General features: G+C 50.0%; 3 protein-coding genes across 3 annotated transcripts; 1 reads left to right on the plus strand and 2 right to left on the minus strand.

The window, feature by feature from the left end:
• Positions 1-3,088: 3,088 nt before the first annotated feature.
• Positions 3,089-68,712, plus strand: RIMS4 (regulating synaptic membrane exocytosis 4). Its single transcript, XM_061209272.1, has 6 exons — positions 3,089-3,309; positions 43,924-44,062; positions 58,649-58,761; positions 59,056-59,157; positions 59,763-59,902; positions 64,184-68,712. The coding sequence occupies exons 1-6, from the start codon at positions 3,213-3,215 to the stop codon at positions 64,400-64,402; spliced, it is 810 nt and encodes a 269-aa protein (XP_061065255.1). The 5' UTR covers positions 3,089-3,212; the 3' UTR covers positions 64,403-68,712.
• A 973-nt stretch (positions 68,713-69,685) lies between these two features.
• Positions 69,686-75,179, minus strand: KCNK15 (potassium two pore domain channel subfamily K member 15). The gene is made up of 2 exons (XM_061209535.1): positions 74,897-75,179; positions 69,686-70,377 (listed from the first exon to the last, which is right to left on the minus strand). The coding sequence occupies exons 1-2, from the start codon at positions 75,177-75,179 to the stop codon at positions 69,686-69,688; spliced, it is 975 nt and encodes a 324-aa protein (XP_061065518.1).
• A 20,447-nt stretch (positions 75,180-95,626) lies between these two features.
• On the minus strand, positions 95,627-107,571 carry CCN5 (cellular communication network factor 5). The gene is made up of 5 exons (XM_061209615.1): positions 107,546-107,571; positions 107,298-107,389; positions 103,051-103,267; positions 97,687-97,941; positions 95,627-95,863 (listed from the first exon to the last, which is right to left on the minus strand). Exons 2-5 carry the CDS (start codon positions 107,355-107,357, stop codon positions 95,643-95,645), a joined length of 753 nt encoding a protein of 250 aa, XP_061065598.1. The 5' UTR covers positions 107,358-107,389; positions 107,546-107,571; the 3' UTR covers positions 95,627-95,642.
• Positions 107,572-125,585: the final 18,014 nt, after the last annotated feature.

Genomic DNA, 125,585 nt, shown 5'->3' on the forward strand with positions numbered 1-125,585 from the left:
GGACATGTTTAGAGACAAGGTCATTCACAGACAAGGACACAGATATGCAGAAGTGCCCATCTATTGAGAGACATACACACAGAGATGTTTTACACACACACACACACTCACACGCCGCTACCCCAACAGGCAGAACACGAACAGGATCAGTCTTTTTCTCGCTGACAAAGGAGCAACCAGGGCCCTCTTGGGTTTAGCTACATTCCAGCCACCTTTTACTTCTAGAAAGGCACTCACCTGGGTCTTGCTACACATGCAAAGTTTTGGGGCCACTTCCCTCTGTGCTTCATCTTAGAGGAGAGATGCTGAAGAGGAGGAGTTCCATCCATATGTGCTGTTTTCTCTTGACGCGGCAAACCTTGGCAGTGCCTCTGTTCCCCTTTTCCTTCCCGATCCCCACCCATCCAGCCTGTCTCTTAATCCTGCCTGAGTTATCTTAGGAACTTTCTCAGGCTCAGCCCTTCCTGCCCTCTCCTCAGCCTTGGCCCTTGTTGCCGTCCCCCCAAGGCCCACAGCCTTCCATCTGGCCTTGGTTCCCCCTCCTCCACTTCACCTTCCCACGGGACATTCTTTCTCAGCCTCCCCTGCCATTCACATTTTAAAAACAATCAGTGTCTTTTTGGTTCAAATCAGGATTTATCTGAAGAGAAGGAGGGAAGCAACCCTCTAAATCACTCCAATCCTTTCCTCGCAGAGCAGCCCCAGAGATGATTTTAAAATGCAAATGTGAGGGCAGTGACTTTATTTCATTTGCTGGTATATATATATCGCCAGGGTCAATAACAGTGCCAGGCACATAGCAGGTGCCATTTTCAGCTAAAATGTCACCTCTCCAAGGAAGTCTTCCTAGATCCCCTCGGGCTGGGTAAGATACACACACACACGCACACACACACACTTGCAGGTCCACACACATGAACACACATGCACTATAAAGTACATATACATATATATCTTGTAAATGATATATACATGATATGTCATATATGTATCATATATATCTCTTATAAGTGTCAAGCTATATATATATATATGTATGTATGTATGTATATTTTCATGTAGACTTAATCTAATCACATGAGCACTTTAAAAGCAGAGAGTTTTCTCAGTCCAGTAAGCAGAAGGGAAGTTAGAGGGATTCTAAGGATGAGAAGTGTCTGACATCCTAATAATGACCTCGAAGATGGAGGAGGCCATGTGCAAGGACCAGAGAGCCGCTTCTAGGAACTGAGAGTGACTTCTGGCCAATGGCCAGAAAGGAAATAGGGGCCTCAATCCTACAGCCACAAGGAACTGAATACTGCCAACAACCTGAATGAGCTTGGAATCTGGCCGATATCTCGTGAGGCCCTAAGCAAAGAACCCAGTTGAGCCTGTTCAGACTTCTGACCTAGAGAATGGTAAACTAATAAATGTTTCTTTTTTTTAAGCCTCTTTGTTACACAACAACTGAAAGCTAACACACGTGTTATCTTATTTAATCCTCACAACCATCCAAAAGGGAGGGTTTGCATCCCCCTTGTCCAGATGAGGAAACTGGCAGGTGAGGTAAAGGACTTTGCCTTAGACCACATGCAAGGATAGCGCCACAGTCTGGATCAAATCTGTGCTCTTGCCATCTCAGCAGGCTGCTTCAGGAAGCAGATGTGGAAGCAGCTGGGAGAAATTAGACATCTGGGCCTGACTAGGTGGGGACCGAGGTCTCGGGTCAAGGCCAGGGAATGGAGTGCGGGTTTCCGATTGTGATTGTGTTCACCTACAGGGCTCTGCATGTCTGAGCCTGTGTGTGTGTGTGTGTGTGTGTGTGTGTGTGTGTGTGTGTGTGAGAGTCCCTGGGGGTTTATATGTGGGAGTGTCTGTGTGAGTCTGGTGGAGTGTATCTGTGTCCCTGTATGAGTCTGAGGGTGTCTGTGCATCAGAATGTATCCATCACCAGGAATGACTAAGTCTCTGGGGCTGTGTCTGGGTGTGAACCTGTGTGTGCCCACTGAGGTGTGTCTGAGTGTCTCTCTTTGAGGGTCTGGGTCTGAGGGTGACTGTGTGTGAGTCTGACAGGATTTGTCAGGGTATTTCTGGGTGTATGTGAATGGGTGCTGAGGGGGGTCAACGTTAGGAGGGGCACTGGTGTCTCTGTGTGCAGGTCTGAGAGTGTATCACTGAGTATGAGTGTCTGTGTGTGAATTCTGTGAGGAGTGTGGGTTCACGAGGGTGTGTGTGCCCACCTGAACTTCTCTGTGGGTTCGTCTGGGCTCTGAGGGTCTCCCTGTGTGGTTAAGGGTGTCCCTGTTTGTCGCTCTGAGTGTGTCTGCAGGTCTCTGGTTGTGAGTCTGTGTGTGTCCGTGGATGTACCTACCTGTGTGGGTCTCGGATGTCTGGAGTCTAAGGGGGTCTGTGGATTGGTTACCCCAAGGGTCTCTATGAGTGAGTGAGTCTGGGTGAATCTCTCTGGGTGTGTGAGAGTCTGAGGGTGTCCGTGGTGTACATTGTAGAGTGAATGCACTCTTGTGGGTGCCTGTTTGTGCTCCTCTGCGGGTTCATGTGCGAATCTGAGGATCTCGAGTGCCGGTCACTGTAACTGTGTCGCCTTCCAGCGCGTCTGTGTCCCGGGGGGAGGCCGGTCTCAGTCGGGGACTGGACGCCTGGATCCGGGGCGAGTATGGGGGCTGAGTGTGGGGGAGGGGAAAACGTGGGGGGCGCGGCCCCTGGACTGGGAGCGCAGCAGCCCTGCGCGCTCCTCCCTTGGGGCGCGCACACCTGGCGGCCTGGGCGCCGAGCAGGGGCCCCGCCCGCGCCCTCCGGCTCCCACGCCCCGCGCGCGGCGCCCCCTCCCTCGGGCGGTGCCGATTGGCTGCGGCGGCGGCTCGAGCCCGCCCCTCGCATCCGGCGAGGGGCGCCGCGGGCCAGAGCGAGCTGCGCCGCCACAGCTGCTGCTGCCGCCGCCACCGCTGCCCCCGCCGCCACCGCTGCCCCCGCCGCCACCGCCGTCACAGCCGCCGCCGGGAGAACAGCGCGCCTCGGGTCCGCGGGCCGCCAGCTCCCGGCCCGCCCTCCGGCCCCGCCGCGCCCGCCAGCCCCGCCGCGGAGCCCCGGCCCGGCCTCGGGCCGCCGCCACCACGCCGCGCGCCGTACTCCGCGTCAAGAATGGGGCGGCCAAGCTGCCCAAGCCGGCCGCCGCCGCCGCCGCGGCCGAGGCGCCCGGCGCCGGTGCGGGCATGGAGCGCTCGCAGAGCCGCCTCAGCCTGTCCGCCTCCTTCGAGGCGCTCGCCATCTACTTCCCGTGCATGAACTCCTTCGACGACGAGGACGCGGGTAAGCGCGTGGCCCGCCCCCGATCCCCGGGGGGCGCCCCGGGAGCCAGATCCCGAGGCCCCCTCGCCGACCCGGTGCGCCCTAAGAGGTGGCCACTCTTTCCTCCCCACCCCCAATCCCAAGCATGCTCGGGGATGCGCCCCCGGGGTCTTCTTTCCCACCCACGGGACCTCAGATCTCTAGGATGTGGGGTCTCCTCGCCTCCCGCCGCCCCCAGGGACACCTAGATCATCTGCATTCACCCCTTTTCCGCAAGTGGGCCCTTTGGGTCGCCTGGACTTAGCTCTCCCTACTCACCTGCGCCTATTGAATGCTCCCGGTCTTGTCCCTGGATCCGACCCGCCACCCTCCCCGAGCTTCCTGTACGTGCCCACTCCTCAAACCCCGGGGCTTTGGCCGCCTCACCCCCGGGGCTCCGACGCGCCCCCCGCCATTGGAGGTGGCGCGCAACCTTACCGCTCCATCTTTGTCTTGGCTGCATCCAGAGACTCCCTGCCCAAGACCCCCGCCCTGCGCCCAAGGCCTTGAGCGCCCCTGTTTGTCTCTCCTCTTCCCCCAGTCCTTTAAGGACTGGGGCGGACCGCGAGGGAACCGGTCGGGTGACGGCCTTTCCTCTCGGTTCTTCCCGGCGGTTCCCCGAGGGAGGCGTAGGGCGGCACCGACTCTACACCTGCGCGCTCTCCGGAGTGTGCCCCTGACCCCGGGTGCTCTTGTGCCTGGAGTAGCCCTTCTAGGTGGGCTGAACCGGGCCACCATACAGCGGCCCGAACCTCAGGCTCCCAGGCCTGCGCGCAACCCCAGCCAGAGCCCAAGGGGCGGGGAAATGTAGGGAAAACAGCTCTTGGGGGCCCTGGGACCAGGCAGAGGAAACAGAAGGGCTTCAGATCTGGTTCTGCGGTGAGGAAGCGAAGCCACCAACAGGTGGGGTACCTAGAGGGCTTGGGTGAGAGTTCCCCAAAGAGTGCCAGATTGGGAGTTCGAATGAGGTTCCAGTCTTGCTTCTCTCCGTATTAGCCATGACCTTGAGCAAGTCATGCCACCCCTAGCCTCCATATCCCGATCTGTAAAATGGGATGACAGTACCTCAGACATAAAGGTAAAGTTAAAAGTGTTTTGTAAGCTGAAAATCTGAGAGTATTTTAATTCAATGAGGGGATGAAAGGGAGAGGGGTGTGTGTGGTGGGGAGGAGCAAAATGGTTTCATGGACACTTTTGAGAACTTGATGAAAATATGGACAAGTTCTCCAAAAAATACACATAGGCACCATCCAAAAATTTTTGTCCACAGTTTTAGGGAGTTCATGGGCCCTGCTTAAGACTCTCTGCCTGCAGGAACCCTTATCTGGTCAGCCCGTTATCTGATAAGCCTTGGATGGAACGGTGGGTGATGGGTGCTCATGTCTTTCTGCTGGAGCAGGAGGCAGGTGGGGAGAAAGGGAGAAGGTTCTCCAGAAGAAAGTGTTGGCTGAGTGAATGAATGGGGCTATGTGAGGCTGACCCCTGACAGACCGGTCTTGCTGTTGACCTGGAGATGGGGATGGAGTAAAGATGGTTACTGCAGAGCCATTTTACAGAATCACCATTTTACAGAAAAAATAACTGAGGTTCAGAGGCTTAACTTCCCCGTGATGCAGCTGAGGGAGGTTGTACTATTATTCTGGACAAGGCAAGGTGAGGAGGGGTGGAGGGGCTCTCCTAACCCAGTGGCCTCCTCTGGAGCAAAATCCAGGAGAAGATGTCTGGCTAGCATGGGGGCTGGGGGAGGGAGCCCCACCTGCCTCGGTGAGCTGGCTCCCCCACCCCTCACTTGACGTTCAAGGACGCTCCTGAAGTTCCAACAGGCCACTTGGGTCTCAAGAGGCAAGGTGCATCAGTGGCAGGGCCAGTTGGGTTTTTCTTCAAAGTCATGCTCCATGTCATGGTTCAGATGCCTTGGTTATTATTGTTGGTTGCTGGTGACTTGCTCTGGTTTCACGTAAGTCAGAATAGATAACTTCATGGAATATTAGAGATTTTTAAAGGTCCCTTTTTTTTTGTTCCAGCGGGTTTCTTCAAATTCTTAAGTTTTTCACTTGGAGCACCTAGAAATCATCTTGTCCAACCCTTTTTTGCCCCCAAATTGGTGTGTGTGTGTGTGTGTGTGTGTGTATTTGTGTGAATGTATGCATGTGTGTGAGATTGAAGCCCCAGTGTGTGTGTGTGTGTGTGTGTGTGTGTGTGTGTGTAACCCAAGGTCACCCAGTGAGGCAGGCACACAGCCAAGACAAAAATCAGGTTTCTGGTTCTCTTTCCAGTAAAACACTAGCCCTCTCTCTGAAAGAGGATTGTTTAAAAAGTCAAATCTCACTGTGTAGAAAATGGTTCCCAGGTGAAGAGGTCCCAGGGAGCGGCTGACAGCCAAGAGTTTGGTTTGGGCATCTCATGCTCACTGTCTGCTCATCTTAAGGGATGCTTCGAGTTTGGGAGGGGGAGGGAGAAAGTGAAGTTTCGTTTCGGGAAAGCTAATGAGTGTCTGGTGAAAATCGGAAGTAAGGAACGTTGTCTTGGTGCTTAATTTCTCTTGTTCTTCTCAAAGTCATTAATTTTCTCCTAAAAAAAAAAAGCCCCTTGGATTTATTCTTTTAGAACGGCACCACCCTGAACTAATTTCGAAAAGCAGTTTGAATATCTCTCAGATACTGGACAGAGACTGCTCCAGTTGCAGGGCTGTCAGAATTGGCTTTGCTTTACCTTTCTCTTCTTTGCTCCCTCCCCTCACCAGTTTCGTGCCCCTCTGTCCCCGATGACTCAGAAGTGTCCCTGATGGGCCTCTGGCTCATCTGGGTGCCTCCCCTTTGTTGCTGCTTCTGACTCCTGTCCAATGCACCTTTTTCATCAACCGGATTGACTCAGAGCCATCTTCAGGGCTTACATGCCACCCTTCAGCTGGTTTCCTGAGAAGCTGTATGAGGAGGAGACTTTCATTAGCCTTAACTGGGCCAGAGCACTTTCCTGCCTTGGGCTTGGGAGCCTTGGACATTTTGTCAGCAAAGGAAGCTGCCCCTTCCACCCCTTTCTAGCCACCCTGCGGTTCAGGATGCTGGTCATTGCAGATTCCTAGAATTCCTCCCAAGGAGCATCTTCCATCGTGCACTCTGAACCCATTACTTACACTGCTTTTGCCCCTTTTCACAAAGATGCTGAGGCTTTAGAGAGGCATGCTCTTGGGAGGCATTTTTTGTGTCTGTGTCTTCGTGGCTCAGCCTTGCTGGTACTGGCTTTATAATTGAGGAGGGGTGGGGCAGGGAGGAGTTAGACACATGACCTCTGCTTTTTCACATCTATATTGTTGGTTGCTGGTGACTTGGAGGAAGAAAATAATAGCATGGACCACAGAGGGTCAACATTTTTTAAATGATTACCTTTCTCTAAGTATCCCCCTAGGCACTTTCAATATTGTTTTCTTTCCTCACAGCAATTCTATAAAATTAACATTTAACATTCCCCATTTTCAGATGAGAAAACTGAGGCACAGAGAGAATATTCATTCAAGGTCACTGAGCCGGGAAATGAGGGTGGTAGGATTTGAACTTGAGCAGTCTGACTCAGGCACCTATGCTGTTGATTATTATGCTGTTTGTGCTACGAAAAGGGCTTAGTACAGTACCTGGCACTAGATAGGCTCTCAATACCTGTTAGCTCTTATCTTTCTTATTACCAAGTAAGACTTATTTCTGAGCATGACTGTAAAAAAGAATCTGTGGGTTTGAGGAGGGGAGGGGTAGCCTGGTCCTCAAAATGTTAGCTTTTATAATTTTAATAAGCTAATTTTATTGCACTGTTACAGCTATTAAGGCAGAGTTGGGCCCTTCTTCTTGGAGGGGGTTTAAAGATGGGATTTGGGGGACTTGCATGTGGAACAAGCAGGTGGGGAGCACCTAGCTCCCCATTTCCCTGTTCTCTTTAACAGTTAATTTTCATTACATCTACAGTCCCAGCCCTGCCACTCTGCCTTGGGGCACAGCTGGGGAGCAAGAGTGTCTTCAGTATCCAGCAAATGCCAAAGGGTGTTGCTAATATCAGGGTCTGGAATTGAGGATGGTGTCCCTGAGTCTGACCAAGTGGTTTTGGCGTCCAGTTCTTCCCCACCCGCCCGGGAGAGGGGCGGAGAAGCTGGAGCAGCCAGCTCCGATTTGCCCATAGGATGCTTCCATAGGATGCTTCGATCCAGCGCAAGGAGGAAGTTGCCATGGCAACATGGGCCGGCTACCGGTCCCTCTCCTAGCAGTTTGGGCCACATTTCTGGGCTGGAAAGCCCTTCGTGGTACTGCCTTCTTCCGCTCAGACCAAATCTGGTGGGTGGGGTGGCTTGGTGGATGGGTCCCACAAACTAGTGCTAAAGCCCACTCCCCTTGTTTTTGGACGGAGGGGAAATGGAGGGGGCTGTCTGAGTTACTTCTCCTGGCTCGTGGGGTGGAGATACTCCTGTCTTGCCAGACAGATCTCAGCAGGGGTAATGAGAGCTCCAAATCCTGCCCCCACCCCAGGCACCTGGAATGACCCCGCTGGAATCCACCCTCCCTTCCCCAATTTACTCCTTTTGGCAAGGTTTTCTTTCCCAGACCAAGTGCTAACTTTTGTCCTTGAAATTTGACCTGCGCTTTTTCTGGGAAACAAAATGTCCTGCTGTCCCATCCCTTCCCCCTGAGATGGTGGGAACAGAGTACTTCAGCCCTAAAGGGGGGCTGGGGCTGGGTGGATAAGGAGCAGTCGTGAGGGGGGAGGCCTTAAAATACCCTTCAGTATCAGGGCCACTTGAGGGCGTGAGGTGGAGGCTTTGAAGCCTCCATTCCCACCCTTGTCCCTAGGGCAGGCCACTTCCTGTCCCCCCTCTGCCCCTTTCCCTAATTTACCACCAAGCACTGTAATCTCTTTTATGGGCTGGGAATTGGGCAGAACTCTTCTAGCTTTAGAAAACTGAGGCATAGTAAAGAATCGAACCAATTGTTCCCATCATTCAAGTTGTGGGTGTGTGAGAGTGTGGACCCAAACTACTTTATCTTAAATTACTCTGAAAGAAGTATTTCAGAAAAATTGGGTGATGGGGAGTCATGCCTTCCCCCATTACACAGATCACTGGCCTATGGATCTGCTCTAATGCAGTTCGAGCTCTTTCCTAAAATTCTCTCTTTCTCTGGCACCCTCTCTTCCTTGTCCCCAAGCTGCCAGACTCATGGCTTCAGCTTCCTTGGCTTTTGCAGCTGCCAGAGGCCCACCTGGTTCTGTTTGGTGGGAAGGGGAAAGGAGGGGCCCATTCCCCTTGTCTCCCTTTGAGAACTAGGCTCTGCCTTCCTCCCCACCCATCTCCATCCCAGAGGCCGAGCCTGTTCTAACTAACTGAAGGCGGAGTGAGGGCAGGGCGGAGGTGCGGAGGAGAGCAGACCGCAAGCCAGCTGACCCTCTCTCCCGTCTCAGGGCCTTTCTTTTCCTCTGCCTCTTCTGACGTCTTTTCATTGTGGCCTTAACAACCATCGCTTCAGCATTTCTTTTAAGAATTGTTGGAAAGGCACCAGTTTTGGAGGATGTGCTCAGAAGGGTGCAGACATCTCCCCCACTGTAATCTGTGTACCACCCCCCCCCCACGATGTTTTCCAGTCAAGCCCACTGTCTTACTGTCAGAGCTGCAATTCCCAACCCCACACCCAGTCCCCTGGAATGACCGACTGGAATTCTCTCCTTCTCCCACCCAGTTTACTCCGTGGGGCTTATATTTGACTCCACTTTGGTGCTAGGGCCTCAGGCAAGTCCTGGGTCTCAGTTTCCCCATCTTGAAAAAGGGGTTAATTATCCTTGTCTGAGCATCTCTTGGGGTTGTAAAAATAAAATGATCAAGAGGCTTGCTTGGCTGTGCTCAGCGCTTTCCATAATCTTACTGAATCTTATAACAACCAAAAGGGGTAGCAGCTGTTGCCGATGTACCCATTTTGCAGATCAGGAAAAGCCAGGCAGCTTGGTGTAGTTTAGTGACTTTTTTGGGTTTCATGGTGGTGATTCAAACCCAGGCGTGTTTGACTCCAGAGACCACCCTCTGCCTCTTGGCCTGAAATGAGATTCCTGGTGGGAAGGGGCAGTGTAAGCCCCAGGGGCTGTGCTCGGGCTGTCAAAACAGCCACTGATAAAGGCCAGGGTGTGAGGGCCTGTTCACATTCAGATGCATCCCTCCAGGGTCTGCTGTCCCACTGCATTCCACCCCAGCCCACTGGAGTGCCTTCCTGGCCATCAGTTCAGGATGATCCCCATCAGAGGGCTGCCTGGCCTCCTTGGAAGAATCCAGTTGTCTGCCCTGGCCCTGGGGGCTGAGCCATCACCTGCCTCTCCAGACCGATGTAGGCCAATGCTGGATTATATTTAACGCTGTGCTATTTCCACTTGACAGCTCCAGAGAGCCATCCCCCCTCCCCTTTTCTCCTTCCTCCCCCCTCCCCTTCTGATTCACTCGGAAACTGACAAGGCTGATGTCAGCGCCTTATTCTTAGCCCCCGTAATTGTAACTGCATTTAGCAGTGCGCACTTCATTAACAGTTTCTGCGACGGGGGAGTGAGATGACTGCATGGCTGGGCAGGGACACGGGTGGGGGTGGGGAGGGGGCAGCTGCTGCAGGGACCCTGGCCAGCTGCCTCTTCTGAATGGACCAGCTGGGCAGGTTCCAGGCCTGGCTTTCCAAGACTAGCAGTCTTGGAAGGCCTCTTGGAGAGCATCTAGTCCACTCTCCTCATTAGGCAGGGAGGGAAACTGAGGCTCAGTGAGGCAAAGCAGCTTGCCAAGGTCACATGTTAAGGATCCAGGGCTCTGGCCTTTGAGTCTAGGTTTTCTTCTTTGGTATTATTCATTCAGCTAATATTTAATTAGCTGCTCAGTGCCAAACAGCATTCTAGGTGCTGGGGCTATGTCGGGGGAACAAGGCAGACACAGTTTCTGCACTCACGGAGTTATGTTCTGAGGTGGAGGAGACAGACAATAAGCAGGAAAGCAATTAAACAATAAATAATTTCAGATTGTGTTAAGTGAAATGAAAATAAGACAGGTTGACGGGATAGGAGATAACATTAAGTAAGATAGTCAGGAAAGGCTCACTGAGGAGGTGACATTTGAGTTGTGACCTAAATGACAGAGCCAGTAATGGGAATATGAGGGGATAGAGGGATCTAGGCAGAGGCAACAGCTGATGCAAAGGCCCTGAGGTCAGCGTGAGTTTGGGTGTTTAGGGAAGAGAAAGCAGACCAGCGTGGTTAGACTGTATGAGGGGAAACGAGGTCAGAGAAGTAAGCTGGGGGCAGATCACTCAGCCTGGTAGACAATGATAAGGAGTATCAGGTGGGGAAACAAGTTCAGATTGGGAATGGAAAGGACCCCCAGCCGGGTAAAGACAGAGAGAGGCCGAGAACTCCCGAATCCCTGTCTTTTTAGTCCCTTAGACACAGGTGGCTGTGCCTTTAAGTGCATCACGTGGCTTCCTTTCACATTGTAGCTGGTAGTGTGGAGTCTGGGAAGGGCTTTTTCTGCCCTCCCTGCCTGCCCCTCTCTCCTCCTCGACTCTCACCCAACCCAGCTGTATAGCTTCTCAGGGTGACGTAGCTGTGAAACTCTGGGGAGCTTTCGTGGTGGGACAGAAAGGACGTGGCTTTGGAATCCAAGACACTTGAATTTTTATCCTGCCTCTGCTGCTTCTAAATTGTGTGACCTTGGGCAAGTGGCTTCAACTCTCCGGGGCTCGATTTCCTCATCTGTAAAAGGGGGGCATAATAATAGCAAGTTCTTCAAAGGGTTATTGTGAGTGATAAATTGATATAATGCACAAAACACACCTACCCCAGAGCCAGGCATGTGGAACTAAGATTTCCTCAGTTATAAACACTAATGAGATCGTGGGTTTAATGCTGGGCACGTAGTAGATGCTCAGTTAGAGGTTACTGCTGCAATTGTGGTTGTTACTGTTGGTTTTAACGGGTCAGAATCATCGAGGGGACTTGTTAAAACATAAATTGCTGGGCCTCACCCCAGAGTTTCTCATTCAATCTGGGGCGGGGCCTGAAAATCTCATTTCTTTTTTTTTCCCAAATATTTATTTATTTATTTGGTTGCACCAAGTCTTAGTTGTGGCTCACTGGCTCCTTAGTTGCAAGCACATGGCCTCCTTAGTTGTGGCATGCGAGCTCTTAGTTGCAGCATGCGTGTGGGATCTAGTTCCCTGACCAGGGATTGAACCCGGGCCCCCTGCATTGGGAGCACGGAGTCCTATCCACTGCGCCACAAGGGAGGTCCCCTGAAAATCTCATTTCTAACAAGTTCCCAGGTGATGCTGATACTGGTCCAGGGAGCCTACTTTGAGAATCACTGGGTTAGAGAAAAAGCTGGAGAGAAATGAGGGTTCTTCTCAACTTGGGATGTCTCCTGGCTACCTGTGTCTTAGATGCTGGGGACATTGGGTACCAAATTCAGGACCCGGGTTTAGTCTTCAGGCACTTATGTTTCCATCACATGGTCTTGGATCAAATGAGCCTCAGCTGCTGCCCTGCTTTGCACTGGGTTTAATGTGAAGGACCCCATCAATCCTTTTGGAAGTCATCTGTATTAATGATAAATGAGTCGACATGAATAACACATCAGACCATAATATCCTTTTGTGGAATATTGAGGGGCTCAGGTCTAGCACCTTTTACAGAAGGGAACAGGATGCGGTCCCTTTCCTGCATTGGGGAAAGGCAGGACTATGTGTTAAAACCAGGAGGTTCATTTGAGGACAGGTCTCTACTGGGAAGAAGTAAATCAAAGGGACCATCAATGTTAAGGGGCAAAATGCTGGGAAATGCTACCAAGAGACTTTACTGAGTCAGTTTATTTAGATGTTTCTAAGAAAGGGGTCGCTGGTAATTTTCTAGGGAAGGTTGAGATTTTGCTTAGATTGGTGGCGTGGGGGACAAACCATATGATGTGATAAGATTCCCATTCCAGTCCCTTAAAACTCAGAGTCTGAAGATACAGGCATTTACAAATACATTCCCGGTGGGACTTATCCTCAACTGATGGGAAACACTTCTCCAAGAGGGTTGGCTCAGGATAGCAAAAGAGCACAGACTTTGGAGGCCCCCAAACCTGGGTTGAATCTCTGCCACGTACTAGCTGTGTCTCTTGATTATGATACGTAACTATTCTGGGCCTCAGCCTCGTGCTTTGTAAAATAGAGTGAATAACTCTACCCTGTGAGAATTAGAGATAATGCATGTGTGAGGCATAGAAGGCATCCAGGACATGGCAGCACTGCCTTTCCTGCTATTGTAGACTTCCTGGGTGCAGGAAGTGTGGGATGGTGGGAGCGCATTGCCTGCGTTTGGGACTCCTGGCTCAGATCTGGACAGCTGGTGCTTACTCTGTGCCCAGTGGGGCCTGAGAGGCTGCATTAGGAGTCAGGAGAAGAGGTCTCCGTTCAGCTGCCAAAATCTCAGCATCTCCTCCGGCCGCTTCCCTTTGTCTTTTGGGCCTCAGGATCCCCATTTACACAGTGAGGTGTCTAGTGGGCTTGGTTTAGATACAACCAGAGTCTCCCAGAAAACAGGGGACACTTGTCCAGGCCCCCATCTCCTCCTTTGGATTTCTCCCCCACTCCTCTGCCTCTATGGTCATTTTCATCCCCAGAGCATCCCCTCCTGCCAAAGTTTCTAGCTGATCCTTGGCTGATTGGTCATTGAATACTTTTTAAAAGAATAAGTACTATTTGGATTAAGTAATATATGCAGTTGGTACAACATTTTAGAAGCATGAAAAATATCCAATTAAAAGGGCCCCAGGCACCTCCGTCTTCTGGGTCTCCTGTCCCCTCCCCAGGACAAACACTGTTTCTAGCTCTCACAACCCTTTATGCTGCTGTTACTGACAGTAACATGTTATGTGGTGAAAAGCCAAACAGCACAAAGGACACCCAAGAAAACATCAGTCTCCCTCACACCTCAGCCACCTAGTCCCACTCGCACAAACCACCAGTATGGTCTTTTAGGCTACCAGTTTTTTCTTTATTTTCCAGTTAGCAAATTCTTATTAAGCACTTATGGTGGTGCCCAGTCCTGTGAGGGTTCAAGAGTAGTCAGATTATACCAGGCAGTATAGCACAGTGGTGGTTATGATACACACTCCACAGCTAGATGGCCTGGGTTTGAATCCTGGCTTTGCCACTCATTGGCTGTGTGACCTTGAGCAAGTGACTTAACTTCTCTGAGCCTCAGTCTCCTCAACTGCTAAATGGGCCCATAGTAGCCCCTCCCTGCCTTGAAGGTGTCAGGAGGATTAAATGAGTAAGTATTTGTGACATGCTTTGTAGAGAGCCCAATACAGTAGAAGTGTGTTAAGAGTATTAGCTATTACTGTCTCAGAGCCCTTAAGCCAGAAGTCTCTCTGAAGTCCTCTAGCATCTTTAGCGGAGGCCCAGAGAGGGATCTCATGGTTTGCTCAAAGCCTCACAGCAGGTCCCTGGTAAAACCAGGAGTAGAACTGATGTTTCTGGACTCCCAGTCAGGGCCTCTTCCTCTCCCAGGTGACCCAAGTGGCTACTTTGCACCCTATTGGCACCTGAGGCTTCAAGTCCATACCCTGCATTTCCAGGACTTGGTGTCCCTGAGAAATGCCGCTTGGAGTCGCCTTGGGAGTGTGTGGGAGGATATGTCACTAATTGGGGCCTGTAATGGAAATTAATTAGTTCCTCAGCAAATGTCGAGAAACATCTCTCATCTGCCTGGGCCCAACACCAAGACTGGACCAGGTGCCTTGGGGGCCCACCCAGACCCAGGCCAACCCAGCCCCGAACCATCTGGCCCCTGGAAGCTGCAGCCACTTCTGTCTAGCTTCTGTTGGGTATGCTGGGTCCTGGGAGAGGGACCCCCAAACTGGGAAGCCTGACCCTGATGGGAATCAGGTGGGTGCTAAGAGGGAGGGAGAAATTAACATGTGTAGTATTCTTAGACTCCTCCCAGCGGTCTTCAACTTGAAAAGAATATAGAAGATGGGAGAATTCTCTCCTGTTCCCACTGTCTTAGTTTGAGACTTGGATTCTTGTGCAGATGATATGCTATGCAGTGTTGTCAGGTGAGACCGGGATGCAGGATGGGCAGGAAAAGAAGCAGCTAACGATGGGCACTCAGTCACGGGCTAGCTTCAGCCTGACCCATGGGAAGCTCTAGAGGGTGGATGGCCTCACAGAGTTGACTGGCCTTCTGGACTCCCGTATCAGTCAGTCATGGGCTGTGGACAGTCCCCCCGGGGCGGCGGGGGAGCGGAGACATAACTTTAGGGGCAAGGCAGCTCCCATCAGCTAAGAGCAGCTCTCCAAAGAAGGGGCAGCTGTGAGCTGGAATTGCAGAAACTCGCAGCAGCTGTGGGATGGGTGTCCTGCTCGGTAAAGGGGCTCTGGCTGGGCTGGGTCCACCCACCTGCTGTCTGGGAACTTCTGGTGACAGAGTGAGGAGAGCAGGTGTGGCCAGCTCTGTGCTGGGTAGTGCCCACCCCTATTACAGGTCACCCTCTCCATGGTCCCACAAGGTGTGCGTGGTCATTACGTTAGGTGGGGCTGGAGGAATCGAGTGTCCAGATGGACTCCTGGCTTGGCCAAGGTCAAGTTGGTGAAAGGTAGGACAGGGCTGCAAACCCGGGCCTGCCTCCAACACTTGTGGTCTTTCCAGCATTCTGTGCTGCATTTAATTCTTTTCATGAATATATGTGTGTATTTTGTGCTTCCTGGTGGGTTTCTTTCCAGGTACCTCTTTTTTTATTTATTTATTTTTGGCTGCGTTGGGTCTTCGTTGCTGCACGTGGGCTTTCGCTAGTTGCGGCGAGCTGGGGCTACTCTTCGTTGCGGGGGGCTACTTCTCGTTGCGGTGGCTTCTCGTTGCGGAGGCTTCTGGTTGCGGAGCACGGGCTCTAGAGCGCAGGCTCAGTAGTTGTGGTGCACGGGCTTAGTTGCTCCGCGACATGTGGGATCTTCCTGGACCAGGGCTCGAACCTGTGTCCCCTGCATTGGCAGGCGGATTCTTAACCACTGCGCCACCAGGGAAGTCCCCTAGGTACCTTTGAAAGGTGTCTATCATGGTTTTCTGTTTTGTACCTTGCAAACATAAAGACCTTTGGGCCTGACAGGTGTTTGCCTGTTTGAGCTCACCTGATCCTCATGGAAAATCGGCTTTGTTTCCAGAGAGGTGGGCAGGGGACCTGACTGACAGGCTCCTTGAGGTGAAAAGTTAAGGGGTTGCTGCTTTGTCATGGAATGAGCCCTGAATTTGTCATAAGAAAACCTGGATTTGAGACCCCATTTCTGCCCATTTGTCAGCTGAGTGACCCTGGGCAGGTCTCTTCGAGCCTTGCTTTCTTCTTTAGGTGAACAAGTCCACAGCTGTAAGCCTCGGGTAGCCTGGCAGGTGTGCTAATGATACTGCATCTAGCAAGGACCTGGCAAGGCTTTGACTGGGTTGGGGTGGGGAGTCCAAAACCAGACCTGAGGGACTTCTCTGGCGGTCCAGTGGTCAGGACTCCGTGCTTCCACTGCCAGGGGCCCGGGTTCCATACCTGGTCGGGGAACTAAGATCCTGCAAGCCGCGTGGCGTGGCAAACAACAACAACAACAACAAAACAAAAAAACCCCCAGAGCTGACCTCTGTAGCGTGTGCACGGGAACCGTGTCAGATCAGGGCCCATCTGTGAAATGGGCACAGTGATGCTTGTCTTCCTGTCCTAGCTTGGGCTCCCCACGAAACAAGGATTTGAGTACAAGTATTAGGTTGAACCACAGGAAACTGACATTTTTAGGAGTCAAAACAGTCAAATAGCAGTTGTACGTGGTTCATATGGTTCCCGAAGGTGATGGATGAAACTCCAGGAGGGGAATGAGAAAGTCATTTGGGGAAACAGTGTGTTATCAGCCAAGTTACCCCGGACTGAGGGCAACCGCGTTGAGTCTTCCTGGGGGCTCTGGGAAACTGTAGAACAGGACTTGGCAAACTTCTGTAAAGGGCCAGACCCTGGATGTTTTAGTCTTTACGGGTCATAAGGTCACTTTCCCAACTGATGGATTACACAGTTGGAGGGCAGCCACAGACAGTATATAAATGGATGGGTGGCGCTGTGTTCTAACAAAACTTTATTTACAGAAATAGGCAGTGAGCTGGATTTAGCCCATGGGCCCTAGTTTGCAGACCCCCGGAGTAGAACATGTACCTCCGTTTTCCCACCCAGGAGTGAGGGAGCTGGGGTGCTTATACACCAACTCCCATCAGTCACTGGTTGAAGGCCAAGGTTGGGGATGGGGATGGAGATGGAGTGGGGGCAGAGGGTTGTCTGTTGCCCTTGGCCAAGAGAAACAGGCGCTGGCCGCAGGAGGTCAGGCCAGCGGTCACTGAAATGCTAAAGGGATATGGGACAGGGAATGGTTCTTGCCACCTCAGAGGCCTGACTGTGTGTGGAGAGCGTACCTGAGAAAAAGTGACAGGATGAACAAGAAAATGAGTTTGGGGTAGGGCCAGATGATCTAACTTCGCATTTCTAGCCTTTTCAGCCAGTTGTTACTTCCAGGCAAAAACCGGCTCCTCCAGTCTTTGCAGGCTTGTTCGAGAATTTTCTGCCTCTCGTACCTCTGCTTGGGCAATTTCGTCTTCTGGGATGCCCCCACCTTCCCCCTCAGGGCTCCGATGCCGCTTCCTCCAGGAAGCACACCTCTCTTCTCTCGGGTGGAGTTGATTGTTCCTCCTGGGCATTCACATAGCACTCTGAGTGTCTCTTCTCTCTCTCCAGCAGTTGCAAAGTCTGGCTGACATCACTTTTCACTGCCACACTGAGAGCCCCTCCAGGTCAGGGACTGTGTGATTCTCTGCTGCCTCCCACCCAGGGGAGCACTGATTTGGGAAAGGCAGAGCTGAACCCCAAACCTTCCCAGCCTCTCTCCCTCCCCCTTCTCCCCTCCCTCTCTCCTTTTCTTCTCCAGTAGCTGCTGATGACCCAAGACAAGCCCAGTCTTTGCCCTCATGGAGTTTACAGTCTGGTGGGAGGGGGTTAGACATTTGACAACCCAAAGGAACAACTAATAATTTGATCATTACTGTGCTTAGTGCCACACAAGTCAAGTGCAGGGTGCCGGGGGAGGCTGGAGCTGGAAGAACTGACCTGGGGGAGAGGAGGGGAGGAGACAGCAAAGCTGAGACTTAAGGGATGAGTGGAGTTGGCCAAATGAAGGCGGGGGAGTGGCGGAGTGAGACAGGATGCCATGACTCTGAGAGCACGGATTTGGGGTCAATTATGGGAGTTGGGGGGTGCAAATCTTGGATTCTCTCAGTCTTTGTGGCTGTCTCCCCCTCCCCTCATCTGTCTCTCTTCTTCCTCTCTCTCTCTCATTCTCTCTCTCGCACATACACACATACACGCATGCACACGGATGGAAATATTGACCATAATTACTTCTGCGGGGCAGAATTATGGGTAGTTTTTGTTTTCTAGTTTGCACTTCTTTGGTATTTTCCAAATTTTCTACAATGGACGAGTCATGGCAAAAATTGAAGTCTTCAGCATCCAGAGACCACACTCCCACTGGTAGTTGTGTGACCTTGACCACGTTGTTTAATCACTCCTGCTTCTGTCTCTCTCTGTAAGATGAGGACAGGGATGGTTAACACACGGTACCCATCACATTCTGACACTTCACCTCCCTTAACTCATCAGAGCTTCAAAACTACTCCGTGGGGCAGGTACTGTCACTATCCCTGTTTTATAGATGGGGAAACAGGCATGGAGAGGTTAAGTACATTGCTCAAGATCACACAGTAAGAGACAGAAGTAGGATTGAAACCCAGATGTCTGACTCCAGAGTCTGAGCTTACCCACTTGGCTCTACTGCCTGCCTCCCAGGGTCAGGATGATAATCAATAAGAAGACACCTGTCAAGCCCTTAGCACAGTGCCTGGCACACAGTTAGTGCTCTATAGATATTAGTTCTTGTTATTATTAGCAGCTGTGCAAAGGTCCTGGGGTAGGAAAGGCACATGGTGTTTTGAAGGCACATGTGGTTAGTGAAGCAGCAGGACTGGGTCATACTAGGTCTTTAAAGTCAAGAATCTTGGATCTGAGCTTAAGGACAGTTGAGTTGAACCCTGTTGGGTTTTTAGCAGGGAAGTGACAGCCTCAGATCTGGGGTTTACAAAGACCTCTCTGGTTGTGAATGAGAAGAATGGGGCCAGGAGGCCCAGATATGGCTCCCTTTGTTATAGTGACTCTTCCCAAATGGGTCGGACCATCCCAGTGTTGACTCCTCAGACCCTGGCAGTGATGGTGTTTTGCTGTCTAGGCTGGCTGTGTGGGCTAGAGCACAAGACACGGAAGTCAGGAGTGTGTCACCAGGCTGGTCTGGTGGTGCAGCGAGGCTGGGAAGTGCCAGTTTGAAGGCAGGAACAAATTACTCTCCTGGAGATGAGGCCGGGCCAGTTCCTGTCATGTTACATTATTAAATTTGTAATCTTCATTCTAATACTTCCCAGCAGTGAATAAGAACCAAATTTAAAATGGTGGCTTTACATTTCTGGAATGAAGCTCTTTGTCAGGAACTCTTGAAACCCATAATTTCTCTCCAGAGGTGAATGTCTACATCCTTTAAAAAAAATTAAAATAAAAAAATAATAAAACCACTCTTTAGTTAAAGGTTGGGTTTGAAGGTTTGTCTGCAGCCCAGCCCTGGCAAGAATTGAGAGTGGGGTCTGTATGTCTCCAGCCCCAGAAAAGGCTCAAAGTAGGACTGGGCCTCCCAAGATATTTAAACCCCTAAATCTGGGCCTTGCTAAGGAAGAAAGGTGGGAGAAGCCGCATGCCCGCCTCACCCGCAAGTCTGTTGATTTGCGGGTTTTTTCTTTTTTATCGTTTTTGGCCGCGCCGTGCAGCATGCAGGATTTTAGTTCCCCGAACAGGGATCGAACCTGTGCCCCCTGCAGTGGAAGCGTGGAGTCTTAACCACTGGACTGCCAGGGAAGTCCAGAATCTGTTGATTTGTGAAAGGGTTTGGTAAAAAATTAGACCGCAGTCTTTAGGAGGATTGCCCCGTGTCAGACTGTGATGAGTTTTCTCATGACCCATTTGGTGGGCGGTAGACACCGCTGCCGGTGGAACCATGGGCTGTGTCATTCCTGCCTTTACACTTAGCAAGAAGGGCCCTGATCCGGGGTCACCAGCACTACTGGGCTGATCTCCAGCCCTCCTCACTGGGTGAGGAATCTATGGGGCAATGGGGACATGCCCACCTGGACCCCCCCTTTCTAGGCCATGTTCCGGGTACGTGGGACCCTGGAATTCCCCGCCCAAACGGCCCTGAGTCAGCATCTGGGGTCTGTCCAGACCCCTTCTCTAGGCCCCTCCTCCATCACGGGTGTCCTGATACATGGCCCCAAAGTAGCTGTTTGTGGAGGTGAGAACAGAACACACATGTACAGAGTGGGCCCCTGGATATGCAGGGGTGGGGAGGAAGGGAAGGGATGGGCTACAGTAGAGGGCCTGTATTCAGCTCCTCTCTCCATATTCAGCCATGGAACTCAGAGGATTCTAAATTTGAACCTGTCCTGGCCTTCAAGGTCATTATGAAGGCATATTTGTCAGAATGGAAGGATAGAACATGTTTTATGTAAGAGCCTGATTTATAACTTTTAAACATTTAGAATAAGTATGACGGCCTCCATTGTACTTTTGCCCTGGGCCCTCCACTGTTGGGTGGGAACTTTGCATCATCCTTTGAACTGAGAGAGAGAGCCGCCCAGGGATGGCTCTTCCCCTCGTGGTCCCACATGTGGGCTCCGGTGCACACACATGGCTCGTATGGCATGTTTGTGCTAGTCTCACCCCCACCTCAGGTGATTGAATTTAAATGGTACCTCCCGGAAAAGGATGAATTAGAAAAAGGCCCGTGGGGTGTACCGCCTGGCCAGTGAAAACAGGCTATGTTTCCACCCACCTCGGTTGGGCACCTTTGTGCAGGTAGCAACCTGTCCAGTAGTTCACAGGGTCCTCTGGACCTGAACCAGAGAGGGGCCCTGAGCAAGACCGCCAGGGAAAGTGCTGACACTCTGGGGTCCCAAGATAATCATTAAAGTCATTTTACATTTTCAATAATCATCCTTATCATGACAGCAAATGTTTATTTTGTGTTTCTCACATGCCGGGTACTCTGAGCGCTTTATCTGGATTATCCTATCAAAACGTCAGAATACAAAGAGGGTACAACTGTCATGCCCATTGCACACATTAGGAAACTGAGGCTCAGAGAAGAGACGCTTGTCTTTGGCTCAGGGTCATTCAACAGTAAGGTCAAATGCAGGTCTGCCTGAGCCCATGAATCTATGGGCCTGACCACTGCTCTGCACTGCCCTTTCTCATTTTAAAGTGTTATTGATGCAGTCAGCATATTTACTGACCCCCTACTCCAATGTGCTGGATGCTGAGGTAGGTGCGGAGTAAGACGGGGGCCTCCCGCAGCCAAGGAGGAGAGACAAGCAGAGCAGATAACTGGGTGACCCCATTGAGCCGGGGGTGCTGAGTACAGCCTTGAAGGGTGAGAAGCTGTTTACGAGGCTGGAGTGGAGTGGGGGAGGGAGGTGCTTCAGGCCACTGGGCGTTCTGTGTGGTCAAGGAGAAGTGTCCTGAGGTTTACTGATGCCTTGTGGGTAGGTGCATTAAGAGATGGGTGTGGGTCTACAAAACAGAAATAAGAGTTACAGATGTAGAAAACAAATTTATGGTTACCAGGGGGTAAGGGGGGGAGGGATAAATTGGAAGATTGGGATTGACATATACATACTACTACATATAAAATAGATAACTAATAAGGACCTACTGTGTAGCATAGGGAACTCTACTCAATACTCTGTAGTAATGGCCTGTATGGGAAAATAATCTAAAAAAGAGTGCATATATGTGTGTGTATAACTGATTCACTTTGCTGTACACCTGAAACGTAACACAACATTGTAAATCAACTATCCTCCAATAAAAATTAAAAAAAAAAAAAGATGGGTGTGGGTAGGAGATGGGGTCAGGAAAGGGGGGTGGCAGGTTGGGAAAGGCTCTGGAGCTGTGTCCAGGACCTGGCCCTTCTTGAAGACCAGAGCTGTGTCATCCTCTTCAGGCATCTGCTGAGATGAGTGGTACTTAACCAGTCTACCCACCAGCACCATCCTTTTCAGAGTCGGAAAGGCGAGATTGCAAGGGGAGTGAAGGGTCCTTTGGTGCATTTCTGGCTGGGTTGGGTTTGGAACCCAGGCCTCTGAGCCCTCCCAGGCTGTATTCTAGTCCCTTCACGAGCCGGGAGAGTGGGAGAGTCACTCCTTATCATTTTAGTTTCTTAAAACAATCTTGTGCTTTCACAAGTTTCAAACACTTGTACAGTTATTCTAGCTTGCGTTTTCTGAGTATACGCCACGTTCCCGGTGCTGTGCTCAGATTTCATGTGTGTTACCTTGGACAGTCCTCAGAGTGAGCCTCTGAGGGGGGTCCTGTTGTTGCTGTTCCCATTTCACAGATGAAGAAATGAAGGACCTCTCCCAAGGTCGCCCACACAGCAAATGGCAGAGCCAGTTTCCTTGAGCCTAACCTCCTCAGGCTATGCTCTGTGTACCCAAACTTCGGGAAAATGCAGAGAAAGCACACAGAAAGAAAATTAAAATGACTCCAATTCTATATAATCCAAGAGCAGAATGTTTAACCACTGGGGCTGTTTCTCTCCAGTTGTGTGTGTCTGTATGTGTGTGTGTACAATGCATGTGTGCAGGAATGCGTGTTTAAACCAAGGCAGGGTCACACTGTGATACTGTTTTGTAAACCAAAGCCACTATTTAAGAATCACCTTAAAAGGACCTTCACGGGCTGGTCTCTACAGGGACACTGATTTCTAGGATCAGGTCTAGAACTGCATCAGACTTGCCAAGGCAGGACCAGGGACAGCACCAGGCAGTTCTCTCGAATAGCCACGGTTCATTTTTTCCCCCTGCTTTTCACTCCTGTTCTTGTAAAAAAAAAATAAAATAAAATAAATTTAAAAACTGACAGACCTACCCAGGATTTTATTCCATGCCTGGCCCGGCATTTAAATGCAAGAAGCAGAAGGCTTGCGAACTATAAATAGACCCGGCTGCTTCTGAACAGTGGCAGGGAGAATTTGTAGGTCCTGTTTCCTCCGAACCTGGTGACCTGGATTACTTCCTTCCTGCAGCGGTTGCTTTCCTCGCTCTCTCCTCTGCCCATCCTTTGTGGAGCAGAGCACGTCCCTCTCTGCAAATGCTTGGTGACCGTCTACACTGGGCCTCGGTCCTGAGCGAGCCACCACCAGCCCCATCACAGCCTGGGGTAGCAGGGGTGGACATAGACACACATGTCCACAAGTGAAAATCTCGTCATTGGAGAAGCCCAAAGAGGGGTCCCTAGTTCTGGGAGTCAGGAGAGGCTTCCTGGAGGAGGGGACGCTGAAGCTGGAAAAGGGAAAGAGGACATAGGGAACCCGGGGAAGGGGTGGCCTGGGAGAAGGAGTCTATGGGGCCGTGGGTGTAATGCTTGGCACAGAGCAAGTTTTTGTGGTTAGTAAGCGATCACACGCTTCTTGAGGGCACATCCTGGGTTCCTTTGGTGGCTCCCATGGCTTCTAGCATTCAGCAATGCTGAGTGCAGAGGCTACTCAGCATTTCACTAGCCCAGTGATTCTTCACCTGCTCTGCCCATGCTCTTCCATCTGCAACCAGGATCCTGAGCGACTCAATTAAAAACCTCAGCTGGAATCTGGAAATCTACTTCTTCACTAGCTCCCCAGGTGATTCTGATGTTCCACCTCATTTGGGATTCGCGGTGCTGACCCAGGCTCCCATCTGGGGACCATGCCTCAGACCCCCAGTCGACCCCCAGTCCAGTGGGGGTCCACCCTCGGATGACAGTGAAGGGAGCCTCATACCCTCTCAGGGTGGTTCCTTCCATTGACAGAGAGCTCGACTGCAGAAAGGCCTTCTCCCCTTGTGCCGAGTCACCGTCACCATTAATCCTAACACAGCAATGATATGGAAAATCTAATTTGTACAGTCCTTTGTTGTCTACAAAGTACTTATATAATTCGAGAGGCGATAGATTTTAAATTCAGACAGACCTGCATTTAAACCCTGCCCCCCACCCCTTTTTGTCCTACCCTGTTGGCTGTGTCCTTAAACGAATGACTTCTCCATGTCTCAGTGCTTATGTCTTAAATGGAGATAATAATAGTACTTACCTCTCAGGTCATTGGGAGAATTGAGTAACATGCATGCTACAGGCTCAGTACAGTAGTAAAGCACTTACTCCATAATAGTTTATTATTATCATTATTACTGCTACTACTGTTACGTAAAATATTTACATGGTAAATTCAACATCCAAGAGGTTTTTATTGAGCGCTGAATGTGTACCCTACTATACGTGATGAGCTACATCGTCAGAAAGTTCTCACTAAATGACAGTCATCATTGTCAGTATTATTAGGATGATTTGAGCCTTACAGAGTTGGAGTAGGTGGTAAAATCACCCACCTTTTACGGATAGGAAGATGAAGCTCAGAGGGTTAATGGGTTTCTAAAGCCCCCTCAGCTGATAAGAGATGAGATGGGAATTTAATCCATGTCTTCCGTCTAATCCTCTTCTTTTCTCCCACCTTCAGTAGGCTTTTGGAACAGTCAATTGTGAAGGAAGGAAGGAAGGAAGGGAAGGAGGGAGACCATTATATTACAGGGTTAAGGGGCTCCTCCAGCCTTAGCCCCCGTGGTTTTCTCCACGGCAGGCAGGTCCGCAAGGTCCTTTCTCTTCTCTCCCTCCACAATGTTCCACCAGGGAAATCCAGCTTTGTTGCGTTTGAGCATCTTGCAGGCATAAAAGAGTCCTCAGGGAGCATTGTGTGGCCGGGCAGCTCAGCACGCTTCCCCCAGGCTGGTTTTGCAGCCGGAGTGCGGTTTAGGTCTTCTGATGCGCTCTGGCAGCTGCGGGTGCCATTGACACCTTGTCCACTGTCTGCAGCCCCGCCTCCACCCTGAGTCACTGCCCAGTACCCACAGCACGGCATCCCCAAGTCCAGGGCCCACCAGATTTGTTGGGTCCAGGGCTTGCCCTGGCTGGCTGCAGAATGCCCCCTGCTTTCAGTCTCCTTCCTGTCCCAGGAAAGCGAGCAGGAGCTTCAGCCACTGAGTTCTTTCTCCCAGGGAACTGGCCGTTCAGCTGGATCTCTCTCCACTGGATAGAAGGCCCGGTCCCCGTTAGAGAAACTGCAGACTTCAACAAGGCAATGGGAATTGTTGTAGCTAGCAGAGGGTCCCTGTAACCAGACATACGGGCGGGTTCCTTGCCGGCAAGGTGGGTCCCAAGCCAATGGCTCTCGTGTCTTTTATTCTGTACAAGATGTCGACTTAAGCTTCCCTCTTACAAGCCTTTCTGAGCTTGCTCTCTCCCTTGCACAACTTCAGCTGCCCTGTTTCCGTCTCCCTTTCTATTCACTTCAGTAATCAGGCAAATCTAATTTCTAATAGCCTCTGACAGTAGGAAAACGCTAGGTTGAGGGTCAAGAGACCAAATTCAAGACCAGTGCTGTCCGATAGAAATTTCTGCGATGGAATGTTCTGTTTCTGTGCTGTCCAAAATGGCAGGCACTAGCCACATGTGGCTGTTCAGCACTTTAACTGTGGTTAGTGCAACAGTGGAACCAAATTCTCAACTTTTTAAAATTGTAATTAATTTAAGTGGTCGCATGTGGCTCGTGGCTACTATATTGGGCAATACAGCTCTAGACCCAGCTCTTAATGTATTGAGCTCTGAGACCTTGAGCACGTTTCTTGCCCTCTCTGGGAAGATGAGGGGTGCAATTCGGGAATCCAGAAGGAGGCCGTCTGGAATAGAGACTGAGGTCAGGGATCAGCTACAACTGGAGTAGGTTCCAGTTCTGCCAGATACCAACATGTGATCTTGGGCAAGTCACTTAACCTCTCTGTGCTTCAGTGTCCCCATTTGTAAATGGGGCATAGTAACAATCACCTCACAGGGTTAAATGAAATACCACGAATCTCTTAAGTGCCTCACTCCCAGTAGGCTCTTGACAAATTGTAGAAGTAGGAACACATGTTCTCCTCCTGCCTCTTTGGACAACTCTGACAATTCTTGCTTTAGCTACAAATGTATATAACATTCTTGCTTTGGGGACCAGAAGTCATCACCTTGACCTCTTGAAATTATGTCCAAGTTGTGTCATTGTGCATCTATTTTTTTTTTTTTTCTGGAGAAAACCAGAATTTTTAAAAAAGAGATAAACAGCTTTCAAAAGATTTGTAAAGGAGTCCAAAAGGTTTAAAAAGTCAGGGAAGGAAGGAAACTGGTACTCACTCACTCACAGGGCTTGGGCAACAGGGCTGGTAAGATCAGAAGACATCAGACTCTGGCCCCAGACTACCAGCATTCCAGTTCTAGCCCTGCCACCTCCAAGATGCATAAACCTTGTTGAACTTCAGCTTCCCCATCTGTAAAATGGGGGTAATATAGGAGCTATTTCATGAGTTGTTGTGGGGATCAAATAAATGAGTCCATGTTAATTGTGTAGCATAGCATACAGCACACAGCCAGTGCCCGGTGCATGCTAGCTGCTTTATCAGCAGCATCATCGTCGTCATCACCATCATTTCCATCCACCACGTGCCAGGCTTGATGCAAAGTGTGTTTGTCTCCCCAGGCCTGTGCTTTCTCACCTGCTGCGTCGTCTCCGACTTCATCTCAGACCGCTGCCCTTTCTCATTCTCCTCCAGCTGCTCTGGCCTCCTTGTTTGTCAGACACACCAGATGTAAAGCCACTTGGGGTCTGTATGTTTGTGTCCTCTGTGTTGGGAGCACTCTCCCCCCAGATATCCAGGTGGCTCATTTCTTTACCTCCTTCACGTAGCATGGTGACGCCTCCCTGACCTCTGTCTAAAACCAAAACACCCACCCCTGCACCCATCACCTTCTATCACCCTCTGTGTCTTCACGTACTTGTGGACTTTGGTGTTTGCTTGCCTCCCCTGGATCGGAGCTTCAGGAGGACAGATGGTTTCCCTTATTTTTGTTCCCTGCTTTAGCTCCAGTGCCTAGAGCAGTACTTGACATATAGAAGGTGCTCAGAAAAATGCTTGGCGAACGAGTGAATGAGCGAATGGATCTCATTCTGTCTGAGATAGGCTCCTGTGGGATCCTCAGACCCCAGGCAATGTCTCCTGTGTAATATGTCCAATCAATAAGTATTCCCTGTGTGAACCCTTCTCCGTGCCAGCTTAATCTCTGTGCCAGGGACAGAAGGATGAAGAACACCCCAGCTCTTGAAGAAGAACTCATAGGCCTGGGGGTGGGGGTGGGGTGACCACAGCCATGTCCTCTTCCAAGCGCTTACTGCAGTTGTAACTACTAAATTGTCCTGCCATCCTGTCTGTGGTCTGTCTTCCACCCTAGACTGGAAAGGCTCAGTGGACAAGGACCCCCATCTGCCTTGCTCGATGCTGTGTCCTCAGCACTAGTACAAGGCCCGGCACGTGTATGTGGACCGGATGCATGACTGAACAGGATACAGGGTGTGGTGGGATAGGAACTGGCAGAGGGTCTGTGGTTGTACCAAGGAAGGGCGGAGCCGTGGAAGGATTCACATGGGAGGCGAGGAACTTTCCCCGGTCCCTTGGCAGCTTGCCTTGACCTTCACTTGGCCAACAGTGGAGCATCTTGGGAGGATGGGAGGGTGGTGGCTTCCCCTCCCTCAGGAGGCTGGGTGGCCCGCCGCAGCCCTTCCGTATTTCAGCTTCTGCCTGCGCCTCTGTCCTTGGAGTTAAAAATAACCAAAGATGAGAGTGCAAGGACACACTGTCCTTCTTTGCTGTGGAGCAGGGATTCTGCTACCTCGTCTCAAAGGGGGCTGCAGGGTGGCAGGTTTGAGAAGCCAACAGCTTAAAGAATTATCCCTTCCTGCTCCCTTGAGGACAAGCACAGACCTCACTTTCCCCAATCTGGGATGACTCCAAATGAGTTCTGGAATGTCACAGCTAGAAGGGCTCTCCAGCCTCCAGGTAGGCTGGTTACCTGGCAGGAAGCCCATAGCCCTCCAGGCCTGGGACCTTGGCAGACATTACCGATCAATTAAGGCCCCCCCCTTTCCTGGGACCATGGCAGGCATCACCAGTCAATCACAGCACCCTTTTCTGCCAAATCCAGACATAGTCTAAGAATTCTTAACGCGGGATATTTTAGGCAACAGCTACCAGAGTTGGCATAAAAAGAGAAAACCTGTTTATCATCGTAATCTAGTCCAGTCCCCTCATGGTGGGGAAACGGAAGCTCAGAGAGGTGCAGAAACTTGTCTCATTTTACACTGCAGGTCCATAGTGGAGCTAGGACCAGACCTAGGAGTCCTAACTCTGCTGGGACTTTTTTTCCTCTGTCCCCTACTGCATCCTCTTTTCCATGAGAACTAAGGTTTGTCCAAAGGAAGGGTTTTTTAACCCACGGACTGCAAGCCTCAAAATTTTATACAACGTACTGTGTGTATGTGCTGACAGGTACTTTCCTAAGGAAAGTGAGAATAGCTTCCATCAGCTTCCCAAGAGGATCCTTGCACAACCAAGAAAGGCAAAGAAATCAGAAAAGAGAGTGAGTGGAATGGGTTAGCGTCTTGCTACTCAGAGTGTGGGCTGCAGACCGGCAGCATCAACCTCACCTAGGAGTTGTTAGAAATACAGACTCTCAGGCCCCACCCAGACCTGCTGAATCAGAATCTGCATTTTAACCAGATCCCCAGGTGATTCATTTGCATATTAAAGTTTGAGAAGCACAGGGCTGGAATTGGGAAGTGTAGCCTTTGGTTTCCTGAAAGTGTATGGAGTACTTGCTGAGTGCCAGGCACCCTTGCCAGTCTACAAGAGGACTATGGTCCTTGCTCTCATTTGAGGGAGCAGAAAGAAACCTAGGCTCCTTAGCCAAGATGGGGCCCAGCTGCTCTGCAGCTCAGCTAAGGCCAGATCAAAGGAGGGATTTGTTTAAACTGTCGAAGGTAAAGGATGGAACTTCCATCCAGCGAATATGAGACCCCAGCGTGCATTAAGCGAGTGTGTGGGGAGGTTCTCGCCTGGAAAGCGTTAGGTGGGTGCTGGGGTAGCTGGTCTCCTGTGCAGTGGTGCTGAGAGGGGCTGGTTTTTGAGCAGTCATGGGATTTGGATGAGTTGAGTGGCAACCGAGAAGGAATGCTGCTTGAGGCTGCTTTACCAGCAGCCTCTGGTGCCGAGAGCCACTCATCTAAGGTAGGTTTGCTCTCATGAGGAACAGTGCCAGGTGGTTCCAGCTGGTACCAATGGATCTCAGGTGATCCTGGCTCGTTCTTCTGGGTCTGATAGGCTCTGAAGGAAGCTGACCACGTGTAGACCGGGGGAGGTGGTATTGCCGGTGAGGGGTGGGGGTACGGGGGGTGCCCAGGGGCACAGAGGAAAGTTTGCCCTGGTGGGAATGTCATTAAGGAATTCAACCCCTGTGCTCCATGTAACCACCGCATATTTCATCCATGTGCCATTGTGGGGATCCGAGCACATGTGGGTGCTTTGAAGATGGCACACCTGGGGTCCAAACCGCCGAGCCCAGGCCTCGTCTGGCCTTCGCAACAGGCTTTGTGCGCTGGCCTCTTGCTCAGCTGGAGCCCTTTGCTGCCCCTGGCAGAGGCCAGTGCTGACCTGAAAAGCCCACTCACCCGACACTACTGGGTCCTTGATTCTGTGAGGTCAGTGTAGAATAAGGGTTAACAGCAGGGCCTGGGAAATGATACACACACACACACACACACGCACACACACGCAGAGCTTTACTGAGATAATTCACATACCATACAATTCACCCATTTAAAGTGTACAATTCAGTGGGTTCTACTATATTCACAGAGTTATGCAGTCATCACCACAATCAATTGTAGAACATTCCCCCCTCCAGGCCCCCAAAAGAAACCTGTACCCATTAGTCGTCACACTCCAGGCCCCCCTCACCCCAGCCCCTAGCAACTACTACTCTGTTTTTTCTACCTCTGTGGATTTGCCTTTTCTGGATATTTCATATAAATAGTCACATAAATAGAATATGTGGTGTTTCATGACTGGCTTCTTTCATTTTGCATATTTTCAAGGTTCATCTCTGTTGAAGCCTTTGTCAGTAGTTCATTCTTTTTTATGGCTGAATAATATTCCAGTAGATGGATATACTACTACATTTTGTTTATGGAGTCATCAGTTGATGGACATTTGGGTTGTTTCCAGTTTTTGACTCTTATGAATAATGCTGCTGTGAACATAAGTGTTCAACTCTTTGTGTGGATAGGATGGGTTTGTTTTGCATTGTCTCTCCGCCACTCACTTGCTGTGGGACCTTGGGCAAACTGCTTCAGTTCTCAGAGGCTCAGTTTTCTGAGAATTTCTGGGAGTTAGGGATGCTGCTGTTTATCTCAGAGTATTATTGATAATAGTGGCTATAATTTACTGAGTGCCTTTATCTTTTTAAAAAAAAATTTTTTTTTTGGCCATGCCACGTGGCTTGTGGGATCGTAGTTCCCCGACCAGGGTTCGAACCTGGGCTCCTGGCAGTGAGAGCACCGAGTCCTAACCACTGGACCGCCTTTATCATGATAAGATAAAAGCACCCTGAGTGCCTTTATCTTATCATGACAGTCACTGCCCATATGCTGTGTTCTTGAGTTCAGCCCCACAAGGGGCACGAGAAGATTTATTTCACGTTAATGCGGACTTGTGCTATAGTAGGCTAACATGCTGCCTTGTTACAGCAAATCATTTTGGTAGCTTGATGAGTTCTCTTTCCAATGTATGTGCCTAGGGAGAGAACTTCCTTACCTCGCCTACACCTTTGGCCTTTTTACATTATTAGGGGCATATTTTTATCTTTACTTTTGTATATTAAATTTTTTTGTGTGTGTGAAATATACCTAGAGAAGAGTGCAGTAATTAGAAGAGCTATCTCATGGTTGTCATTTCTATTTTCTCTCTGCCATGAGACTAGCACGTCCTAGATAGGGCTTGCTCCTCACCCTGCATTCCAGAAGAATCCATGGAGTAGAGCTATAGCTAACTTACAAGGGACATTTAATATGAGCAAGAACTAAACCATGGTTCTATAAGCCACTGAGATTTGGGGGTCACTTGTTAGTGCAACACAACCTAGTGAGAGCTAACCAATACATTTAATCCTTATAACAAAGTAAGGTGGGTTTTATTACTGTTTCTGTTTTTTGAGGGAACCGAGGCTCAGAGAAGTTCAGTAACTTTCTTTAGTTTACTCAGTCTCAGAGGGCTGCTTCTAGTCCCAAACCCAGTTATTCAGACTCCAGAGCCTGTGCTCTTAAGAAGATGGAAGTACATGGGCTGTTTGGTGAATGATGAGTAATCCAGTGTGGATGGAACACCTGGTATGTGCATGATGTCAGACTTGTAGTATAGGTTTGGGGCAGATCCTGGAAGCCTTGAAAGCTGTGTGGATTATGAAGCTTCCTAGTGCCAGATGGGACCATAGACTGTACCTTTTGCTCACAACCCAGCTTCTCCCAGCGCTTGCTCAGCTTGTCCCAGGAGCTGGTGGGAATGGCTTCCTGGGGAAACTGGTGGGAATTGTAAATTGTCTTCCTTCCAGTGATTGCTGAGATGCCCCTTCTCCAGAAAGTCTTCCCACTCTGGAGTCTTCCCATGCTCTCGGTAGACCGGGAGCTGGAATAGAGTGAATGACGTTCCCTTGGCCATCCCTGCTAAGTGTAGGACCTCCCCCTGCCCCAAATGCATTTACTCTGCATTCAGAACTCTTTGCCCTCAGTTTATATTTTGGTTCCACATTTTTGCCCTCTCTCTACATGTTTTCCATTTGTCAGTATAGCCTTTGGTTGTGGTCACCCAAAATGTAGTACTTCCATCTACAATAAAATCTTACGATTTTATTTGTAGTCAAGTATAACTCAGCATTGAAATAATTCTCCCTACAACCCAGACCCTGCCTCTACTTCCAGTGCTGTATTAATTATCTTCTCCTCGGCTCTCATAATGTTGTGTATATCTTTGCCCTTGAACTATACTATCTTGTAATTATAACACCTTGTGTTAATATTGCCCCTTTACTTGGCTGACTCCTGGTAGATTGGGAGTTTCAGCCAGGTCTGGGTTTAATTCATCTGTGTTGGGAGTCTCCAGCACAGGCCCTGGCTCTGAATAGGCACTTATTAAGAGTTTTTTTTAATAAATGATAATTATTTATCTGTTTCATCTCCTCTCCCCATCTATTAACTGTAAGCTCCTTAAGGACAAGGACTGTGTCTTATTAGAATCTGCAAGATCAAGAAAAGCATGGTATAGGAAATGAGCTCAGTAAATATATACTTCACTGGATAAGTGAGAATAGCATTTCCTTCCAGGAGCAGAACCCTTTAGAGTGGCAAAGCACATTTACATACCTTACCGAGTTGATCCTCTCAAATCTTCAAATTCTCCCTGTCTAGTGTTCCCAAATCCCTATCATGTGCTCTTTGCCTCCCTTGCGCCTGCCTGTTTCATCTGTGCGTCTTCATGATTTCTCCCTCTTCCCCCTTCAGATCCTCTTGGATAAAGGTCTTCGGGACCCTGCCCCCGGCCACCCCCAGTGAAAAGTGGCCTAAAGGGCAAAAATTACACTCTGGTCTGGGTTCACTAACCTCCCTGAGTCAGCTTTCTCATCTGAAAATGGAGACACTAGTGGTTGTGAGGCTTGGATGAAGTAATGTCTGCTGAGCACCTATCATAGGTTCTGGCTGAGCCCAGTTAAGTGGGAGTTCCTGTTTTTACATGGAAGGGTGGAATTTGAGACATCAGCAAGCCCATGGGAAGGAACTGTGGTTTTAAAACAAACGGGGGATAGGGTTGCTTTGTTCTGAGATCTCTGCTCCCTGTGAGGTGCTACCTCTGTTTCAGGCAAGCCCGGACCCCGGATCTGGTCAGCACCACGGACAGTTCCTGCTGTATCTGGATGTCCAGCTAATTGCAAGTCGCAATGTTATTTTATGTGCCACCAAGAGAGATTAAAAACATGTCAGAATTTAACTATGACATGCTATCAGTTGTCATTCACATCTTAATTTCAGAGATGTTGGAAAGTGTGTCTTAGAATCAATGATATAATGCCGATTTTGTGAGAGATGGTATCAGTGAGCTGTTGACCCCTGACCCTTGAAGAGGTTAATTATAATCGCCAGCACTTTTTGAATGCCTACTGTGCTCCAGGCCTTTTTCACTCCTCCCTCTCCTGTTCTGGGTGCTGTCTGCCCTCTATACATTGACTTAACAAATACTACATTTGGGGAATATAAATGTAAGCCAAATAGACAGTTAACAGTTTTCTCAGTCTCCTTCCCAAAATATTCTAGTCCTGAGCCTCATTGTTTCAGAGTATTGCTTCCTGCTGAAAGATAATCTACGTCTTACTTTCCAGTCCACATCTTGCTTAACCCATTTAAAGAGCATGTCAAATGCATATCCTGTGACCCAGTAATTTCATTCCTAGGTATGTGCCCAGAAGAGATGTACACAGATGGTCACCAAAAGACATGCACAAGATTGTATCTGGCAGAGCTATGTGTAATATCTCCAAACTGGAAACTACCCAAATGCTCATCAACAGTAGAAAGAATAAAAATAATTTTGATATATTCACACAATGTAAGACAGTAAAGCCATAAGAATGAATGAACTGCAATGAAACAATCAACATGGGTAAATCTCACAAACATAATGTTGAGTGAAAGAAGTCAGACACTAAAGGGTATATACTAGATGATTCTATGTATATAGAAGTACAAAATAGGCAAAACCAATTTGGGCTGTTAGAAGCCAGGATAATGCTACTCTTGGAGGGGAAATAACTGCTACTCATGAGGGACTGACTTCTGGGGACATTGGTATTGCTCCGTTTCTTGATCTGGTTGCTGGTTCTATAAATGAGTGCAGTTCGTGATATTCATCAAGCTATATACTTAAGAGTTGTATACTATGTAATTGTACACTTTGTATATTATGCTTCAACAAACAGTTGTTTTTAAAAGCATCTTTCTCCAGAGACGAGAATGCTGAGAATTTCCTATGCAGGATGATAGGTAAGACATTTGGAGTAGCCAGTCACATGGAATATTTGGAATTACCTGAATTATTCAGTGTGAATGGAATGTAGAGCACATTGGGGATAGGGGGAAAAAAACAAGACTGGAAATGTAACTTGGGACCAGGTCAGAAAGGCAGTGTGTGTTAAGGCCATTGGAATTTATTCTGCAAGCAATGGGGTACCGCAGTGGAGGTTTTATGCAGACCACAGAGTGGAGAACTGATAGAAGAGGACACCAGTTAGAGTAGAGGCTGACCACCTGACCGAGTACTTGAGTTACCAGATGATTTTCTAAAACTACAGATTCATGAGCCCTACCCTAGATCTACTGAACCAGAATCCCCAGGAGAGAAGACCAAGGAATCTGTATTTTAATAAGTTCCCAGCATATTCCAAACTGTCAGACTCGCACTGGCCTCTGAGCAGGTGCTTGGGAGCCTCTGAGTTAATTGACTCTTACAGTCATCCAGGCAAGAGTAGGTGGGGATGTGAGCTGTGAACTTGGTGATGCAGAGCAGGCTCAAATTTGTGTCCCCAAAGGAGGCATGGAGACAGTTTACTTAATTAATTAACAAATATTTATATGTCATGTACTAAATAGTGCTTACTTTGTGCCAGGCCCTATTCTAAGTACTTTTTTAAAAAGTATTAACTAATTTAATCCTCACAGACATACTATGAGGCACATAAATTACATTCTCCATTTTTTTGAAGAAGAAGAAGAGGAAAGTGAGACACAGAGAAGTTAAGTAACTTGCCCAAGATAGCACTACTAATAATGTGACTGGGGCCAGCTTTACAACCCAGGCCATCAGACTCCATCATCCATGCCTTTAACCACTAGGCTTTGCTGCTTCCTGAATATGCTTCAGAAATAGTCGTGAGTGGCTGTTTACTGTGAAATGGAGCTGAGAGGTTGGCAGTGAGGAGACCTGAATCCTAATGCCAACATGGTCATTACCTCATGTCCCTCTTGGATCTCAGTTGCCATTCTATACAAGGAAGGCCTTGGTTTAGACGACCCCTAAGTTCCCTCCAAAAGGAATTTTCTCTGATTTTAGGGGAAGGCAGATATTGACAGCTCTGGAGAGAAGAGGGGGAAGGTAAAGGGTTCTCACTCAGGGTTTGTGCTTCCTTGGCCTGTCCTCGGAGATACAGCCAAAGGCAGCGTCAGGGCTATGGAGGCCTGAGTTCCTGAATGTCAACTCAGCCCTTGGTTTTCAGATGAGTTTTAAGACCCGGGCATGGGAGACATGTGACGCTTGAAGTCATTGGGAATAGCTAGGCCAGGAAGAGGCTGACCATGGAGGAAGAAGAGGCAGTAGCCTCCAGGGTATTTATCTTGGAGGGACAAGAAGGGCAGTGGCCATGGGAAGGGAAAGCAGTGAGCCCCAGGGGATCACCCTGGTTTGAAGTAGCCCACTGACCCAGAGCTCTTGTGTCTGGAGGGCTTCACAGGCTGTGATATGGACCTGGAGGAGGCCACTCACAGAAACGAGATTATACTCCGGTCAGTGACGTGGTTAGGGATTTTAGAGCCTGGGGACCTGCAGCAAGTCATATAACTTCTCCCAGCTTTGGGCTCCTCATCTAGAAAACAAAGCTGTAAAGACTCATTTTGGATGAAATGTCGAAGTGGAGAATGGTAGTGTTCTTTCTCTCCTCTCCCTTCCACCACCACGTTACTGAGATCTCTAGTGGTTAAGAGTGTAAGATCTGTTTTTACAAAGATCTGGATTTAAAACCTAGCACTCTCTTGTCTGGTGTAACCTTGGGCAAGTTGCTGAACTGCGTTGAGCCTGGTTCCTTTTTGTAAAATTAGGGTAATGATACTTGACTCTCAGAGTTATGGCTAAATTTTATATATGCGTAAACATATATAAAAACATGTAAACAAATATACATTTATAAAGTTATAATTTACATATTATAATTTACATTAATTTAATACATCATGTATATGAAATACTATATATAAAAATATTATATGTATATAATAGTGTCTGGTAAAGGGTAAGTGCTAAAAGTAATGTCATCTAATCATTTATTATCATTTTATTATCCTGTTCCTTTATGAATACTTGCTTTTGGGAGAAGGTACATTAAACACATTCGTATTCAGTTATGGACAACTGAATGAGACTTACTTGTTTTCTTCACTGGAGAATTTGCACTTTTCTTGAAGACACATCCTAAAAATAAAAGCAATTCAATTAAACACTGTTAGTGGGATGGGCAATGCTGGGTGCTGTCCGTGGTGCGGAAGGGAAATGACGGCTGAATGAGCTTACACGGTAGACAGGGAAATCAGTAGGTTGACCAAGAACTGTGTTTCAAGGTGCAGTGGAATAGATACCCTAATGAAGGTGAAGATAAAGTGCCCCTGGGACTCAAGGAGTCTGATCAGAGAAGGGTTTGTGGAAGAGATGGCATTTAAATTCTGTGATAGAGTGCAGTGAGTTTAGTTTAGTGGTTCATTAAAAACATGGTTATTGGAGTCAGAAAGACATGGGCTTGAATTCTAGTTCTGCCATTAGTAGCTTTGTGTGTCCTTGGGAAAGTTACTTAACCTTCCTTATCCTCATTTTCTTACCTTATAAAATGGGGTAATAACTATCTCACAACTTATTGTGAGAATTAAAATGAGAAGATGCCTATGTAAAACACTTGGCCTAGCATCTGGCACAATGGTAATAATATTAATAATAGCCACCTTATTGACTGCTTACTGTGTGCCACAGCCCACGTAGGATGTCCTGAGGATTAAATGTCATTATATTATTACATTACCTTTTTATATTTAATCCTCATAACAGCCCTAAGAGTTTGGCGAGTTTCTGATAAACTGTAATTTAAAACTTAACTCTGGAGTATGGTCAGAATTTTGACAGGGAAGGTTAGGAAGGCAGGAAAGTAAAGGAGAGAAAATGGGGATGAGGCAGTTACTGAGGATGTACATGGAGCAAAGAGGTGCCTGGCTGGGCTGGAGTGCAGCGACTGAGAGGGGAACCAGGAGCAGATGGGGAGGGAATCAGGTGATGGAGAGTCGTGAATGCCTGAGCGTGAAGGGGGTAGCTCATTTGATGGGCAGTGGAGAGCTATTCTAAGGTTTTAAATAGGATCATGGCATGAAGTCATGATTTATTTATAAATTTATATTTTACCTTCATTTACGTTCTAGAATTAATACATTTAGCTATAAAACATTCAGAAGACACAGCAGCCTACAAAAGAGAAATAAAATCTCCCCAGTGGGCTGATTGGAGTGTAAATGGGTACAACTACTTTGGAAAATCATTTGACAGCATCTGCTAAAGCTGCACAGATGCCTGCCCTATGACCCAGCCGGTAGGTATAGTTCCGCCCTTAGGTATATCTCCGAGAGACACAGGTACAAATGTTCACCAAACGCCATGCACTAAAGCAGCATTATTCCTAATAGCCCCAACCTGGAAAAAAATGAAATGCCCGTCAGCAGTACAGTGGATAAGTAGATTGTGGAACGGTGTATTCATACAGTGGAATACTTTATAGCAGTGATAATAAGCAGTCTACAACTACACACAACAATGTGGATGGATCTCATACAGTCCACATAATACTGAGCAGGAGAAGCCAGCACTCCGCCCCCGCCGAAGGCCATGCTCTGTATATAAAGTTTAAAAACAGGCAAAATATTTGATGTTTGAGATCAGGATAGTGGCCACCCTTGCGGAGCGAGATAGAGCCTGGAAGACTGGGCACAAGTGGGCTTTGGGGATCCTGGTAATGCTGCTTCTTCATTTGGCTGCTGGTTACATGGGTGTGTTTACTTTGTGAAAATCCATCAAGCTGTACACTAAAGGTTTGTGCACATTTCTGTATATATCTTATACTTAAAGTTACAAAAAATAATCTTCCACACACACCCTCAAGCAATCTTTCTCCCTACAGTTATTCCCCATTAATGGTCTGGGTCATATCCGCCCAGATTTTTCTGTGTCTGTGCATGAAGAGAAAGATAAAGCTACATTATCTATAGCTTTACAGAAATGGTCTTATGTTTTACATGGTGTCCTGCAACATGCTTTTTTAACTTCACAGTATGTTGAAGCCATCTTTTATATCACTGTAGTTGTAGGTCTAGATGATTCTTTTTGACACTTGCACAGTATTTTATTATGGGGATGTGTCACTTAGTAAACCCATCTCCTATTGACAGACAGTTAATTTCAGCATTTCATTGGTGTAAATGATACTCTTCATGCATAGCTTGGTGTACTTTTCTGACTATTTGTGAATTTATAAATTACTAGGAAGGGAATATCTTGGTCTGAAGTGGTATTTTAAGATAGTTAATCTGTTAATGACTTGCTGAATGGGTGGGTTGGAAGCAGAGAGACCAGTTAGGAGGCTATTAAAATAGTTTAGACTTGGGGTAATTAGGGTAGTTGGCTGTGAAAATGGACAGAAAGGGAGAGAGATCAGAGATGTTAAGGGCAAAGACTTTATACGACCTGGCATCTAATGAGAAAGGGGGAAAAGTCAGAGAGGTCCTCGGGGGTTCTGAGTCTGTGGCTGGGAGAAGTGGGAACGTAAGTCAAGAGGATTTGACGGGGGGGAAGTGGGATGGGTTTAGTTTTGGCCAGCCTGTGTTCAAGGAGCCAGCTCACCATCCAGGTAGCGCTGTCCACAGTGCAGTTGGAAGTATTGGTCTTGACAGAGTTAAGGGCTATAGATTGAGGCATAGGATTCCTTTGCTTAGGGTGGTCCTCATGTTGTGGGAGGGGAATGAAATCAGCGAGGGGAAGGCTCTAGAGAGAGAGGAAGAACCCAAGGACTGGAGAGCGAGGGCTTAATGTGTAGGGATGGCGGCAGTGGTCAGAGATGGGAGGGGATCTACTAGAATTCACTATCACAGAGGCCAAGGGAGGGATCTGAAGTGACTGTCATTCAAAGGATGAAGTAGTCAGTAGCCTACATTAGTCTCCCTCCCCCTGGGCCGCCAGTGGGTGCTATCATTACATCTTTTTTTTTTTTTTTTTCCTCTAAAAAACTTTGGGTTTATTTATTTATTTATAGCTGTGTTGGGTCTTCGTTTCTGCGCGAGGGCTTTCTCCAGTTGCGGCAAGCGGGGACCACTCTTCATCGCGGTGTGCGGGCCCCTCATTATCGCGGCCTCTCTTTTTGCGGAGCACAGGCTCCAGACGCACAGGCTCAGCACTTGTGGCTCACGGCCCCAGCCGCTCCCCGGCACGTGGGATCTTTCCAGACCAGGGCTCGAACCCGTGTCCCCTACATTGGCAGGCAGATTCCCAACCACTGCGCCACCAGGGAAGCCCTATCATTACATCTTTTACTTGCTCCTCAAAGCCCTTAACACACTTGTGATTAATCAGTGTGATCATCTGTTTAATGTCTGCCTCCGCCTCTGAACTGTGAGCTCCATGGAGGCAGGGATCACCCCACTCGTGCTCCCTCTTCTGTACGCTCCATCAGGTGTGTGCTTGGCACACACTGGTGTTGGTATCCCAAGTTGTTGCTGTGTTTGGGTGGGACTCCAGTTGTCCACACACCTTTTGCCTGATGCCTACCCACCCCCTGCCACACACACACACACACACTCTCAGCACAGTTTGAGAGAGGAGGGACTTAGAACCCACAGGGTACAGCAAGTGGGAGTGGGTAGCCAAAAATAGGTCATCCACACTCCATTTACTTGTACATCACAGTGGCCAGCCTTGAGAGCAGTCTCACAATTGGTACCCAAAGTTTACAGGACTCAAACTCCAGGCCTCTCCAATGGAGCCTTAGGATAACCACGGACAAAGGAGCCTCTTGTTTGATCCCTTAACTATCCCTTCAGAAAGTGTGCCCCCTTCCATGCCTGCATTGTTGTGCAGCTGATCTTTTTATCACCACACTTCTTGGAGGGAATGGTATTTTCACTGTGATGCTGGAACCCGCCTGTGCAACTTTTTTTGAACCTTGACTTCCTCAGGATGCCAGCTAAGCCAGGTGTCTTAGGTCAAGTTTCCCCAAAAGGGCCCAGAGATGAGATTCGTGTGCAGGTGATGTACAAAGGAAGTGCTCCCCGAGGAGGCTGGGGACCCAGGAAACAAGCAAGGATGTGCTGTTGGGCAGATCCCACAGAGGGCGGCTTCAGCCCCTCCTGCAGGCTTCCTTGTGAGCCTGGGTTATGCCCCAGAGTTGTTCTGACCTGAGGCAAAGGACCCGAGGGTTCGTTCTCTTGTTCCATTTAGGCTTTGATTAAGGGGCTTGGGGGCCACAAATTCCCAGGCACTTCTGCCTCTGCCTGTGTGGGGACAAAGTGGGCTCAGTAGCCCAAAGGAAGATGTAAAAACAGACCCCAAAAAAGTTGGCTTGTAGTGGCTTTCAGAAGCCAGTGTGGTGGGACCTCATGAAAGTGGCAAGAAGGGAGACGTGTGGGGATGTGGGCGGAGCATCAACATTGTCCGGTGCAGCGGGTCACACCAGCACCTGTTTCTGGGCTCCTATGGACCGGAAGCAGGGTCTCCCATCCCTGTGTGTATTGTCAGTGGAGACCAGCACTTGGGAGTGTGTTTAACATCTTCAGGAGGGCTCCCCACCAGACATGAAGGCACTCAGTAAATGCTTGTTGAGTAAGCAGAAGGGCCATACTCTGGGGTTGGAAGCTGAGATAAGGCCCTTGTGCATGGTCATGAGCCGCCATTGGAGCCTAGTGTAGTCAGTCCTGCAGTTGGGCATATGGTGGCCAGAGGCTGTTCTCTGAAGGAGTGTGTTTATTGAAGGGAGTGGGGAAGGAAGTGAAGCCTTGTGTAGGCTTGCAGGAGGGGTGGAAGGAGCCAGAAGATGGAGAGGTGGTAGATTCAAGGCCCAGAGAGGACAGATGGTGGTAGGAGGTCCCAGTGAGGGTGGGAGAAGGTGAGATGGGGAGGACAGAGGGCAGATCAGGCTGGGCCAGGTCAAGGATCACTCCTTCCTCTCAGGGAGGGAGGGTCAAGGGGCAGGTGGAAAGGTCTGAGGATGGTGAAATTTGGAAGCAAGAAAGAGCAAGTCCAAGAGACACATCTTTTCAGCCAAGTGGGAGAAAGGTCATTTGTTAGGATGGATGGGATTATGAGATGGGGAGTGGGAAAGCATTGGGACAGTCACTCTGGGGACATCACTGAGTCAGCAAGAGATGACAAAAGGAAGGGTTGGATGGACAAGGTTAGGTGGTGGCACTGTGTGTGGTATGGTTGGGTACAGCGGTGGTCCCCAGATTGGGGACTCTCGAGGGGGGGAAGGTGGCATGGCACGGTGCCGCCTGACTTGCCCGAGGTCCCACAGCTACTGGCTGCAGAGCTGGGACTCTGCCTGGGCCACCTGATTGCAAAGCCAGGCTCACCTGCGTGCTGCGCTAGGGCTGTTCTGAGGCCCATGGCGGGTACTGGATGTGAAATGCTTTGGGGCTGTCGAGTGCTACGCAGACGTGAACCATACTTCTCCAAACCTCCCCCCGCCCAGCCCCCTTAGGGACTGAGTTGTTTGTCATGCTTTGGTCCTCCCTCTTCCTGGAGAAATGTGTCAGACCTTGCTGAGTGAGGATGAGCCAGTGTGGGGCTCCAGAACAGGGCTCGGTGGGGAGGGGAAGGTCCCAGGCAAGGTATCTGCAGCCTGCCTACAGGGTAACCGGGTTGTGGGTCTGTATCCCCACTGTAAGGAGGGGGTTGTCCTTGGAGGTGACTGCGCTTTGTGTGTGTGTGTGTGTGTGTGTGTGTGTGTTGGAGGGATGTCCCTCTGTGCCTGTGAGTGTGTTTCTGAGTGAGCATGTGTGTGTTTCTGAGTCTCTCTGTGCCTCTGACCCTGCTATACACAGAGAAACAGAAATGTTGGGAGGGGGGACTTCAGATACAAATTAGGGAAAGAACAAAGTGTGGAATGACGGGAAACAGACACAGGGACACGCATATTCCCCCACGTGTTCAGAAATACCCAGGGTGACACACACACATATACACACACACGCGCGCTGTGTCGGTTTCTCTGTGTGCTTTCTTGAGTGGGTTGGTGTACACTTCTTACGGCCACGTGTCTGCATGTGACTGGCACATGCCCAGACACACATGCCCATTTAGCCTCAGAAACACAGAATGACAGACGTGTGGAGACCCATGGCAACACACAAATATAGACACTTAGACATACGTTAACATGCTGTGTCTTTTCACATTTTCCTGTGTGTGTGTGTGTGTGTGTGTGTGTGATTTTCTGAGTGTGGACATCTGTGTCTGAATTACGCAGATATATGTAGGAGAGAAACATGTGGGCACACACTCTGAGAAGCACACACAGAGCATCTGTATCTCTGCATGTGTGTGCACGTGTCTGTCTGTCTGCCTGCAAGTCAGGGAGGAAGGGGACACCATCGTTGAGTTGGGAGGAGGGAAGCCAGGAGAAGACCAGTAGGAGGCATCCTGGCCCCGCCCTGTTTCCTGGCACACAGACCCAGCTCCCCATCCTCTTGCTGAGCAGGATCGTGGGGTTTGGGTGGCACTTCTCTCCCCTGATGGGTCAGTCAGTGAGCACTGGTGAAGGCCCTGGGGTCTGTCAGCTCATCCCGGACTCTGTGGGGAGATGGGGAAGGTCCCACTAAAGATCCGCCCCCACCTCTAGCAAACCCACAGTCCCTCCAGGGTGGTGGGAGATGTAAAGCTTGCCATGATCACAAGGATGTGGAGCACAGAGCCAAGACACCATCCCAGGGTCAAACGCCGCCACACGTCGCCACCCCCGCCTTCTGACTCTACGGCACAAACCAGTCCCTTACTCTCTGTGCCTTAATCCCAAGTTCTTGGTGCGAAAGCTGGGAGGGCAGGAGCAGCCGCTTCCTGGGCGGCCGAGGATTCAGACCAGTCTCAGGGCAGACACCCATTCATCCAGCAGTTATTAATTAAGCACCTACAATGGCTGGACTGTGTTCTCAGCCCTGGGGCTTCAACATGCTACACAGTGAAATGCATTGCCCTCATGGAGTTTACCTTCTGTGTGGAGGAAGCTAGTCAATAGACCAGTAGTGTAGAACATGTCGGGGTGGTAAGTGTCAGGAAGAAAGCCAAAGCAGGGCGCTGGGTGGAGAGGGGCCGGGGGTGGGAGGGGCCAGGGGATGATCAAGGAGAGCTTGGATAAGATAACGTTTGATCACAGAGTGGAAGCGAAGGTGTGAGCTTCTGATGGGAGAGGATGATCAGAGGGAGGGACTAGAAGGGCAGAGGGCCATCGTCCTCATAATAACCCTGCTCTCCCATTTTACAGTTGAGGAAATGGAGGCACAGGGAGGCTAGTAATTTGCTCAAGGTCTCACAGCCAGTAGAAAGAGATCCAGGATTTAAACCTGGGCAGGGTGCCAGTGGTCTGAATCGGTGGTCCTCAATCAGGGGTGATTTTTGCTCCCCCCCGCAGAGGATATTTGGCAGTGTCTGGAGACATTTTTGACTGCCATGACTGAACTGGAGGGAGGGTGCTACTAGCATCTAGTGGGTAGAGGCCAGGGATACTGTTGGACCTTCTACAATGCACAAGACAGTGCCTGACAGCTAAGCAATAATGCATCCACATTGCCAGTTGTGCTGAGGTGGAGAAACCCTGGTCTAAATCCATGAAAAGCACTTGACAGAGAATATGACACATAGTAGGTGCTTGGTAAATAGTAGCTGAAGAGGAGGAGGGAAATGATTTGGAGAAGATTGCAGGGAAGAAGTGAATTCAAGAAACAGTACATGTTGGATGGACCTAGAGAATGTTATACTTAAGTGAAGTAAGTCAGACAGAAAGACAAATACTATATGATATCACTTATATGTGGAATCTAGATATAATACAAATGAATCTACATACAAAACAGAAACAGATTCACAGACATAGACTTATGGTTACCAAATTGGAGAGGTAGGGAGGGAGGGAGGGACAAATTAGGAGGATAGGATTAACAGATAGATACAAGCTACAATACGTAAAATAGATAAGCAACAAAGATTTACCGTATTGTACAGGGAATTATATTCAGTATCTTGTAACAACCTATAGTGGAATATAATCTGAAAAAAAAAATAACTGAATCACTTTGCTGTACACCTGAAACTAACACAGTATTTTAAATCAATTATACTTCAATTAAAAAAAAAAAGTACATGTAAATGAATCTGCCAGCTAAGAGAACTCATGTGATTTCTGTTTGTTGGGTGGGTGTAAAGGGCAGGGTTGCCCCAGGGAGGGTGGGTGCAGGTGAGGCCGGTGGTGGGAGGAGGTTGATGGACTGGGGATGGGGATGGTAGAGGCCGAAGCTGGGCCGCCACCAGCCTTTGAAACACTAACCAGAGGACTGGTCTCTCTGTCCCCTGCCACCCCATGTCTCTCCCCCCATCTCTCTTGGCCACTCTGCCCAGAAGGGGACAGCCGGAGGTTGAAGGGGGCCATCCAGAGGAGCACAGAGACGGGCCTGGCGGTGGAGATGCCCAGCAGGACGCTGCGCCAGGCCAGCCACGAGTCCATCGAGGACAGCATGAACAGCTACGGCTCTGAGGGCAAGTGAGTGTGGGGCCCGCAGTTGTCTTGGGCGTGTGATGGGGCGGGAGGGACAGAGCAGCGCCCTCCAGGATCCCTGGGTCAGCCTCAGGTTGGGAGGGGTGCTAACTCAGGGCTCCTGGGTCATCCTCATCCTCAGAAGGAAGTGATGAAGCAAGGATGCTCTGAGGGAGTGTGATGGAGCATGGACTCTGGTACCCAACTGTCTAGATCTCAATCCTGGCTCCACCGCTCACTGGCTGTGTGATCCTCAGCAAGTCACCTGTCTGTGCCTCAGTTTCCTCGTCTGTAAAATGGGGACAATACTACCAACCTCATGGGTGTTATGAGGATTAAATGGGTTAATATTTATAAAGCACATGGCACAGTGGCTGGCAAAGCAGTGTCAGTAGATGAAGAAGGGGGTTGGAAGGGGTTTTGTTAGGATCGTTGTTATTTCCTCTTTACTCTCTTAGTTCCTTAAATCCCAATTGGTTTTTAAAAATATGTACTACTGCTTGATGAGGAGTTTCACACACATCAAGTCATAAAACATTAGGTCCAACTGGCTCCTTGCCTGTGTTTCTCTCCCCCAGCTGTACATCAGAATCGCTGGGAACTTGCTACAAATACAGATCTCAGGGCCCCAAGTCCAAGCTGCTGAATCACACTCCTTGAGAGTGGAGCCTGGGAATTCCATTTTTAAAAGGCTCCCTGGGAGAAGACCAATCTAGACTGGGGCTCTCATTGTTGGAACAATCATGGACCCCTCTGAGAATTTTGGGAAAGCTTTGAGCCTGCTTTCCCCTGATAAATATACACATATGCACCCTAACACAAACACTCATTTTTTTTTAATTTTTAAAATTTTATTTACTTATTTTTTTGGCTGCATCAGGTCTTAGTTTTGGCACGCGGATCTTCGTTGCGGCATACGGGACCTTTTGTTGCTGCATGTGAGCTCTGTAGTTTGCGGCACGTGGGCTCTCTAGTTGAGGTGCTTGGGCTCGGTAGTTGTGGTGCACGGGTTTAGTTGCCCTGAGGCATGTGGGATCTTAGTTCCCCGGCCAGTGATCAAACCTACGTCTCCTGCATAGGAAGGCGGATTCTCAACCACTGGGCCACCAGGGAAGCGCCCACAGACACTCATTCTTACACGCACAGTCATACAAACACACTTCGTGTAACTATAGCAGGTTCCTACATTGTCCTAAACCCCATCCCTGGCAAGGAAACTTTGATCCAAAGTGACTTCCTCATTGTACAGATGACCAGGGCACTCAGAGAGGTTGTGGGGCTTGGCCTGGATCACACAGCACGTTAATAGGTCTGGAACCCAGGAGTCCCGACTCTCAGCCGGGGCTTGTACCACAGCACCCCATCGCTTCATTGTCTCAGCCGTCCTCGGCCAAGGAGGACAGGGGTATCACCATCCTTGTCAAGCACAAGAGGAGACTGGGGCTTGGAAAAGTTAAGTGCCCTGCTGTCCAGTGTGATAGACCCTGGACGAATGTGGCTATTTAAATGTAAACGAATTAAGATTAAATATTCTCTTCGTCTGTTGCATTCGCCATATTTCAAGTGCTCAGTAGCAGCATGTGTCCAGCACCAACTGTATCGGACTGTGCAGACGTCGACCATTTCCGTCATCATAGGAAGTTCCATTGGACAGTCCTGGCTGAGTGGCTTGTCCAAGGCCAGACACCCAGCCAGGCCGCTGGGGGGTGGGGCTGGGGCTCAGCTGCCACCTTCTGCTCCCCTCCTGTTTCTGGCCCTGCCTCGCAGCTGGGGGCTCTGCCACCTGAAAGCCTTCTCCCCCTCCGCCCCTCCTAAACGGGGCGTCTCCGGTCTCTGAATGGCCTTGCCTTGGCGGATGCTGCCGGTCCACCCACCTCCTAGGGAGACTTTCCAGAGGGCGAGAAGAGAAGGAGGACAGGCGGGAGGGAGAGGGAGAGGAGGAGGAAGAAGAAGAAGGGAACAAATGTTTGCTTTAACCTAAGAAACTTGGCAAGGCAGCAAAACTTGGAGGAAGATATTCTAGGCATCTGGGTAGCAGTGGGTCCCTGCTGAGTTTCAGGGGGTCAGGAGATCTGGGTACTTAGTCCTGGCTTGGCCACTGACCCCCTGAATGGCCTTGGACATGTCTCTAGTCCTCTAAGCTTTAGGGAGGCGGATAAACATCTCGTCTGTTGGCCTTGCAGACAGGTCAGAAGACCAGGTCACGGGGGCGGCAACATGGTGCAATGAACAACAGCAGGGGGTCAAACCCGTATTCCCATTTTACAGAAGAGGAGCTGAAGGCTCGGAGAGACCACATGACCTGTCCAAGGGGAGCAGCATAGGAGAGTGTCGTGAAGAAGAAATGAGATGATGCCTGCACACGACAGGTGCTTAGGAGGTGCCTCTTGTTGTCATTTGCTGTCATGTGATTTAAGGGACCAGAGAGTATGCTATATTACAGACGTGTTCAAAGCCAGGACTCTGGAGTCGGACAACCCTGGTTTTAGCCTCATTTCTGCTGCTTAAGAGCTGTGTGGCTTTAGGGAAGTTACTTTACCTCTCTGGTCCCAGTTTCTTCATCTATAGAAAGGGGTCCATAATAGTACAGACCACTAATAGACTTGTTGTGAGGATTCAATGAGTTAATATATGTAAAACACTTAGAACAGTGGCTGGCACATAGCAAGCATTATTATTATTAGGTGTTGGTATTGTTGTTTGTTGATTCAGCCACTGTAAGTTGAGTATTTTGCTCCTTGTGGCCAGTTGCATCCTAGTAGATAGAGTGAGCCACCCCCATTATAATTGTGTCTAGAATGTGCTTAGCACAGGATAAGCACGGGATAAATGTTGGCTGTGATGATTATGATTATTAAAAGGTTTGCAGTGGGTGTCTTGAGACAGTTGAGGAAGGATCAGGTGGTTTGGAGGGTGATTCGTCCAGGAGAGGGGAGAGCCTTGCCCTCCCAAGAGGGGCTGAGTCTTGGTGGAGCCCAGCCAGGTGCTACCCCCTTCCCCCAACACCTGGGTGAGGAAGGGAAGTGGAAGGGACAGTGGGGACACTGAACTGTGGTCAGCCTCCTCTTTGTTCTGGAGGTATTTGGGGCACTGGCAGGACCCAGATGCCAGGCTCTGAAATAGGAGGGGGTGTGACCGTCCTCCCCCTGGGCTCCTGCCAGCCCAGCTGAGGCTTATAGGGAGCCGGCATGTTTGAGGAGCCCCCGCCAGCCTGCAGCCCCTGGTGCTGCCAGGTGTGTTTATTCCTGCAAGTGGGCCAGGGGTTTTCATTTAGCACCTACAGTGGATTTTCATTTAGTACCTACAGTGTGCTAGACAATTGGGCCGGGCATCTCAGAGACCCTGCCTTCCACTGACCACGCAACTAGCAGTGTGGTGAGAGATGCAAAGGGCAGGCACAGAGAACTTTGGAAATGCTGCATGCAGCCAGCTCTCAGGGCTGGGGAACAAGGGCTCCCCACAAGGGTTGGGCCATTCTGCCAGTGACAATGCTTGGGCTCCAGGCTACACGATACCAGTTACAGTGGCTTTAGCCCTTGCTATTCAAAGTGTGGCCCACGGCCCAGCAGCATCCCAGCAGCATCCCGTGGGAGCTTGTTAGAGATGCAGCATCTCTTGGGACTTCCCTGGCAGTCCAGTGGTTAAGAATCCACCCTTCCACTGCAGGGGGCACAGGTTCGATTCCTGGTCGGGGAGCTAAGATCCTGCATGCCACGTGGCATGGCCAAAAAAAAGAATAAAAAGAAATGCATCATCTCAGGTTTCTTTTTTTTTTCTTTTGCTATTTAGCAAGGTAGTATTTTTATTTATTTATTTTTAAACAAGTTTTAAAAGATTTTTTTTTTAATTGGGGTATAGTTGTTTTACAGTGTTGTGTTAGTTTCTACTGTACAGCGAAGCGGAGTTCCCTGTGCTGTACAGCAGGTTCTTACTGGTTATCTATTTTATATATATTAGTATATATATGTCAATCCCAATCTCCCAATTCATCCCCTGCCCCACTTTCCCCTCTTGGTGTCCATACGTTTGTTCTCTACATCTGTGTCTCTATTTCTGCCTTGCAAACCAGTTCATCTGTACTATTTTTCTAGATTCCACATATATGCCTTAATATACGATATTTATTTTTCTCTTTCTGACTTACTTCACTCTGTATGACAGTCTCTAGGTCCATCCATGTCGCTACAAATGACCCAATTTCGTTCCTTTTTATGGCTGAGTAATATTCCATTGTATACATGTACCACATCTTCTTTATCCATTTGTCTTTCGATGGGCATTTAGGTTGCTTCCATGACCTTGCTATTGTAAATAGTGCTGCAATGAACATTGGGGTGCATGTGTCTTTTTGAATTATGGTTTTCTCTGGGTATATGCCCAGTAGTGGGATTGCTGGGTCATATGGTAATTCTGTTTTTAGTTTTTTAAGGAAACTCCATACTGTTCTCCATAGTGGCTGCATCAGTTTACATTCCCACCAACAGTGCAAGAGGGTTCCCTTTTCCCCACACCCTCTCCAGCATTTATTGTTTGTAGATTTTCTGATGATGCCCATTCTAACCGGTGTGATGTGATACCTCATTGTAGTTTTGATTTGCATTTCTCTAATAATTAGTGATGTTGAGCATCTTTTCATATGCCTCTTGGCCATCTGTATGTCTTCTTTGGAGAAATGTCTATTTAGGTCTTCTGCCCATTTTTTGATTGGGTTGTTTGTTGTTTTGATATTGAGCTGCATGAGCTGTTTGTATATTTTGGAGATTAATCCTTTGTCCGTTTATTCATTTGCAAATGTTTTCTCCCATTCTGAGGGTTGTCTTTTCGTCTTGTTTATAGTTTCCTTTGCTGTGCAAAAGCTTTTAAGTTTCATTAGGTCCCATTTGTTTATTTTTGTTTTTATTTCCATTACTGTAGGAGGTGGGTCATAAAAGATCTTGCTGTGATTTATGTCGAAGAGTGTTCTTCCTATGTTTTCCTCTGAGAGTTTTATAGTGTCCAGTCTTACATTTAGGTCTCTAATCCATTTTGAGTTTATTTTTGTGTATGGTGTTAGGGAGTGTTCTAATTTCATTCTTTTATGTGTAGCTGTCCAGTTTTCCCAGCATCACTTATTGAAGAGACTGTCTTTTCTCCATTGTATATCCATGCCTCCTTTGTCCTAGATTAGTTGACCACAGGTGCGTGGGTTTATCTCAAGGCTTTCTATCCTGTTCCATTGATCTATATTTTGGTTTTTGTGCCAGTACCATATAGTCTTGATTATTGTAGCTTTGTAGTATAGTCTGAGGTCAGGGAGTCTGATTCCTCCAACTCTGTTTTTTTTTTTCAAGATTGCTTTAGCTTCATCTCAGGCTTCTAACAAGATCCCCAGGTGGTTCGTGGGTTAAGGTTGAGAAGCTCTGGCTTAACAGTAGTAATGTTCTAGAGCTAACACTATACAGGGCACTTGCTACGTGTGGGCACTGTGCTAAGTGTTTTTACACGTATTGACTCATTTAATTCTCCCAATAACCTGATAACCCTGGAACTTTTAATATCCTCATGTTACAGATGAGGAAATGAAAGCCAAAAGACGTTAATTAATTTGCCCAAGGTCACACAGCCAGTAAGTGACTTCAATTTTGGGGATTCAAATCTAGCATTTGGAGTCTGCCCTTAACCATTCTACTCGACTCTTTCCCTCCTTTAATGGCTGCGTCTGTCAAGATTTCTGGAGGTGGATGCTTCCAGGATGGTTTGGTGGCTCAACGAGTCTGTCTTTTCCCTCCGCAGGCCTCAGCATGGTGGACCAATCCTGGTTTATCCCCTGGGACTGGGGAGGGGTTTTCTTTTCCAGTGCCCCTTTCTGCCTGATTGAAAATTTGGTTCTGTATGTTAAGGATGGAAGGGAACAGTTATGGGTTGGGCAACCATCCAAGCTCCCACTCCCACCCCTGCCCCAAGCAGGCCCGTCTCCCCTAGATAAAGGGCAAGGATTCAAGCCCCCTGAGAAAGACCATGAGAACAGTACCTCCCCAGACCCCTCATCAATCCTGAGATACTCCCTGGTGACCATCTGCTTCAGTTTGGGTTCCCCAGAACCAGACCCAAGACATGGATTTGAGTGCAAGCAGTTTACTTGGAAGGTGATTCTGGAAAACCATGGTGGAGGGGCCCATAAGAGAGATAGGGCAGGGGAGGCATCCAATAACATGTGTGTTGAGAAGCCAGCTGCCACTGTGGGCATCCGGAGCTTAATCCTGATGGGGACTCTAGGAGTCAGTGTGGAACAGGTGCCTGAGAGTCATTTCCTGGGAGGCCAGGGAGCTGGAGTATTTATACTCCCACTCTCATCAGTTACTGGTTGATGGATGTTCACGTTTAACTCTCCTGCCCTTCCTGTGGCAACGAGGGCTCTGGAGACCAGAGAAATTTCTTGGGGGCCAGAGAAACATGGCCAGAGGAATGAGGGTGCCAACGGTTAGAAGTCACTGAGCACGGACATGGTGAGGATCAGGGGATGTGGGGGACAGCAGCAGCGTCTGCTGTGCTTTCTGAGTGCACAGCGCCACCATCTCCCAGCTGCCCAAACCAGACGACTCTCCCAGACACCTCCTGCTCTCTCGCACTCCGTATCCAGTCCATGATTGGGCTCTACCGTTTCACTCCTAATTGTCTTTGACTCCATCCACTCCCCTCCCCTCCCCCAGCCGTGTGGCCACTCATCACTCTTGCCTGGATACCTGCAAGTCTCCTTTTTGGTCTAAACTGCACAGTCTGTCACTCAGCACTTATTTCCTCTGGATTCTGCCAGCTTCCCCCAGTCCGCAGCTGTGTGCCCCCTGCTCCACCACTGAACCTCTTACACTTCCCTCCGTCTCACCTCCAGATCTTTGCATACATTGCTCCCTCTACTTGGCACTCCCTTTCCTACCCCTGCTCCCTCTTTACCCTCTGACTCATTCTTCCTCCAGATCTCAGCTAAGAACATAAGCTATATCTCATGTGCCAACTTCAGCTAATTGATAGTGGCTTCCTGGAGTGCTGTGTTGAGAAGGATTCTGAAGTGCGGTCCGGGCTTGGCAGGAGTGTTGAGGTTGATTGGCAATGTCTGTCCTGGGAGTGGGCAGGGGAAGTGGAACGGCTCAGGTCTGCCATTCCTCTGGCTGCATCAGCAGCTTCCACAGCCTGTTCTTCCCCCACCACAGCACCCAGCAGTCTGTCTTACTTGTCACATGTGTGTCTTGTCTGTCCTACTAGACACTGAGTTTGGTGCCTGCTCAGCACAGGGCCTGGCCCACAGGAGATGCCCCACAAATTTGGATGAGTAATAGGTGGAGACTACGTGCAGAAGTATATACACACACTTGCCTCTCCTTCCTGCCCCTCCCCAGCCTCCTTCATCACAGACCCAGGGTCTCAGCATCCTCCCCATAAACCCGAAGCTCTCCAGGCTGGCTGCTGGTGCCCCTCCTCCTCCTTCCCTCTGCCCCTTGTTGTACTGTGGTGTCTGGGTCATCAGCATCCTGCTCCCCGGGTGTCTGGGTCACGGTGCCCACAGCTCTGGAGAGCAGAGTGTGAGCCGATGGCAGGGCCACTGCACCCGGCCTCAGGGTGGCTTCCTGTCAAGGCTGCTTCAGTCATCACCAAAGGCCCAGGAGGATGGGTGGGTGGTCAGAACCCCCTTTCCCTTTCCCACCTCTGCTACTTAGCAGTCATCGTGCCTGAAGGACAAGCAGGACAGATGTGGCCATGGGCTAGGAGATGGGGATTTGTTTGCTTCTGTTTTATAAGCACCAGTATTTGTTGAGCACTTGACTGCACCAAATTCTGTTCTAAGGCATTCATCTCATTTAATACTTACAGCAGCACCAAGGGTGGCCTGTCATTGTTCATTCCTACTTCACCGGGAAGGAAACCCAGGCTCTGAGTGGTGAAGAATGTGTCTCTACAACCAGTGAGTGGGGGGAATCAGGATTCAGATCCAGGCCTGCCTGACCGCAAAGCGTGGACTGCAAATCCCTGTGCTCTGCCCTGGGCAAGGCTAAGGTCCCCTCGGGACACAGAGACAGTGTAGCAGAGAGGCAGAGTAGATGAACCCCGGAACCAGACTCCCAGGTTCAAATCCCAGGTCTGCCACTTACCAGCAGCGTGATCTTGGTCGGGTTACTTAACTTTTCTGTGCCTTGGTTTCCCCTTCTGGAAAGTGGGTATTAATAATAAGTACCTAGCTTGCACAGCATTGTTAAATGAGGTTTAAATGAGTTAATATGGATAACTTAGTACTGTCAGTGCTTGGCTCATGGCAAGCTTTTGATCAATAAGAAATAAATCCCTGGCTTCATGCCTAGGAGCTACGCTCTCGTGGCCCGGGGTCGGAGGAGGGGTAGGTTTGGGAATGTCTTGAATACTTGAGAAGCTGGAGTCAGGATTGTGTGATGCTGTGTATCCTGGCATACAGTCAATTCTGCTGCAGTGCGTGTCTTGAAAACGCAAATTTGTTCCAACGCGATTGAAGTATTCTGGAATAATTTGAGCACAATATAAATTTCGCCTTTGCTCAGGTGTGATTTCATCCTCGAGAAACACGAGGTGAACTCGGGAAACTGCACCCATTTAGGAATGCACAAAACATACTCCTTGCTTCCTCCTCCCTCAGCACCCCCCCCCCACACACACACCTGGCGTTATAGCTTCCCACCCGTCCGTTTCAGGAAGCCCTCCGTCACCACTTTGCAGTAACTCACACTGCAGACCTGCTGACACTCATTTCCAAAAGCAAGCGTCAGGCTGTCTTCAAGGTAAAGCACCATATTTATTGTAGTATCTATGCGTTTCTTAACCATTTTACAAGTATTAGACTGTGCTACCTTTTTTATTATGTCCCTGTCCTTTTTTTTTTTTGATACACTTTTTGGGTGTTGTGCCCCTAACCATATTTTCCCCATAAGCTCTGTGTTTGACTGCAGGACTTTGCACTGCACTGTGATTTTTAGGAATGTATGTTTTGCGTTACAGCAGAACCGACTGTATTGAGGGCTCAGCGAGGCTGTGGGAGGGTGGGTGGATGGGCGATGGACCTGTAGGAGCAGGTGGTGAATGGATGGACAGAGAGCCCGTGAACCTTTCAGAACCACATAACCCATACTCACCACGAGGGCTGGGCCGCCTTTTAATTTCTGATGAGTTGAGACAGGCGATCCATCTGGAAAAGAGAGTAGAAGTCAAAACCCCCGAATAACCCAATTATTTCTTTAACCATTGAGAACATGGGAAAACCAGAGGCCAAACTGAGCTCAAAGGTTAATAATAAAAGACAAATGGGTTTCAGCTCCACAAACAAAACTAACAGGATTTGAAAGGCAGGAAATCTAATTTCACCAATAACACAAAATAAAAGGCCAGCAGAACAGAGGTTTTAATCCTGTTTCAGGTCTCTGCCTCCGCCTGGTGGCATGTGTCCCTTGGAAGAATCAGCAGCTGTAGCCACCCTGCTCCCCCTCCCACCCCGCCCCAGATGACCTGGGCTTTGTCTCAGGCATCCAGATGCTGCACTTCCTAATAGGTCTGGAATTGGAAGTGCCATGAAAACACCACAGAGAGGGAGAAGAGGCTCTCCCAGGCCAGGCAGTAGGGACCCGCTAGCCACAGCGTCTCAATCCTTTATTCATTCAGCACATGCTGTGTGCTAGGCCCTTTGCTAAGCACCTTGCCTGCGTCATCCTGTTGACTCTCCCCAACAGCTCAGCCAGGTGACTATAATTTATTTCCATTTTATACATGCAGCTCAGAGAGAGTACCAAACTTACCTCAGGTTGCATAGCCCTGGAACCCAAGGTCTGTATTATGCCGAGTTCAGTCCCAACCAGTATATTTTCCCAGTTTGGGGACAGCCCAAGGGTTTGGCAGTAAACATCTATCGAGTTCCTACTGAATAAGGCATGGTCTAAGTAGCAGCAAGTATGTGGCGTTTACTAATTCAGCACGCTCTTTCCTACCCCTTTGGGAACGGATCCTATAAGCAGAGATTTTCAAAACATTTAAAACTGGTACAGCACAGGCACCCAGCAGTGGAAGGGCTGCACTCTGTCTCTAGGGTAGGTGTGGGCTCATTTGCAGGTAAGAAGGTTCAAGTGCAGAGCCACCAGCAGCTGGCCAGAGGTCACACAGCAGGCACTTGACCAGCGAGGAGTAGGATCAGCCCTGACTTTGTATCCTCTGCCTTCCGTCCTTCTCCAGGGAAGTCCCCGAGGTGGAGCAGGGTCTCTGATGCAGTTGGTCCCCTGGCCAGCAGGGACCTACCTCCACTTTATTCTTCCTCCCTCCAGCCCCGTGGAGGATGGGACAACCCGTTCAGGGTTTCTGGGGCGTCAGCCTGGTTCCTTGGCAGCCAGCGAGGCACCCTGGGATGGGAAATCAGGCCGCCACCCAGATATGATAAACAATTACCGCTAGTTACCAGGCCTGCCAGCTCCCCATTGTCTGCTCACAATCCCACCAGGAACCGAGGAGCAGACAAGGACGATGTTGGAGGAAACTTTCCGTTTCAGGCTGCAGAAGGCCTTGCTCTGCCTTGGGGTGCTGGGCCCCTTCAGTGCCTTAGATCCCACGAGGTACTGCTCTTTCTCGAGCTTTTAGAGCCCAGACCCTCCTAAGAGAATGGATTCTGGACCCTCAGGAGGCTGGGGTGGAAGAGAAACGGGCGTGGAGGAAAGGCCAGGTCACCAGCTGTGAGCAAGTCTAGGTCTTAGCTTTCGTGCTGTTAATTCAGGTTCTTCGGGTTTGCAAGAATAGCGGGTGTCCATTTCTGTCCCCAGGTAATTAAGTTATTTTTTCCATACTTTCTCTATAACACCGTTGCATAATTGTAGAGATAATAGATTCGGAAGCTTGACTGCCTGGGTTCCAGTACTACTCTGCCGTATCTTAGTTTGGCCCTCTCTCAGGGAACATGTGCTCCTCTCCAGGGCGTGGAGGGACACACAGAGCCTCAGAGATGCTCCAGAGTCATTTGACAGGACACTAGACAACATTTCTGCAAAGCATGGCGCCCTTTTCTCAGCTCCACCCAATAAGAAGGATGGGCACGAGTCCCCTCTGCTTTCAGAATCCCCAGACCTCTGTGGAGTTTCCCATCATCCCTTAGCACCACCAGCCCAGCCTGGGGACCCAGACCTTCCTCACTTCTCTTCCCTCCCTGCCTGACTCCCCCTGCTCTCCCAGGCTGGGGATTTGCGGTTGGTTTGTTTACTCACGGGCAGGACAGCCAGGTTTTGCACCTCTCCTTCCAAGACTGCTGCTTCTTAGATTTGAAACTCAAAAGCTAAGAATCTGACTGTTTTGTTCTCTGCATCCTACCGGGTCATCCCTTCTCTGAGGCAGTAGACCTAGGATACCGTGACTCCTGCCTGAATGGGGAAAGGGTGGCAGCAGGTAGTAGGAAATCATGAAAACGAAAAAGGACTCAGGCTAAAATCTCAAATTATTATCCTTCCATTGACTCTGCCAATAACTTAAGTCAAAACAGAATCTGTTGGAATGATTCTGGGACATCTCACGCGCTTGAGGAAAGAACCGGGTGGACAGGACTGGGTGGCTCGTAGTTTGGGTCTCTTTTCGAGGACAGGCCATTCACACGGCTCAGTTCTCATGACTGCTGGTCTCCGGGCTTCTCTTTTATTTCCCAGAGAGAGTCTTTGCTTGACTGAGCTTGGGTCAGCTGTCTGACCCTGGGTCCGTCAGCTCTGGCCAGGGGACAGGGTCACTGCATGCATTAGTCAAACCAGTTGCTGTAACTAGCCTCTTCAATCAATGACTTATGGCTTAATGACAATGACTTAATACAGACATTTGTATTTTGCTCATGTAGACTTCAGTGCAGGTGTTTCTGGTCATTGCACCCAGCCAGGCTCCTTTATTCTTGTCTTTTTTTTTTTTTTTTTTAATCCAATACGTGTTTATAATTCCTCTACTGTCAGAGATTTAGATTGTTTCCATTTTTACTATTATAAGTCATCCGTGGCTAAATACAGTCCTTTTCTCCTCAATGTCCAAAAGCCTAAAACAGTTGATTTCCCTCTTTTCTTCCTGGATCTCTGTCCTTTCCTGTCTTCTGTGACATTGTATACACCTGAAACATAGACCTTCTCCAAGGTCCTGAACTAGACTCTCTTGCCCCTGCCTTGTGTCAGTCACCCTCCTGGGCGAGAGAGAAGTACTTACTCTCTCCTGCTCCTCACTAGGCTGCTTTACTCTTGTGCTTTCACCATCCTGAGGACCTCAGGACCCTCTGCTGGTGACTCTGGTCAGGATAGAGAGAAGATAGTATGTGGGAGGTGACCTTCCTTCCTCTCCCCTTGTTGCTGGACCCTGTGTATCCTTTGGCCCCCAGTTCAAATTCTCCTCTCCTGGTCCATTCTGGGCCACTGCAGCCAGCAGTGATTCCTCTCTTCTGATGACCCCTGGGCTCCCACAACCCGAGGTGGGCGGGTAGAGGACTGGTCGTGCCTCATAAGAAGACAGTAGTCTTTTTTAGTTGTTTCTTTGGGGGGCAATATGTTTGTTTGCTCAGCAGAATGGTAAGTTGTTTGTGCACGGAGTCTTCTCTTGTTTCTTCCCCCAGCTTGCTTGGAATTTTATACATAAAGGTCAAATAGTCTTGGGTGACATGAATTGGGCAGTGGCCTCGTATAGTAGCAGGCACTGCCATCATATAGCCCTCGGACAGGTGTCTTTCTCACTCCTGGCCTCAGTCTTCCAATCTATGAAATAGGGAGTCTGCTGGGTTGGAGGACACCTTCCTGTAACTGTTTGCAGAGCCAGCAGGTATATCCTTTGCCAACTGTGAGGTTTTGTGAATTAGCAATGAGGTGTAAAGGCAGACAGCTGTGGTTCAAGCACCAAGGAGCATGTCTAGGGTGTGAAGAGCTGGGTACAGGCAGAGAAGACCGTGAGTGAATTGTTCTCTCTGAAGAACTGGGGAAAAGGTAGACTAGCAGAGTGGTTTGGAAGCAGAAGGGGGCACCCTCGGAGTGGAACCACAGACCCCCACCTCCCTTGGATGCTCCTCCTGCTCCTTCAAGGCCGAGAGCCCAGCAGGTTCCCTGAGAAGGGAGCTGGGGGCAGGGTGGCAGCTGCTCTCAGGCTGGGGAACAACGTGTGCAGTGCCCTTGAGGCCCAAGGCAGGCTCCCCTTCCTGTTCAAAGAGCCCCTGGCTGCTGCTGTGAAACCCAGCGCACAGTACGTGCTTATTAAAAGTTAGCTGTTACTCTTGGAACATGCCCAGGAGGAAAGCCACCTGAGGTTGGCCTTAGAAGTGTTGTATCCAAGTGCTGACTCTGCCCTGTGAGTTCTGGCTTTAGGTTGGCCTGAACCTGCTTCCTCATCTGAATAATGCTGATAAAGTAAAAACAAAACAAAACAAAACCAACCTCCTTTGTTTGTGGCAAGGTTCCTATGAGAATGCTTTGCTCCTAAAGGTAATAGGGGCACATCAGGCATGGTACTTAGTGCCCGATCTCATTAAATACAACAGACCTAGGAGATGGGAAAGAAAAAACTAAAATTGGTTTCAGCAAAATAATATAATAATAATTGTTGTTGTTGTTGACTTACGTAACCAAAAAAAAAAAGAAAAAAAAAGTATCTCTTGCTTCAGGCAGAGTTTGATCCAGGAGCTCACGCAGTGCCACCTGTGTGATGTCTTCCTTCATGGGCTCCAGACGGCAGCAAGAGAGCTGCCAGAGGCTCCAGTTTTCTGTCTCAGGTTCAGATCTGATGGGAAGAGAGAGCTTCTCACTTCCTACAGTTCGAAGAAATTTTCCCAGGCAGATTGTTGTGAGCTGCATTGGGCCACAAGCCCAACTCTGAGCCAGTCACTGGCTAAGGAAGGAACGGCTTGATTGGCTCGGCTGAGCCTACGCCAGCCTCTGGAACCAGGTCTGCTCTGCTCCATGGGAATCAATGCCTTGGGGGAGGGGCTCCCCAAAGGAGATTTGAGGTCTTGTTCCCAAAGGAAGGCGAGTGGACATTGGGCAGCTCTATGGCAAGAACAAGTGCGAACCTCGGAGGCTGAGCCACTGGCGCCGTGCATCTCAAACTGTCCAGCGCAAACAAGTCTTCTGGGGCTTGTGTTAAAAGCCAGTTGCTGATTCAGCAGCTGGGGAGTGGAGTGAGCCTCAATTCCCTTTCTAATTAGCTCCCGGGTGATGCTGCTGATATCTGGACCACACTTGAGTATCGCAGCTCTCACCCTTAGAGCCAGGCATTGACAAACATCATCTCCCGTGAGTCCTACAGCCACCCCGAGAGGCGGGTGTCACCATACCCATTTCATGGAGGGGGAACCTGAGGCTCGGCGAGGAGAGGTAGGACAGGGAAAGGTACAGGACACAGAAGCTAAGCCCTGGAATTTTGGAGTCAGAGCTGAGATTTTAGGGCCATTAAAGTAGAAAGGAGGCAGAGATAGGACAGCGGTCTGCCTGAGGCTGGGTGATGGATGTGGACAGAATCGCTGTGGAATGAGGGCCATTCTGGAGCTGATTGCCTGAGTTATCAGAGTCCTCAGTTGGCCCCTGGGAACGTCTGCTTTTGTCTCATTCTTTCTTCTTGCAGCCTTAACTATGGGGGAGTTTGCCTGGCATCGGACGCCCAGTTCAGTGACTTCCTGGGCAGCATGGGGCCAGCACAGTTTGTGGGCCGCCAGACCCTGGCCACCACGCCGATGGGTGAGTGTCCCAAGACCTGTTCCAAATGTTGGGGGGATCCCCACCAGAAGCCCCGTGTCTCTCCCTCCTTCCCCTCTGCCTTGGCTCCATATGCTGAGCACCCAGCCTGGAGCGCAGTTCATACCTGCCAGGCACTCCGCAGAGCCCGGGCGCTTGGTGTGGGAGTTGGTTCTGGTCTTGTTCGGGGCTGGGAGCAGGGGGAAGGGATTTCATCCCTCAGCGGAGAGGAGGAGCTGAGTCCTTGATGGAGCTTCCAAGCCACTTCCCAGTCTCAGCTCTTGGGGCCTTCTGCAGGGGATGTGGAGATCGGCTTGCAGGAGCGGAACGGTCAGCTCGAAGTGGACATCATCCAGGCTCGGGGACTGACGGCCAAGCCAGGCTCCAAGACACTGCCAGGTGTGGAGGCTGCCCTCCCGTCTGCAGGGTGGGGGGTGGAGGTCGGGGGGATGCCCTGAGGACTGTCTGGGTCTAGAAGAGAGAAAATTGGGTCCAGCTCTGGGGGATCCCTCAGTCCCAAAGCGAGTGACTCTTGTGTAACTGATGATTTAGGATTTTTTCTGGAGACCCAGTTGAAATTGTCCGTTGACCTTGTCGGGCTTCCCGGCTGGACTGAGCTCCTGGGGGGCAGGGACTGTCTTTCCTGTTTATGGTTCTACCCTAGCGCCTGGTAGGACTCAGGGAACACCGTGGGTGCTCAGCAGACATCTGAGTGAATGGGTCAATCACGAATATATAAGCCCGGGAAGGGTGGGCAAGCCAGGGACTGAGAGAGGGAAAGGGTGAGCAAAGGAAGGGGGAGGCAGGCAGGACCACCCGAGGGGGCCGAGTAGGCCCCAGCTAACCCTGGCTGCACCCCACCACCTACCCCCACCTGCCCCTGTTGCCTCTTCTGCAGACCCCCTGGGGGGACTCTGATCCCCAGCAGCGGGTCCCTCTGCTGCGCCCTTCGCCCACCATTTGGGGCTCAGGCTAGAACTCATCCTGCTGGCCTCTGTCCCCAGCGGCCTACATCAAAGCCTACCTGCTAGAGAACGGCGTCTGCATTGCCAAGAAGAAGACCAAAGTCGCTCGCAAGTCGCTGGACCCGCTGTATAACCAGGTGCTGCTGTTTCCCGAGAGTCCCCAGGGCAAAGTCCTGCAGGTGAGGGGCCTGGGGGCGGGGCGGGCTGCAGTATCAGAGGGAGAAGGAGGCGCTTCTTGGGGGTGGGGGGCTCCCTGCAGGGCCTCATCTGGAGGAAGTAGAGCACTGTGGTTAATCTGAGCGCCACAACTTGCTGTGCGACTTTGAACAAGTTCCTTTCTGAGCCTCAGCTTCTTCATCTGTAAAATGCGGATACTAATAGTACCCACTGATAATGTTACTGTGAGAGTGGAATGTGTGCTTTGTGCAAGAAGAGTATTTGCAAGTTTGGCTGTACAAGTGGCTGCCGTTAACATCATCATCATCATCATCACCATCACCACCACCAACCTCTGGAGGCCAGGGGCTTGGCATGGAGCACAATGGCAATAGACTGAGAGCCTTTGGAGGATCCAGAGAGGTCTTTGGCTCCTTGGCTTTTAGGAGGATCCTGGAGCTAGAAATAGCTGCCCATCATGGGGTCGGCAAGGCCCGGGTTGGATGCCTGCAGGAGCCATATGCCTGCTCTCTCGGAGCTGCTATTTGGACACCTCTAGCTTATACCTCAATTTCTTGCTCCTAACCTGGGCAGGCAGAGCAAACAAGGGTAGGGCCAAGGTATTACAAGTCGCCAAGACAGTGGGACTTTTGCCAAACTGGGAAGCCCAGGTCCTACCTAGGGCATAGTCTTTCAACCTGTGGGTTGAGACCCATCAGTGAGTTGTGAAATCAGTTTAGTGCGTCTCAACAAGTATTTTTTTTTAATGGAATGGAATAGGAAATAGGAAAGAAATAGGAAATAGGACTAGGAAAGGTAAGTCTTAGTAAGATAAGTCTTATTTGGTGGAGGACTTGCTTCAATTATGAATCCCATGTGTTTACTGGGTGATGATATAAATGTCTGTCTTTCTGTATATACTGGTCAAAAAAGTTTGGAAAAACCCTTCTGGTCTAAAGACATTCAGAGACAATTTAAAACAACCAGAAGACCATCTGGGGGCCACATCTGGTCCACTGGACAAAAGTTTGTGCATTTTGGCCTGAGCATCTTTGGAGAAGCTCCAGAGCACATCCCTATCTGGGATGCGGAGGGAGTGGGGAAACAAATCTGACATGGGGTCCTTGCTACTGAGCCTTCTGACCAATGTCAGAGCAGGACAGACCCACTGCAATTGAGGAATGCCAGTTGTATTAGTCTGCTAAGGCTGCCATAACAAAGTACCATAGACTGGGGGGCTTAAACAACAGAAATGTATTTCTTACAGCTCTGGAGGCTAAAAGTCCAAGATCAAGGTGTCACAGGTTATGTTTCCTGAGGCCTCCTTGGGCTGCAGATGGCCACCTTCTTGCTGTGTGCTCACATGGTCTTTTTTCTACATGCAGACATTCCTGGTGTCTAGCTGTGTGTCCTAATCTCCTGTTCTTATAACAACACCAGTTAAAACCACAACCACCCTAATGGCCTCATTTTAATGTAATCACCTTCTTAAAGGACCAGTCTCCAAATACAGTCACATTATGGGGTTAGGGCTTCAGCATGAATTTGAGGGAACACAGTTCAGCCCATAACACCAGTGAAAACAAACCCATCCACACACCAGACGTGAGCTTCTGATCAGCTGCCTAAGGGGTGTTGAAGATTTATTAGTTGAGTGACCTCGGACGAATGATTTAACCTCCCTGAGCCCCAGTTTAAACAGCTGTGAAATTGGAATCCTTTTTTGTAGGGTTGTTGGGAAGGTTGAATCTAAGGCTGGTTTAGCCTTAGAACAGTTCCTGACATGCAGTAACCAATAGCAATGGCCCATGTTGTTTGCATATTACCCTGCATGCTTGAAGAACGTCTTACAGCTTACAGCGAGCTTTCACATCCATTATCTCCTGTGATCCTCGCTTGCCAGGTAAGCTGAGTGCGGGTGATTCCATTTACAAACAAGAACTCTGAGACTCTGTGAGGCTAAACGACTTTGCCCAAAACCACCCAGCCAGGACTGGGATTAGAACCTGTGCGTGTCTGACCCTAAAGCATGTGCATTAAGACAACAGGCTCTATGAGTGATAAGCCAGCCCACCTTTAGAGAGGGGCAGAGTTAGAAACTGAGGTGCCGGAGAGCAAATGAGGGTCCTGTAGCCACAGACCATCCATCTGGCCACTCCAACCTCCAACCTCTTGGAGGTTGACCAAGAAATAAGGAAGACACTGCAGAAAAGAGTCTGTTGGAAAAAAGGAAGGAGGCTAGCATGTACACTATACACGTAGCAACCACTTTTTTTTTAAATTGAAGTATAGTTGACTTACAATATTGTGTTAATTTCAAGTGTATAGCAAAGTGATTCAGTTTTTTTTTCAGATTATATTCTACTATAGGTTATTATATGATATTGAGTATTCTTGTTGCTTATCTATTTTATATATAGTAGTTGGTATCTGTTAATCCCATACTCCTAATTTATCCCTCCCTCCCTCTCTCTCCCCTTTGGTAACTATAAATTTGTTTTCTATGTCTGTGAGTCTATTTCTGTTTTGTAGATAAGTTCATTTGTGTCATATTTTAGATTCCCCATATGAGTGATATCATACAGTATTCATCTTTGATTTACTTCACTAAGTATAATATTCTCTAGATCCATCCATGTTGCTGCAAATGGCAATATTTCATTCTTTTTTATGGCTGAGTAACATTCCATTGTGTGTGTGTGTGTGTGTGTGTGTGTGTACACATCTTCTTAAGCCAATTGTCTGTTGATAGGCAGTTGGGTTGTTTCCATGTCTTGACCATCATAAATAGAGCTTCTATGAACATTGGGGGTGCATGTGTCTTTTCAAATTAGAGTTTTCATCTTTTCTGGATATATACACCCAAGAGTGGGATTGCTAGATCGTATGGTAGCTCTATTTTTAGTTTTTTAAGGAACCTCCGTACTGTTCTCCATAGTGGCTGCACCAATTTACATTCCCACCAACAGTGTAGGAGGGTTCCCTTTTCTCCACACCCTCTCCAGCATTTATTATTATTATTATTTATATATATTATTTATTTGTTTAATTTATTTATTTTTGGCTGCGTTGGGTCTTCGTTGCTGCGTGTGGGCTTTCTCTAGTTGCGGCGAGCGGGGGCTACTCTTCGTTGCGGTGCACAGGCTCCTCATTGCGGTGGCTTCTCTTGTTGTGGAGCACAGGCTCTAGGTGTGTGGGCTTCAGTAGTTGTGTCGTGCAGGCTCAGTAGTTGTGGCTCACGGGCTCTAGAGCGCAGGCTCAGTAGTCGTGGCGCACGGGCTTAGTTGCTCCGCGGCATGTGGGATCTTCCCGGACCAGGGCTTGAACCCGTGTGCCCTGCATTGGCAGGCGGATTCTTAACCACTGCGCCACCAGGGAAGCCCGCATGTATTATTTGTAGACTTTTTGATGATAGCCATTCTGACCAGTGTAATGTAATAGCTCATTGTAGTTTTGAATTTTTCTAATAATTAGGGATGTTGAGCATCTTTTCATGTGCCTATTGGCCATCTGTATGTCTTCTTTGGAAAAAAAAGTCTCTTTGGGTCTTCTGCCCATTTTTTGATTGGGTTTTTTTTTCAATATTGAGTTGTCTGAGCTGTTTGTGTATTTTGGATATTAACCCTTTGTCGGTCACATCATTTGCAAGTATTTTCTGCCATTTCTGTAGATTGCCTTTTTGTTTTTTTGATGGTTTCCTTTGCTGTACAAAAGCTTTTAAGTTTGATTAGGTCCCATTTGTTTATTTTTGCTTTTATTTCTTTTGCCTTGAGAGACTGCTCTAAGAAAATATCGCTACGATTTATGTCAGAGAATGTTTTACCTAAGTTCTTTTCTAGGAGTTTTGTGGTGTCATGTCTTACACTTAGGTCTTTAAACCATTTTGAGTTTATTTTTGTTTGTGGTGTGAGAGAGTGTTCTAATTTCATTGATTTACATGCAGCTGTCCTACTAGCCACTTTTTAAAACTTTGTTTCCGAGGATCTGGAAGCAGAGGGGCTTTTGGGGGGTGGGGTGGCAGGTAGGACACTCATCATGCAGGGTCAGCCCTCAAGGCTTGGGCTCAGAGATGGGGCGTGTGGAGGATGGAAAGAAATGGCAAGACCAGAGGCAGGAAGCCAGTCATCCAGGGACCAATAATGGTGGCCCTGGAGCCAGGAGAATAAGGTGGGACTCGAGCCATTTTAGGCGGTAGAATTCCCTGGACTCGGAGACGAATGGGGCGTGGGGTGACCCCAGGTTCTGGTTCTGGGCCCGTGAGTAGCGCTGGCAGGATTTGAACCACTGTGTCTCTTGCCCCGCAGGTGATCGTGTGGGGGAACTACGGGCGGATGGAGCGGAAGCAGTTCATGGGTGTGGCCCGCGTACTGCTGGAGGAGCTGGACTTGACCACCCTGGCCGTGGGCTGGTACAAGCTCTTCCCCACCTCCTCCATGGTGGACCCAGCTACGGGCCCCCTGCTCCGGCAGGCATCCCAGCTGTCCCTTGAGAGCACCGTGGGGCCCTGCGGCGAGCGATCTTAGTGCCAGGGAGGGGGAGGGGCTCCCCAAGATGGTCTGGAGACCGCCCAGCCCCGACCTGGGACCCCAGGCCCAGGGGCACATTGAACAGAGGAGGATGGGGTTCTCCCCCCACAGCGGGGAAGCAGAACGGGGAGACCTGCCCCCGCAGGGCCCCTCCTCACCCCTTCTTTGCCTCCCATCCCCTGAGACCTTCCCTCTCCCGATGGGATTGGCTGCACTTTTGACTTGGCTGGTTCTTGACCTGGTGGATGTGGCTGCAATCCGGAGAAAGGAAAGACCGAGGTGGCAGAGCAAACCATCCTCCTGCCCCAGACACTGTCTGACCGCTCCCCCTTTTTGCCTCCTTGGAAGCTCGCTGCCCGGAGCCAAGTCCAGAACCCAGCGGCCATCTCCATGGTGCCAATTACCAGCAAGTGTCTTTCCTGCGGCACCGGGTTCAGGCAGCTACTCCTGCCCCAAAGCCTATGGGGCAGCTTTGCAAGGATCCGGAGCCAGCTCCGGGGGGCCCTAAGCCCCCGACTTGAAGAGGAGCTCAGGCCTCCCTCCACCTGCCCGTGGAAGGAGCTTTGCCGCAGCCTGTTCGAGTCCATCTGTCCGTCCCCTGCCTGCCCCTCTTACGGTGGCTCTAGGACTTGGGGTCCTTCAGGGACCAGAGGACAGGAGGGGTGCCCTGGGCCTGGCACAGACCCCCAGGGTACCTGCCTCTGTGGGATTGCAACAACCTAGTTTGCAAACCGTTAGTGGACTGGACAGAACTCTGTCGCCTATGTTTTAGCAGAGGAGCTGTGGGACCCCGATTTTTGAGAACCCCAGCTCCAGAGAGCTCACCGTCTCTGAATTTTGGAGATGCGGGATTGGAGAGGGAGTCTGAGGAAAGCTGGGCTTGGGACTGGTGGTGCCCAGGCGAGGGTTTCCCAAGTAGGAGAATCCCTCCTTGCTGGATGAGGTCAAAGTTTATCTTGTCTGGCCCTCTGCCTCCAGGCTAAGGGTCTGGGGAGGCAACAGAGCTCCCCAATTTTAGTCTTTTTAAACAAACCACCCTGTACTAAGGGCAGAACCCACTGCCCCGGCCTCAGTGACCGGAGAGAAAGGAGTGTCTCTCAAGGAGAGAAAGAGAGTGAGGAGAGGCATGAGTGTGAGAATTGGGAGATTCCTTCTCGAACAGGCCTGGGGCCCTCCCCGGGGCCTTCACAAGCCCTTTTGCATGCTGGGGAGGACGCAGGCTGGCCCCCCTCTCTAGAAGCACATTTCTGCCGCCTCCCCTGGGAGGCGCCCAGCCGCCCACTCCCCATACCCCCCTCATTACCCAGTCCTGCTGTGTAGGGCATAGTCCTGGTTAGCCGGGTAGGGTTAGTGTGCCAGGCCCTGTGCCTGGTCTTAGCTCACATAGAGTCCTTACAGAGTCCCCAGACGGGGCGAGAGGAGATGGAGTGCGTTCCAGGAGACGGCCTTTTCCTCCTCGATGGCCTGGCCTGGGCCTGGATCTGGAGCCTGGTTCACACGGAAGGCCACCCGCCCCCCCCCCCGCCCCCCCCTCCTCCCCTCCCCCTTCTCCCCCTCCTTCCTCCCCCTCACCATGTAGGGTTGTAGCCAGAGCTGCCCATGATACTCAGATGTTCTGATTTATTACCCTTGGTACTGATTTTATTTAGGAAGCACTCCTGAGGATGTGAGCCTTGGCAGAGGGGGCCTGGGCTCCATCAGAGGAGGTGGTTTTCCGCTGGGGATGCCCGGCTGTGTTGAGTTCCACCTTGCTCCCGGTCCCCCTCTGGGCTATTGACCAGGTGATTCCTTCCACCTGGAGCCCCTCAGCCTGTTTGAGCCCTGGGCCCCCTTTAAAGTTCTGGATGAGGTATAGCGCCCCCATGCTCTGGGAAGGGGAGATGGAGGTGCCCCTTTGATCCAGGAGGCCTTCAGACCTTCCTGGGATTGTGGTGGCTGGAATCCCAAGGCTGGGGCAGGAGGCAGCGGGGCTCTGGAGGCCCAGAATCAGCACCTCCTCCGTGTGTTTTTTTTAAACCAGTGTGATTTTTCTGCCGTTCGTTTATTACTCACCATTCGTAATATTTTGAGCCAGGAGAGCGCCTTCTCTCTCCAGCTGTCACTGCTCTGGTAGTTCAGGGGTAGCTTTTCAAAGACAGGGCGGAGCCTGGCTGTTTCAACCAGAGAGGTGGGGGTGTGGTCTGTGCGCCCCAGCCTGAGCCTGCCCTCGGGTGTCTGCACAGCCTTTATAAAGGGAGAGAGCATGCTCCAAAGCAATAACATCCAGAGGGTGGTCACCGAGGGCCCCCCTCAATGACTTTCTTGTTTGTTCTGTGAATTCTCAGCTCACCTCCTGGAGGGGTGGGCTGGGGTGAGGGCTGGAGCCCTCTTTCTTTGTATCATCGTTGTGAGCACATGGCCACCTTCCAAGGGACCCCGACCATTGGGCGTGGGAACCACCGTCTGTCCTCACCAAGGGATTGGGGTTTGGGGAGGGGTGACTATTCTCATCATTAGCTTTGGGGAACCTTCAAGCCTGCTCCTGTCTGATCCTTTGCCAGCTCAAACTCCCCCATATGGAGAAGAGCAGAGAGGGTGGAGTTGGGATTAGGAGTCGGGGGGCTGGGGTCTAGGGGACAATTCTTTTTTCAATCCCTGGGCCAAAGGTCACATGCAGGGGTACGGTGGGAGGGAGTCATCTCCACTTTCCTTCTCCAGAATCTGCCTGTCGCACTAAAGCAAAAGGGGCTTTGGGACCATAAGTGAAATCATTTCCATTTTACAAAGACATCACAGGCCTCTGGGGTCACCTGTGAGTTTATGGCACCCCCAGCCTGGGCCTCCTCCTCCCACCAGAGGCTGAGCTGCAGCCAGGGCAGGACCAGCTGGGGCCACAGTTTCCCACAATATTTCCTCCGCCCCTCTCTCTGTGTCCTTCTCCCAGGGGCCTTGAAAAGATGGGCAGTGCCAACTGTAGCCCATCTGAGAGGGGAGGAAACAGGCTCAGAATCAGTAAGTGACTTGCCCAAGATGAGACCCCTCAGCAAGTGAGCCAAAACGAGGGCTCCACTGTCCCTCCTTTGTGGGACAGAAGACCGTCGCTCCAGGGCACATCTGCCATGATAAATATTTGTGACCTTTAAGCCCTGGGCCACCCAGCCCTGCTTGGTTCCATCTTGATGGGCCAATAACTTTTCTGGCCCCGGGTTTGGAGGAAAGGGTTGCCATAGAGACCTCGCTCTCCTGGGGGTCTGGCCTGACTAACTGAGGCTGTGCAGGATTTGGTCCAGGCCTTGATGTCTAAGTGGGGACTCCCGCCAAGGGGCCACAACCCCTCCGAGACCAGCCTGAGGGAGGCAAGACACTGGTTCCTCCCTGGGGCTGTGCGGGAGTGAGCTGGCTGTGGTACACTTCATCTTAAGGAAATCCTCACCAGACCTTCAGATATAACAACAGCTGATCTTCCTGTAGTGCTTTTCAAACTTCTTTTGTTTTCAAACTGCTTTTACCTTGCGTGTAACCTCACAAGAGCCTCTGGGCAGTCAGTGGACACCTGTGTTATCAGCCCCATTTTACAGAAGAGGAAGCTGAGGCCCTGGGAAGGGGAGGCATCTGCTAAGGTCCCACTGTGAGCTGGTGGCTGAGCCTGGATGAGAACTCAGTTCTCCAACAGTTCAGAGCTCTTTCTTCAACGTGGGGTGAAGCAGAGAGTTGAGGTCACGCACTTTACAAGCTGATCCGCCATCCGGCTCCTTATATCAGGAGCTCACGGGCACACCTCAGTGTTCAGAGGTACCTCTGAGCCCCGCTGCCCTTGGAGCACGGCTGTTGCGTCAGGCAAGGCCACCTGCATTTATTTATTGAGCAGCGGCCCTGTGCCAGGCCCAGGGGACTGGGGTGCCCCATCTCCATCCCCCGTTGCCCTGTAATGACTCCTTTGGGCTCGGGGAGGCCCTGTGTCTGTATAGCAGCATTTCCAAGTGGACGGGAAACGTTCTGTCCATGAGGTCATCTGACTCACAAACCCTGACGGGGAGACACTGACCGTGCCCGTTTGACGCATAGCTTCTGTGAGGGCATAGTGGAGACTTGAACACGGGGCCTCAGGCATCACCTCTGGAGCCCTTTCACTCTACCACTGCCTCCTGAGGGGTGGCAGGAAGGCAGGACCCCTGGTCCTCAGGCCCACTCTCCACTCACTCACCTTTCACCCCCCTTCCCTCTTTGGGAGCAGGAGCCCCTCAGGCTTTTGGGGAGGGAGGGCTTCCTGGGCCCCTGGGTTGGAGCGGGTCACGTTGCATTGTGTTCATGACCATGTAGCTCATGTTGAAAATTAAAGTTTTTGGCTTTTCTAACGTGGCTTGCTCTGCTGTGTGTTGACGCACTTCTCTCTGGGACACTAAAGGCCCTTAGTTTTAAGGATCTGAGTGCTCCAGGACGTCAGCTTTGTTAACGTCTCCTTGTGGGGCTGCGGCCTGGCCCAGGAACCCTCCCAGAGATGCACAGGAGGGAACAGGGTACTGGGTGAACCCATTTTACAGATGTGGAAACTGAGGCCCAGGGAGGGGATGAAACTCCCCGAGGTCACATTGTGGGTGATTGGCAGTACCCAGATCTCACAGTTCCCAGAAGAGGCTGTGGTCCAGGTGTCCCCATGACACGGGTGTCAGCAAGGCCGCCCCGCCTTATCCCAAAGTAGGGCGGGCCCAGGACAAAGAGCATCAGATTTGGGGGTGGGACCAATTCCACTCTGCGCGCCGAGTAAGAGAATGAGGAATCATTTAAATAGTGCAGAGATTTGCCCACTGGTCCACGCTGGACCCTAAATGTTTCCCTTCAGTCCGTCCGATCCCTGTGCTTCTCGTAGTGGGAGCAGCTGGCCTCACTGGTAGGATTCCAGTGTTGGAAGTCATGCATTTCCCCACAACACGGAAAGCCCACCTCTTCACACAGCAGAAAAATGGGCACCTGCTTCACCGCAGGGCTAGCTGGGGACTGGGGCCTGTGGCGAGCCTCTCCTTAGTGGCGGGTGTGGCCGCGCCTTCTAAAACAATTTAGACCACAAGTGCTTTGCACCTACAGGGCGAGTTTAGAGTCATGCTTGTGCTTATGATGCGACTTTAATACATTTTTGGAGAGGAGGGAGGGGCTTGCCACAGAAGGAAATGAGAAACTACTCGTGGCAGAGGACGGCATTGAGGCCACGGCCCCTCACCCCTCTCCGAGCTCTGGGGAGGGTGTACTGACAGGTGAATCCAGACCCTCCGGCTCTAGGATCGACCCCCAGCCAGGGTAGGGCTGTCAGATGGACTTCCGCCTGCCTGCCCTGCCGCCGCCGCCTCCAGCCCCAGGGCTCGCGGGGGGCGAGAAGCCCAGATTGTCGCGGGCCCACAACTCCAGCTGGTGGATGCGGTAGGAGATGGAGGTGGAGCCGGCGGGGTGGGCGGGGCGGCGGGGCAGGGCGGGGCCGCGGCTCTCGGGCGACCCCCGGCGGAGCGGGCGGGCAGCACGCTCGGGCGCGTCCGCGCTGGCCGCCAGGAAGCGCAGGACCACCAGGTTGAGGAAAGCGCCGATGACCGTGAGCCCCAGGAGGATGTAGAGGAAGCTGAAGGCCACGTAGGGCGGCTTCCTCTGCAGCGCCTCGTCGTTCTGCAGCGCCACGAAGTCGCCGAAGCCGATGGTGGTGAGGGTGATGAAGCAGTAGTAGTAGGCGTGGAAGAAGGTCCAGCCCTCGAAATGCGCGAAGGCGGCGGCCCCGAGGGCCAGGGTGGCCGCGCACACCAGCAGCCCGGCCACCACCATGTTCTCGCTGGACACGTGCGGCCGCCGCAGGCCCAGGCAGCGCTTGGCCGCCAGCAGGAGGCGCCGCACCAGCGCGTTCAGCCGCTCTCCCAGGCTCTGGAAGGTGACCAGAGTCAGGGGGATGCCCAGGAGCGCGTAGAACATGCAGAAGACCTTGCCCGAGTCCGTGCCCGGCGCGGCGTGACCGTACCCTGGAGGCAGAGAGGAGGGGAGGGTTGATGAGGGTCCAGCTCCATCTCACACTCTCGCCCGCCTCCTTCCTGCCGGGTCTCTCTCCCCATCCTCCATAGCCGGCAGAGCATCTTGAAATGCTAGTTCGAACTAGGTCGTTCCCCGGCTTTAAAACCTTGCATGGTTACTCATAACCGACCCAAATTGTAAACAATCCAAATGTTCCTCAACTGGGGAATGCATAAACAACTGTGGTACATCCATACAGTGGAATTCTTTTCAGTTTCCTCAGCAACAAAGGATGGGTTTCAAATGTATTATGCTGAATCAAAGGAGCCAAGCTCAGAAGGCTACCTATTGCATGGTTCCATTTAAATGACATTCTGGAAACATTCTGGTAAAACTATAGGGACAGAGAACAGATCTGTGGTTGCCAGTCCTCGGAGTTGGAGGTGGGGTTAACTAACTACAAAAGGGCATGACAGGGGACTTCCCTGGCAGTCCAGTGGTTAAGACTCTGCCCTTCCAATGCAGGCGGCGCAGGTTTGATCCCTGGTCAGGGAACTAAGATCCACATGCTGCGCGGCCAAAAAAAAAGGCATGACAGAATTTTGGGGAACGAAGGAAATGTTCTATGTCTTAATCGTGGCTGCAGTTACAAGACAGGTTTTCATTTGGCAAAACCCGCAGAAGTGTACACTGAAAAATAGTGAATTTTAATGTCTGGAAGTTGTGCCTTGAAAGAAAAAACAGCAAAATCTTTTGTGTCTCCCCAGTCCCCACAGGGTAAAGTCCCAGTTCTCAGGTGATGTCCAAGCTCCTTCATGATCAGGACCCCCCTCACCTCTCCAGCCTCGCCCCATTTTGTTTCCCCAACCAGTATGTCCTTTTCTCATGGTTCTCCTCCCCACCACGATCTTCTCCCCCTGCCCCAGTCCACGTTTCCCTTCCCAGATCCTGCTCCAAGCCAGCTCTCACAAAACACCTCTTCAGTTGGGTGGAGTTCCTCATTGAGTCCCCTCAGCTGTTGTAGGGGACGTAAACATGAGTGGGCTTCCCTGAGTCTTGGCACACTGTGCCATCACCGTGGAATTAGTGGATATGTGTCTCTTCCAGGACTGAGAAGCAAAAGCTTTCATGGTATTCTCAAAGGGTCCCATAACCCAGGAAAAGTCAGGTGGCCCTTCCCCAACAGAATATGCCTCCTGTAGCAAATTAGCTCCATCTGCCAAAATGTAAATACACCTCTGGCCTGTGCAGTTCCACACTGAGGAAGGTAGTCCTCCAAAATACATACACGTGCAAAGTGATGTATGCACGTGAGTTGTCGTTGCAGCACTGTTGGTCATAGTGAAAACTGAGAAACAGCCTAAGTGTCCATCAAAAGCAGCCTGGTTAAATAAGCCACGGCGCCATTCAGACGTTGGCTGGGGTTCCCACTGGGGGCAATTTTGCCCCCGAGGGCACAATTGGCAATGTCTGGAGACATTTTTGGTTGTCACAGCTGGGAGGTGGTGGCTGTGTGCTACTGGCATCTAGTGGGTACAGGCCAGGGTCCTGCTTAACATCCTTTGATGCACAGGACAGTCCCCACAACAAGAATAGCCAGCCCAAAATGCCACCGGTGCTGAGGCTGAGGAGCCCTGCTAGTCAGCCATGAAAAAGAGGACACAATTCTTCAGGGACTGATGTAAAAACATCACCAAAATATATGAAGTGAAAAAAGCAAGAGACAAAACAGCATGTATAATATAATGTATTATAACATGTTTGTGTGTGTGTTAAAGGAATATATAGAGAAGATATTTGGAAGGATACTCAAAAAACTGATAACTGCATTTGATCCAGGGAAGGGATCCAAGGGTTGAGGGACGGGGAGAGAGGGAGACTTCCTTTTCATCCTATACCTTTTGTACCCTGTGTGCATATATAACATTTGAAATATCAACTACATATATATGTGTGTGTGTGTGTGTATATATATATATATTTAAAGATCTATGGCTCCACTTCCATGTTTTTACTTTATGGCCCTATCAGTCTGCCTCTATCTATTTGGGGGGGGGGGGGACTCTGCTGCCACTAGACGACCGTGAGGTCCGTGAGGCCAGAGACCATGCTGGTCATTTCTCTGTGTCCCTGGTCACCAGTGAATACCCTGCACAGAGCCTGACACAGACTAAGGGCTCAATGAAAGTTTAATAATCAATGATAGGGACCTCCCTGGTGGTGCAGTGGTTAAGAATCTGCCTGCCAATGCAGGGGACACGGGTTCAATCCCTGGTCCGGGAAGATCCCACATGCCGCAGAGCAACTAAGCCCGTGTGCCACAACTACTGAGCCTGCGCTCTAGAGCCCGCGAGCCACAACTACTGAGCCTGCACGCCACAACTACTGAAGCCCACGCACTCTGGGGCCCGCATGCTGCAACTACAGAGCCCGCGTGCTGCAACTACTGAAGCCCACGCGCCTAGAGCCCGTGTGCCTAGAGCCCATGCTCTGCAACAAGAGAAGCCACCGCAATGAGAAGCCCGCGCACCGCAACAAAGAGTAGCCCCTGCTCGCTGCAACTAGAGAAAGCCCGCACGCAGCAACGAAGACCCAACGCAGCCAAAAATGAATAAAATTATTTAAAAAAAAGAAATGAAAGAAATAATCAATGATAATAATAATAATCAAACCAGACTGAAGGAGGTGCTAAGTGTGAGACAGAGGAGCCACTTTAGGAATAAGAGGCCAGGCAGTACTGTTTCTAGCTGTTTGGGGGTATGTCAGGTTTTGACAGAAAGAAAAATTAATAATGGTAATAACTAAACATGCTAGGTACTCTACATGGATTATTTTATTTAATCGTCCAATGACTGTATGAGATGATATTATTATCCCCATTTTACAGATAAGGAAACTAGGCTCAGAAGGAGGAAGCTGCCCAAAGGTCACAGGGCTGAGCTATTAACCACTATCCTCCATAGCTTCTCGGTGCCTCTCTTCTGTCCCTACAGAGCTCAACTCCTAGGTTCTGGCGCCTGGCTCTCTGCAAGGCTGGCTTATGCAGCCTGGACCACACAGCCAGTGCTGGCGCCCCCAGGTGGCCAAAAGAGGCAAAACTACTGTTTGCACAGTCCCTTCCCCCCACCCCCCCCACCCCCTCCCAGATGCAGGTCAGAGGGGAGCAGTCAGAAGAGGAGGCCAAATCCAGCTGGGAGGCCTCCAAAAAATGTGGGGGAAGGCAGAGGAGGTGGATAGGGTCCCACACCACTGGGCACAGTAACAGGGAGGGTCTTAGGCTAGGCCAAGATAGGCAAGCAGGGGTGCCCACTTTGACAGGAGGGGTCAAAAGGGCTGAACGGGAGCTGGGCCCACAGTTGGCAAATAATGAATTGTTATTATTGCTAATTAATAGTCCCTATCTAGCCTCAGGCCTGTGCTATGCATTTTACACACTTGACCTCACTTAAACCTGGTAATCACTCAGTGAGGTAGCAACAATTGCACTTTGTAGTTGAGGAAACCAGGGCTCAGAAAGGTACAATCAATTGTCAGAGAAGGCAGGAGGCAATAGAGGTGAGAACAGAACTCTGGTCGATGTAATTGCAGAACTCAGGCTTCTAACGCCACTGCTAAACCCACAAACTCACATTGGCTTGCAAGAGCATTACGGAGGAACTTTCTCCACAGCACTGCAGGGTGGTGGTCTAAGCCCAAAGGGACACCTGGACATCCACAGCTGGGGCCTGGGGAGTGGCTGGCACCCAGCGTGGAGCCCTGCAGAGCCTGCTTCTCTCCTTTTCTGCTTCCCCAGGCTTAGGCTCAGCAGGTACCAGCCAGACAGTAGCCATGGCAACGGCTGGCGGTCCAGATACTGCAGAGAAAGTGCTCTGGATCCCCGAGGGTGAGGTCCAAAGCTGGTGGTAATCAGTCATTCCTTCAACAAATATTTATTGAGTGTCTACTACCGGCTAGGCACTGGCCATACTGCAGGGACTAAGATAGAGTAGGTGCCCATTCTCTTTTGTGTCATAATACAAAAATCAATCTTTTTTTTAGCGCTTTCTATGTGTCAGGTCCTGTGCTAAAACTTTGTGCATATATTATCTCCTTAACGATAACAGTCTCACTACAGCCTTGAGATAGGGCCTATTAGCACCCCTATTTTATAGAGGAGAAAACAGGCTCAGAGAGGTTAAGCAACTGGTCTGAGGTCACACAGCCAGCGTGATGCAGCCAGGCAAGGAAGCAACTCCAGCCATTTGGGCTTCCGGCCCCATTCCATCCGTCTGCCAGCCCCTGGGGCGTTTTCTGACACTCCTGCGGGCCAAGCCTCTTGGCAAACGGGACCTACTGGCTCCTCCCAGCCTTGCCTGCGTGGAACGACAGACAGCCCATTCGACAGAGGGAGGCGCGTGAGGCTCGGCGAGCTGAAATGACTGGTCCAAAGTCACCCAGCTGGACAGGGGCAGAAGTGGGATTCAAACCCAGGGACGCCACGGGCAGCTGGGGATGGAGCGAGCGCTGAGGGGAGGCGCCGGGGCCGCTCACCGATGGTGGTGATGACGGTGATAGCGAAGTAGAAGGAGCCGGCGAACTTCCACTGGCGGCCGGCGCGGTGCGGCTCGGCTTGCAGCGCCAGGCGCTCCAGCTCGCGGTAGTCCTCGGTCGAGAAGCCGTACTTCCTCCGCAACTCGCTCCGCTTCTGGGCCAGCAGCCGCTTGCGGCCGCTCTCCGCCTCGGACTCGAGCGCGTCGAAGACGGCGGCGCCCACCAGCAGGTAGGACAGGATGCACAGTATGAGTGCGGCGGTGCGCACGCTCTGCTTCCTCATCGCTGAGCCCTGGGCCCCGTTCGCCAGCCCGGCACCGTGTCCACCGCCGCCCCGTCCATGCGCCCCGACGGCCGGCCCGCGCCCCATGCGGCAGGAGCCAGGGCTGCTTGCGGCTGGGGTGCGGTACCCAGGGGCGGGGCCTCGGCGGGGCGGAGCGAGGGGGCGAGGAGGGCCAAGAGGGCTCCTGCAGCTGCCGCTTCCCTGCCGCCCCACCCCCCCCCCCCCCCGCACACCTGCCTTTGTTTACCCGGTGGGGCCCCGGGGCTAAGGTGTCTGCAGATAGTGGGAGCAAAGCGCCCAAAGCCCAGGTCTGCAGGAGCCCTGTCTCCACCACTATCTCGTCCTGTGACCTTGGGCAAGTCGTTCCTTTCTTCGTTTGGTCAGTCATCCAACAAATATTTACCAAAGCACCTGCTGGTGCAAACAAGATTCCTGATGTAAATAGAGCTGATATCCTAGGATGGAGGGTTGGCTAAAAAGCAAACACACAAAGAGATAATTTAAGAAAAGTGTGAGAAAGAAGGAAAACTTCTTGCGGGGGTGGGGGGGATCGCCAGCTATGGTTGGGGGGAGAAAGCCTCCCTGGGGAGGGACTGGGGCAGAAGCGTCCAGGCAGCAAGTGTGGGTCCTTTAAGCAGAGAAGCCAGTGTGTCTGGAGCCACAATAATTGGGGTGCTGGGGGAGTAAGGGTGGGAGTGGGGATTGGAAGGAAGACAGAGAGTCCACTTCACACAGGGTTTTACAGGCCCTCTCGAAGGTTTATTCTTCAGTACAATGGAAAACCCTAGAGGGACTTCCCTGGCGGTCCAGTGGTTAGGACTCCGCGCTTCCACTGCCAGGGGACTAAGATCCCTCGTGCCACGGGGCGCGGCGGAGAAAAAAAAGAAAACCCTAGAAAGGTTGTAAGCAGGAAAACAAACACCAACAATCTGATTGACATTTTAAAAAAAAAGCATTCTGGCTGTCATGTGGGAAAGGGATGGTGGCCCAGAGTGAAGGTCAGTTAGGAGACTTTTTTTTTTTTTTTTTTGGCCGCGCTGCCAGGCATATGGGACCTCAGTTCCCGAACCAGAGATCTGAACCAGGGCCCCCTGCAGTGGAAGCACGGAGTCTTAACCGCTGGACCGCCAGGGAAGTCCCCAGTTTGGAGATTCTTGTCGTCCAAATGCGTGCTTAGGGTGGCCTGGAATCAGGGGCATTGCCCTGGAGATGGAGACAAGTGGGTGGATCTGAGATGTTGGGGCCGGGGGTGGAGCCTGGCACACACGGCCAGCCACATTTCCCAGCCTCCCTCGCGCTTAGGGGTGTCCATGTGACAATGGAATGAGGGCAGAAGTGACCTGTGCCACTTCCAGGCCTGGCCCATAAAGCCCTCCCACACGCCATGCCCCCACCTGTCTTCCCCAACTGCAGACTGAATGCGGATACCTAGTCTTTAGGAGAGGACAGAGCCACGGGGTGGGAGGAGCTGGGGTGCAATGACACATTGCAAAGGGTCTCCCAAAGGAACACCTAATTTGAACTTCTGTGGCATTAAGCCCCTGACGTCTGGGGCCCATCTGTTACCACAGCTAGCGTTACCCAGATGCGCACAGCAACAGGACTTGCTGAGGGGGTTGGGTGTGGAGGGCGAAGGGGAGGACGACTCAAGGATGATCCCGGGGTCCTTGGCCTGAACAGCTGGACGCTTGGGGCACCTTCCATTGACCTCACTCCCTGAGGAATCTACCCCTGCCCCCCCAGCACCAAGACGACACTCATTTCAGAGTCCTGGGTGAGCCTTCATGGAGAGTCTGGGCAGAGCACAGGCAGCCTCTCCTGCAGCTCTCTGGGGCACCCACCTTCCCAGGTCTCTGCTGCAGCCTTGACATGCATCACTTGTCCCCCTGTGACCATTCCAGCCCCTCTTCCTGCAGCCCCTTTGCATTTTTTTGCTCCAGCTCCATTAAACTTTCAGCTCCTTGTGCAAACTCTTGCTTTGCTTGGAACAGTCCTCTCCCGAGCCCATTCAACAGCCAACATTTATTGAATGCCTGCTAGGGGCTAGGCATTGGTTGAAGCACTTTACATGTATTCATGCATTTAATCCTCACAACCTCCTTATGTGATAGGGGCTGCTGGCTAACGCCCTATTCATCCTTCACCTCTCCCTTAGTTGGACACCTTTCCTGACTCCTAAGATGTCCCTCCTCTGTGCTCCTCGAAGACTTCCCATGCTCCTGCCATCTCTCATTCCTCCCACTGCATTGTAATTCTCGCGTTCCATATATGTGTCCCCCTGAGGACAGGGATCCCATCTTGGTCCCCAGCCCATCCCCAGCAACCGGATCTGGCACAGAGCACACATCCAGGGATTGTTTGTGGATGAACAAGCGGCAGCAGCACGTAGAGCACAGACTCTGCACCCCGACTGCCTGGGATCGTATCCTTCTTTCACTTACTAGTCGTGTGAACTGGGGATGCCTCAGTTTCCCCAGTTTAAAATGGGGTTAGGAAAGTTCCTATCTCATAAGGTGCTGTGGTCAGCAGAATAATGGCCTCCCTGAAGATGCCCACGTCCTATCCCTGAGACCTATGAATATGTTAGGTTATGTGGCAAAGGGGAATTAAGGTTGCGGATGGAATTAAGGTTGCTAATCAACTGACCTTGAGATGGGAGATTACCCTGATGATCTGGGTGGGCCCAATGTGATCCCAAGCGTTCTTATAATTGGAAGAGGGAAGCGGAAGAGGGGGAACCAGAGAGATGCAAGGTGAGAAGGACTTGGCCTGACGTTGCTGGCTTTGAAGATGGAGAAAGGGAGCCACACGCCAAGGACCACAGGTGACTTCTAGAATCTGGAAAAGGCAAGGAAACAAATTCCTCCCTAGAGCCTCCAGAAAAGAATGCAGTTCTCTCAATGCCTTGATTTTAGCCCAGCGTGACCCGTGTAGACCTCCATCCCACAGACCTGGAAGGTAATACATTTGTGTTGTTCAAGCCGCTAGGTTTGTGATAATTTGTTTTAGCAACAACAGGGCACTACTACAGTGGTTTTGAGGATTGTGAGGATTAAATAAGCTGGTAGATGTGCAGCCCTGAGAGCATCATCTGGCCCTGACCACTCATCTAGCAGTGTTAGCCAGTGTTGCAACTATCACAACAGAGCAAAGGCCCAGGACCACAGGGATGTTAGACTCAGTTCCTGCCCTGACTCAGTTCTTGGGCAGAATGGGGGCCCAGTGCCTGGTAGAGGGGGCCTTGGACCCCTTCTTCCCCTGAGAAGCTAGAGGGGGGCAGCTCAGCAGCTCAGAAGCGAGGGTGCTGGTGCTACTGCCTCAGCTTTATTTTTAGCGACGGTGTCAGCAAGTTTGATTTTCTGATTCCTGCTCAGACTTCAGAGGAACAGAAACCTGGGCTACAGTCTCCGAGTGGGCCCAGGTGGGGCACCAAGGACCTATAGCCCGAGAAGTGCCTGAGAAGAGCTTATGGGGCCAGTAGGGGTGGAGGGAGCTTGCTCTTAGGGGAAGGGCTGGGTCCACCCCGGGGACAGTTAATGAGTCCTGGTCCTGAACACAGCTGGGTCAATGAGGCCTGGGTTTAAATTCTAGCTCATCCACTTTCTACCTGGGTATCTGTGGATAGAAGCCTTCCGCTTCTCTGCACCTTAGTTTTCCCATGTGAGAAATGGGGGTGATGGGCATGCCCACCTCCTGCATTATAAATGACACCGTATGTCACTTTCCAGGTGCCCAGGAGCCACTTTTCCTCCCTTTTTACAACCGACTGCCTGCTGATGTCAGGAATTCTTCTTCCAGAAGCAGGGGCAAGACTAAGACTGTGGAGCTCTGTCCGCACTAGGAACATTCACCGACAGTACTAAGGGAGCCCTCACTCCCCAGTGCAGGGAGCCGGGGTGCAGAGGAGAAGAGACCCCGCTTGCCAAGTCCTCGCAGCCAGGCAGCGGCTGAGTCAGAACTTGAACTCAGGGCTGTCTGGCCCCCCAGGGTCACGATCCTTCGGATACACGGTGCCTCCTCACCAGGCAAGATGCTGGGGGCTTTATCACCCTCCAGTGGCCTCTCGGATCTCACTCTCCTAATCTCTAAGGTGGGTTTGAGGAGCGCTGGCTTCCCGCCCCCACTGTTGTGAGCATCTCATGAGACGAAGCTGAGAGGTGCTTTGTCAAATGGGTCCGCTGGCGGGGGAGGCATTACTGGGGCCACGAGGAGCTGTCTGGCCCTGCCAGGCAGGTGACTCTGCCCTGTGCTTGGCATTTTCGGTTCCGCGGCTCTATTTTAAGCCAGAGGAGGTTAGAGTTTGTTATGTGTGTTTCTCAGCTTGGAGAACCGTCAGCTGAGCAGTCACCAAAAGCAGCAACACCCCAAGGCGGTCCCTGAAGCTCCCCCTCCCTCCGCCTCCCCCTCCCTTCTTTTTTCCTTTGGGAACCTGAGGGGACCTAGTGATTTTCCTCTGTCCCTTCATGCCAGAGTCGCACCCGGGACCCATCAATGAGGCTTGGATCTTCTTCTTCCAGAGCTGCAAGGTTGCCAGCCTTGAGGACAACGAGATAGGTGATTCCAGGCCCTAACTGGGTCCTCTACACCTTTCAAAGCACTTCACGTCCCTGAGAAGTCAAGATCCTTCTGAAAGCTGTAGGAGCCAGGCAGGCCTTGTCATTCCCACATCAGGGAGAGAAACAGACTCAGACAGAGAATAAAGGCTGCCGTCTAAGGTGCCACATGGTAGGTAGGACAGTGGTTAGGAAAGAACGTGAGTTTCTGAGTGAGCCAGACCTCAGTTCTACCTTGGGCAAGTGGCTTCACCTTTCTGAGCCTCAGTTTCCTCATCTGTGACATGGGGGTAAAAGTATCTGCCTACCAGTGTTCTTGTGAGGATTAAATGAAAGCATGAAGGGGCACTCAGCACAGATTAGGTGCCTAGCAAATGTTAGTGGCCCCTCCACCCAATTAATTTCTTCTTTTTCTTTTCTACACAGCTTGTTCCCCAGATGTACTGAGATCTTAAGGGATTGATTTTTATAGTTAGAATATAGTTCAGTAATTTTCCAGAAGGTCAGAAGCCCTGGGCATTTTCCCTGATAAGATCTCTCATCTCTCTCCTAAAAGAATGGATTATTTTGACCTCAGGGGATGATAGGTACCAGCTCCTTCGAGATGGCAGCTGCGGCCTTTCTGTAGCTTGGGCATCATTTAGGGATCTGGGTTGCAAGAAATTAAAATCTGCCTCTTGCTAATTTAAAGAACATTATAGGTAGGATTTGGCGGGGGGGGGGTGCTTCTTCCAGAATCTTCCAGGCACTGGAAGACAAGCTACATGGCTTGGGGGACCCAGAGAGATGGAACCTATTGCCCGGGAAACACCATAGCCACACCCATGTGTGGGCACCATGGTTCCCAGGCTGGTGAATATATTACTTGGGGGGTAGGGTAGGGGGGGCGACAAATGACAGCTGTCTGAGCATGACCCTGTCTCTGGCTGTTGGGACCCTCCAGGGCTGCTCAGAGGATTCCTAACACGTGTTTGTGGCCATTTGGTTGGAGCCATTGGGAGTTTGTTCTTCTCCTTCCTAAGGTTGGATATCTTTAAGTTATTGAAGATACTAAAACCTTTATTCTGGTTAATAATTTTAAAAACTGACAGAAGTATGGGGGGGTTATTAAACCATTCTCTCTACTTTCAAGTACAATTGAGAAATTCCTCACTAAAACATTTTTCTGAAAGAGCCTTTTCTCTCTCTCCATCCCCACCCCCATTTTTTCCCTGCTGTTCCTTTGGTCTGAGGATTGGACTGGATTAGAAGGACATTTACTGAGCAGTTACTAGATCCAAGCAGGGAGCTAGGCACTTAGCAGGCATCACCTCATGCACTCCCCACAACAGCAAATACTTTTTTTTGGCTGCACCTTGCAGCATGCGGGATCTTAGTTCCCCGACCAGGGATCGAACCCATGCCCCCTGCAGTGGAAGCTCAGGGTCCTAACCACTGGACCGCCAGGGAATTCCCAACACCAGGCACTTTTAATCCCACCTTCCAGAGGACGAAGCCAAGGTGCAAAGGAGTGCGGTGTTTTGCCTCAAGTCACGCTGTTAAGTAGGGAGGGGAGCCGTCCCATCCTGCTGTCAAGCTCTTGCCCCTAAAGGCGATGCTTCCCCCACCCTGAGGAGCTGCAAGGGGTTCGGGCACAAGATGGCAGCTGCTGCCACGTGGCCATTCCAGCTCAGCCGTTGCCCCTTCTCCTCCTGCCAATGCCCATCCCTCTCGTTCTCCAGTCAACGTAAAGAATTGGAATCAAGAGACATCTGAATCACAGGGGGCAGTGCTTGCATTTCAGAAGACATCATTGGCTGGAAAGAGTCAAGGCAATGAAATTAAAGAGCCTGAGACGATAAGAAAGGCACATGTTAAAGTAAGGACAGCACACAACTGTGCTGTCGCATAGGGTGGCCACTGGCCATAGGTGGCTATTTTTACTTTAATTTAATTAATTTAATTAAAAATTCAGTTCTTCAGTTGCAATAGACACATTTCAAGTGTCCATTAAACACATGCTACATTGGACAGAGCAGATACAGAACATCTCCATCACCACAGAAAGTTCCACTGGACGTTGCTGGTACAGAGAGTGAGACTGTAGACTTTCAACCGGACTGGCTGGATTTGAATCCTGCCTTCACCACTTACATGCTGGTATCCTGGGCCTCAGTTTCATCGCCTATAAAATGGGGTCAATAATCCCGTAGAATTATTATTACATATCCAGCTCAGTTGGGACCAGTGGTTAGTCAACTGATCAAAGAAGCAGGGAGTTATTTCAAATGATACACACCTTGAACATCTGCCACTCTGTTCTTTGAACGTGGGTCTGTTCATTGGCTTTTTGTGCTGTCCTCCTTACGTGAACTACACCAGAATCTATCTTCTGCTTTCTAGTTTTGGTTTATTTCAAGTGAGGCAAGGATCTGAAGACACTTGTGTAGCAACTTGAGTGCAGAATCCCTCTAGATTCTCATGGTAATTTTTTCCAGATCTTTTGTAGTTGTTTCTTCCACACCTAATTTGGCAGCCTGTTTTAGCAACTCATTCTTAATTGTTTTCATAAAAACAAATCTCTTCCTTTTTGCACTCATATTTCATCAGCTTATGGAATGTCTAACTAAATTACACCATGACAATAACAAATGTGCTGGCGCAAACTGGCTTGAGAACAAGCCCAACAGATTTTTGGCAAAGACATCATTTGTCTTAGCTTGGGCTTCTCTAACGGAAGACCGTGGACTTGGGGTCTTAAACAGCAAACATTTATTTCTCACAGTTCTGGAGGCTGGAAGCCTGAGATCAGGGTGCCAGTATGGTTGGATTCTTGGCGAAAACCTTTCTCCTGGTTTACAGACTGCCATCTTCTCACTGTATTCTCACATGGTAGAGAGAAGAAGCAAGCTCTCTCATATCTCTTCCTGTGAGGGCACTATCCCATCCATAATAACTCCACATTCACGACCTAATTACCTCCCCGAAGCTCCACCTCCTAACACCATCACATTGGGGGTTAGGATTTCAACGTATAAATTTTGGGGGGGACACAAACTTTCAGCCCATAACAACGTTCTATTGGAGAGAGCAGAAGGGAGCAAGGGCGCCAGAGAGTGACCTCCTAGCTGTGAGCGTTCCTTATGCCTGGGGCAGGAGGGTTGTACTCAGGTGGAATGGAGAGCACTGGTTAGCCTGGTGAACTGATTAAACAGACATTATTAAAGAGAGCTTCTTTGCCTCACTAACTCTGTCAGACTGTAGGGTGGAGTTGGCTCTGGAAGACACCTGCCCAGCCAGAGACTACATTTCCCAGCCCCCTTTGCTTCCAAGTATGACCATGGGACTAGACCCCACCAGTGGAGTGTGAGTGGGGGTGATGTCACTTCCAGGTGGGCGTCTTTAGGAAGCAGGTGAGCTTCTCCATTCCTGCCTGCAATTTAGATGTAGAAGGCGCGGAGGCCCAGGAGCTGGTGGAGCTGTAACATGTAAGTCACCTGGCTCATCACGTGAAGGACAGATGCCCTCCAACGAGGAACACCTGCCTTGGAATATTATGTGAGTAAGAAATAAACCTCTATTGTGTTAAGCCACTGAATTTTGGGGTTCGCTTGTTATAGCAGCTACAAGTGAACCCTGATTAATAAACTTACCTTATAGGGCAGTTGTGAAAATTAAATTAGATGATATGCATGTAACAGACTTTTTTTTTTTTTTTTTTTTTTTATTGGTTGAGTTGGGTCTCTGTTGCTGCATGTGGGCTTTCTCTAGTTGCGGCGAGCGGGGGCTACTCTTCGTTGTGGTGCGCGGGCTTCTCATTGCAGTGGCTTCTCTTGCCGTGGAGCATGGGCTCTAGGTGCGTGGGCTTCAGTAGTTGTGGCTCGCGGGCTCTAGAGTGCAGGCTCAGTAGTTGTGGCGCACGGGCTTAGTTGCTTCGCGGCATGTGGGATCTTCCCGGACCAGGGCTCGAACCCTTGTCCCCTGCATTGGCAGGAGGATTCTTAACCACTGAGCCACCAGGAAAGCCCGTAACAGACTCTTAAATGGGACTTTCCTATTGTATTTCCAGTTAAAGCCTCAACACAGGGATGCAAGGTGCTGAATACCCCCATATTTCAGAAAGCCATGAGACACATACCAGCAGGACTGTTTTAGGGGTGTCATACCAACTTTTCTCCCACTCCATCCCCACCCCCTCAGCCTCCGTGAGCAGAAGACTAGAATTTGAGAATAATTTTCTAGAATAGGGAGAAATTATATACCTTTTCTGCTCTCCTGGGAGAAGAAAGGGTCCCACCCCCACCCCCGTCCTGAGACGTCCCACTTGTAGAGATTTTGGGTTCCTGCCAGAAGTGGTGAGTGGCAGCTGATTCTCCGACCGCTCGTGAGGCAGGCTTGCAGATCCGCCCTCAGTGTGTGTTTGAGCAGAGAGAAAGTGATTAGAGAGCTGGCAGGACGGGGGGCATCCTGTACACCCATCACTTGGCCGAGCAAGAATGGGTGAGCTTCCCATGAGCTGAGTGGGTGCCAGGCCATCTGACCTGGGCCCTGCCCCAAAGGGATGATGCTTGTGCTTCCCAGGAAAGAGGACCCTGGCAGAAAGAGGCTGTGAAGTGCACTTCTGGGGACAGGGTCTAAGAGAGGTCACGGGGTCCAGATATCCCCCAACAGTCAGGAGACCACTACAGGGACCCCTGAATAAGCTAGTCATGTGGTCCAGGAACACTAGCCTTTAAACACTTTCCACACAAAAGGAATCCACCTCCCTGAGGGAACTCAAAGCAACACCAGCTACGTTTTTTCCCCCTTTCCTCCACTGCTCCTTCCAGGCCTCATAAACAGGAGAAGCTAGAACTCAAACGGGGAGGATGGAAAAGGTTTTTAGAGAGACCCTCACACTCTCTCAGTGCTGCAGAGGACTAAGGGCAAGTTTCCGGAGCCAGACAGCCTGGGTTTGAATTCTGTGTCTCTAACTTACTAGCTGTGTGACCTTGGGCAAGTTACCTCATCTCTCTGGGCCTTAGTATCTGTAAGATGCCATTAATAATAGTACGTACCTCATATCCTCATAACACTGTAAGGTGCACGTAGTTAGGCTATTTAATAGTTTGTTAAATTAAATAACAATGCATTAGTGAGGTGAAGGGTCAAGCTTGATTTAGAGGAAGTGTTAAATAGTATATAATTAGATGTTCAATCCAGACTGAAAGGCATGGGGCAATGAGAGATTTGACTGGATGTGTTCAAAGGCAATGGGTGAAGAAAAACTAGATCCATTTATGTGTGTCCCTCACCAAATTCAGATTATTCAATAAGCCAGTTACACGTGTGACGTATTTAGATCAGTTTGGGACACATTGAAACCCTCAATACATGTTAACTATAATTATTCAAACTTGTGCCAGGTCAGAAATCGAATCCTTTCTAAGTTTTATTAGTTTTGAGGGATAATAAGAATGACTATTTTTGTGGTGGCATAAAGCAGTGATTCTCATACTTTTTGGTCTTCATAAAACCACCCAACTGCATAAAATATTTGTGAATCCAAATCACATTGCCAACTCCATTTGCAAAGTAAAAACAATGGGGAAAAATGAGCAAGTACTATATTTATAATCCTCCTCATTTTATAAAAGAATGAATTTCATAACCCCTCAAATGAGGCAGGTCGTAAGTTCAGAGTAAAAGACAGTCTTACAGATGGAATCCATTTCACTTGATGAGATTTCACTGTGTTGTCCTTATTTTCAGTACCAGTTCACTGGCTGGAGTTTGAAGACCTCAGATATAAATTCCCATAGAGTTTGCAAGCATCCAGAGCTGTTATCCCCTTTAATTCTCATGACTACCCTGTAAGACTGGGACCATGGTCTACATTTTCTTTTGAGTATGGAGGTTCAGAGGGGTTAGATGCCTTGTTCAGGGTCACCCAGCTGGAACAACAAATCAAGCCTGGCTTCAGAATCTCAATATTCCTGGTAAAATACGGTCTTTTCCTCTGGTTTGAATACATGTTGGAGAGGCCTCTCCTGTATGTGGTCATCCAAGCATGAAGCTCCTTTTCTTTTGTGACTCTGTCCTGCCCTAAAGCAGAGATTTTTTTCCCAGAGACAATACCCAAGGATCTGGGGATGAAATTCAGGGATTCCTGAACTTGAAAGGGAAAATAATTGCATCTTTCCACTGACCTTTAGCTAACATCTAGCACTTCCTTCAATTATGAATGGAGAAAACAAAGTAGTAGTAGCAGTACCTATTTGTCACCAAAAGAAATCACAAGTATTTTCATATCACAAAGTAATTATTGTGGATATCTTGAAATACTGTTTATGCTATCGCCACATTGAAAGTATGGTAATTAAATCTCGTTATTTAATATATTCCTTAAAAAGCACATGTAACAATCTCACATACTTTTTTTTGTTTTGGTTACTGTATTTCAATAATTTGTGTCCTTTGTAATCCCATGTATTTGATTTTATGTGTTTAATATGACTTGTCTGAGAAGGAGATCATAGACTTTACCAGTTGCCCAAGGAGTCCTAGTTCGTAAAGAAAGGTGTAGAACAATGTTCTAGAGCCTTGAAGTCCTCCATTGTGTCCTCTGCATGTGATCAGCAGACGAGGGCAGAGAGCGAGTGTGGAGGATGGTGAGGGGGGTTTACGGTCTGGGTCTGGAGTCATGCCCATGGCCAGACCTCGGTCACCGTGGCTGGGAGATGTGGTCTCTCTCTGGGTGCCCAGGAGGAGAACAACAAGCCAGCTGCTGCTCCATTATCATGTCATTTGCAATGGCTCAGACTCAAGGAGACGCTGGGACCCCTTGTCTCGGCGATTTCTAGGAGGATGGTGGGGCGGCAAGTGCTGGGCACCAGGCACCATCTTGCTTATCTCATCCGCAGGTGCAACAGTGTTGCATGGAGGCAGCGCTGGGGGCAGCTAAAGCTGCTCCTCTCAGATCTTACTTCTGCTCCAACGTGCTGTCTGCTTTGTGCCCCAAGAACCCACAGTCTACAGGGGGCTGATGAAATTAGGACAAAATGTACATTCTTGCAAATATAACTGTGGCTCTTGCGTGTGCAGAGCGCTAGAGTTTGCTAAGCACTTTCGTAAGCTGGGCTTATCTCATCCTCACTGCCGCCCTCCAGCAAGGCAGGGCAAAGATGATCATCTCCACTATGCAGAGTCAGAAACAGCTCACAGGGGAGAATTAGATGCTCAAGGTCACAGACTAGAGGCACAATCAGGGCTAGAACCCAGGCCTCAGTCACCATTCAGCAGGCGCGTATTAAATACCTACCATGTACCAGGTCCTGTGCTGGGTTTCAGGGACACAGGGATGAATCAGAAATCTACCTGGCTTCTAGGGAGCAAAGCCCAACAGAACAGCCAAGAATAGACAGGTAATTACACTACTGTATACAATTATATTTGTCAAGACTCTTAGTTCAAGTGATAGGAACCCAATTCAAACTAGTTTCAGTAATAAAGGTAGTTTATTGGTTCACATAACTGAAAAGTTTAGGGAAGGATAGCTTCAGACGCAGCTGGATCTAGCAGCTTGAACCTAGTTGCCTGCCATCTGTTTCTCTTAATTTCTTGGTTCTGTGTGACTTCATTTTTCAGCACTTCTCATGGTGGCAAATATAGCCTCCAGCAATTGAAGACTTACTTTCTAGTAGTTTGCCCACTTGGGTCAAAAGATGGTAACTCTTTCCCAGTTGTTCCAGAAACAGTCTTGAGGCTTTGCATGGAATGGCTGAGCCTCCTGCCTCATGTCATCCTGGATGCGGATAAGGTGGGGGTGAGGTGAAGCCATAAGATCGAAGGAGCCTGAGTCCCTTAATCATTTGTGGAGGAGCCCACCTACCAGAAACACCTGTTAGGAATGTTACATAACCGAGAAACAGACTTTGTGCTTTAGACATGAGCAGTGGTGTGCAGAGGGGTGCTGGTGGCGAGAGTGGTCTGCCCCCAGAGGCAGGTGACAAAGGGGTACATTGTCTTTAAAAACTTTTAAAACAATAATAAACGGGCTAAATTCAATCTGCTTTTTGTTATGACCATGGGCCAGCAATTCTAAACATTGTATTAAAATATTCCTTGCCCAGGAACACCACTCCCACCATCAACCCTGACCCTTTGGTATGCCACTGGATTTGGGGCCTACTGACTGCTGGGATCTGGTTTGCCAAGACATACATAAGGGTTTATTTACTTATTTATTTATTTTATTTTTGGCTGCCTTGGGTCTTCGTTGCTGCGCGTGGGCTTTCTCTAGTTGCGGCGAGCAGGGGCTACTCTTTGTTGCGGTGCGTGGGCTTCTCATTGTGGTGGCTTCTCTTGTTACGGAGCACGGGCTCTAGGCCCACGGGCTCCAGGCATGCGGGCTTCAGTAGTTGTGGCACGTGGGCTTCAGTAGTTGTGGCTCGCGGGCTCTAGAGCGCAGGCTCAGTAGTTGTGGCGCACGGGCTTAGTTGCTCCATGGCATGTGGGATCTTCCCGGACCAGGGATCAAACCTGTGTCCCCTGCACTGGCAGGCAGATTCTTAACCACTGCGCCATCAGGGAAGTCCCCGATAAGAGTTTAAATAGCAATCTGATGGACGCCCTTATGTACGTACACCACAATGGTTGAGGAAACATTACAAATATGACGGTTGCCACAAAATTTGGAAATAAGTTTAGATTTCTTTTGGAGATTAAATTCAGACACCTGAGAAATCTGGCTGAGTTGGTGAAAGGACCCAGGGGGACTTCACTTTGTACGGGGGCCACATCGGGACCCTGGACTGTCCGTCTGTTGTAAGCGGTGAGGCAGTGTGGATGCTACCAGGTTCTAAAACCTTGGGCTTTAAGGGGGTGAGAGTGGGCACAGAGAAGGAATCGAGAGAGGAAGGGAGGGGAATGGGACATGAGTGGGATGGCTCAGAGATGAAGAGATTCAGGAGGGTCATCGGGACACAGAGGTCCAGCCCTTGAGGTGAGAAGGGGAGTAAAATCGAAGTCAACCCCCATGTTGACCACCTGCTGGCTTCAGGGCTGGGAGGAAGCTACAGAAGAAGCCGGTGTTAAGTACTGCCCATCCGACAGGAGCAGATGAAGAGACTCAGCCCAGAGATGAGATTGGAAACATTTCCACGAAAGCCAGTGGTGAAGGGCCAGGGGGCAGCAAATGGAACATGGATAAGAACCAGACCAGTGTGATGGGGCCACTTACAAGTAGGCTTGTTGACTAACCTCGGGATGTCCAAAAGGCCTAGGCTCCTGCCCTGGGGCTCGCCCTAGTGTTGTAATTAATTGCAGTGGAAGAGGAAACAGATGAAGTTCCTGAGAATTGGCTAAACCATGACCCTGTTGCTGAGATTGTGCGTCAGACCCTAGACCACATTTTAGCCCTGGAGAGGCAGGTGGACTTTTTGATAGCACATGAAGTGTGGTGGCCATACGAGGCTTCCCTTTCCCAGGCACCCCCTCCCCCGTGAGGCTGCTCGAGTTGCCCCTTGAAGAGGGTGCCCCACCTTTTGTTACCGCAGTAGCCAGGGTGGGCATGGGCTGGTGGGCTGCATCCTTTGCAGCGCTGGACAAAGGACCAACGTGTGTGTATATTGATGGGGATAATCTGGAAGAGACGGAGAAATGTAAGATGTGGGGATAACATGGGGAAAGTGGCAGGAGTCAGCACCTGGGCAGGTGAGAGGGGGTGGGAGCCAGGGCCCAGGGAAGGGTTGGCCTCGGGTAGATGTAGAGACTGCAACTAATGAAGAATAATCAGGGGCATCCGTGAAGACACGGGGAAAGGAGTGGCCCAGGCAGAGGGGACAGCTTGGGGAGAGGCCTGGGCCAGAGTGGGGAGCCCAAGCCATCTCGGGTAGCTGGAGCACAGAAGAGGCTGGAAGACATAGCAGCGTGGCGTGGATGTAGCCTGGACCCCACCTGGAGGGCACCTCTGAGCCCCGGAGGGGTTTAAGCAGAGTGACATAACCATAACTGTGCTCAAGAAAGATCCATGTGGCTGTATCGTGTGGTCGATCTGTCCAGTGCTTAACTGTGGGCAGAGGGACCGGGGGACAGACACAGGTGTCCTGGCTCAGGGACCAGCAGGGGCTCTTACAGGCATCTGTCTAAATGTTTTAAGAAAGCTGCTGCATTCGACACAAATAGGAAAGAATCCTAGGCCAGCTCTATCACTGCCTCACCCTGAGGCCTTGGATGAGTCCCTTCCCTGCCCGGAGACTCCCTTTCCTCACTCATGAAACAGGAAGGGAATGGGCCCCAGGCTCCTAGGCTCCTCCCTGCTGGTGGCCTCTTGGCGGCTCATTCACCAAAATGCCACAAGGGGGCAGCAGCACATCACCGTTTTCTTCGTATTCTCATATGAAGTCACGCTATTAATCTTACACAGATTTTAATGAAGTGGAGGGCTTGTTAAAACACAGATTTCCCGACCCCACTTCCAGAGTTTTTGTGGGTTTGGGATGGGACACAAGATATTTGCAATTCTAACCAGTTCCCAGGCGATGATGTTGCTTCCAGTCTGGGGACCCCACTTTGAGAACTACTGAGGTTGAGGATTGGTAGTGAGGGTCGGGGTGAGCTCTGACCCACGCAGACAGGGCCACTGGGAAATCATTGTGAACTGGGCAGCCACTCCCATTTGTCAACTACATATTGTCTTTTCTAAGCCCCATTAAATCTCCCCTCCTCGTTTTTTTTTTTGTTTTGTTTTTTTTTTTTGGCCACAGCGTGGCGGATCTTAGTTCCCCGACCAGGGATCAAATCAATGCGCCCTGCAGTGGGAGGGAAAAGTCTTAACCACTGTGCCACCAGGGAAGCCCCCTTAATCACTTTTTAAAAGGCAAGACAGGGACTTCCCTGGTGGTCCAGGGGTTAAGACTCCGCGCTCCCAATGCAGGGGGCCTGGGCTCGGTCCCTAGTCAGGGAACTAGGTGCTGCGAGCCGCAAAAGATCCCCCAGTCAACAACGAAGATCCCGCAACTGAGACCCGGCGCAGCTGAATGAGTAAATAAACATTTTTTAATGAAAAGCAAGATTATTTCACTCAATCAATAATGACTGGGCTTGGTCCGTCCTGGGCACTGTTCTAGGTCCTGGCATCAGTGAACAAAGCAGGCAAATTAATTCTCACCGCTCGTGGAGTTTGGCAACAAATAGTAAATGTTATAAGTAAGTAAGTTACTTTAAAAGGTCCTAAGTGCAGCAAGGGTATTGGAAGAGCTCGGGTGGGTTCTCAGTGAAATGGTGACTTGTGAGTCAAACTTGAAAGAGATCAAGGGGATTGCCACGTGGGGGAAGATGATGTCAGGCAGAGGGAACAGCCCGTGCAAAGGTCCTGAGGCGGGAGCAAGTCTGGTGTGTTTGAGGAACAGCAAGGGAGCCAGTGAGGTCAGAGCAGGGAGAGGGTAATTGAGGACAAGGGCAGAGAGGTGACAGGGGCAAGAGCCGGGGGGCTTGTAGGTCACGCAAAGGCCTTTAGCTTTCCTCGGAGTGAAAAGGAGCGGCGTGGTCCGATGTGGTTTTTAACAGAATCCCTCTGGCACCCCCTGTGATGAGCAAGAGTGGAAGCTGGGTGAGCAGGAGGAGGCTCCCGCAGGTGTCCGGGCAGAGATGACGGTGGCCCCAGCCGGGGGGGGCAGTGGAGCTGGAGAGGGTGGTAAGAGGTTATACACAAACACACATGTGCGTGCTATTTCCATAACTAAACCCACTGGGTCAATGTGATTATCCACGCCTCTCCTCTGTCCAGGTGACCCACATTCTCGACCTGAACCCTTTTCTCTATGTCCAGACCTGTGCCATCTATGATCTCCAACTGCCTCTAGCCGCACTACCCTGGATCACTACCGTCTCCTTGAACTCAGAATGTCTAGGACACCCCCCTCCTATCTGCCACCAATGAGGGCTCACCTCTGCTTTTCCCGGTTGCTGGCGATGGCCCCCCCCATCCTCCCCATCCCCCAGCAGAAAGCCCAGGGATGTGTTTGGCCTCTTTTTTCCCCTGCTCCTCACATTCATCCTTCCAACGAGATCTCACAGGCATGGTCAGGCCCTGCTGATTCTCCCATCTGCTGCTGTTTTTTTTAATATTTAATTATATAATTAATTTATTTATTTGGTTGTGCCGGGTCTTAGCTGTGGCAGGCGGGCTCCTTAGTTGTGGCTCACTGGCTTCTTAGTTGTGGCATGTGAAATCCTAGTTGCGGCGTGCCTGTGGGATCTAATTCCCTGACCAGGGATCGAACCCAGGCCCCCTGCATTGGGAGCACGGAGTCTTAACCATTGCACCACCAGGGAAGTCCCCTCCCATTTGCTTCTGTTCCTTCTTTTCTACTCCCGCGGGCCTTACCTCTGAACATGGCAGTGACTGCATTCGGTATAGCCTGGTGGCCAAGAGCAGGGGCCCTGGAGCAGGACCCTCTGGGTTTGAATCCTGGTTTTGCCAGCTTTGAACTGTGTACACTTGGGCTGTTTCCTTAATTTCTCTGTACATCAGTTTCTCCATCTGTGAAATGGGCATAATTATACTTACTTCAAAGGGTTATTGTGAGGGTCAAGTGAGTCGTTACATAGAAGATGCTTGGAACAGAGCCTAGTATATTGTTAGCACTCGATAAATGTTAGCTCTCATTTTTATTAGTTTTGCAATAAGTCTTTATTGAGCACCTATTATGTGTAGAGACCTCCATCATACTCAGAGATAATCTGACCCAAGAGAAAGAGCACAGGCCTTGACTCAGCAATTCCACTCCTAGATGCATATCCAACAGAAATATTTACCAATATCCAGCAGAAGACATGAACTAGAATATTCACCATGCCTTATTCATAATAGCCTCAAACTGGAAACTACCCAAATGCCCACTGAAAGTAGAATAGATAAATAAAATGTGCTCTATTTACACAATGGAATATTATACAGTGACAAGAAAGAATGCATTATTGTTACTTGAATATCGTGGATGCAACTAACAAATATAACGGGGCATGGCTGGGCCGGGTCCCTCTGGCTCTGGCTTCAGTGGGGGTAGCCTGAGTTTCACCTGGTGACCTTTGTCCCCAACACCATCCCCTCTTCACAAACAAGAAGATTCCCAGCCTTTGCCTTCACATTAGTCGCTGACTTGCAAAGAATTGTCAAGACAGGATGATAATAATAGCTTATTTTCAAGTGAACATACAGGAATCACTCACCTAACGTTCACAATACCCCTACGTGGTGGGTACTCACACAACACAATGACCCTACAGGGTGGGCATTACTATTTATACCCATTTTACAGATGAAAAAGCTAAAGCACTAGGAGGTCAAGTCAAGGTAATGATAGCTAAAATGTTTATTTAAACCGCATAATACTTTCAACAGCCCTCTGTGTTGTGTACTGCCATTATCCGCATTTTAGAGAAAAGGAAACCGAGGCACAAAGAAGTTAAGTACCCTGCCTGAGATCTCAGCAGGAAACCAACCAGGACCGGGCAGGCTGGCTAGGCCCACTCTTCATGGCTCTGCTCACAGCTTCTCAGGAGTGAGATCATGGGCCTTACAGCAAACCTGGCCAGAGCCCAGCAGCACAACCCTAGGACAACTCATTAATCACTCTGAGTCTCAGTTTACCCACCTCTAAAATGGGAATATCAGCAGCACTTTGTTTTAAGGATGTCTCAAGGGCAACATGTGATTATGTGGGTAGAGCTCTTTGCAGAGAGAGCCCCCCACGTAGGAATAGTTCAGTGCAAGTTCATTGTTCTCATCCTGGTTCTCAGGATGTTTTCAGAATTGTTCCAGGCAACGTGTTCAGAGTTTACACTTGCAGAACCAAACCCACCAAAACTCAGCCTGAGAGAGACCACAGACCCAGCCTGGAGAGTCAGATAAACCTGGCTTGGACTAAAATCCCACCCCAACTGCAAACCAGCTTTTGGACAGATCACATTTCCAGATCTAGGCTTCCTCATCTGTGAACTAGAGTTAGTTCTATTTTGTGAAGATTAAATGGCTCCAATGCTGCCTGTGATTCTCAAATTGGGGTACCTGGAGGAGGTGGTACCTGACCGAAGTACTGGAGGCCACCGTACTGAAGAGCAGGTCATTTACCACCTGTGTGCTGGGAATCGCCCTTCCTGGCTCTGTTTTGTACCTTAGAGCACAGCATTCCCGGCCTCCCAGGTCTTCCCAGTAGGTTTGACCAATGCGAGGCACTTCTGTGAACTGGGGGGTGGGAGAGAGCAGAAGCTAGGATCTGTCTCCCCATCTCCATCTGCCTTTTGTCAGGCACAAGGCTGCATCTCCGCTCCCAGCAGACAGCCCTGCTGTGATTCCATCTTTCACCTTCTGGTCCCAGCTTCTGGGCTCTGCCCTCCCTCTGCCCCTCCACCCCGAGGGCTGGTACTGAGGGAAAGAAGTCATTCATTAAAGAATACTTACTGTATAACCCTATTTACATGAAGTTCAAGAATAAGCTACATCGCCTTTGAGGGCAGAGGGGATGATCCGGCCGGAGAAAACTTCCTTTGATGATGGAAATGTTTTACACCTTGACTGAGGTGTTGGTTACATAGCTGTGTGCGTTTGTAAAGACTCATGAAACCATACACTTAAGACCTGTGCCCTGATGGAGCAGTGTTTACGAATCTGCCTGCCAATGCAGGGGACACGGGTTCGATCCCTGGTCCTGGAAGATCCCACTTGCCGTGGAGCAACTAAGCCCATGTGCCACAACTACTGAGCCTGCACTCTAGACCCCGTGAGCCACAACTACTGAGCCCGCGTGCCACAACTACTGAAGCCCGCATGCCTAGAGCCCGTGCTCCGCAACAAGAGAAGCCACTGCAATGAGAAGCCCGCGCACCGCGACAAAGAGTAGCCCCCGCTCGCCGCAACTAGAGAAAACCCGCACCCAGCAACGAAGACCCAACGCAGCCAAAGATTAAAAAAAAAAGACCTGTGCATTTAACTGGGTGTGCCTCATCCCTCAATCAAATTAGTTTAATAAGAAGAAATCCTGGTAAATACCAAGAGTGTTTTCTAATTTCCTGGTTGGATCCTGATGAAAACACAGTTTTTATTTTTAAGCAAACACACGTAGACCGCAAAAGAGGATATAAAATTTGTATGTAGGGATTTTTTTGTCTTTTTAAACAATAAAACATGAGACGTCAAACGGAATTTCACACGTGGGTTGGTTTATTTCAGGCCATGTTCCCCAGTCTCTGGAAGGTAGTCTTCATCCTCCCCTGCTTCTCTCTAGTCAAAAATGTTTCCAAGCACCAACCCGTATGAAATGTCTGGCTTGGCCTGGTGCATTGCAGAGTCTCAAAAAAGGTTAATTCTTACTAATACAAGTTGGGTTTAATGGGTCAAGTTAAGGCCTGTTTTCTGACTTTCTTCAAGACAGAGTGATTTCACCTTGCGATTTTTACAAAGAATTCAGCCCCTGAATTCTGCCCATGGTGGGGAGGGAGGGCTTTCTCAGACAGCACAAGCTTGACACATAGGCACATATTCAGGGATATTCTTACATCGCTCCAGGAAAGGAAGCAGGAGATTCAGAACATCTGTGCCCCTCTTCACCATACCCCCAGAAAAAGAGCCCATCCAGCCCAGCACCTGCCTCAGTCTAATGATTAAGGGAGAGATGGTGGCCCCACCTCTGGAAAGCTAGCCCGTGCGCATCATTGATAAAGGCTGTGAATGGACCAGAAGAAACCTGGCCATTCTCCCAGGCTGTGAGTTAGAGAAAGGGGGACTAGGGCATGCATCCCGCTGCATCTCCGGGTCCAGGTGGGCCAGCTGGCTTGGGAACACTCTCGTGCTCCAGGGCCCGGATGGTGGACCCAAGCTGGACTGTTGCCTGCAGCCCAGATTGCCTGCTGGGCGGGCGGGTGACACCGAGTCTCCATTCTCAGTCTGGCTCTAAAAGGCACTGTTCCATGGGCTGTGGCCCCTGGTGGGTGGACAGGGCCCAAGTAGGCATAGGCGGCGCTGGGTCTCCAGGCGGCAGAAGCGATTCTGGTTGGACACCCGGGTGGCCACGCCCAGCCCACAGGTGGTTGAGCAGGGGCCCCAGGCCGTGCTCCATTCTGGGCAGGAGACGGCAGGGGCTGGGGGAGCGACAAGACCAGAAAACTGGGGTCCTGGGGGAGAGAAAGAGGGGTCAGCACGGCAAGGTTAGGCAGACAAATCTACCCACTGGCTTGCGATGCAATCTTGCTCATGTTGCTTAACCTCTCTGGACCTCAGTTTCTTCCTATGTAAATTTCCTAATAGTTGATGGGTAGGATTGGATAAAATAGTGGAGGTGAAGTGCCTAACACAGTGCCTGGTATTTGTAAGCACTTCATAAATATTGCTTATTAGGCAACTATAATGGCATTGGCCATGATGGCCTCCCAGTAAATGGTGAGTTTCTCACTTCTGTATCCTCCACAAGTTCTGTGATAAGTAGCATCTTACAGGAAGGAGGTTGGGGCCTGTGTGTGTGGTGGTACCATGACCTGGAGGTAAGGATGCTGGTGATGGCGAGGCCGTGTCTGGATCAAGGTGGTGGGCTCCCATGGTCCAGCTTTTCCTCCTCCTCCAGTCTTATTCTGTGCTGTTAATATTTTAGTATCCTTCCTTCTGGTCCTTTATAACCAGTGGCTCTTAAATGGGGACAGTTTTGCCCCCTGGAAGATATTTGGCAACCTTTGGAGACATTTTTGTCACAAGTAGGGGTGGGGACTACTGGAATCCAGCAGAGATGCCGCTAAACATCCTACACCGCACAGGACATCCCCTCACAACAAAAAATTACCTGGCCCAAATGTCACTAGTGCCCGGGTTGAAAAACTCTCTGTTATGTACACGTGTGCAGTATTGTATGACATACATGTGTTCGTATAGCTATAGACACACACACGTGCGTACACGCAGCGGAGATCAAATTGCGTATATGGTGTCATATACTGCTTTTTATACATAAGGCTAACTCACTGGCATTCTCCTGTGTATTTAAACAGATGTATCATATTCCATTGTAGGGATAATAACAGCATACACTGAGTGCTGTGTGCCAGGCACGTCATAACTGCTTTGCTTATATTTACTCATCCAGGCCTCACAACAGCTCTATGAGGTGGATGCTCTCATTCTCATTTTACAGTTGGAGGAACTGAGACACAGAGAAGTTAAGCGACTTCTCACACAGCTAGGAAGTAGTGGAACTGGGCTTAGAACACAGGCAGAGTCCATGCTTCACCCACCATGCTCTATCACCTCTCGTGTGGCGCCATCTTCTATGGAACCAATGCCCTCTTTTCGCTTGCCTTCAAAAATTAAATTCATATAATAATAATAATTTTTAAAAAACCCAGTAACATAGCAATAACGTAATCCTAAAACTGAAGAGTTTATAGCATGAGGTCACTGTCTTTCCTGCCTACCCCTAGGCCCACATCCCAGAGGCAAGCACCTTGGCTTCGCTCCGTTTTGAGTTCCTCTTTTGATAAACCCCAATAATAATGTATTAGTAATATTTATAATATTTAAATTGTATTATATAAATGTTATTAATATGTATCAATATATTATGAGTATAATAATATATATATTATAATAATATAGGTCTATGTTATACCTCTGCTATGAAATGTGAGAATTTGTTTCAAGTGTTCTAACCCTCCTTTCCCCTCCCCCCTCTGCCACCAATTTTTATTTTTAATTGTGTATGATTTAAACTTATATATTTGCACCACCGCCTCCTGTTTTGTCAGTTTTAAAGAGGTCTTGTGACCCTCCACTCCACTTTCCTACGTGTCCCCGTAGCCACCGTCCCCTCCCAGATTTTTGTCAGTATAACCTTGGCTTTGATGTGTCCAGGTGTCCTGGCACCTAAGAGGCCCCGCCCATTCCCCTCCCAGCCCTCCCCGCCCTCCCCCAACCCCACCTCCAGGCGGCCCTGGACCAGCCCTGTACTCACCATGGGCTGGGAGGGGCTGGACCCCCAGCCCCCTTCCCTGGTCGCACACCCACTCAGGGCAGCATTTTCCTGGGACCTCCACCTTCTTGGGGTAGGGACAGTCCCAGCTGGGCAGCCGCACGTCCTCGCTGCACAGGGGCACACAGGTGAAGCCGCCGTCCTCACAGCGGCAGCGGATCCTGCAGTGGGGCTGGAAGATCTCCCCATCCCGGTAGAGGCGGCCGTTCACCTCACAGCTGCCCTCATCCTCTCCCCCTGCAGAGGAGAAACCGGATCTCCATCGGTGACCTCCCAACTTTTCCCTGGGAGGGCTGCACTGCCCACATCCTCCACGGGGTCCTCTCTGCAGAGCTGGTCTGGATCCCGCTGGGGACGCAGTGCCCTTACAGAATCTGAGCGCCGCAGGGGGCTCCAGCCCCGAGATATGCACCCCCGCCCCATTGCCATACTGCCCTGTCACCTGCAGGAAGACAGCCTGCTGCATCCTGGAACAGGCTTTGTGGGAAGACTGGCCTGGTTTCAGCTCTTTTATTAGCTATGGACCTTGCCCAAGTGATGTCACTTCTTTTAGTTTCCTCACCTGCAAAATGGGTTATAATGGTACTTATTTCACAGGGTGTGGTATAGACTAAATGAAATGATATTTGGAATGAATATAACGTGAAGGAGATCTTCAATAGATCCTCGCTGCTCTGTTGTTATTATTAGCATAATTATTATATATTAATAATAATATGTTTTTAAAATATATAAAATATTACCACTATTATATACACACTGAGATTTCATGCCACAAACTTTCCTTGTCCATCTGCTGTATTATAGTCATCACTGTCAGGTCAGGGCTCAACTTGCTGGCTGTGTGACTTTGAGTAAGTGACTTAACTTCTCTGAGTCGCCTTAACAATAGCAATGATGAGAACAGTCATTCGTACTTTCAGTGAGATGAGATAATGTGTACACAGCATCTAGCACACGGCTAGGCATAGAGTAGGTATTTAAGAAACACTCTTTGGATGAAGCCCTCAAATATGGGTATTATGGCCTCTTCCTCCACTGGACATGAACCCCTTAAGGGCTGGAGCCAAGAGGGTTCATTCTGGCATCACAGAACCGCAGGAAATGCCCCTCGAATGAATGCCTGGCACAAGACTCAGCACATGAGAGACAATGATAAAATAGTTCTGACTCCTTATCATTTCAGAGATATATATCGTGCCCCTCCTGTGTGCCAACCACTGTGTTCCTAGACAGGACTAAGACCCAGTCCTTACTAAGAGGGATTCAAGGGCCAGTGTGCGGGACAGGTGTGGATGTCGCCATCTCCAAGACAAAATAAAGTAAGAGCCCTGGAGAGGTGTATGTGAGCCGCTCAGGAAGTGCAGAGAAAGGGACAATTAGGAGGGTTTCCTGGAGATGTGGGTGGCACTTCACCTGGGTGTGGGGGAAAGGACTCATGGGAAGCTGGTTTTCCCAGGTCTTCTGAGAAAAACCTCGAATAGATCCATACACATGCAGGAATTTTGGAGCCACACAGACCTGGGTTCAAATCCCAGTTCCCTGCTTGCTAGCTGTGGGACCTGGGACAAGTTACTTCACCTCTTTGAGCCTCAGTACCCCGCTCAAAAAGCCACTGGAGGATCAAATGAGCTAGTGCACTTAAAGCATTTTGCCCCAAGCCTGGGACCTAGTAGATGCTCACTAAATGGGAATAGGTGATGCTATTCCTCTGGGCAGGACAGGGCCAGTGTCACCCCCCTCTCCTTGCTCCTTCCAGGCCACAGCCCTTTGGTTCCAAATCCCTGACCTTTTGGCCTGGACCATGTGGCCACTGGTTTCCAAGAAACCAGAGGGGTAGCTGCACCTTAATCCATAACCCCCAGCCTGGGTCTCCCAGCCAGACTCCTGGGGCTGCAGCCCTGGGGCCTCCTGGTCGCTGGGATGACCTGGTCAACAGAGGGATTATTTAGGAAAGTCAGCTGGAGGGAGTGATAATTTTAGTAAGATTTCCTGGCACCTCTCCTGGGTCCTTCAGCTCAGAGCTGATTGGGAGGTAGGTAATGATCCCTAGGGAGCCACTCCCCACCCCGGGATCTGTGTGAATCCATGTGCGTGGTCCCAGACACCATGAGGCACCTTCAAATGTACTGGATTTGGGATCCCCCCACCCATACACACATACTGCTGCCAAAACCCTACTTCTCCTTCTGGACCCTCTCCAACGGCCCCCTTGTCCAGAAACTTCCCCCAAATAACTTCAGGACACAACCTTGTCATCTGGTCATTTCTGCATCCTTCTTTCCCTCTGAGAGTCCCTTGCAGGAGAAGGAACAACAGGGTCTTTTTGGTTTTTGTTTTTTGTTTGTTTGTTTGTTTTACCTGCAGCCACTTGCACACTGTGTGACCTTAGGCAGGTGACTTAACCTCTCTGAGCCCCAGTTCCCTCATCTGCAAAATAGGGATAATAATAGGACCTCCCTCATTATTAGGGTTAAAATGAAATCATGTATATAAAGGATTTGTTCACAGTACATGCTCCATAAACAGTGCCTGTTACTGCTAGCCCCACCAGAACTGTTGTTATTATTCATGCATTCAACAATTATTTATTGAGTGCCTACTATGTGCCAGACATTGTTCTAGGTATCTTGTGATACAGCAATGACTGAGACCAGCCAAAATCCTGCCCTCACTGGAGCTTTCGCTCCAGTGGAAATAAACACAAGAAACAAGGTGGTGTTTGTGATGTCAGATGGCGATTAGTGCTAGAAAAATAAAGGAGGGCAGGGTTAATGAGTAGGGCAGGGTTGTAGTTTTTAAATGTGGTGATCGGGAAAGGCCTCACTGAAAAGGCAATATTTGGGTAAAGATGTGAAGGAGGTGAGGGAACTTGCCATGCAGATATCTGGGGGAAAAAGTGCTGGTAGCAGGAAAAGCCAGTGCAAAGGCCCTGAGGTGGGAGCGTGCCTGGGGTATTTAAGGAGCAGCGGCGAGGCCATTGTGGCTGGAGCAGAGAGCAGGAGGGAGAGAGGGAGTTAGATATGGTCGGAGAGAAAACAGGAGCAGGATCCTACAGGGTCTTTTCGCCCACTGAGAGGGCTTTGGCTCTTACTCTGAGAAGATGAGAAGCTATTGGAGGCTTTTACGCAGAGGAGGGAAGTGATCTGTGACCTGATTTATGTATTTAAGGGAGCCCTCAGGCTGCTGTGTTGAGAACAGACTAGGGGCCAAGGACAGAAGCAGGGAGACAGTTATGGGGCTTCTGCAAAATCCAGATGAGTAATGATGGGGCTCAGACCCGGTGGTAGCAGTTGAGGGACTGAGAAATGTTGGATTCTGGAAATACTGTAAAGAATTTGCTGGTGGGTAGTGAGTGGGATGTGAAAAAAAAGAGAGAAGTCAAGAATGACTCCAAAGTTTGAGGCCGAGCCACGGGAAGGATGGAGACGCACTTGGCTGAGCTGGGGAAGCTGCGCGTTTAATGCCAGGGAGATCGGGAGCTCGTGCTGGACACGCACGCAGCTCGGAGTTGGTCCTCAGTGAAGAGCTGTCCAACTAGTTAGTGAGAGGAGAGATTTGGGGAAGCATGTTCCCTCCAGAGCCAAGACCTAGACTCAGCCTCTGTGAGGTCTTAGCTGGCTCTGGCTCATCCGTGGCTTCACTAGCTCCCAGCCTCCAAATTTGGTTCCAGTCGTTAAACATTCATGAGCACCACTGTGTCGCCTGACCAGGGCTGGAAGTGGCAGGAAGGAGCAAGGACCAGGTAAATTCTTGGCCTCCAGGTATTTGAAATTTGAATCAAGGTGGAATACGAAAAGCTCCTTAATAAAGTTAGTGACAGTAACAACCACTATGTACTAAGCATATACTGAGCGTCAGGCGGTAGAGTGATAGAAACAAAGATTGTGGAGCCAGCTCCCTGAATTCAAATCCCAGCTCAGCCACTTATGAGCTGTGTGACCTTGGGCAAGTTACTTAACCTCTCTGTGCCTCTTTTTTTCCATTTACAAAATGGGGATGACATTAGGACCTACCTCATATGGTTGTTGAGAGATTAAATGAGGTGATATTTGTGAAACTCTTAGTGCCTGGCACATGGTAAATGCTAGGCAGGTGCTCAATAAATAAATTCTGCCAAGTGCTTTACGTGTGTCATGGCTTAGCTAGATAACAGCCTTGTAAGCTAAGTGTTACTTGTGTAATTTTTTCTTTAGATACATTTTTATTAGCAATCATCTGTAAGTTTATAAAACACATCACCCCTTTCTCATTAGTATACTCCCCTTATCAAAAAAAGCATTTTACAGGGATTTACTGTTGATAACTTTATGTCTATAAGTTTTGTTTTTTAACAAGGCTTTTCCTGTAGATAGACTTATTGTCAATGATTCATGGGCCTTTCTTCCTCTCTTTCTCTGTCTCTCATTCTTTTTTCTTTTTTAAGTGTTACAGCCATGTAGATGAGAGTGGTAAATTGCTCTACAAGTCTTATTATTTAAAAAGAAAAAAAGGGAACAGAACAGTCCTCACCTCTTTATAGTTCTCTAAAGCAGTGGTACTCAACTGGGGATGACTTTGCTCCCCGGCATCTCGTGGGTAGAGACCAGGGATGCTGCTAAAAGTCCTGCACAGAACAGCAGCCCCACACAGAGAATTATCCAGTCCCAAATGTTCCTAGAGCAAAGTTGAGAACCCCTGATTTAAATCACCAGAAGGCACAAGGCCTAGGGTAGTAGAAGATGTAACATGCCCAAGGTCGCTAGCAAATAGCAAACTCGGGATTCAGACTGTCCAAGGGCTCCCAATCCCAGAGAGGACAGAACGGAATGTTGCTTTAGAGCCTGCTTGACTCAGTCCCCAGCTGTGTAACATTAAGCATGTCCATTAGTATCGCTGAGCCTCAGTTTCCTCATCTATAAAATGGGTCTGAAAGTACTTACCTCATAGGATTATTGTGAGGATTATGTGGTTTAGGAGGTAAATGCTTAGCACAGTGCCTGACACAGGTTATGCCCTAAATAGGGAGTTGCCCTTTCATTTTTCCCAAGAGTGTTATGAGGGTCCTGGGAAGGGATGATGACTTCTGGTTTGAGAAATCTGGGAGGGCTGCTCAGGGGAGGAGGTGTTTGAGCTTGGCTTTGAAAGTCGGCTATGATCTGGACAGACAGGAAGAAGGAGGGTAGGTTGTTTGGCCGGTGGGCATGATCTGAGCAAAGACAAAAAAAAAGAAGAGGGGAGTGAGCTTAGGGAACCCTGTGTCACCAGGTTTGGCTGGGAGAGAGAAGGGCTTCTCTTGGACTCAGGACCTCAGGCCTTGACTTCCCCCCCAAACACCCCCTCCATCAGTCCCGCAAACCTGCTTACAGAGGCACATGGACCCCCGGCCGCCAGGGCCCGCCCCGAGCTGGCAGACCAGCCCCTGGCTGGGGTCGCAGACGTGGAGATGGTCGCAGGGCTCCCCCAGCCGCCGTGCACATACCCGGCAGCAGTTGCAACCGTCCAACACCAGGGGCACCCCCTGTGGGCATCGGGGTGGTGGCCAGGGACAGGTACACGGTGTTGGGCACAGCTGGGCACACACCTGCAGAGACAGAGACCTCACTCAGCCATGGTCGTTCAAGGTGGGCAGTGAGCCCCTCACAACTGACTCCTTCTCTGCCAGTGTAGGGTTCACATCTTGGCCCTGGAGTCACATAGACCTGGCCTTGGACCCCGGCAGCCCCACGGCACTCCCTAAGAGACAACATGGCGTTGTGGTCATGAGCAAGGGCTCTGGACTAGAGTTCCGGAACTAGCTCTGCCCCTGAAAAGCTGAGCAGTCTTGGGGAAGTTACTTATGCTCTCTGAGCTTCAATTTCCTCATCTGTGAAAAGGGGGCAATAATGTTTAACTCGGAGGATTGTTTTGAGGAGTACATGAAATGATGCATGTTAAACCTTTAGCACATGGCCTGGCGTGCAGTAGATACTCCATGCATCTGGCTATAATGATCTTTATTGTGAATTACAATAAAGGGCTTAGGGTCTGCCTTCTAGGAACTTACAGGAGGGCAAAAGCAACAAAAGGAAGGATTAAAATGACAGGGTACTATTCATTTTTTAGCAGGTGGACAGTGGATATTTATCTTGAGGGCTGAATAAATCAAACAGTATCATGGATGTTCTTTGATCTTTGGAACAATCTAGAATATGTTTCTGGATGAACATCCAATCAGCCAGGAAACCTGGTAAAATACCGACCCCTAGGCCTCCTCTGGGACTTACCAAATCAGAACTTCCAGAGGCTGAGCCCTCAAATCTATGTTCTTAACAGGGGCTTCTGATGCCCAGCTAGGTTACTGGCACCTCTGCTCCAGTCTAAATCCCTCCCCCTGCCATGTAAAGATGGGGGAACTGAGCTCCAGATAGAGGAAGGGACAAAGTCCCAGTGGGTTAGCTGCAGGGCTGGGAGCCTGCTTCCTCATTGAGGATCCAGGAACCCAGAGTTGGGATAGACATTTCCTGTAATAGGGAAAAGCCTTAGGAACCCACCCCCAGGGGCAGGCTCAAGGTATCAATCCAGGTGTCCTGACTGCCCCTCCTCACTCAGGACAGTGAAACAACCAAACCAGAAACCAGATGCCCTGGGCTTCCCATATGTCCATTGGAAGGTAGGGACCAAGGGCCATGCATAATTCAAGATGTTACCAGTGGCCCCATCTATGGATCCTTGGAGGACTGGAGGGTTTTATGCAGAAGATGGAAGACTTGCAGTTTAGGAAGATGAAGTGAATGACCTCCTATGTCCTGTGTGGCCCCAAAGCAGGCAGTGACCCCTTTGCCCTAATCCTCACCTTTCCCACCCCTAGGACTCCCTATCCTGCAAACCTCCCTATCCTGCAAACCTCTGCGGTTCCCATGCTGGCCACTAGGGGCTGCCCCAAATTGGCAGACCAGCCTCCGGTGGGTGTCGCAGACCAGGGGGCACTCCCAGGGCCCCGTCTAAGATGGCACTAGTCATAATAGATGCAAGTATACAGCTCTGTGCCTGAAACCTCACGAAGAGTGAGTTTCCACTTCCACAGGCATTTCAAGCAGGAGACTAGGTGATACCCGATTCTAGAGAAGATGGTCTAGCCTCACCCCTCAGAGTGTGGTCTGGACCAGCAGCAGCCCCATCACCTGGAAGCTTGTTAGAAGTGCAGCATCGAGGGCCCTTCTTTATGAATCTAAATCTGCATTTTAATAAATTCAGAGGTGATTCACACGGAATTGAGCTGAGAAAAAATCGGCTGGACTTTGGGGGTCCCTTCCATACCAGAGGTTGAGTTCTCTTGGTTGGTGGGAAGTGGGGGGCCTTTGACCAGAACTGACTCTTGGGTCCCTCCCTCCTGAAAGCAGGGATGCCAGGAGATAAGCCTTCTGCTTTGCACCTGGGTTCTCACTTTGGGCTCTCTCTACCGGGCAAGCTTGACAGGGGCCGGATCTGCAGGTCCTGACGTGCCCAGGAGGGGCCACTGATAACACCGATGATTATGGCTGACATTTACCATGGGCACACCGAGTGCCGAGCACTTTAATGTGCTAATTTAACCCTCCAGTGTGAGGTACCAGCATTATGCCCATTTTAATTCTTTTTTTTTTTTTTTGGCTGCACCGTGAGGCATGCAGCATCTTAGTTCCCCGACCACGGATCGAACCTGCGCCCCCTGCAGTGGAAGCATGGAGTCTTGACCACTGGACTGCCAGGGAAGTCAAGGATTATGCCCATTTTAAAGATGAGGAAACTGAAGCTTAAAGCAGTGTAGTGATATCACCAGTAAGTGGTAGAGCCAGGATCAGAATCCAGGTTCATGTGAATCCAAGGCCCAGCCTCTTAATTGCCACACCTACCTCTTGTCCCCTAGTGGCTCTGATGCCACTTAGCCTCTGCCTCAACTTACCCATCTGTTCAAGAGGGATATCAGGGAGGGTGTTTCAGCACAGCCAAGAAGAAATAGGTCCTCTCTGGTATCCCTCTATCTCCATGCCCTTTCTAACCACCCCATCCCGATGTTCAAGTGGCCCCATCACACACCTGATTTCCCCAGACCCTTGCTGTGGTCCCCAGAGCCCTGGACAGGGAATCATCCGGGCAAGAGTTGAACTCCAAGTTCTACCACTGACTTGCTGTGTGACCTTGGACACTTCACTGAACTGTTCCGTGGGGAGGGAGCTGTTTCCTCCTCAGTAAAATGGGGTGGAGACCACCTGTCCTGGAGTCGTGACAAGGATTTAATGAGGTCACCGCCAGCTCTAGGTCAATGTGACTTGGCTTGTTTCCAGGTCTCTACCGCCCGCCCCTGTCCACAGGCCTGAGCCCTGCCTGCAAGACTTGGAATTCTCTCTCTGCAGATTGTTGCAGCTTTCATGTGTGTGATGACTAAGTCCCTGTGTTCTGTGTGGGATGCTGCCTGGCTCCCTGGAGCCTGGGAAGAATGGAGGGCTGGGGGAGGTGAACAGTGAGTCTAGGACAGCTTCATTTTGGCCTTTCCTTTAATCCTAAGCCCAGAACCCCAAGTCCCCTGCTCCAGCTACCCAGGCTACCCTCCCTGGCATCATGTCCTGCTCACCCCCTTTGGAAGAACAAACAGCACGATTAGGATGCCAGCAGGGTTCTCAGCCTTCCCCCAACCACTGCTTGGACCCAGGATAGAGAGAAGTTCCTGCCTGTGATCCTCAAAGGAGCATGAAAATACAGTGAGATCGTGGCTTGTGGGGGACCAGTACCCATGACACCAGGAACCTGACATTTGCTAAGGTGATGGCAGGCTCAGCAACTGTGGCCTTGGTCCAGGTTGGGGGTGGAGAGACACAGACTGCAGTCCCCCCTGCCTCACACCCAGGCCTATCCTGGGTTCTACCTCCTCTATTGCTCTGTTGCTGTGTGGTTTGGAGCAAGTTGCTTACCCTCTCGGAGCCTTGCTTGACTGAAAACAGGGAATAATAATTCCTTATGGGGTTGTTGGTCATGTTAGGCAAGGTGGACGTTCCACAAGCCCTTTGAAAATATCCCAGAAGAGAAGGTCATTATTCCATGGAGCTGTCTCCTTATCCCCCTCCAGCTAGGGTCAGCAGGCCACTCACTGCCTGAGGGCCCAGCAGCATTAATGCCCCTGTGGTATGAACATTCCAATCAGCTATGCACCAACATCCATTCAAATCCTGGCTCACAGGCAAAGCAGGCCATGTCTTGAGTCTCCCCATTTATAATGAGGAGACCCACTTCTGTCTGTAGAGGAGCTCTGGGGATTGGTAATAATCATAAAAGTCCTCTCTTAAACATTTGCCGTATTCCAGGTCCTGTGCTAAGCACTGTAGATGAGCTATGATAAATGATCTTCACAAAGGCCCCATGAACATTATACCCATTCAACTGAGGAAGCAGCTGAGGCTCAGAGAGGGAAAGAGATTTGCCTGGGGTCACACAGCAGAGCTGGCCAGAGGCAGCTGTCTGGACATCAGGGAGGGAAGCTGAGCTGAGCCCCACACAGGAGGCCTGCAGGAATTCTCCCAGGGGGTTTCTGGCTGTGATGTAACACCTTCCCCACCACACCAAGGAAGCCAGCATTTTGGGGCCTGGAGCCCCCTTACCTTGGAGAAGAGGCAGAGGAGGGAGAAGGCCAGGAGGTGGGTCTGTGGTGTGCCTCTCATGTCACTGTGTCCCCACGGAGCCAGCTTTGAGCCTGGGAGGCAGGACCTGTAAGTCTTTATGTTCCAGCAGCTGTGAGGTCACTCCCAGGCACACACACACATACGCACACACTTGCACACACACATGCTGGCCTTTGTAGCCCTTGTTTCTCTACCATTCTCATCTTCCCACTGATGAGCCCATTTACCTGAAGGTGAGACTGTGGAGGCCACCTGGGGGGTGCTTGCCAGCGTGTGTGTGTGTGTGTGTGTGTGTGTGAAAGCCAGAGCCAGTGCCAGTGCCAAGTCTGTGACAGGCTGGCAGGGGCCTCTCTAGCTCCTCCCAGCCCAAGAGGGGCCTCTCTAGCTGCAGCCCAGCCCCAGCCCCCCTGCCCGACCCCAGGGACGGGGGGCTGTTGATCCAGGAAGTGCTCAGCAGACACCCCCTTTGCAAAGCTGACCAGAGTCCTTCCAAGCCCCGTGGCCTGGACTCCGGACGGCTTCGGCAGGCCTGCGGTTTCTGGCAGGAAGACTGGCAGCCATCCAGAGGCGGGTGTGACCCAGAGCAAAACTTCCCTGGTAGGCCTGTTTGCTTCTGGCGACAAGGGGCCTCCCCATGGCCTGCTTGCGGGGCTCTGGAAGGCGGCCCGCGGTGGATGAGCCCGTGCAGGCTGGACCTAGTGTGTGCCCGTTCTTGCTGGGCCCTGCTAGGTGCTCTGGAAGAACCAGATCCATTTTGCTGAATTCAACCAACTCTGAGGCCCCCTCTGTTGCGTCTCCAGCCCCTGCACAGGGGGCAAACCCAGAGGGGGAAAGGACAGTGGGAGAGCAGGTGGAATTTCTGGGAATATCGAGGAGGGGTCCTGTTCAGACCGAGGGTAAGGGACAGATCTCTGGAGGAGGAGCCAAGGCGAAAGGGAGTTAGAGAGGGCAGAACATTCCAGACAGAGGGAACAGCATGTACAGATGCCTAGAGGTGGGGGAGAGCGTGATAGCAGTGCCTATTCTGGGAGACAAAGATGCCTGGTGTGTCTGGAGCTGACAGTGAGGTGGGGCGCAGTGCTACACATGGGGAAGTAAGACACGTGATATTCACACCACCAGCATTTGAGGGGCATCTACAATGTCCCAGCCACTGGGAGGGGGGAGGTATAAAGACATGAGCTTTGACTGTAGAATTTGGCAAAGATAATACTAGAGGTGGTGTCACGTGGTGGCTGGAGAAGGCTTTGGCCCCCATCATCTCCCCCAGTACGCCAAATCTCCACGCGATGGAGCTGGACAGCAGAAAGGTCCAGAATGAGCACTTGGCGAGGAAGAAGAGTGATTTGGTACTGGGTGCAATTCCAGGAGAAGGAGTTGATGCGGATGGAGGTTGAAGATGACAATGTGGGATTTGATCATTTATGGCTGGAGGAAGTGACGGAGGGTGAGGATTGTGCGTCTACAGACTTGGAGAGAAGGAGATACAGTGTTCTTTATTAATGCTTTTGTTTGAGTCAGAGGCATGCCTAGGGTATTTTACACCCACAGTGGATCATTTTGGAGCACCCATCTCCTTCATACAACAAAGTATGATCAGTAATCATTGAGATGAAACACATATGTTTCATGTATGAACTAGAATTTGCACTTACCAGGCAAAAACATTACCCTTTGCAGTTCACACTGTTTCACTTTTCTAAATTTTAGACACAAATCAAAATTCTGAGTCGCCTAGAATGACAGACTTGAACTACGTATATCTTCGTCTTCACCATCACTCTACAGTCATTGTTTCTTTGAATCTACTAGTGAGATGCAGAAATATGTAATACCGTAAGGTTGGAGACAGGAACTGTACTTGGAGCAAGCGCGAAAGATTTCGAACTGTTAGGAACTGACTCTCTTTGTGAACATGTGTTCCCGTCTCCACCTGTGCTCGCGGTAACTGTATTCCTAGAAATTCTCCAGATTAACTTCCATGTAGAAGAGGTTTATTGAAGGATAAGAAATTAAAATGTGCTCATTTGAAGCTTACCTACATAGTATTAAAATTCAGCAGTCACCACAACAATTGTTTAGAATGTACACCAATAAAAGATATTTTCAGGATGTAGCATTTTCCAACTGACATTATTTAGATTTGCCAGTGCATGGTGATAACAAAAAGCAGACTTTTTTAATCATCAATTTTATCTTTAAATTCTCTATGGACAATGTACCCCTTTTATTGTCTGTACCCAGGGAAAACCACTCCCCCATCCTATCCTTGCTAGGGTCTCTGGTTTTAATAACAATGAAAGTGATTGTGTATTGAGCACCCAGTGGGAGCTAGCCCTGTGCTAAGTACATTTTATAAAAAGTGGTGTTTCTAATCTTCACAGTCCATACCTTTAAAAAAAAAAAAGAAATGAAGTTCAGAGAGGTTAAGTAAGTTGCCTAAGGTCACACAGCTAGAAAACAGAGGCAGATTTTCAGTGAAGGTTCATATGACTCCAAAACCTATGTTGTGGTTATTTATTTTTGCTACTGCTCAGAGACGTCTCTGTGGCACATATTTTTTTAAATTGAGGGGTAACATAAACAGAAATACCTACAGTGCAGTAGTCTTAAGTGTACATCTCAACAGCTCTTCACATATGTACACACCCCTGTAACCACCACCCAGGTCAAGATACATTTCCAGAAAGTTCCTCATGCCTCTTCCAAGACTATACTCTCTGCCTCCCAAGGTACTCACTATTCTGACCTCTGTTACCACTGATTAGTTTTCCTGGGAGGAACAGTTTTGAACCACTTCTTCCTCTAAGACAAGAAGGAAGACCAGAGAAACTAGGAGGCGAGGAGGAGGTGGAGAGAGGCACATTGCTCACAGCGATATCATATCAGAGGAGGAGTCCCTCCCCCACCAGTGAGGGGGTGAGGCCGGGCGTGCTTTCCAAGGGGAGAGAAGGAAACTCGGACAGTGCTGCCCAGAGAGGCGACAAGACGCCAGTGGAAGTGTTGCCTCCTGCCGGGAGGGGCCCCTCGGATTCAGAGCATGTGTTTTTGCTTGGAACGTGTTCTCGCTAAATAACTGAAGATGGGTGAGTGTGGACAGGGGGCGGCCCTGGGACCTGGCCAGTTCAGGAAGCCTGCGGGTTGGCAAGCAGGGCGTCGGGTGATGAGTGTAAGTGATGAACCGTCCGTATGTGTTCAAAGGATTGAAAGTCCGCGGCAGGAGCTGCCACTGTGCTGACTGATTACTGTGGTTCGGGCCCTCAGACTGCCAAGTTTGGCGCTAGAGGGATGAAATAGTCCAGGGAACTCATGAGTCTTTTGGCTGCTGCTATAGCGCGGCCCCCGCCCACCCCCCCCCCCACCCCCCCCCCCCCGCGTAAGACCCTAGAATGAGCACTGTTGCTCTTTGCACTACTGGAAACAAATTTCAGGCTCGTAAGCCAAAAAGTTCCCACTTCAAATCCTGGCTCCCTCAGTGACTTACAGGCCTGGGACTAGGATGCAGAAACAAAGGTGCTAAGGGAACAAACTTTAAGGAGCTCTCACTGTCAGGTGCTGACCTTGCACTTGTAGGACCTGGAGAGTGAGTGCCTCCTTAAGAGTGAGGCATCCAGGGCACAAAATGAGATTATGGTAGGAACTCAATAAATATGGGTTGACTAGCTAAATGACAATGTCCTATCCCAGTGTATTAATTGGGGTACATTAAGCTATGCTGAGGTCACAAATAAACTCCCAAATCTCAGTGACTTAACCCAACAAAGGTTTATTTTTGGTTGCAAATGGTCCAGTGGAGCTGGGTAGGTCTTCTCCATCTTTGAGCTGCATCCTCTCAAATCATCCTTCCCTACTCAAACGTGTGCCCTGATGGATCAGCATAATTCAGTTGCTTGTTTGAAGTGAAGAATTTCAGACCCCCCACCCAGAATCAGGATCTGCATTTTAATGAGACCCCCAGGTGATGTGTATGCACATAACCGTTTGTGAATCACCGCTCTCGACCAGTGGTCTCCAAGGTCACCTTAGAGAAGAGGGGCGGCGAAGGCACACTGGCCCTTCACTGCCTCAGACTGGAAGTGATGATGCCCATCTCTTCTGCTCATATTTTATTGGCCAGAACTAGTCACGTGACCCCCAAACTTGACTGCAAGGGAGGCTGGGAAACCGATCTTTGTGTGTCCATGAAGAGGAATCTGAGTGAGAGACATATGACATGTCATATGACATTGCTTCTCTGGCCTTCGGTTTCTCCATTTTTTGTTCGTTTGTTTGTTTCAAGGCAGCCTTCTTGCTCTTTCATACCTGGGCCAGGCCTAACATTTTAGGGTCTAGGAAATGCATTTTAAAACTGAAACTCGGGAAACACATCTAGATCAGGGCACAGCATATGGGAGGCAGGAAAAAATGTCTGCAGTTGCAAGGATGAAGCCAGTTTCAGCCACTCACAGCTTGTCAGCTCCCTCCATGCCTTCCTCCTTCGTGTTCATTGCACATCTACATGCCAAGTCCTGTGCAAGAAGCTGTAGAGGTTGGGGGGGAGGGATGTGAATAAATGCCCAACACTGGGACCTCACTGTTGTTACACTAGGTAGTGGGGACAGAGACACCCGAAACAGACCCTGACCCAAACAGGGCTGGGAGTGAACAGGGTCAGTGCTCCCGCGGCTGGACATACCCGCGTGAGAGGGAACCCCTGTACTCTAGGAAGATCAAGAATCAGTCACTTGAAAATCCCAGCTCTGACACTTGCCTCGTGGCTGTGTGTAAGTGCCCTCATCCCGCTGGGCCTCTGTTTCCCCTTTTTGGAAATTGAGATCTATGGCAGAGCCTGAGGGATGCCCATTTCAATATCCTTTCTCCCCTCCTTCCTTCATAATTGAACCCTGATTTTATTTGGGGTGGCAGTGCACTCAGCTTTGCGGCTAGGCATGGCCATGTGACCAGGTCCCAGCAATAAGATATAAGCAGAAGTGCTGTGTGCAAGTTCTGGGAAGGCTCCTGAAAGGGAAGGGCATCCCTTTTGTCCCAACACCACCACTCCTCACTTTCTCCTGCTCCAATCAGTCATCAGATGTGATGGTGAAGCTTGACAGCCATCTTGGACCATGAGGGTATCTTGAAGATGGACCTTAGGTGCAGAGAAAAGAAGAGGAGAAATAAAGAAAGCCTGGATTCTGATGACATCAGAGCTGTGCCATACGCACCCTGGACTCCACCTATAGATTCCATTCACATGATTAAAAAAATAGCATACATATTATATATAAGAATACTCTTAGAATATTAACATAATAATAATATTATATATGTTATTCTGTATGCATATATTGGGTTGGCCAAAAAGTTCGTTCGGGATTTTCCGTAACATCTTCTGTAATTTTTGGCCAACTCAATAATATATGCATGTTTATGCCCCCTTGTTTAAGCCACCATTGTTTTGAGTATTGCTGGTATAAAAGTGTTATTGATTTTTGTTATTGATCATGCATCTAGCAAACTTGCCAAACTCTCTTACTTGTTCTGATACGTTGTCAGCTTATTTAGTTAGTTTTTCAAGGTAAAGGATCACACCCTCTACAATGAACAGTTTTATCTCTTCTCTTCCAATCCTACACCTCTTATTTTCTCTCCTTTTAGCTGTAGCCTGACTTTGGCACTTTATGTTAAGCAGTAACAGTGATAATGCACATTTTTGGCTTGTTCCTGATCCTGACATGCACGTGAAGTTTCTCCACTAGGAATCATATTTTCTGGAGGTTTTTGATATTAATATCTCTACCAAAGGAAGGAACTTCTCTTATATGTTCCCAGTCTGCTAAGATTTTTAAAAAATCATAAATACCTAAGGATCTTATCAAAAGCTTTTTCTGCATCAATTGACATAATTATTGGATTTTTTTTTCCTTGATCAAATGATGCAGTGAATCACACTGGTGGATTTTCTGATGTTGATGCATTTCTGGGATAAATTCTTCCTGATGGTGGGGTATTATCATTATTTTAACACATTGCTGAATTTAGTCCACTAATATTTTAGTTAGTATTTTCCGTCCTGTATTCATAAGTGAAATGGGCTTACAATTTTCTTTTATTGTATTGTCTTATCCGGTTTTGGCAACCAAGATGACACTTGTCTCATGAAGTAAGCTCGGTTGGCTTTTGGGGGCTTGTGGAGGAGCTACTTGTATAAGCTAGACATTAACTGTTTCTTAAAAATTCAGCAGAACTCACCTGTAAAAATGTCTGGGTCTGATTTGGGGGAGTATGAGGGCTCTGACTACCAATTCAGTTTCTATAATACTGATTGACTTCTTTAAATTCTCTCTTTCTTCTTGGGCCAATCTTTTGGCATCTTATAACTCTCTAGAAGTGTATCCATTTTCCCTAAGCTTTCAAATTCATGACTATATAACTGCTGTATAACTATATAACAATAGTTATAAAGTTACTTTTAATCCTTAAGTCAATATTATTCTCCTTTTTCACTCTATATTTTTACTTTATTTATTTGCATCTTATCTCTTTTGTCATGATCAATCTTATCAGGACTCTGTCTCATATTAATTTCATCCCAGAAGCAGCTTTGGGTCCTGCTGTTCTTCCGTATTCTTCTTTTGTTCTCTAGTTCATTGATTCGCTCCCGGAAGGTGTTCTGTTATGTGCAGCTGAACCTTATTTTTGGCCTTGCAATACTGAGTCGTTCCACATCTTCAGCGAGGTCACCTCCACCAGGAAGGTCCAGAGAGGGGGTCCAGCCAATGGCCATGACTTGCCCAAGTCTGGGTTCCTGCCCCAGAATGCGAGGCTCCATCTCTTCCAGACTGGCAGCCCTCACACTGCCCCTGCCTCTGGGCATGTTGGGAGGGGCTAATGGGAGAATTGCTGCTGCCGCCTGCTCCTCTGTCCTGTAAATAGCCAGCCCCCAGGTGCCCCTCTATGGCCTCTTCTTCCACACATTCCTCAGTCTGGGCAGGAGTTCAGAGGTCTGCTCCTGGCCCTGAGATCCCAGGTGTCACGATGAGCTTCCTCTCCCGCATCCCCAGGACAACTGCGGGGCTTGAACTGTTTAACACTTGGCTTCAGTCTGAGCTGGCGGGGTTCTGCGTGCAGGGACTGATGTGGTCCCCCCAAGGAGGGGTGGGACGTGTGCTCTCAGCACACGCATGTGGCTGTCTCTGCATACACCACTGTGAGCTGGGGTTCCTGGCAAGGAAGTGGTCCTCATTTGCTGGGTGAAGGGGTTGGGGCAGGAGCTATGCCGAGGATGCAGCTGGTGAGGCAGAGATAAGCCAGCTGGGGAGTCGGAGGAGGTCACGATGGGACATGGGCTTTCCAAATTGGCATGAGGGTTTATTTACAGACATCGAATGCCAGGGAAAAGGCACTGAACCTGGCACATGTTAGATGCTAGATATATATATTTGTTGCATAAATGAGTACATGAATGAGTGAATTGGGGGACCCAAGCTTTAATCCCAGCTCTGTTGCTGTACATTCTTGGGGAAGTTCCTCCGCCTTTCTTGGCCTCAATTTCCTCATCTGTAAAATGGGAGAGGGATGAATTCCATATTTTATAGGGCCTCTTTCTCTAGGGATTTCTGTTTCTATGCCTGGGAACATTTCTGGAGTGGCAGCCCTGACCTGGATGGAAGTATGCAGGCTGGGCCCTCAAGAATGCAGAGTTCTGAAATGTCAGAAGCAGAGGTGGGTCCTATAGATTCTCTGATGTCTGAATAATTACCAAAGTTCAGGAGATCCCATTGAGTTGGAACTAGTTGGTCAGGAGGAACCAGGCACCAGGGCAGAAGTGGCTTTGCTTTTGGCCGGACATCCCTTGGAGGAGGCAGATAACAGGTTAGGTTACTGCTTCCCCATCCAAGAGCCCCTTCATCATTCAGGATATCCAGTCTCCAGGAACTTACTTCTCACTGTCTGAGCCCCTACAGGTGCCATTATCTGTCTAATCCATCCATCCATCCATTTGTCTATCAATCCATCTGCCCATCCACTGATTCATTTGTTTACCTGTCCATTCATCCATTCATCTGTTTATCCACCTATCCATCCATTTGTCCATCCATCCATCTGTACATTCATACATCCATGCATTCATTCAACAAACACTGAATGTAGTGGGCCATGCCCTAATCTGAAATAAATAATAAAAAGCAAGGTCTCTGCCCACAATGAATTCACAGACTAGAGGGGAAGATAGAGACAAGCAAAGAGATGCTGACAGCAGAGTAAGTGGGGAGTACCAGGTACTGAGGGCAATGAGAAGAGGACCCAGCCTGGGAGGTGGGAGAGGAGGCTTTGGAAGTCTTATTGGAAGAGGTGACATCCGAGATGAATCTTGAAGCAAGAGTAGGAGTCTAGGCAAAAAGGCAACACAGGGAGACAGAGAGAACAGAGGCCTGAAAGCAATGTGAGAGCAGGGGTGTCTGGGGCGCTGTGAGTAGCTGAGTCCGGATGAAGCCTGGAGGCCTGGTGGGAGGTGAGGGAGATGAGGCTGGAGAGGCCTGGCCTGTGTTGGTTGGGGAGGACACTTGTGACTGGGGTGGGAATAGGGGCCGAGAACTTGGGGTAACCAGGGACCATCTGGTGGTGTAGAAAAGCTCTGGGTCAGGCATCAGAATGCCAGCTTCCTTCCTCCCTCTCCCCTGAGTGACCTTAGGCAAGTTACCTCACCTCTCTGGGCCTCGGTTCCCCTGCTGTGACAACCCTGTGACAGGGTTGCCCTTTGTGGCCTCTTGGGACCCTTCCAGCTCTGAGGACGTCCTTGAGTTACATGCGGTCAGCAAAACCAGTAACCGCATGAACATCTGGCCTGGCCTGAGGAGCAAGTTAATTGTTCCCAGCCCCTGTGCATGTCGAGGGGGGAGCGCCTTGGTTAGGGGGGCCCTGGTGAGGGGTGGCCCCTGTGGGGCTCCCCATCCTGGGATGACAGGATGTGCTGAGCAGGGAGTGAGTCACCAACCAATCATCAGCTTGGGCCCCAGGGTTCCCAGGTGCGGGAAGGGGGCCCCATCCCCTGCTCCTCGCTGCCCAGAGCCCCCGTCTCAAGCCAGCAGACCCTTGTTCAGAAGAAAATCCCATTTGAAACTCTAATAATTAAAACAGGCCCAAAGAAAGTTGTTTGGGATAAATCAGAGGGTGGGAGCCCTTGTCTGGGGCTCTGGACCCTCTCCCACTCCTCAGCAGCCCCTGAGGCCCTAACCAAGGAGCCCCTTTGAGTTCAAGGGTCCAAACATCCTCAGGAGGGGAGATTGGGACCCAGAGGGGGAAGGGGCTGACGCTGGGGTCACGCATCATGTTGCCTTGCTCCTCTCCTCCCTGGGCTCTGACTGCCCTTCCCCAGCCCTGGAGGATGGGGAATAGAACAAGCACCTCAGCTCAAACATCACAGCTTCTCAGTGGCACCATAGGGAATGTGGGCTAAAGGTGTGCTCTGCCCCAGACAAGACCCCAGCAGGTTTTGCCTTCATCTCTGGGCCTGTGTCTCCCCAGCTCTACAGTGGGAAGGCCGGTGAGAGATTAGAAATAACTAGCATTGATGGAAGGCTTACTGTGTACCAGGCATGAATTTAATCCTCACAGCAACCCTGTAAAGGATGCACCATTATTATCCTCGTTCCACAGATGGGGAAACTGAGGCACCAAGAAGTTAAATAGCTTGCCCACGTTCGTGTAACAGGTAGGAGGCAGAGCTGGGATCTGAACCCAGGTAGCTGGCCCCTGAGTCCTGGCTCTGATCCACTGTGCTGTACTGCCTCTTGAAAGATGGCTTGGAAGCATCTTCCAGTCCCTACTGTCTGGGATTCAGGCAGTGAGCTAGAAGTGGTTCAGAGGGAAGGGAGAAACTCAGTCACATCCTGGCTCTGTCGCTTGCTGTGTGACTTTGGGTGAGTCACTTCACCTCTCTGGGCCTCTGTTTCCAAGCAGGGATGCTGTGAGAATTGAAGGGCTGGGGTAGCATTGCCTTCAGGGATGGCACGCTCACTGGGACTGATGGTCCTTCAGTCTTCACCCACGGCCCCTTCCTTGTAGCCACTGTCTCGGTCGGGAGAGGCAGTGGCCACAGTTGAGACTTTCCCTTCCATCTCCAAGCTGCCTGGCTGGGTCTCCAGGAGAAGTTGTTTCCCTAACCTCCCAACCCCTCAGAAAGAACCAACAGGGTTGGTTCCAGCTACACCCTCCCTCTTGGCTCAGAGCCTAAGACCTGTCCCCTTAGAGGCCAATTCCTCCTCCGACACCCAGGTGGGCATATGAGCTGCCCAGGCTATGGTGAGGGGCCTCTAACCAGCTCCCGAGAACCTAAGTGAGTGCAAGTGGGACAGAGAGGCCCTGATACTCCATCCCATCAGCGCCACCAGCCCCCAAACAAAACACTTCATTACTGGAAGCCCAGCCAGGCAGAGGGGGTGGAAGTGGCCGTGTGGCAGGAAACCATGCAGGGCCAGCCAGGCCTCAGCACTCAAAGCCAGCAGCCCATGGACTGACCATGCGGGTTTGGCTCACTGGGGTGTTTACGGAAACGCTGACCCTGAGGCTGGCCTAGCTGCTGGCCTGGGATCCCCTGAGTCACCCCCAGGCCTCAGAGTGCCAGCTTGGCAGGGGACATCAAAGGCTGCAGCTGAGGCCTTGTTTTCCTCCACAGCCCACCTGGGGATTGGAAAGTTGAGGAGCCCAGCAGTCAGTAAGTGGTGGAGACGGGCAAGGTCTTCACATCACGCCCTTTCTGGACCCTGCTGGAAAGCAGCATCAACTCGGGAGAGGTGTGGAGCAAGTGGCCTCTGGAGCTGGGCTGCCTGGGTTCAAATCCTGGCTGCACCCCTCTCTGGCTATATAACTCAGGGTAGTTTGCTTAACTTTTCTGAGCCTCAGTTTGCCTATCTGTAAAATGGGGATGTGATAATAGTACATACTTTCCAAGGATAATGACATGATTTCATATTTGTAAAGTGCTTAGAGCAGTGGCTATCACACACTCAGTGCCATAAGTGTTTGCTACAGAAATCGTTTCAATTTAAATATTATTTGTTGAGCCTCCAGGCCATGATTGAGGAGCTAAAGTTATGGAGGTACATCAGATTTAGATCCTGCCCAGGGTGCTTCAGGGTCAAGGTGAGGGATGGAGGTTGGAGGATTAGGAGGTTGGGAGGGGGGTGATTTCCCTAATTACAGTCACGATGGTAACTAATGGGTAAATATCTGCCTCTCCAGCCTCTGTTTTTAAGAACTGGGGCCACATGAGTCCATTCACGGCTCTATCCCAGTGACCAGCACAGAGACTGGCACCAGGTGGGTACTTAAACCTGATGTGGAATGCGTGGGTGAACACCTGATGCTTTTTGAGCCCTGACCGTGGTACTGGCACTGAGCCCAGAGCATTACGTGCACGGCCCCCTTCCTGTCCCACAGTGCCCCAGTGGAGAAAGTCGGATCATTCTTTCTGTGTTCAGAGAAGCAAACTGAAGCCCCGCTGGTAGGTGGCAGAGCTGGGACTGAACTCACGTCTAAGTTCAAAACCTGCCTTTTAATTTTTTAAAAAATTAATTTATTTTATTTTATTTATTTTTGGCTGCATTGGGTCTTCGTTGCGGTGAGCGGGGGCTACTCTTCGTTGCGGTGCTCAAGCCTATCGCTGTGGTGGCTTCTCTTGTTGCGGAGCACAGGCTCTAGGCGCACAGGCTTCAGTAGTTGTGGCACGTGGGCTCAGTGGTTGTGGCTCGCGGGCTCTGGAGCACAGGCTCAGTAGTTGTGGCGCACGGGCTTAGTTGCTCCGCGGCATGTGGGATCTTCTGGGACCAGGGCTCGAACCCTTGTCCCCTGCATTGGCAGGCGGATTCTTAACCACTACACCACCAGGGAAGCCCAAAACCTGCCTTTTAAAACACTAAGCTACCTCTTGTCTTCCCCAGATGCCAGCATGGCATCAAATTGCACAGTCCCCCTCAGGCCTGGGAGTTCAGAGTTGTGCCATTTACACACCTCATTCCTGCCCGAGAAGATCCAGAAGGATCTTGGGGGAAGGAGGACATTCTAGGCAGAGGGACCCACCTGTGGAAAGGCAAAAAGGCAGGACCAGCCCTCTGCACTAGTCTCTGCAAATAGCCTTGAATGCCAGGAAAATATTTAGATGATCCTGTGGCGAGGGAGTTCCCAAAAAGTCCTGAGCAAAGCTTGTACAAGGCCAGATGCACAAGCACTCTGGTGGCCAGGATGGAAGATGAATTACCAAGGAAGGGGGTCAGAGGCAGGGAGAAAATGAATTTGTACAAATAAAACTCAGCATCATTCCTGAGCTGTCTCCCCCACGTTGAAACTTACCTGCCCTGTGTTCCACCTCATCCAGAGCAGTGTGTGCGTGCCTTGGGGGCCCAGGGCCTGGGCATAGAGCAACCAGGCTTAGGGTCCTTGGAGCCCAGAAGCATGCCTTCCTCCCCACCCATCCAGCCCCTGCAATGACTTCCTTTTGGGTTAATCCCATTTTGGCCACAATGGCTGCTAGCAGAGGGAGGAGGCACAGAAGATAAAGGTGATTGGGGTCAAGTGCTCACAAGACCCTTAGCAGCCAAGCCTCAGCCCCCAGCCCACCTAGGATGCAGACAAATAAGTGTTCAGATCTTGGACTTACCATATACTTGGACCTACCTGACTTGGTGCCTTGAGGTCTTCCTCATTCATAACATATAGACAATAATACATGAGGGGGCTGTTGTGAGGATTGACCAAGATCTCAACGTGAGGCGAGTAGCACAGCACTGGTCCAGAGTGAATGCTGGATAAATATGAGATCAACGTCATTATTATCACAGCCTGGAGGCAGAAGCCACTCTCTGGCCTGGGAAGAACTCAGAAACCGCCTGTTGTGGCTTGATAATGCCCAGAGGGCATCTGGGACATCCCTCTGTCCCAGGTACCAGGGACCTGACTTAGCTCAGGGGGGTTGGTCTCCCCCAATGGCCTTTGGGGCCCCTGCCTGGAGCCATCTATTTGCTCCATCACGTGAGTTGTGGGATTAGATCATCTTGGTGTGTGTGTAATTTAACGAGGCTCTCACCCTCAGCCTACTGCAAGTGCAGGGTCAGCACCTGAGAGCCAGCACCTCCTTAAATGCTGTGCCCTGGGCACCTGGCTTGCCTCACCTTAGCCCCGGATCTGTGCGAGGTTAGGATAGTAGTTATCCCCATTTGATAGATGTGAAAACTGAGGTTTCCCCAGATTGGGCACCTGTCCAATGTCACACAACTGGGGAGGAAGAGGCAGACCCCGGTCTCGTTGCTTTTGAAGTCTAGGGCTCCATTTACCCTGAGGAGCTGACTCCCAGCCTAGGATGGAGGGACTCAGTCCATCTCCCCAGAAGGCCCAGCAACCTGAAGAGAAGCCTAGAACCGGCCTCCTCTGGCTGGCCAGGGCCGCTGGGAACGCTGGCCTGCAGGGCGGAGGCTTGGATATTTCTCTGCACATTCCTAGGGGCTAAGTCTGGGGACCCAGGCTCCCGGCATCAGCCATCACGTTCCCCAGAAGGAATCTCTATTCATAACAAACCCCAAAGGTCATTTGTCTGGGAAGGAGCCTTCTATCTCCTCCCCAGGGAGGGAGAGAGGGCCCCAGCCTTTATGGAGACCACCTGGGTTCCCAGTGGGGATGCCCTGCTTCTGGCTGGCCTGTGAACCCCTCTGGGTCTCATCTGTGGATGGTGTCTGGATGGGACAGGTGGACAGAGAGGATGAATGAACATCCCATTTGAAGCAGCCCCTAGAGAGATAAGAATGTGTGGACTCTGGACTCAGCCTGTCTGAGCTCAAATTTCCTTTCACTCCCTCCTAGCTGTGTGGCCTTAGGCAAGTTACTTTACCTCTCTGTGCCTCAGTTTCCTCTGCTGTAAAACAGGGATAATAATAATACCTACTGCATAGGGTTGGTATGAGGATTAAATGAGATTCATTCATTCAACAACTGTTTATTGGAGATCTACCAGCTTCCGGGCAGTGAGTAATATGGCAACAAGTAAAAGAGACAAAACTCCCTACCTTCAAGTTTTTAAAAAGGAAGTAGCATGACGAATATTATTTTCTTTAGAAAATGCTGGCACCAAAAAAACAAAGCAAATATGATAAAATGTTAACAGTTGTTAAATCTAGGCAAATGGCAAATGGGTATTCATCATCTGTATTCTATGCTTTTGTGAATGTTTGAAGTTTTTTTTATAAATACAAGGAAAGAAAGGAAAAAAGAAAGGTAGAAAGAAACAAGAGAGGGAGGAGGGAGGGAGAAATCGTTGCCCTTTTGAAACTTAAAATCAAGTGGGGGAAATAGACAATAAATAAATAAGTATAATAGGCAGCATCAGTTAGTAATTTGGAGAAAAAGAAAGAAGAGGGATCAGGCATTCGCAGGGGCCGGGGGTTCCATTTTAAACCACATGGTCAGGGAAGGCCTCCCTGGGAAGGTGACATCTGAGAGTAGAGCTCAGTTCTCCTGGTTTCCAGACCTGGGTCCTCCCAGTGTCCCCGTCCAGCTTCTACCCAGTGAAACAATCACGGTAAAAGCCCAGAATCCAAGACTCTTGGGATGGTGAAATTTTAGAATTGTGTCTCAATTCAAAATTCCGATGAGCAGGAAAGTTAATCTAAATTTTTATGACCATACCCTATTTCCTATGTGGACAGAAAATTAGTCTTAATCAATTTGGTTTACTCCGCCCACTCCATCATTTGCGTGCCCACACACACACTTCCCCTGTGATTGCATCTTGCTGAGAGGTTGTTTCAGGCCCTTTTTGGCTTCAACACACCACATGACCATTTCACCATTCAAGCCCTTCCCCACTCTCTACTTTTGGACTCTTCAAAGCTCTCTGGGGTCACGCTGACCCACGAGATTCAAAACATGCTCACTCATAGCTTTTTGTCTGGCTCTCTTCCTGATTTCTTATTTGGAAAAAAGGAGAGAGGGGAGGGGAGGGCTGTGCATCAGTCAGGGTCAGCCAGGTTAGGGTGCAGTAAAAACCACCTCCAATCTTGCTCCTTAGCCACTCATGCTGCGTGTCTGCTACAGCCCCATGCTGTGCCTCCTCCCTCCAAAATCCAGGCTGATGGAATAGCCACCACCCCCAAATATTGTAGAGCAGAGGGACAGAAAGGCATCAAATCCCATCTTTCTCTGATTCATGAGGTTTCACTGTACCTCAGGTCCCTTCGGGAATGGTCTTTTTGGGGAGAAAGGGGTACTTTTGAAACCTAAAAACTTGTTCTCTGCTTTTACTGAAATGTCCATTCCCCGAGTCAGTGGATGCTCCACGGTCTACCTGCCTGAGTAGGGACTAGAAAACACAAAAGGGAAAAACACATGCAGTCTTAAATTCCTAGATTTTGAGTATCGTGCAGTCTTAGATTGCAATCTAAGAAAATGGGATCTGAGAATCTTACAATCACAGACTTTCAAAACTGAAAGGTCTTTGAATCCAATATCACTTCTCATGCGGGATTGCCTCTCTCACCTTCACAGGTAGCTGCCAGCCTTTGCTTGTACCCTCTCAGGGCCAGGGAGCTCATCACATCCCAAGGCAGCCTACTCCATTATGGATCAGCTCAAAACATTCAAACGTTCTGCTTTATAAAGTGAGCCAAACTTTCTCTCGAGACCTTCCAGTCCAAGTCCCTGTTATTTTACTGGGAGAGTAAGGGTGAGGCCATCACCAGCACAGCCTTGGAGACAGGCTGAAGTAGCAACCAGCCTGAAGTCATTGAATATTTCATGAAACCCTGAACAGCCCTGAGAGCCAAATCAATGATTCCTCTGATGCCTGAAACACTACCATAATGGTCTGTGGATCTCTATTAAGGAGGCTTATAAATAGTAGAAAGAATAAAGGCTTGGACTCAGACCTAGGTTCAAATGCTGACATTTTTTTTTTTAGATTTATTGATTGACTGATTGATTGATTGCTATGTTGGGTCTTCGTTTCTGTGCGAGGGCTTTCTCTAGTTGTGGCAAGCGGGGGCCACTCTTCATCGCGGTGCGCGGGCCTCTCACTGTCACGGCCTCTCTTGTTGCGGGAGCACAGGCTCCAGACGCGCAGTCTCAGTAGTTGTGGCTCACGGGCCTAGTTGCTCCGCGGCATGTGGGATCCTCCCAGACCGGGGCTCGAACCCGTGTCCCCTGCATCGGCAGGCAGATTCTCAACCACTGCACCACCAGGGAAGCCCCCCCACAGCTTTGTATAATTGAAGCAATCCCTTCTCAGAAACCCCCCCAGCAGATTTTATTTCTCCTTGGCCAAAACTGGGTTACATTCTTGTGGAAGTCTGCTGGTGCGCACCAATCACCATATTCTTTCTGGGCACACAGTTGGACCACATTTCGCAGCCCCCTGTGTGGTTAGATGTGGTCATGTGACTGAGTTCTGGCCAATAGGATGTGAGTAAAAATAACTGCACCATTTTCAGGTGTGGCCTATAGAAACCTCCTCCCCACAATCTTTGCTTTCCTTCCTCATCTTTCTGCTTTGAAAAGGACTCTGAGGACAAGGAAAGCAGAGTCACAAGACAGGAAGAGTCTCTGTCCTTAAATGGCTACCCAGAGCAGAGCCCTCCTGCTAAGACTTCTTGTGCAGTGATGTGAGAAAAAACCAAAGATTGGTGATGTAAAGCCACTGAAAGCTTGGGTTATTTGTTACAACAGCTAGCGTGACTTAACTAGCCAATACACATACCCATTCCTAAAACCTGGGGACTGCGGAACCTTGAAGGCTTAGCTCCTGGGTCTGGGAAAGAGATTTCTTCTAGAGCACACTGCCCACTTCTGAACAAAGGCAAGGCTCTAGAGAGAAAGATGGAAGCAGGAAGGGGAGTGAGCAATGGGTTCTAGACTTGAGCTGGATCTAAGGTCGAAGGAAGATGGGGCTTGGGGGAGAGACGCCTTCCTCATGCACTGGTGCTAAGAGGATTGCATACGAGGAAGGGAGGGCTTCTGCAAATAGCCAGAGCTGGCCTGTCAGACCTGCTCTCAGTGGGGTCACCAGCCCCTCTGGCCACCCCAGGGCCCTTGTTGGCTTAGCTCTCTGGACCACATCCCATGGATCATCCTGTAGATGGCAGGCAGTGAATGGGGCAACTGTAGATTCATAACATATGGTGGCTCTGCCTGAGGAATTTGAGTTTCTTAGAACCCCTTGCTCGGGGACTCTTAGCCTACAGAGTGTCAGGCACGAAGGGGCCTGGAAGGCTGGGCCTGGTGGGCTGGGTGGAGTTGTTCAGACTGCTTCTCCCTCCTCTCCCTGGGGAGGGGAATTTGCATGGTCATAAGAGACCAGACTTGGGCATCTCAATTCCACAACTTCCTGGGCTGGTCCCCTGGACAAGTGAGCCCACCTCTCTGAACCTAAGTGTTTGCATCTGCAGAATGGGGGAATAAAATTAACTCCTTCCACATGGGTGAAGAGGAAATGAAATCACCGATATAAAGTGTTAAGCCAAAGACCTTGAACCCAGTCAGTGCTCCTTAAGTGCTGGCTGCCCTCATCTTCGCTGGAGGGAGGTGTCCACCTCCAGATTCTGTCACCGCACCCTCCCCATCCTGCATCTCCAAGGCTAGGGTTGACAGGGGCCACAGCACTCCCAGAAGAGCTTTCTCTTCCCCGGAGCAGATGTACTGGATGGAAGCAGCCCTGGCAGGGTTGGTCCTAGCCCTGACTCGTCCTCTTGCCAGGATGTCACCAATCTCAGTTTGCCAAGCTTCAGTTTCTTCACCTGGACGACGAGCACAGTCCGCCCCCCCGCCTCCATCACACAGATTGTAACAGAGCTCAACGGAGGCAGTCAATCGTTGGGCTTCAGTAGCCAGACTCCATAGGCACCCCGCCCTGTGTTCGAATCCCAGCTCTGACCTCCTCTCATTTTGTGACCTTGAAGATGTCACTGATCTAAGGCTTGGGGGCATTTGAATAGGTTAACATTGGCTCCTACCTCAGAGGAGGGATAAAATGGGACCAAGGATATAAAGTGCTCAGCTCTATGCCAGGGACTTGGAAGAGCTCAGTTAAAAATAGCAATTATTATTATCGCCTCTGGTCTCAAGATTTTGGAAAGTACAGAGAGGGCTATAAATCGAAAGGTTCTTAGCTCAGTTTCCATGAGATACATAAGAGGAAAGTTCCACCCTCACCTTCAGGCCCTGTGAGTCCCCCGATGCCCCCTGCCTCAGATGGCTCTTCCAGAGCTCACTTCTGCTACCCTCTTCTGAGAATTGGAGCCACGAGGG

This window comes from Eubalaena glacialis, chromosome 13, assembly GCF_028564815.1.
Source record: "Eubalaena glacialis isolate mEubGla1 chromosome 13, mEubGla1.1.hap2.+ XY, whole genome shotgun sequence".
NCBI lineage: Eukaryota > Metazoa > Chordata > Mammalia > Artiodactyla > Balaenidae > Eubalaena > Eubalaena glacialis.

What these genes read in the sequence shown, in the direction of transcription:
- CCN5 (XM_061209615.1), bottom strand. Translation starts at nt 107,357, where the DNA reads ATGAGAGGCACACCACAGACCCACCTCCTGGCCTTCTCCCTCCTCTGC. An exon ending in TCCTCTGCCTCTTCTCCAAG is followed by an intron (nt 103,268 to 107,297) that starts GTAAGGGGGCTC and finishes CTGTCTCTGCAG; the next exon opens with GTGTGTGCCCAGCTGTGCCC. An exon ending in CCGGGGGTCCATGTGCCTCT is followed by an intron (nt 97,942 to 103,050) that starts GTAAGCAGGTTT and finishes TCTCCTCTGCAG; the next exon opens with GGGGAGAGGATGAGGGCAGC.
- KCNK15 (XM_061209535.1), bottom strand. Translation starts at nt 75,179, where the DNA reads ATGAGGAAGCAGAGCGTGCGCACCGCCGCACTCATACTGTGCATCCTG. An exon ending in CACCGTCATCACCACCATCG is followed by an intron (nt 70,378 to 74,896) that starts GTGAGCGGCCCC and finishes CTCTGCCTCCAG; the next exon opens with GGTACGGTCACGCCGCGCCG.
- RIMS4 (XM_061209272.1), top strand. Translation starts at nt 3,213, where the DNA reads ATGGAGCGCTCGCAGAGCCGCCTCAGCCTGTCCGCCTCCTTCGAGGCG. An exon ending in AGCTACGGCTCTGAGGGCAA is followed by an intron (nt 44,063 to 58,648) that starts GTGAGTGTGGGG and finishes TTCTTCTTGCAG; the next exon opens with CCTTAACTATGGGGGAGTTT. An exon ending in CCCAGGGCAAAGTCCTGCAG is followed by an intron (nt 59,903 to 64,183) that starts GTGAGGGGCCTG and finishes CTTGCCCCGCAG; the next exon opens with GTGATCGTGTGGGGGAACTA.